The sequence below is a fragment of the Barbus barbus genome (genome assembly GCF_936440315.1).
Source record: "Barbus barbus genome assembly, chromosome: 42".
NCBI lineage: Eukaryota > Metazoa > Chordata > Actinopteri > Cypriniformes > Cyprinidae > Barbus > Barbus barbus.
Window position 1 is genome coordinate 9,036,064 of NC_136720.1, and position 111,491 is coordinate 9,147,554.

Below are 111,491 nucleotides of genomic sequence, written 5' to 3' on the forward strand. Positions count from 1 at the left end.
GGCTGGAGAGGAGAAGTTTGGATACTTCTGCCTCTGTGAGGGGACAGAAGGAGAAGATGGGAGTTAGAGCAGTGGATGTGGTTGATTGGAGGTCCTGTGGAGTTGAGAACTGGTTACTGATTGTTCTAGTTTTGTCTGTGAAAAAAGAGGCAAAGTCATCAGCGGTTATCAAAGTGGTGGGAGGTGGAGGAGGGGGACAGAGGAGAGAATTAAATGTTCTGAAGAAATTACGCATGTCTGGAGCGCTGGTGATCTTGTTGTGGAAATGTGAGGATTTGGCAGTGTGGACTTCAGTAGAGAAAAATGAAAGCAAAGACTGATACCTACTCAGGTCCGACGGATTGTTTGATTTGCGCCATTTTCTCTCTGCCACTCTGAGTTTGGTCCGAAGTCGGCTTTGTTGACAGCTGACTGGTAATTCCAAAGACCTACAGAGAAATAAAGAGGTGCAGTGGAAGATGTAGAGATGCAAAGAGTGCGCAGGTTAGCAGGGTTACGTAACCTTCTGCGTGTGTTTTTAGAGCGAGGTTGAGAGAGAACCGGAATGGTTTGGAAACACATGATAGACGTGGAAGGATAGAGGATAGGAAAGTGTGAGGGAAGATAAAAACGATACTTAAGTGTGTGCTCGGCGTCGTATCATTGTGGTGTGTAAATAAAGTGTATTGCTTATACAGTCATGGTCAAAAATATCGGCACCCTTGGTAAATATGATCAAAGGCGGCTGTAAAAATTAATCTGTATTGTTAATCCTTTTGATCTTTTTTTTAAAACATTCACAAAAATCTAACCTTTCATTGGATAATAAGAAATTAAAATGGGGGGGATATATCATTATGAAATACCTTTATGAACCACCCTTTACATTTAAGCCCGGCTCACACTGTGCGATTTTGGCCACGATTTGGTCGTCTGAGAAAAATTTTGAAAATCCTAAAAGATTCCTATAATCCTAGGCTAAAATCGGTTGTCTAGATCGCTGGTTTGACATGTTCACCGACAGCCGATTAATGGCCGTTGCGATCAATTTTTTCCTCCGATTAAATTCTGGCAGTGTCAGAAGATTTCAGACACTTTCCTGCAGTGTGACATCTCCTATAACGACCGTCAAACCAAGAACCGATAGGAGCACTGAACTTGATGACGCAATTAGCGCGACAACTTCAAACCATTCATTATTTGTAAAAACAATATATGTACAAAGTAAAGTTTACTTAAAGTTTATTTATTAAGGGGCAGGATGTTTAAACTCGAATAACAAAATTACCTCAAGTTCGCTCTGTAGAACTGGAAGTCCAAAAAGTCCTCTTTTGCCCAGCCATGACTTGCTCCACACACGTCGTCTTTTTCATTTTTATTTTTTTTTAACATCAAGGCATGTAATTAATAAAACTAATGCTACACGTTGCTGTTAATTGCTAGCTACCATTATAGCGAGAGAACGCGGGTCACGTATTGATGACGTAAAACTCCGGACAAGTCTTCTTGAGTATGTCTGTTTTTGTCTGTTTTACGACAGTCAAGTACGTCTTGACTGTCGTACAGTCTGACATTTAAGACAACTGAGATCCTGAGATGAGGTTAGAAAACACCTGACAAGAGATTAGAGACCATTCCTTCATCCAGAATCACTCCAGACCCTTTAGATTGCCAGCTCCATGTTGGTGCTTCTTCTCTTCAGTTCACCTCACTCCTTTTCTACAGGGTTCAGGTCAGAGGACCGGAATGGCCATAGCAGAAGCTTGGTTTTGTGCTCGGTGACCCATTTTTGTGTTGTTTTTGAGGTTTGTGTTTGGATTATTGTCTGGTTGGAAGATCCAAACATGGCCCATTATAAGATTTCTAACAGAGTCAGTCACTTGTTGATTTTTGATCTGTTGGTATTTGATAGAATCCATGATGCCATGTGTCTAAACAAGATGTCCATGACCTCCAGCAGAAATATAGGCCCACAACATCAAAAATACAGCAGTGTATTTCATTGTACACATGGGGTACATTTTATTCCTGTGTTCACCAAACCCATCTTGAGTGTTTGCTGCTAAAAAGCAAATTTTTTAGTTTCATCTGACCATAGAAGTCAGTCCCATTTGAAGTTCAGTCATGTCTGATAACTGAATATGCTGGAGATTTGTTTTTGGGTGAGCTAGGAGAATTTTGTTTCTTGAGACCCTTCTAAACAACATGTGGTGATGTAGGTGCTGTTTGACAATTTTTTATTTTTTTCCTTCTAAAGCGGTCATATGATGCTTTTTTTTAAAGATCATTAGGGGCCAATCACCGAAGGTGCTTAGGCACCTATTGTAATCGTTAGCGTTCTTATTCTTCTTCTTCTTCCGCCGAAAGTCAATGGCAGCCCATAGAACCGATTGCGGGAAAGTTGTAAAATTTGGCACACTGATAGATGATAGTGTCAATAATAACCACAGCAAATTTGGAGTCTCTAACTCAAACTCTCTAGCGCCACCACTTGTCCAAAAATTAAATTTTTAAATGCTAATAACTTTTGAACCGTAAGCCATAAAATTCTTTTTTACTCTGAATCCTTGGCCCAAGCTGAGTCGAATCAAGTCCAAAATTCAAAAATCGTAAGGTTTAGTTTTTTCGCTATCTTCAATTGTTCGTAAAAGCTACTTTGTCGAACTTATCCTAGACGATTCGTCCGATTTTCACTAAAATTTGCTCAGATCATCGACAGACAATGGAGGCAAAAAGTTATGGAATTCAAGTCGATTCGTCCAAGCGTTCTCAAATACCACACTAACGAATCCGAAAAGCATGCAAAAATGGATCTGAGGCTATATCTCCGCAAGGGTTTGGCGTATTGACACGAAACTTGGTGTAAATTATAACAAGCATGACCTGAGGCTACCTGCAGTGTTTCGGCGCTGTGCCACCTAGTGGTCAGGAGATATGAAAAATGCATATTTTTGCTTATAACTTGTGAACGATTTGACCAAAAATCACAAAACTGGTCCCCTTGGATTCGGAGCATCATGCTGAGTCCAACCATATCCAATTTTCCCATGTCAGCTATTTTGGGCGTCGGCCATGTTGAGTTTTGTAGTAAAATGCTATATTTTACAAACGCATTAATGTATCGTTGCGAAACTCGGTATGTTTCTTCGGCGCCATGCCCTGAAGGGACTCAATAAGTTTGGAGACAGCGCCACCTTGGGGTCAAAAGTTATAAGGAAATTTCTAAAAATGTTAATAACTTTTGCTTACATTAGCCTATTGTAATAAAACTCATGTTGATAGATTCCTTGGTTCATGCCGAGAACATCGATACCAATTTTGCCATAATTGGATGAACTTCCTGTCCGCCATTTTGACTCATGTTGAAAACCTTCTTTTTCGAACTCCTCCTAGACCGTTAGTCCGATGTTCACCATATTTGACTCGGATCATCTTCAGACCATGCTGACAAAAAGTTATGGATTTTGTCGATATACAAAACGGTTTTCATTTAGCGCGTCAATGAATTTGTTGGAAAGATGCCAAACTGCATCTAAGGCTGTATCTCAGCGAAACTGACATATTCACAACAAAATTTGTATGTGACATTGTGACCTCACACTGACCACGCCACGTCAGTTTGGTAACAGCGCCACCTATTGGTCAAGAGTAATAAACCATTCATTAATTATTAATAATGAAATTTACAAAAATGCAAATAACTTTTGATTGCATTAACCTATTGTAATGAAACTGGTCTCAAATTATTCCTTGGGTCATGCTGACAACACACCAATTATGTCATAGTAAGCCAAATTTCCTGTCCGCCTACTTGTTCGAACTCCTCCTAGACCGTTGGTGCGATTTTCACCAAAATCGAATCATATCATCTTCAGACCATGCTGACAAAAAGGTATGGATTTTTTTGAAAACCGTTTTCACATACAACAACAACGAATTTGAGACATGATGCCAAAATGACACTTGAGGCCATATCTCTGCAATGCTTTGGTATATTGACACCGAACTTTGTGTGTGCCATTGTCACCTCACACAGAACACACCACATCGAATTGATGACGGTGCCACCTGTTGGTCAAAAGTGAAAAGTCATTCAATCGTATTACTATTAATTTTAAATGATTTTTCAGCCATTTGGACTACAATAATCTTAAAACGGCTTCAATTACTAATTTCTGCAGTTGGTCTGATGCTACGTGCTACGCTTAGCTGATGTGCTTGGCCCCGTCATTGCTGCTTGGAGCTATATTTATTTTGTGTATTTGGTGTAACAGAATATGTTGACATGCTTTAATGTTCAAAAAACATTATTTTTCAAATACTGTACATTTTTGTAGGTCCTCTATGCCCCGCCTCTCTCAAACGCTTAGTTTTCTACAAAGTCCCTCCTTCCGACAAGCGCAGTCTGCTCTGATTGGCCAACTGGCACAGTGCATTGTAATTGGCCGAACACCACAAGCTCTTGTCGGGGGAAATGTAACGCCCCTTTCCATAATTGTGAGCTTCAGCTTTCAAAATAAAAGTAAAGACAGGTAATAATGTCCTTAGTTTTACCATCAGTTCAGAGGGGAACAGAGTCGCGTGACAGACACAGTGAAAGATGCTCGTATGTGTTTGCACACAAGCCGCGGTTGTGTGACCGTGTCTTCCTCTCTCACTGATGTTACACACCTCTGTACAGTAGGTGGCCGTATGCACCTGGATAATTTGAGAGAGAACACACACACACACACACACCGCGGTTAAGATAGCTGACTGTGCTGTGATGTGACTCTCTCTCTCTCTCTCTCTCTCTCTCACACTCACTCACTCACACACACACACACACACACACAAGCCGCGGTTAAGACAGCTTACGTGCTGTGCTGTGACTCTCTCTCACACACACACACACACACACACACGCCGCGGTTAAGATAGCTGACGTGCTGTGACTCTCTCTCTCTCTCTCACACACTCTGTTGCATGCTGGGAGTTGTGGATAGTAGTGGTGGTGGTGAGAGCTGTTGTGTGAGGGTGAGAACTTTCTTGTTTTCTTATTTACATTTTCTTTTTCCTTCCAGAAAATACATGGTCTAGGAAACAAATTGTAAATATAGTGGTAGTTGTGTGGCAGGATGGCGTCTCTTGATGAGACGCCGTCATTATCTCTCCGCAATGGGTTTAGATGTGTTCCTGAGGATAATGCCACAGTGGAGGATGTGTTAATTGCAGTTGGTGATCAAATTGGTCACGAGAACATTGTATCTGCATCACGGATGAATCAGGCTGTTGTCGTTTTTTTGAAGGAACAAAATTTAGTGAATCGTTTAATAGTAAATGGCCTTACAGTTAAAGATGCTTTTGTGCAACTTTCTCCAATGTATATATTAACAACAAAGGTAACAATTTCAAATATCCCGCCTTTCGTGTCCAATGACGTTTTGCAACGCGAGTTAGCGCGTTTTGGAAAAGTTGTTAGTCCCATTAAAACTGTTGCGCTTGGATGTAAACATCCGGCTCTGAAGCATGTTGCGTCATTTAGACGGTACGTTTACATGGTGCTAGAATCGCCTGAGAATACACTGGATATTAATTTTCGTGTGAAACACGAGGGAAGATTATATATGGTGTATGCAACCACTGGCAGCATAAGATGTTTCGAGTGTGGAGACATCGGACACAAGCGCCTGATGTGTCCACATAAGAAAACAGGTGCAGAAAACGCGACAGGAGCAGAGGATGAGGGCGAAAACAATAGTGTTGATGCGGCCCAAGATGAGGTTGTTCCACTAGTTGAGGTGAGTGATGTGAATTCAGATGCTGTGTTACCGGCTGTTGACACTGGAGATGAGGATGTTGTAGCTTTTGTAGCCCCAGAGATTAGCATAACTGACCTAGTTTCTGAAGTTAACAAAGTAGCAGCTAATGGTACTAAAACGGGGGAGAGTGCAAATGAGGGAACTGAATCGTTTTCAAGCATCTTGAATAATGAGGAAATGGAGGAGGAGCAGTCTGATGATACTGAGTCACAATCTCTGTGTGAAAATGATGGTAGTTCACAGGGAAGTGTATTTAATGCATCTCAGACAGTTTTTTCGGGAGTTTTCAATAAAGATTTGTTGTATAGTCTGGAAGAAATTAACAATTTTTTGGATGAAACGTACGGTAAACAAATCAACATAAATGACTTCTTCTCTGATGTAGACAAGTTTGTTCACTCTGTGATTTTTTTTATTTTTTTTTTATCATCAGAAGACTGTTGGGGTTGATGAACTTTGTGAGAAGAAGCGTTTTCGTTTGAAAAAGCTTCTTACTAATATCAGAAAAAGTAAAGCAATGAGTAAGAGAGAGTAAATCAAAAAAACTGTAAACCATGTATTACACGGTGTCTTTTCTTTGCTTTTCTATCATGCTTTGTTCTTTATTTCCCATCTTAATTTTGTATATGGAGGCTTTGAGGATAGGCTCTTTAAATATTAATGGTGGGAGGGATAGTGTAAAGCGTGCTACAGTCTATGAAATACAGGTCCTTCTCAAAAAATTTGCATATTGTGATAAAGTTAATTATTTTCTGTAATGTACTGATAAACATTAGACTTTCATATATTTTAGATTCATTACAACACAACTGAAGTAGTTCAAGCCTTTTATTGTTTTAATATTGATGATTTTGGCATACAGCTCATGAAAACCCAAAATTCCTATCTCAAAAAATTAGCATATTTCATCCGACCAATAAAAGAATGGCCATTATGTTCAGTTATGCACTCAATACTTGGTCGGGAATTCTTTTTGCAGAAATGACTGCTTCAATGCGGCGTGGCATGGAGGCAATCAGCCTGTGGCACTGCTGAGGTGTTATGGAGGCCCAGGATGCTTCGATAGCGGCCTTAAGCTCATCCAGAGTGTTGGGTCTTGCGTCTCTCAACTTTCTCTTCACAATATCCCACAGATTCTCTATGGGGTTCAGGTCAGGAGAGTTGGCAGGCCAATTGAGCACAGTAATACCATGGTCAGTAAACCATTTACCAGTGGTTTTGGCACTGTGAGCAGGTGCCAGGTCGTGCTGAAAAATGAAATCTTCATCTCCATAAAGCTTTTCAGCAGATGGAAGCATGAAGTGCTCCAAAATCTCCTGATGGCTAGCTGCATTGACCCTGCCCTTGATAAAACACAGTGGACCAACACCAGCATCACTGACTGTGGGTACTTGACACTGGACTTCAGGCATTTTGGCATTTCCCTCTCCCCAGTCTTCCTCCAGACTCTGGCACCTTGATTTCCGAATGACATGCAAAATTTGCTTTCATCCGAAAAAAGTACTTTGGACCACTGAGCAACAGTCCAGTGCTGCTTCTCTGTAGCCCAGGTCAGGCGCTTCTGCCGCTGTTTCTGGTTCAAAAGTGGCTTGACCTGGGGAATGCGGCACCTGTAGCCCATTTCCTGCACACGCCTGTACACGGTGGCTCTGGATGTTTCTACTCCAGACTCAGTCCACTGCTTCCGCAGGTCCCCCAAGGTCTGGAATCGGTCCTTCTCCACAATCTTCCTCAGGGTCCGGTCACCTCTTCTCGTTGTGCTGCGTTTTCTGCCACACTTTTTCCTTCCCACAGACTTCCCACTGAGGTGCCTTGATACAGCACTCTGGGAACAGCCTATTCGTTCAGAAATTTCTTTCTGTGTCTTACCCTCTTGCTTGAGGGTGTCAATGATGGCCTTCTGGACAGCAGTCAGGTCGGCAGTCTTACCCATGATTGCGGTTTTGAGTAATGAACCAGGCTGGGAGTTTTTAAAAGCCTCAGGAATCTTTTGCAGGTGTTTAGAGTTAATTAGTTGATTCAGATGATTAGGTTAATAGCTCGTTTAGAGAACCTTTTCATGATATGCTAATTTTTTGGGTTTTCATGAGCTGTAAGCCAAAATCATCAATATTAAAACAATAAAAGGCTTGAACTACTTCAGTTGTGTTGTAATGAATCTAAAATATATGAAAGTCTAATGTTTATCAGTACATTACAGAAAATAATGAACTTTATCACAATATGCTATAATGAACTTTATCACAATATGCTAATTTTTTGAGAAGGACCTGTAATTGAGCAAAAAAAACTTGATATCGTTTTTCTCCAAGAAACTCATAGTGACTTGATGAATGAAGTTGAGTGGAATTTGTGGTGGAAAGGACATAAAATAGTCATGGTACAAATTTAAGTAGAGGTGTGGGCATTTTTTTTTCTTCAAAAATAAGGGCGGATATTATAAGTATAGAGGAACCAGTGAAGGGTCGATTGTTGGTGGTTAAAGCTCAAGTTCAAGAGTTGCTTGTTTTCCTGATAAATATTTATGCACCAACTGTGGGACAGGAGCGCCTACAGTTTTTAGATATACTTAGTGAGAGTCTTAAAAAGTGTCTTAGTGAAGGATGTGTTGTTATTGGTGGAGATTGGAATTGCACTATTAATTTTACTATAGATCGTAATACTGAGGAACCTCATATACAGTCCTCAGGTGCATTGTCAAAACTCATTAAAGATTTCCAGCTCTTGGATATGTGGAGAATCAAACACCCAAATGATAGACAGTATACATGGATTAAGGCTTTTAATAATCGCGTTAGTGCTGCCCGACTAGATAGATTCTATGTGTCAAAATCTTTTAACAGTAGAGTAATTGAGTGTTGCATTTGTCCTGTGGGTTTTTCTGATCATCATTTAATTATTATGACAATGAACATGTCAAATACACCTAGAAAATCTGTTTACTGGCATTTTAATGTTAAATTGCTGCAGGATGCTGCGTTTTGTGAAAATTTTGTTTTCTTTTGGGATGATTGGAAAAAGGAAAAGAGTTCTTTTGAAAGCTTGAAACAGTGGTGGGATGTAGGTAAGACTCAAATAAAAAAATTCTGTCAGCAGTATACAGCTAACTGTAGTAATAGAATAAAGAATGTGATTGAAACACTTGAAAAGCAAATTAATTTAATTGAATTGCAGTTGGTTGATCCATACAATTCTATATTGTACAATGATTTGCAAACAAAAAAGAGAGAGCTTGGTCTAGTCTTAAATGAGAAAGTTAAAGGAGCCTTGATAAGGTCCCGTTTCATGTCATTAGCAGAAATGGATGCCCCAACTTCTTTCTTTTTTTAAATCTGGAATACAAGGCGGCTCAACAAAAACAAATGCCATGTCTTAAACTCCCTGATGGGAGGATAACGTCTAAGATTGTAGAAATGAGAACCCATGCTGTGGATTTCTATTCAAGCCTTTATGCTGCAGAGAACTGTGAAAATAGTGACTGTATGATACAGCTTCTTCAGGGTCTTCCTCAGCTGGACTCTGGTGCTAAAACTGTCTTGGATGCTGGTATAACATTTGAGGAAGTTACTGCTTCTGTGGGACAACTTAATTCAGGACGATCCCCTGGAATAGATGGACTGCCAGCAGACTTTTATAAAAGCTTTTGGAACTGCATTGGACATGATTATTTTGATGTTTTATGTGAATCGATAAGAGAAGGTGTTTTACCAACTTCCTGTCAATATGCGGTTTTATCACTGTTACCCAAAAAGGGTGATTTAGCCCTTTTAAAGAATTGGCGTCCTGTTGCCCTTTTTACAACAGAATATAAAATATTCTCATTGTCTGGCAAATAGATTAAAACATTTTTTGGGTTTGGTTGTAAACAAGGATCAGTCATATTGCATTCCAAAACGGTCCATTATGGATAATTAGTTTTTAGTGCGAGACATTGTGGATATTTGTAATGGTTTCAATGTGAATGTGGGGTTAATTGCCTTGGATCAAGAAAAGGCTTTTGATCGTGTGGATCACAAATATCTTTTTAATGTATTGAAGTTTTTTGGTTTTGGCGAAACATTTTTAAACTTGATACAATTGTTATATAATGGTGCATCATGTATGGTGAAGATAGGGGGCACTTTGAGTCGGCCAGTTCCTATTTTAAGGGGTATTAGGCAAGGCTGTCCATTGTCTGGTCAACTATACAGTTTAGCAATTGAGCCGCTGCTTTTTAGACTTCGAGAAAGACTGTCAGGTTTTAATGTGCCGGGTCTCTCTTTAGACTTAAGAATGCATCTCTCTGCCTATGCTGATGATATTACAGTTTTTGTAAACAATGCTGAAGATATTAACTGTCTATCTGAGGTACTTAGTATATATGAGAAAGCTTCATCAGCTAAAGTGAACTGGGCAAAAAGTGAAGCTTTTTGGGCTGGTAAAAGGGAGTTTGAGAGTCTCTCAAAGTTACCCGGAGACCTAAAGTGGGGCAGAGAGGGATTTAAATTATTGGGAGCTTTTTTGGGGTCAAATGATTACCAAAAGAAAAATTGGGAGGGGCTAGTGGAGAAAGTGTGCAGCAAGTTGTCTAAATGGAAATGGTTGCTACCACAGTTGTCCTATAGGGGGAGGATTTTAGTGACCAATAATTTGGTTGCTTCTACCCTGTGGCATAAAATAACTGTGCTACAGCCACCTGTTGGACTTATTGAGGAGATTCAAAGGCAACTTGTGAATTTTTTTTGGTCTGGACAACACTGGATTCGTGCTGCTGCTTTATACCTTCCGGTTCAAGAGGGAGGTCAAGGATTGATCGATATCAGATCCAGAATAATGGCTTTCCGGTTGCAAGCAGCTCAGAGACTGTTGTATCACACGGATGCTTCATGGCTAAAGACGGCTTCTGCTCTTCTCAGGAGGGTCAGAGGTATGGGATTGGACAAACATCTGTTTTTAATGGAGCTCCAGAATGAGGACCGTGTGAATTTGATTGTTTTCTATAAGTCAGTTCTGGAGGCATGGAAGGTGTTTACCATTTCACGTACACTGAACACACGTGCTGGATTATGGCTTTTTGAAGAGCCACTTTTTCTTAATGACTTTTTACCGTCAAGACTTGTGTCTGGACCCAGTTTGCGTGCATGTTTCACTGCTGCGGGATCCACAAAGCTGGGACATATTTTGACCAAGAGCTTAGAGGAATTGAGTGAAAGGACTGGAGTGAGATCTTTGAGGCTGTTGAAACAAGCTACAACTGGAATTTTAAAGTCTTTGCATGCGGACCATAAGATCTTTACAAATGACTCTATAGCAACTGATCAATGGAGAAAGGGGGTTCCTTATGTTTTCCCTTCTCTGAATGTGACTATTGCCATGGGAGAATGGCAAGATGATGAGAATTGTCTTTTGTCTTTTGAAACCCCTCAGCTTGGAGTTTTTGAGGAAGTGGGGAAAAAAGCCCTCTAATATCTCCTGTGTGAAGGCATCCAATGCTGGTCGCTTGCATGGACTTGCTTCAAATAAATGGACTGATTTTTTTTTTTGGAGTTCTTTCCTCCCCTAGAGGCTGCTGGCGGTCCTTATACAAACGCCCCATTGACAACGGGAGACCTTCAGTGGAGGATCGTTCATGGGGCGATACCCACAAACAGATACGTGGTGCACATTGATCCTTCGGTAGGGGTGGGTTGTCCCTTCTGTAAAGAGGTTGAAACGGTTTTTCATCTATTTGTACAGTGTGCTCGGCTAAATGATTTGTTTTCATTTTTATCTCAATGGTTCATTGAAATTGGTGAGGCTTTTTCTTATGAAATGTTTATATATGGTCCAAGGTATAAAGAAAAAAGGAAAAGTCAGTTGATTTTACAAAAATTTTTGTCTGGTACAGCAAAACTTGCTATATGGAAATTGAAGAAGTTGTTAGGACAGGGTTCTGTGGATGTGTTGATGGTCTTCAAAGGCTTGGTGGCGGCTCGGCTTAGAATAGAGCATGCCTATTATAAAATGGTAAAGTGTGTAGAATCTTTCATGTACATTTGGGGGATAAATGAGGTCCTTTGCACAGTAGATGATGATGATGACTTGATGCTTGCCTTTTAAAATGTGTCTCATTTTAACATGAATAGTATATATTATATTTGTTCTTGTTTTGTGAGTTTGTAATATTATTGTGAACAACTTATTGTTTTAAATAAAGGTGTATTTAAATTCAAAAATTCTCTCTCTAGCTCTCTCTCTCACACGCACACTCACACACACACACACACACAAGCCGCGGTTAAGATAGCTGCTGTGCTGTCTCTATCTATCTATCTATCTATCTATCTATCTATCTATCTATCTATCTATCTATCTATCTATCTATCTATCTATCTATCTATCTATCTATCTATCTATCTATCTATCTATCTATCTATCTATCTATCTATCTATCTATCTATCTATCTATCTATCTATCTATCCTTCCCTCTCTCTCTCTCTCTGTGCGCATGTGCGGAGTGAGTGTGGAAGGAGCCGTTTGTTGGGAGTGAAAGTGTCTCCTTGGTTGAGTGAGATTTCTTTTATTTATTTTCTTTTCACTTATTTATAGTTATTAGGTTTAGGTTAGTTTTTTGTTTTGGTTGTTTTTCCCCTGACTTCGGTCAGGAAGGGAGATTTTGGGGTCAGAGATGGCGGATCTCTCACAGTTAACCATTAAACATGGTTGTAAGTGTATGCCTGAGGCCGCGGTGTCAGTGGAGGATTGTCTGATAGCTGTGAGTGCGGTGATCGGTGGCGCAAATATTAAATATGCCTCCCGTATGAACAAAGCCATTGTGTTTTTTCTCAGTGAAAGCCGCATGGTGAACGAATTCATTGAAACAGGGTTGATAATCAAAGATATCTTTGTGCCTGTTCTGCCTTTGTCAAGCCCAGCCAAGAAAGTAATTTTATCAAACATACCGCCGTTTGTAAAAAATGAGCAACTAGAGCAAATACTCCAGAGGTATGGAAAAATAGTAAGTCCAATTAAAATGATTCCTCTTGGATGTAAAAGTCCGGAGATTAGACACGTAATGTCGTTTCGGCGTCAGGCTTTAATGATTCTGAATTCTCAGAGTGATCCATTAAATTTGTCAGCGAAGTTGAGTATTGAGGGAAAGGATTATACTGTTTTTATAAGTTCAGAGTCAATGAAGTGCTTTGTGTGCGGTGAGTTTGGACATGTCAGACAAACTTGCCCGAGGCGAGATAAACCAGCTCCGGCTCTGGTACCGGCTGTCGGTGCAGAGAACAGTGAGAGGGCGGCCGGTGCGGATGATGCTGCGACCGCTGTGGCGGCAGAACCGCAGCGGGACGGAGCGATCTCTGCGCCCGGTGTTCTGCCCGAGGGGACTGGGGTGCTGGAGGCCTCTGGAGACGGCCTGGCGGAGGCCGCTGAGGAGGAAGCCGGCCCGAGTCATGCTCCCACCGAAACGCAGCCGGAGACGAGCTCGGGACAGGTGGGTTTGCAGCCAATGCCCGAAACTGATTTGATTTGCGATGGAGGACAGGCGCAGCCTGATAAAATGGAGAGTGATACTACTACTGAAGAATTGTTTAAACAGGGTAAAGATGACATTTCATCTCAAGCCTCGTTGGATTTAATGGATGACTCTGAGAATGAGCATGATGATACGGATTTAATGAGTAATTACGGGGAGGATTCGGAGCTCATCTCTGGAGGTAAGATCAAACTTTATTCACTTCAGCAGATTAATCACTTTTTAGATACTACAAAATAGTGTTGTCAAAAATATCGATATTTCGATAAATATCGATACTGAAATATCTGAACGGTACCAATATTAATTTCCCGAAGTATCGATACACCGATACTAGCCGAGCTGTCACTTTCACTTCTTGCCAAAGGCGCGTGGAAAAGCACCACATGTGACCGCACTGGTCTCCTTCGCTCTGGTTAAATAGCAAAAGTGAAGTGAATAGAAAGATGACTGCTCTGGTTGTTAAAGAACACCGCAGGAGCGCTATCTGTAGGGATCTATGATCTCCGCGATGCAGAGAACACGCACGGAATCCAGTCATAAAAACGGAATTTACAGTTTAACGCGGAATGTCACGGAATTTGTCAAAGTTTGGATGAATTAATCAAAAGTAGGTCATTACACTTAAATCAAATCGCGATATGGACTAGTATCTGTAAATATTAAGCTGCAAAAGTCGATTTAAATATGAATCCTGCATGTTCTGCGCGTCTCTGTGTGAATGTGCTGCACGTGTGGTTGTGTTTACTAATGTGGCACTCCCGGTGATTTCAGCGTCTGCCGTCTCAATGAGGACATAAATACATCAACAATATCTCCAGAACTGATCTGAAAGGCACTTTACGAGCATTTTACCATTTAATTTGAGTAAAACTAGCGTCATATCATACACACACAGAACTTAAAAAGTATTCACGGCAACCCGTCAAAATAAAAGTTCGCTTTAAGCCTATTAAAGATCGTGTGCCAGAAATAGGCTATATTACTATTATTTAGTAGAATGTACATAATACTACTACTTACTACTACTGTTAATTTTTTTAAAGAAATAATCACAAAATATTTTAATTTTAATAGTAAATCCCCTTCATTTGCCAAACATGTAAATGTTTAATTTTCATTAATTCAAATATAAATTAATTAAAATTGTTTTATGCCTTCATCTGATATCCAGTAAAATTTAAATACACAACACAGAATTTCTGAGGGGGAAAACACATTTCATAAGGCTACTGTAAGAATAAATAAAAATAGTTTGTATGCATTCAAATAATAGACATGCTAAAACACAGAATTTGGTAACAATAAAACATAAGGTGAGAAAAAAATAAAACATTTCATACGGCCCTAAACGTGTCATTTTTGTTACACTTTTAATAAATTAAATGTTAAATTGTATAATTTTCATGATTTTAATGAATTAGACATGTTTTTAGATTAATAGCATTTAATTTGACCATAAAAATTCAAACGGAAAAAAACGGAATCCAGAAAAATTAAAATGGAAAAAATTGAATGTAGAAAAAAATAAAACGGAATTTGGGGGAAAATAAAACGGATTTCATAGGGCCCTATATCTGGAAATATTTTGGTTATGAAGCAAATGAGAATATCAACAAATAGAACTTTGGATTTTAATTAGTACATGTATTAGTAAACGTTAGTTTCAATTAACATTTAACTAAGATTAATAAATAAATCAACAAATGCAGTACCTCAAGACATTTTTTTGTTCATGTAAAATATACCGCATTTTCTCGACTTGTTATATTTATCTTTAAATTAAAAAAAATACCCCCTTAATATTGTGGCAGTTTTTTTCACCGTGGTATCGAAAATGGTATCGAGTATCGATATTTTTCAAGGTATCGTATCGAAGTTAGAAATTCCAGTATCGTGACAACACTACTACAAAAGGACTACGTAAACCGAGAATTGATTCGTATTTCCCTGATGTAAAATTGTTTTTATTGTCCGGCGCCGTGGCTATGAAGAAGGCTTCTTTTGATGAGCTTGATAAACCAAAACGGTACCTTCTCAAGAAACTTCTTAGCAACGTTAGAAGTTCTTTGAAATTGCAAAGTAAAAAATTAGTATGTTTTAGTTGTCAAATAACCCTTGTGGAGTTTGTTATTTGTGTGGTTATCTTTTACTCTTTTTCATGGCACCTTTGAAATTTAGCTCTTTAAATATAAATGGGTGTCGTGAGTCTTTGAAAAGGACTAGTCTTTTTGATTATATTTTTATGAAAAAGAGTAGTGTTGTTTTTCTACAAGAAACTCACACGGATGTTAATAATCAAATCCAGTGGCAGAGTGGATGGAATGGACAGGTTGTTCTGAGTCATGGTTCAAGTAACAGTGCAGGAGTGGCTATTCTTCTTGGAGCTGAGTTTAAGGAACAAAATGTGAGCGTTTTTGATGTTCTACCAGGTAGAATGCAGAGAGTAGATGTTGCGTTACATGGGCTCGATTTTCACTTTTCAATGTATATGCTCCCAATATTGGGACTGAACGTATACTTTTTTTTGGGAAACTTCATACAGCATTTAGCAGTGTCCCACAGGGGAGAATTATTGTTTTGGCTGGAGATTTTAACTGCACTTTAGATCACACAGTGGACAGAAATCATGAAGAACCTCATAGGCCGTCAGCAGAAGTTTTTAGAAAATTTATAATTTATCATGATCTTGTGGATGTTTGGAGAGAAGCTTTTCCTGATGTAAAACAATATACGTGGACAAAAGTAAATTCAAATAAGGTGTCTGCAGCAAGACTTGACAGAATTTGTTCAAAGAAGTTTTTGTGAAAAGTTTCTGGATAGTTCTATTATTCCTACTCCTTTCTCAGACCATCATTATGTGTCTGTCAATATCACTTCTGCACAGAGTACATTTAAATGCCCCTACTGGCGCTTTAGCAATAAGCTTTTGCAGGATTATAACTTTGTGCACTCTTTTACACTTTTCTGGGAGATGTGGAGAGAGAGTAAGTCTCAGTATAAATCCCTGAGTCAGTGGTGGGATATTAGTAAAGTTCAAGTTAAGATGTTTTGCCAGAAGTATACTGAACATAATAAGAATACTCTTGGAAGCGAAATGAGACAACTTGAACAGGACATTTTGCAGCTGAACAATATGATGGAAGTACTGTTGAAGAGTTGGAAACTAGGAAAATTCTTCTCCACAATCTTCTGGAAGAGAAAGCAAAAGAGACTCTGGTTCGGGCAAGGTTTACATCCTTTAATTGCATGGATGCCCCAACATCTTTTTTTTTTTCAATTTGGAGAAGAAAGTTGTTGATAGAAAGACTTTATGTCGTCTGAAACTTCCTGAAGGAGGTGAAACAACTGATGAACATGAAATAATTGCTCAAGCACTGCTTTTTTATGAAAACCTGTACAAAGCAGAGCCATGTGATGGAGAAATAGCAGAAACACTTCTACAGGATTTACCTCATCTGATGGAGAGTGATAAGGCCAAGCTGGATCAGACTTTGCACTTAAGTGAATTGACTGCTGCTATTACAGACATGTCTGCTGGAAAGGCTCCGGGATTGGATGGCTTAACGGCAGAATTTTATAAACAGTTTTGGTCAGTGATTGGAGAAGACTTGTTCTCAGTTTTCTTAGAGTGCTTTGAAAGAGGTACCTTACCGCTGAGTCTACGAAGAGCACTTATCACGTTGTTACCCAAGAAGGGTGATCTTGCGGATATAAGAAACTGGCGACCAGTGTCTTTGCTTGGAGTGGATTATAAGATTCTGTCAAAAGCATTAACTAATAGATTAAAACTCCATATATCGACAATAATTCACCCAGACCAGTCATTTTGTATTCCAAAACGCACAATATTTGATCATTTGTTTCTGCTTCGTGATTTGATCTCATTTGCCAGAGACAATAATGTTAATGTGGGTTTTTTATCTTTAGATCAGGAGAAAGCTTTTGATCGTGTGGATCATGAGTTTCTTTTTAAATGTTTTGAAGCTTTTGGTTTTGGTTCTGTTTTTAGTTCTTATGTTAAATTATTGTATACTGATATTTATAGTTTCTTAAAAATAAGTGGTTCACTTACAAGACCTTTTTCAGTTAGCAGAGGCATACGGCAGGGATGCAGTATGTCAGGTATTTTATATGCCATAGCCATTGAACCGTTGCTAACTGTTCTGAGGCGTCAACTTTGTGGAGTTTCAACGGCGGGCGTTTTTATATCAGAGATGGTATCCGTTAAACTCAGTGCTTATGCTGACGATGTCACTGTCATAATAAGATCCAATGAAGATGTGCGCAAGCTGGAAGTGGCTCTTGACATGTATCAAAAAGCCTCCTCAGCTCGAGTCAACTGGGAAAAAAGTGCATCGTTGTTATTAGGCCAATGGGAGGAAGAAGGTAGGCCTGTTCCTAAACTTCCTCAGCGCTGCCCCTGGAGTTCAGAGGGGTTTAAAGTGCTGGGGGTCTTTCTTGGAACAGAGCAATACATGCAGAAAAACTGGGAAGGCGTTTATGAAAGGGTGGCTGGTCGTTTACAGAAATGGAGATGGATTCTCCCACAATTGTCATACAGAGGAAGGGTTCTTGTTGTTATCAATCTAGCAGCATCTATGCTGTGGCATCGCTTGACTGTTATCGTACCCCCCGAAAGAACTACTACAAAAACTACAGAAGGACTTTGTGGATTTTTTTTGGGATGGTTTCCACTGGCTTCCTTCAGGAATCCTATATTTGCCAGTAAATGAAGGAGGTCAAGGACTGATTGAACTATCAGCTAAAATCAGAGCCATGAGACTAAAATCTGCCCAAAGGCTGCTTTTTTCTAGAGATTTTATCCCTTGGGTGTCGTTTGGACTAACTTTACTAAGATCCTTCTGTGGTAGTGATCTTGATAAGCAACTGTTTTTGATGTCACCGTTTATTGAAAATGTTACATTTGGTGCAAATTTTTATGCATCGGTTTTGAAATCTTGGGAAGTGTTTAGGTTGGATAGGTCTGAAAATGATCATTATGGCTTGAATGAACCACTGTTTTTTAATCCTTTTTTAGGAAATGTTTGCTTGTCTAATAGTATAGTTAAGTTATGCATGAAGAAAGGCTTTACTAAAGTGGGGCACTTGATTAATGTAGACTCAAAAGAGTGGAGATCAGCAGAAGATATTGCCAGTCAGGTGGATTTGAGGTCTGTGAGGGTGGTAGAGCGGCTGATTTCAGGGTTGAAAGCTGCTCTTCTGTTTCCTCTTTTGCAGTTTGTAGAGCTTTCTCTAGAGGGTGGGCCTACACATCTTGATTTTCCTGATTTAGGTGTGTGCCCTGGAGTTTGTCCTGAAACCAGGCAGGTTGGAAAACTGCTAAGTTTTGAGAGATTAAAAGGGCTACTGTTCCATTCTGTGGGGAAAAAAGACATGTATCAGGCCTGTGTAAAAACTGCGTATTTTAAGGATCTTCATGACAGAATTGATACAAAATGGAGAGAAAAACTCAGTTGCAGACGATATTTCTCCTTCTTGGAGGCTCTTTTATAAAAGTCCTCTTCCAAAACGTTCAGGTGATTTGCAATGGAGAATATTACATTGTGTGATAGCCACTAATGCTTTTGTATCCAAACTCAACTTGAATGTTTTGCCCTTGTGTCATGCCTGTAATAGTCATGAAACTGTCTTTCATGTTTTTATTGAATGTCCAAGGTTAGTGCCACTTTTGGCATTGCTGGAAAGAATTATTGATGGGCTGGGTTTTGAGTTTAACAAAGTACTTTTTATTTATGGCTGTAGGTATTCTAAAGTGAACAAGGATCACTGTACTGTTGCTAATTTTATACTTGGGCAAGCAAAATTAGCTATGTGGAAGACTTGCAGACTTGCTCTGGAAGGAAGAATTGTTAAAGTTTTGACTCTGTTTACAGCACTTGTTGAATCAAGAATAAGGGCAGAATATATATATTTTAAAACTACTGGAAATATGGGTGAATTTATGAACAAATGGTGTGTAAATAGCAGTTTGTTTGTGTTTTTTGAAGAAAACTCTTTATCATTTGTTTGGTGAATACTTTTGAACATTTATTGTATTAATGCTGAGTGTGTAATGTAATTTTTGATTGAGTAAAGAATTTTAAACGTCTCTCTCTCTATCTATCTATCTATCTATCTATCTATCTATCTATCTATCTATCTATCTATCTATCTATCTATCTATCTATCTATCTATCTATCTATCTATCTATCTATCTATCTATCTATCTATCTCTCTATCTCTCTATCTCTCTATCTATCTCTCTATCTCATACTTAACACGCTGCGGTTAAGATAGCTGACGTGATGTGACCCTCTCTCTCTCTCAAACATACACACACGCCGCTGTTAAGATAGCTGACGTGATGTGACCCTCTCTCTCTCACACACACACACACACACACACACACACACACACAACGCGCAAAACTCCGCATTTGAACAGGCAATAGCAAATACTTAAACTAATAACAAAACTTACTTAGTCGCTGATTCCGAAGCGCCAGATTGTCATAGCAAGGTCAGAATCTAGGTTCACGAAACGGTCGTCCATAAAATGGGTTGCGATAACATCTGGGGTGTGCTGTTCTGTTGTAAGTAATCTTAATGATTCCTAAATGCACTTACTTTCGGAAACGCACAGCATCTCCCTGTCCCTGGCTGCTTCAACACTACAGCAGTTACTGAAACCAGGCCTTCTCTCTTTGCGTGAACATTTGGGCGGCATTACGCAAATATTTCCACATCGTGACGTAGATATGTGGGGGCGTGTTTGAATGAGCCGTTTTAGGGATCAGAGTCTTAACTTTGATTAATATCTTTTTGGTTTTGAGACTTTAGTCTTTGCAACTTCAGGGATCTTATCTATGCACAATCAGCTTGTAACACTCCAAAGAGAAAGGAAAACTTGAAATCGCATCATGACCCCCTTAAAGTGTTCTGACCCCGAGACTCAACCATTTTATGCAATTCTCCAGCTGTGGTCCTTGGAGAGTCTTTAGCCACTCAAACTCTCCTTCTCACCGTGCATTAGGACGATATAGACACACGTCCTCTTCCAGGCAGTTTCGTAACATTTTCTGTTGATTGGAAATTCTTAATTATTGCCCTGATGGTAGAAATGGAAATTTTCACTGCTCTAGCTCTTTTCTTAAAGCCACTTCACTAATTTGTGAAGCTCAATTATCTTTTGCTGCACATCAGAAATCTATTCTTTGGTTTTTCTCATTGTGATGGATGATTAAGGGAATTTGGGCTTTGTTTTCCCTCTTATTTATATTTCTGTGAAACAGGAAGCAATGGCTGGATAAACATGTTCATAATCACCCTGGAGTGCTCAAAATTGTGAATATGAATGGGGATATACTTCAGAGATATCTTACTCATAAGAACTTCTAGGGGTGCCAATAATTGTGTCCAACGTGTATTTGAGAATTTTTTATTTCATAATGATAACCCCCCCCCCCCCCCATTTTAAATTCTTATCCAATGAAAGGTTAGCGTTTTGTGAATTTTTTTAAATAAAGGATCAAAAGTATTAACAATGCAGATTAATTTTCACAGCCTACTTTGATCATATTTACCAAGGGTGCCGATATTTTTGGCCATGACTGTAATGTAGTTATAAACATATAACAAAGTAGGCATGGGCCAACAGCTAATTAACAACCAGTCAAGCAGCTACTGATGCATTTTTTTTTTTGTGGTAACCACAGGAATGAAAACGTGATGAATGGTTGAGAGGGCTTTTTCTTTAATTTCGCTCTTTGTTTTGGGAAAGTAAGTGAGTGTGGCCTTAAAGAGGGAAAGATGGAGGAACAGAGAGGGCTGGGATGGGGAGGTGAAATATTGGGGGATGGGACGCAGAGTAAGATAATTGTAATTGTTGCGTTGCATGAGGGAACGTGCCTTCACTCTATATTTCTGTTGCTATGGAAACTTGTGAGGGAGCTGGCGAATGTCTGGGAGACCCCCAGCGAAAGTCCTCCACTCTCTTTCTCTCTCTCTCTCTCTCACACACACACACACACACAGAGAGAGAGAAATAAATTCTGTGTGGTTGTGTGGGTATGTCTGAATAAATTTAATTTTAATTATTTGAATTGAATCCAAAGCTTTGCAAAGAAGTGACTGTTGTGTCTGTGATTTTAGATTTATGATAAAATCCCACGGATTGCCAAAAGCCCCACTTAATCTCAGTGTGTAGCTAATTAATAAAAGCTCCTGGGAAAATAACTCATCTCTCATTTCACCCAATGAGATTGTAATTGTGATTTAAGCCAATTAATATGAAAGAATGAAATACTGACTGTAAAATATGACTGTTAAAGAGGATAATGATTGAGATGACTGACATTTTGATTGCTAACATCAGATTTTTTTTCTTTTACTCACCTAGACATACCAGATAAATTTTCAAAATCTAACTACTTACGCTAATTATAATGCATCAATACTTACAATAATATTTCATAAAGTATTCATTACTTATATATTTATAGTACAAAATTCCTAATTCCAAAATATACTCTTTATTTAAAATATATTTAATATATTTCTCACTTATTCATTAGATAGATATATTTATCAACTCTTTTACATATTTGAATATCTATGCTACTTTGCTGTGTATTTTATAATTTTTACTGTAATTTAATTTAAAGTATACATGCAGGAAATTTTATAACACAAAATACTATTGTAAAACAAGATCATTTAATATAATATAACACAATATAAATTATAAATACAATTAAAAACATTTATGTATACATCATTTAAACATTTATTTGTATAAACATAGCATTTAGAATTATTTCTATATTAAAAAGGCAGTCTTCAAATGAACTAAGTCTTGAGCTTTCACAAATCAGCTTTTATAGTTTTGAGAAAATGGAGCCTCATCTCAGAAAACGTGTCTTTGCTGTTGAGAAAAACTAATTAGATGCGTCGCAAAACCCAAAAGCTTAGACACCATCTGTGCCAACAAAAGCAAGTTGTTAACTTGTGTATTGTCTTGACTTACTTTCAGTATTGAATAAAATAATTAAATTGAAGTTATTTTTAAAAAGCAAATAGGATGACCTGTGTTAATGAACACTGGAGATTAGCTATCTGTTATTAAAAACATGCATTTCAACTGATGGTATAGAAAACAAATGTATAGACTGTAAATGTACCATAATAAGAGAAATGATAAGCAAAAACTTTCTCTATCGTTGCTTCTGTTAGTGTTATTTTTACAGGAAATATGAGTGAAAATGAAACAGTTTTCTCAAAACCATCTCTGTTTAAGCAGATTGCATGCTGAGATTGTACTGAGTCATTCACAGTGAATACAAATGAAAGTCAAGTCAATATTATTTGGATAGCGCTTTTAACATTGCAAATTGTATCAAAGCAGCTTTACATCAGCTTGATATAAAGCTGGGTGGCTTTATATCAGCTTTTCAGTATTTAGACGGGGAAATAGTTTGTTGAAATAGTGTCATTCTCCTCTGGCCAGACAAAATCAGCAGTTTAAATCTAGGCTAAAGCAGAATCAGATTGTGCAAAGGACTCATATGATTCCTGTGGTCTTGTCCGGATGGCCGTCTTGGAGACAGGGTCTTCACTGGGGATCAGTCTTTGGGGCTCAGCTAGGTTTCCTGGCAGTAGAGGTCATCTCTAGGTGCTGATCCACCATCTGATCTGGATACAGTCTGGATCTGGGTGGCTGCGGTGACCTCGGAATAAGAAAGAAACAGACTAATATTACCATAGATGCCATTCTTCTAACGTTGTAACAAGTACATCAGGTGTTTTGGAAAGTGTTCCCAGGTTCCGGTTGACCTAATTAATGCAGCCTAACAATCCTTTAACGGATTTGAATTATAGAAATGCGATAGTGTATTATGTGTAAACCAGGTTAAAGAGAAGGGTCTTTAATCTAGATTTAAACTGACAGTGTGTCTGCTTCCCGAACAGTGTTAGGTAGATTGTTCCAGAGTTTGGGCGCTAAATAGGAAAACGATCTCCCGCCCGTAGTTGATTTTGATATTCTAGGTATTATCAAATGGCCAGAGTTTTGAGATCGCAGTGGACGTGAAGGTCTATAATGTGATAAGAGCTCACTCAAATACTGAGGTGCCAAACCATTCAGGGCTTTATATGTAATTAGCAAGATCTTAATGTAAACGATGTTTAATAGGGAGCCAGTGTTGACAGAACTGGGCTAATGTGGTCATACTTTCTGGTTCTAGTAAGAACTCTAGCTGCTGCATTTTGAACCAGCTGGAGTTTTATTAAACGTGCAGAGCAACCACCCAATAAAGCATTACAATTATCTAGCCTCGAGGTCATGAATGCATGAATTAATGTTTCTGCATTTGACATTGAGAGCATAGGTCGTAATTTAGATATATTTTTAAGATGGAAAAATGCAGTTTTACAAATGCTAGAAACATGCTTTTCGAAGGAAAGATTGCTATCAAAAAATATGCCTAGGTTCCTAATTGATGACACAGAATTTACAGAGCAGCCATCAAGTATTAGACAGATCATGGCTACCGGTCGTGTCGTTCAGGCACTGGTAACGCAGGTCTCGGAGTTAACCACTCAGTTCCAACAGTTTAAAACTGAATCTGCTCAACAGCCCACTGCGCTCAATCCCCTGACTGTTTCACCTGTGGATTACACCAGCCGGCTCGCCGAACCCCGTCTACCGCCTCCAACGGTCTACTCCGGTGAGCCCCTGTTATGACGTTCATTTCTGGCTACATGTTCTCTTCACATTGCTCTCCAGCCTTCGTCTTTTCCCACAGAGGAGTCCAAAGTGGCTTTTGTGTTCACTCTGTTAACTGGACGAGCGGCTCTCTGGGGAATGACGGTATGGGAACAAAAGCACCACTGTTGTTCTTCATTCCAGTCCTTCTCGAAGGAACTCAAGAAGGTGTTCGATCGTGCTGCGTCTGGCAGGGAGGCGGTGCGGGAGTTGGCTGAGTTACGTCAAGGAAATCGATCGGTGATGGATTACTCCATCGAATTTCGTACTTTGGCGGCGGAATGTAAGTGGAACTATGAAGCGCAGTGGGACATGTTTAGGCATGGGTTGGCCGACCGTATTATAAATGAAATCTATACTCAAGAATTACCCACCTATGTTGACGGGTTGATTGATCTGGCGTTCCGAGTGGACGCTAGATTGCAACGCCGTGGTCAACGAGCTCTACTGATGCCGGTTGTAAATACTGAAGACCAATTCTCCGGTATGGCTATGGGTTCGGTCGGTCTTGTTTTCGATTCTGAGCCCATGCAGGTGGGTAGAGCTCATCTTTCACGGGAGAAGGAGAGACACAGAAACCAGGGACTGTGTTTATACTGCGGTGCTGCGGGTCACATTGCGGCACAGTGCCCAGTAAAAGCCAAAGCCCGTCAGTAGATAGGAGGCTACTGACGGGTGGAGTCGCCTTCAAGAAATCCTCTTCTGCTGCTACTCTTCTCCCTGTTCAATTACTGGTGGATCATGCTGCATTCACGTGTAAAGCCTTAATAGAATCTGGAGCGGAGGGCAATTTTTTTGGATTACAAGACAGCGCTTCAGTTAAGAGTTCCTGTGGTTCCGCTCAACCCGCCCATCTTTGTCAGTGCTCTCTGCGGTCGGTCTCTCCTACCCATCACCCATGTCACGGAGTCGGTGAGTCTCATCAGTTCTGGCAACCACATTGAGACCATTTCCTTCCTTTTGACTGACTCCCCTTTAGCTCCTGTGGTCTTGGGTCACCCCTGGCTCTCACGCCACAATCCCAACATAAACTGGCGCCAGAACATTGTTTCTTCCTGGAGTGAATTTTGTCATGCTTCGTGTTTGTTGTCTGCATGTTCTTCTGTGTCTTGTTCTGTGTTACAGGATGAACATATGGATCTGTCAAACGTGCCCGCTGAGTATCTTGACCTGAAGGGAGTGTTCAGTAAGTCTCGGGCTGCTTCTCTTCTTCCGCATCGTCCTTATGACTGTGCGATAGATTTAGCCATTTGGGCTATCCAACGCTCCCACGGTTTTCCACGCACTGGTCAATGATGTGCTGAGAGACATGGTCGATCAATTCATATATGTCTACCTGGATGACATATTGATTTTTATTGATTGATTGTTCAGCACGTCAGGGCAGTGCTTCAGAGGCTGCTAGAGAATGGGCTTTTTGTCAAGGCGGATAAATGCGTTTTTCACGCACAGTCGTCCCTTTTTTAGGTTACAATGTGTTGTCCGAGGGATTTGGCATGGATCCCACCAAAGTTCAGTCTTTGGTAGATTGGCCAACCCCAGATTCCCACAAGGCCCTGCAGAGGTTCCTGGGCTTTGACAATTTTTACCGGCGTTTTATTCGCAATTACAGCCAGCTAGCCACCCCTTTGACTGCCTTGACCTCCACCAAAACGACGTTCAGGTGGTCCATCTCAGCTGAAGCTGCGTTTTCCAAACTAAAGAGTTGCTTTGTTTCAGCTCCAATTCTTGTTGCTCCTGATCCTTCACGTCGGTTTGAGGTCGACGCGTCAGAGGTGGAGGTTGGCACAGTTCTTTCCCAGCGCTCTTCCTCGGATGGCAAGATGCATCCTTGCGTGTATTTTTCTCACCGCTTATCACCTGCCGAACGCAATAACGACATTGGTAATAAAGAGTTGCTGGCAGTCAAGCTCGCCTTGGAAGAATGGTGTCATTGGTTGGAAGGTTCGGGGGAACCTTTTATAGTCTGGACAGACCATAAGAGCCTGGAATACATCAGATCTGCTAAAAGGTTAAACTCTAGACAGGCTCGATGGGCTTTATTTTTCGGTCGCTTTCATTTTTCCTTTTTTTACCGTCCAGGTTCTAAAAACATTAAACCTGATGCGTTGTCCCGCGTTTTTGACCAATCTGAGCACCCCTTGGCTCCCAAGCTCATCTTGCCCAAAAAAATTGTGGTTTTTGCTGTGACTTGGGAGATCGAATGGAAGGTCCGTACAGCCTTACAAGGGGTAACATCTCCACCTGGATGCCCACCAAGTTGTTTGTTTGTGCCAGATAATTTACGGTCCGATGTCATCCGTTGGGATCATTGTTCCAAGGTAGCTTGTCATCCAAGGGTTAGTTGTACTATTTTTGTCAAACAACGGTTCTGGTGGCAATCTATGGCCCGTGACATTCAACTTTTTTATTTGGCCTGTTCAGTCTGTGCCATTTCTAAGACTTCCAATCGACCCCCTGCTGGACTCCTTCAACCGCTGTCAGTTCCTTCGAGACCCTGTTCCCATATTTCGCTAGATTTTGTTACGGGACTCCCGTCCTCCCAGGGTAACACGATAGTTTTGAATGTGGTGGACTGGTTCTCGAAGGCAACTCATTTTATTCCTCTGCCCAAAATACTCTCAGCCAGAGAAACAGCGGTTGCTATCATTGACCACGTTTTTCGTATCCATGGCCTCCCGATGGATGTGGTTTCTGACAGGGGGCCTCAGTTTATCTCCAAATTTTGGAAGGAATTTTGTCGTTTGTTGGGGGCGACTGTTAGTCTTCCTTCTGGTTTTCATCCCCAGTGTAATGGTCAGATGGAGAGGGCCAACCAAGATTTAGAACGTGTATTGCGGTGTTTGACGTCTCGGAACCCTTCATCTTGGAGTCAGCAACTTTCATGGGTGGAGTATGCACACAATTCTTTACCAGTGTCGTATACTGGCCTGTCTCCGTTTGAGTGTAGCTTAGGTTACCAGCCACCTATTTTTTCAGAGTATGGAATCCGAAGTCGCGTTCCTCTCTGCCCATGCCTTTGTCCAGAGGTGCCGCCACACCTGGAGGAGGGCTAGAGAGTCTATCCTCCAGAGGCCGATCGCCACCGGTCAAAGCCTCCCGTCTCCGTCGTTGGTCAAAAAGTGTGGCTTTCATCTAAAATTATTCCTCTCCGTACCGTCTGTAATAAGCTTGCTCCAAAATTCATTGGCCCGTTTACTGTCACCAAGATTATTAGTCCGGTGGTAGTTCGCCTTAAACTTCCTCCAGAGTACAGGAGAATTCATTCCGTCTCCCACATTTCCAAATTAAAGCCAGTTTTTCATTCTACCATTAATCCACCTGCCCCAGTTCCCCCACCGCCACAACTCGTAGATGGAGAACTTGCTTATTCGGTTAAACGTATTCTGGACTAGAGGCAGAGGGGACGCGGATTTCAGTAACTGGTGGACTGGGAGAGTTACGGTCCGGAGGAGAGGAGTTTGGTTCCTGCTAGGGACATATTGGATCATTCACTTATCGATGATTACAATCGCCAGATAAGTTCCCCTGGAAGCACCAGGAGGCGCTCCTAGGGGGAGGGGTACTGTCAAGGTTCACAGATCTGTGTGTTCATTCCTGTGTGTGTGCGTGTTGTCACCTGTCTGATTGCTTGTCAGCGTTGCTCCGGCAACCTCGGTGCTGATGAGCTAATCAGCGTGGTCGCACCTGTTGTGCGTCATTCGCTGCCTTTATCAGTCTCGCATTTGCTGTGCATGTTGTCAGATCGTTGTTTGCTCATGCCTGTTGTTCGCTCTAGTGCTCTGTGTCCTGTTTGTTTCCTGCCTCGGACTCCTGCTGTATTGGATCGGGTCAGTGCTCCGCAGTCTCCGTGCCTTAGAGATCTGCTCATCTGCTTGAGACCTTCTAGCTACTCACCGTGCCTTATTTTTCACTGTTTATTCTAAATAAACCTCATTCACTTGCAACTGAACTCTGAGTTCTCATTCCATGACAGATCTAGGTTATTACATGCAGACGTTTTTGGTCCAATAATTAACACCTTGTTTTTTTCAGAATTTAGCAGTAAGAAATTGCTAGTTCTCCAGTTTTTGATATCAACTATACATTCTGTTAGTTTTGCAAATTGGTAAGTTTCATCAGGTCACGAAGAAATATAGAGCTGGGTATCATCAGCATAACAGTGAAAGCTAACACCATGTTTCCTAATGATATCTCCCAAGGGTAACATGTAAAGTATGAAAAGTAAGGGGCCAAGTACTGAGCCTTGAGGTACTCCATACTGCACTTGTGATTGGTGTGATACCACTTCATTTACTGCCACAAATTGATGGCGGTCAGATAAGTACAATTTGAACCATGCCAGTGCACTTCCTCTAATGCCAACATCATTTTCTAGTCTATTTAAAAGAATGTTGTGGTTGATAGTGTCAAATGTGGCACTAAGATCCATTAGCACTACTAGCACAACCACGATCAGATGATAAAAGCAGGTAATTTGTAACTCTAATGACAGCAGTCTCAGTACTATAATATGGTCTAAAACCTGACTGGAAATCCTCACATATCATTTTTCTCTAAGAAGGAACATAGTGTTATGCCCCGTCTAGGGAAGAAGCGCAACATGAAAAGACTAGCACGAACCGAAAGATTTTCAACAACAATATTTTTATTGGGAGTTTAAATTCAGGAGCCGACAAGGCAAAAATAACAAACAAAATGTTCTGGTTTTTAAACCTCTACCTTGCCTAACCAAAATAAAATGAAATAAATACAATTCACTACCATAACTTCCTAACACCAAAACAGAGAACAAAAGTATTCACACACAAAAAAATGGCATCAGACTCCCTACTATCCCAATTTAGTATTTACAATATTTTCAAAACCATTTACAAAGCCAAGCAAAAACCAAGTTTAAAGGGCAATCCAAAAATCAGTGTCAAACAGACAAATGGGTCAAATAAACCAGTATATCTTTGATACAACACTTGCAACCAGACACAAAACAAAGTAAACAGTACTCTCAATCTCACAATTCTCTAAATACAACCTCTCACAAAAACTCTGCACTATACAAAACTAACTGCTCAGATCACAAGATGGCAAAACAATGCTCCTGAGGAAGTGATGTCATGACTTTTAAAGTTCTGTAGACCAATCGGGAGACAGGAATAATCAGCATGCAGGAGCCAATTGGATGACTTTCCCTAGGGAGAGCAGAAACACAGACAGCCCCAATGCAGCAGAGACAACCGAATAACCACAGGCTTGTAAGACCCCCACACACGAGTAAACATGGTTACAAGTTTACACAGGACATTTGGACAAAGAATCTGCACTCACATTCTCAACCCCTTTCTTGTACTTAATTTGCAAATTAAAACCTTGGCAAATTAGTGACCAACGCATCAGTCTCTGATATTTGTTACACATTCACTGAAGAAAAATAAGTGGGTTATGATCAGTGTACACATCAATAGGTTGGGAACTAGAGCCAACATAAACTTCTAAATGTTGTAGAGCTAACAAAAGTGCTAGTGCTTCTTTTTTGAAAGTACTATAGTTAACTTGATGACAATTTAATTTTTTAGGATAGAAACGTACAGGATGGTCGATTCCTTGGTCATCTTCTTGTAGGAGGACAGCACCGGCGTCTAACATCGTACTTGCCAGTTCACACACCTCTTTAACATTTATATTTATTGATCTCCGACTGGCGAAGTCGAACATCATTAGTGATATCAGGCACTCTGGCTCCCGGTAAACATTGGACTATGGTGGCTGGTGTCTCTATTTTCACGTGCCTTACAATAGAATCGCCAATAACTAGAGCACTTTCATCAGGTTTCTGAGTGGTGAGAACTTGTTTGATGTTTTGATCGGAACGGAAGAGTGGTGTTTTGACCCACGATTAGGTCGCCTCACAGTCACCCAGTTGCCCTGCTGCACGGGCTCTACCAGAACCGAACAATATACAGGACTCCCTGAGCTAGTCACATCCAAAGCAGTATCTACAGCCCTCACATTCTTACTGTCCTCAACTAAAGTTTGGATGCATGTCTCTAATTCTGAAATCTTCTCTGTCAGCCTAACTATTTTCCTGCATTTATCACATGTGAATCCCTCATCACTGACAGAGAGAGATAAACTGTACATGTGGCAAACAGTAAAAACAACAATAGCAGGAAAAGAAGCCATACTCACCGTGATTGAAGAATGATTCGCTTACCACTGGTGTTTGATGAACTCGTGAAAAACATAGCTAGGAAAAAAAGAAAACAATAATAGGCGCGAATAGAAACACGAATGGAACCGCGAGTGACAAGCTAACCGGCTAAAGAATGCTAACGCGCTGCATGCGTGCTGCACTCGCGTTTTTAAAAAGCGAACGATCAAATTAGTTTGATAGATAATACCAGAAATATGGTTGTTATATTATATTAAGTTATATGAATTAAGTTATATTATATTATCACTTTAATCAACAGAGAGTGAAAGTAAGATAGAGATTCAACAGAAAAGCAAAGCTACACGGAGCTACAATCGCAAACCTCTCAGTAGCACGACAGCAAAGTACAAAAAGTACTTTTCTCAAAGTACAACACACACACGTACACAAACAAACACTCACACACTGATTCTTGAAATGCCCCATGCAGTGAAATATCCAGCCGCATGACTTGGCTGTTGAGGGAAACTGTGGAAAACTTTAGTGAAAAAATATTTAGAATGCCAGCGATACATTAAGACAGCTTGCAGGAAAACATAAAATACTAAATATTGTGCATGGTTGGTTCATTTAGATGAGAACTTTTTTTTTTTTACCCGATCATCTCCTCTATGAGTGGCATGAATTTATTTTCACTTTTACAGCACTTTTCCAAAACACTCCTCCATGACTAGCAGACAGGAAATGATTGCGTTGTGCTTTGTACAGACTGTGAGAATGTGTCACTGAATATAACAAACAAGCAGAAAGATACAAATCAGTAATGTATAAAAGTAATGTAAAAATCATAATATATTCACCATAGCAAAAAACAATCAGTGTAATCTCGTGTACATTTAGAAATAGTTTTCTCATTTGAAGTAATTAGTTTAAATGGAGAATCTCATTTCTCATTTATTGAAAATCTTACACTACTGTCGCTTATTAAAAATGTTACACTTTGCTGTCGCTTTTAAGTCTTATAATTTATTAGTATAAATCGTATAATTTATCAAATCTTACCATTTATCACGTATTAGTGTTGTGCCAAGTTTCTTTAATGACTCAAACTATTGATTCTTATGACGTGACGTGGCCAAGTATGGTGACCCATACTTGGAATTAGTGCTCTGCATTTATCCCATCCAAAGTGCACACACACAGCAGTGAACACACACCCGGAGCAGTTGGGGGTTCGGTGTATTGCTCAAGGGCACCTCAGTCGTGGTATTAAGGGTGGAGAGAGCGCTGGTTATTCACTCCCCCCACCTACAATCCCTGCCGGTCTCGACACTCGAAACCACCGCGATCTTTGGGTTACGAGTCCGACTCAGTCTAACCATTAGGCCACAACTTCACATGTATCTTCTAATGGAGAATTGACTCAAATTGAACTCAAAAGACTTATCTCCTCTTAAAGTCTCCACCTATTTCTTTGAGTCTTTTCTGTACTTCAGAAAGAACTAATGGCACTAACATCTTGAAGACTAACTTTAAGCATTGGCTGCCTACTGCTCTGGGTGTATGTTCACTGCTGTGTGTACACTTGGATGGGTTAAATGCAGAGCACAAATTCTGAGTATGGGTCACCATACTTGGCCACACACCACTTCCCTTTCTTTCCTTCCCTTGAAGACTAAACAAATCTGAAACATCCAAGCTATTGTCTGAACATGAATTAGATTACAAACTAATTTCTTCTTAAACCATAGAACACAAAAATAATTTATACTTCATGCAAAAAAAAAAAAAAATGGGATTGGGACCATGACTATCTGCAAAAGCTGGCTCCAATATATTAAATATTAATTAGTCATTGTTTGAGCTTAACAGACAGTCCCTATCTGCAAATTCATTGTATGGAAAAGAGCATGGACATTCTGCTAGATAAATCCTATTGTAAAATCAAACATTTAAATAAATAAATAAATAAATACAATTATTTTGTCATTTAATTTTTTAAAATTCACGTTTAAAAAAAAAACCTTTGAGCTTGACATACATTCACCATACAATTTATTTGTATGGAAAAGAGCAGCATGAAATAATTCAAATATATTTCTATAAAATATATTGTTGATAATAAAATAATAATAATAAAAATAAAGATAAAAATAATAATTATTATTACTATTATTATTTACATTTTGTAGCATTTAAATTTTGGGGCGAACTATATTTAAAAGTTTGTGTCTTTTTGGGTGGTTGTCTCATGTAAATGCCTGATAATTTTGGCCAGGGGTGTAGCGTCTGGGTATGCAGGTGCATATGGGCCTGGGCAGATTGGGGGCCCACCGAGCCGAGGGGGAGCTTTAAATTGAAACAAGGGAACGAATATAGAGCCCTGCACAGGCCCGGCAGTTTATCAGAATTCTCTGCCCGAGTCCGACCCGAGCCCATGTCTCTCTCTCTCTCTCTCTCTCCCCCTCCCTTCCCCTTTACACAGCTGCTGTTGCAGCCATTAAAAAGTTCAGTTTCGGTTTTTAATGGCAAAGTGGTTATATTTCTTTTAATTTATTAAGTTAATTTAGAAACATGATGAATAATCATGTTTGATCAGGTCGATAAATACATACACACCTACAGGCAAACACACAGTTAAAAGGTAGCAACAGAGTGCTGAAGTGGAGCTTTTGCTTGGTTCTTTTTCCTTCATGAGTCATTTCACACAATGTCAAGTTGTCAGTATGACTAATACTAATCATGCCTTTGCATTTTACAACCAGATACAAAGAGCCCATGCTTATTTGAATGCATATGTCTTTTCCATGCATATGTTGTTGCAGAACAACATTGAGGGTCATTTCAGAGAAATGCGATGTAAGGCTGACCTAGAAGCAGCAACTAAAACTACACAAAAATTAAGTATGTCCTAGACTTTGTAGCAACCTCTCAGAACACCTTGGAAATCGATCAGTTTGTGATGACACTGGTTTTATTCGATTTTGAAAAATTGTGTTTAGGACTGTAGTAACTCTTCTTTTTTGACTGTTTATTAAACCGGTTTATAAAAGTCATTTGCTGTATGTTTTTTATTTCAATAAAAAGGTTCTTAGGAGTAAATAGTTAGTGAATCAGATAACACTTGTTATCTGACAGCACACTAAAAAAATACACTGTAAAAATTGTTTAATAAGTCAACACATGGCAACGTGTTTTTACATTACCTTAAAGTATCAAAATAAGTTAAGCACTTTTCAACTTTTTAAAATAAGTTATAAAAGATTAAACTCGTGTTTTTAAGTCAGTTTTAAGTCATTTAAGTTGAAATGACTTGTACAGCTAAGCTGAGGTAACAAATTTAATTCAATTTTAAATATTAAAATTTAAGGCAGCAACTTTTTTCTATTTTACAGTGTCATTTTTCATAACATTGTCTTTTCATAACTTTACATTTTATACAGACTGTGTGACCTCACTCATAATTGCATACTGGCAACCTTCTAACTTTGAACATTACAAAATATTAATGTTAAAATTAATGCAGCAGAATAAAGTGACATTTGCAGGACAGGAATCACTGTACAAATGTTTTCATATAGTAGTAAAAATAGGCATATAGTGTAAAGATCGATCTTAAGACTTAAGACTAGTAATCAATATCAGAATAGGTCAGATGACGATCACAATGTGAAAATTAATATTTTACATTAGATGTTCTACATTTTATGAACAAATTAATTAATTTTATTTTAATTAAGCTATAAAACTTTGTATTAATTAATTAATAGAAATAAAAAAAGTAAAAAAAAGACATTTGGAGAAAATAAAAATAAAAGCAGAACCATCAGTGTGGAGATTGTATAAAAACATAAAAAATGTATGAATTAGCCACTAATTTCCCAAAATGTAAAATAATTACAAATAGCCATAAGCGTGTGTTGCAATAATCATGCCAGTTTATTGGCAGAAGATGCCACCAATTAATTTCAGAAAGTATGCATTAACATTAAAATAAACAGACCTACACACCTGCTTTGACATGAGAAGCACTTTTAATATTTTGCTTGTTTAAATATGTCTTTGTTGCACCTTTCAACTCCATTGCGGTAAAACAAGTAGAGAGAAACAGTTGTCCTTGAAGCTGTATCTTGATTTCCGATTGCATGCAAAATGTGCAAATCGAAAAGGAAACTTATTTCAAAGGAGAGACAGCAGGCAACAGTTCAAAACTTGCCCCTGTCACCCCCCCTTAAAGGCCCTACGCGACCCAGTTTCAGGTGTTTTAGTATGAGAATGAGTTTTGTGGTTAACCCATGCAAGCAGCGTTTTTCTTTTTTTACTCTAACAGGCACATATACAGAGTCCCCTTTTCTGCCAGCCCCTGATATTATCTATAGAGTCATGCTCATAATCACACACATATAACAACACGTATGACAGAATAGCTAAGTCAGCAATGCTGTGCCACTAAAAATTTATTTCGTGGAATGCGAAAAACAGTAAATATTGGATGCTACTTAGCATACTAAGATTTGAGGATTGAGCTTATAGAACAGATGATACATTTACCAAATGTGATAAATATTTAGTTAAGGTCATTGTGCAACACTATGTTAGAAGCTCCTTTTCTAGATTACTGAAGCTACATGCAGTTGCTGCATTTGACCCATGAAAGTACTGAGACATAACGTAACCACATGGGTTCAGGTTACTTTTAGGGGTAGGCAACTAATTATTTCTTAATACGATATAGTACTATAGTTATTACTATAGTGTTTGATGAAAATTTTAAGTACCAGGGATGTGTGCCATTAACACCTTTTAAATTGAATTTGAATTCAATTTAAATTGAGATGCTGAATTTGAGTTTGAATATAAAGTCAAATTAAACAGAAATTCTGAGAAATTGATCCAACTATAATTTATATGCATACATTTTTTTGCAGAACTTAAACCTATACATACAGTTTACTGCAGTTTCTATCTGAAATAAACACTGGTGGCAGTAAAACACCAATAACTTTTATACCTTTTCACACAAATTATAAAGCAAGAGTGACAAAGTGCTCAAAGACTTGTAGAATAGCATGGTTACTTTAGCAAATGCATTTTTATCTCACAATTGTTTTGTTAACACTATTAGGGGAAGCCGACTCTCTAACTCTAATGGTTAGAGAGTCGGACTTGTAATCCGAAGGTTGTGGGTTCGAGTCTCCGGCCGGCAGGGATTGTAGGTGGGGAGAGTGAATGTCCAGCGCTCTCTCCACCCTCAATACCACGACTGAGGTGCCCTTGAGCAAGGCACCGAACCCCCAACTGCTCCCCAGGCGCTGCAGCATAAATGGCTGCCCACTGCTCCGGGTGTATGGTGCTTGCTGATGAGGCTCAGATGGCGTGCAGGTGTGCTCCATTAGTATTCAGGTGATGGTGTGCGTTGTGATTGGCTGGCGTGGGAGCCTGGCCGATCTGTGACAGGATTTATGAACATGAAATTATCCAGCCATGGCTTCCTGTTTCACAGAAATATAAATAGGAGGGAACACAAAGCCCAAATTCCCTTAATCATCCATCACAATGAGAAAAACCAAAGAATATATTTCTGATGTGCAGCAAAAGATAATTGAGCTTCACAAATGAGTGAAGTGGCTTTAAGAAAAGAGCTAGAGCAGTGCAAATTCCCATTTCCACCATCAGGGCAATAATTAAGAATTTCCAATCAATATAAAATTTTACGAAACTGCCCAGAAGAGGACGTGTGTCTATATCGTCCTAATGCACGGTGAGAAGGCGAGTTTGAGTGGCTAAAGACTCTCCAAGGACCACAGCTGGAGAAATGCAGAAAATACTTGTGTCTCAGGGTTAGAAAACCTTTAAAAAATAAAATTGTCAAACAGCACCTACATCAACACATGTTGTTTGGGAGGGTCTCAAGAAAAAAAATTATCCTATCTCATCCAAAAACAAACTCCAGCATATTCAGTTATCAGACAGGACTGGCACTTCAAATGGGACTGGCTTCTATGGTCAGATAAAACTACAAAATGATCTTTTTAGCAGCAAACACTCAATATGGGTTTGGTGAACACAGGGATAAAAAGTACCTCATGTGTACAATGAAATATACTGCTGTATTTGTGATGTTGTGGGCCTATATTTCTGCTGGAGGTCCTGGACATCTTGTTTAGACACATGGCATCATGGATTCTATCAAATATCAACAGATAAAAAATCAACAAGTGACACTGACTCTGTTAGAAATCTTATGGATCTTCCAACCAGACAATAATCCAAACACAAACCTCAAAAACAACACAAAAATGGGTCACCGAGCACAAAACCAAGCTTCTGCTGGCCATTCCAGTCCTCTGACCTGAACCCTGTAGAAAATGAGTGAGGTGAACTGAAGAGAAGAAGCACCGTCATGGAGCTGTGAATCTGAAGGATCTGGAGTGATTCTGGATGAAGGAATGGTCTCTGATCTCTTGTCAGGTGTTTTCTAACCTCATCAGGCATTATAGGAGAAAATTTAGAGCTGTTAAACTGGCAAATGGAGGTTTCAAAAAGTATTGAATAAAATGGTGCCGTTAATCGTGATGTTAGGATATTGGACTTTAGTTTTGTCTTTCTGTTTTGTATGCCTTTTCCTGTGTTGCCTTATTTGGTTTTGTTCCTGTTTGATTTAGCTCATCAGTTCATCTGCTCGTTAGTTCATTATTAATTAAACCCCTTCACCTGTGTTTTGCCTAAGTTGCTTCCTACTTGACGTCTCCGTTCAGTTCAGTTTGTGTCGGTTATTGTTTGTTACACGTTCTTGAGATTAAAGCCTTTCATTTGGGATATTCCTGCCTGCTCTTGTCTTGTCTGCCTGCCTGGGGTTTAACGTAACACGTGGCCAATGTGTATTAGAGAAAAACATTTATTTCATAATGATATTTCCCCCCATTTTAAATTATTATCCAATGAAAGTTTAGATTTTTGTGATTTTCTTTCAAAAGGATTAACGATACAGATTAATTTTCACAGCCTTCTTTGATCATAGATAGATGTCTTAAATTACTTAAAACAAAAAATAGATGCTAATGGGAAACTGACATACAGTAAAAAAATAGAGCTAATGTTTATAGTATAGTTAACATCTTTTGGAATTTTCAGAAATTTTTTAGTTCATTCTGAGATGTTGAACATTTGATTATAGACTTTCTGAAGGATTATTAATATTTCTTTTGAAACTCCAGGAGACACCTATTTTTTTTGTTGTTTTGTTATTTTTTACCTCTGGAGAAATATCAGATAAATTGGACACAACCAAAAGTCTTCATTAGTTTCCCATTTAATGACATTGCTATTTATGAGTAACTATTGAGCTATTACACAGATCTCATTTTTTTTTTTTTTTTTTTTTGCATTTAGGCTTTCTGTCTTTGAAATGTTGCTCACTGAAATTGAAGTGGGCTCCTCAACCATGAGAAACATCTCGATTATGGTCAGACACATCACTGGAGAAGCTGCACAGCATACCTTGAAATTATGTTGCCTGGCAACCATGAGAAGTGGCAGTAGTACAAATAGGTTCACAGTCAGACTCAATAGAAAACATTTAAAGGTCATAATGTCACACATCATGAAAAATATATTAAAAATTAATTTCTATTATTTACGAAGTGCAATGAATGATTCATTTGCTTGTATAAACTTATACCAATTCTCCTGATGGCTAGTATAATGGTTGATATATATATATATATATATATATATATATATATATATATATATATATATATATATATATATATATATATATATATAATGCATATATGTGTTACGGTTGTAGAAGGAGAAGCACGGGGAGGAATTGACGAAAAGGAGTATCTTTAATGAACATCAAAACACTTTACTTTTAAACAAATTAAGATCTGACCAAGACAAGGGGAGAACTCGGGACTTATAAAGAAACCGGGAACAAAGGAGCAAACAAGATAATTAACACAAGACAGGTGAACAGAATGATAATTAACTAAATTAGGACAAGAAATGCTAAATAAGGGCAAAACGGAACTAAATGGAAACCAGACCGTGACAATATGTGTATATATATATGTGTATATATGTATATATATGTATATATGTGTGTGTGTATATATGCATGTGTGTATATATATATATATATATACACTCACCTAAAGGATTATTAGGAACACCTGTTCAATTTCTCATTAATGCAATTATCTAATCAACCAATCACATGGCAGTTGCTTCAATGCATTTAGGGGTGTGGTCCTGGTCAAGACAATCTCCTGAACTCCAAACTGAATGTCAGAATGGGAAAGAAAGGTGATTTAAGCAATTTTGAGCGTGGCATGGTTGTTGGTGCCAGACGGGCCGGTCTGAGTATTTCACAATCTGCTCAGTTACTGGGATTTTCACGCACAACCATTTCTAGGGTTTACAAAGAATGGTGTGAAAAGGGAAAAACATCCAGTATGCGGCAGTCCTGTGGGCGAAAATGCCTTGTTGATGCTAGAGGTCAGAGGAGAATGGGCCGACTGATTCAAGCTGATAGAAGAGCAACTTTGACTGAAATAACCACTCGTTACAACCGAGGTATGCAGCAAAGCATTTGTGAAGCCACAACACGCACAACCTTGAGGCGGATGGGCTACAACAGCAGAAGACCCCACCGGGTACCACTCATCTCCACTACAAATAGGAAAAAGAGGCTACAATTTGCACAAGCTCACCAAAATTGGACGGTTGAAGACTGGAAAAATGTTGCCTGGTCTGATGAGTCTCGATTTCTGTTGAGACATTCAGATGGTAGAGTCAGAATTTGGCGTAAACAGAATGAGAACATGGATCCATCATGCCTTGTTACCACTGTGCAGGCTGGTGGTGGTGGTGTAATGGTGTGGGGGATGTTTTCTTGGCACACTTTAGGCCCCTTAGTGCCAATTGGGCATCGTTTAAATGCCACGGCCTACCTGAGCATTGTTTCTGACCATGTCCATCCCTTTATGACCACCATGTACCCATCCTCTGATGGCTACTTCCAGCAGGATAATGCACCATGTCACAAAGCTCGAATCATTTCAAATTGGTTTCTTGAACATGACAATGAGTTCACTGTACTAAAATGGCCCCCACAGTCACCAGATCTCAACCCAATAGAGCATCTTTGGGATGTGGTGGAACGGGAGCTTCGTGCCCTGGATGTGCATCCCACAAATCTCCATCAACTGCAAGATGCTATCCTATCAATATGGGCCAACATTTCTAAAGAATGCTTTCAGCACCTTGTTGAATCAATGCCACGTAGAATTAAGGCAGTTCTGAAGGCGAAAGGGGGTCAAACACAGTATTAGTATGGTGTTCCTAATAATCCTTTAGGTGAGTGTGTGTATAATATATATATATATATATATATATATATATATATATATATATATATATAGCAACGAAATGCAATAGAGAAGAATACAGCACAACATGAGGAAAGAAAGGAGAAAAAAAATAAATAAATATATATATATATATATATATATATATATATATATATATACATACTGTCTATCTATCTATACACATTAGATCAGCCATCAAGAGAATTGGTGTAAGTGACAACAAACAAAATAACCATTAATTGCACTCCATAAATTATAGTGATTTTTTTTTTCACATTTCATGAAGCGTGACATTATGTCCATTAAATGTTTTCTATTGAGTCTGACTGAGAACATATTCATGAGCAGCATCTGTGAGAGTGTTGATCAGTTATTGAACTGAAATGAACCAACACTGATCTGACAGCTAAAAATGGCACAATTGTATTCTAGTTTCCATAACTGATTCTGCTATTTTCCTGTTTTTCACAGTGAAGTTGCTTTGACACAGTCTGTATAAAAATGCCATAGAAGTAAAGGTGAAAAATAGGAATGAAATGTTAACTTTTATTATCTTTAGTAATTCTTATGAATGAGTCCATCTCAGAAACATACTTTCTGCAATCATGCAGATGCCGATTGGCCAATGCAAAGTATGCTGTAGCGTTGTACATACTTAACAAGAAACTTTGTAAAATTTGAGAAATGTTCATGGAAAAAAACCCTCTAATGGTTATGTAATATCACCATGTTTTAGCCTTGACCAACAGCTGAGTGTGTGAGTGGGTTGTCCTGTAAATAGCCCACATTACGTTGCCTAATGTTTCCTGGAAATTATGTTCGTATTGGGGAGAAGTTCACATTTGTTTCAGATTCTCTGGAAAACATAAGTATAAACTATGCAAGCAGCTATTTTTAATATTAAGGGAACGTTCTGGGTTAAATACAAAACCTATGAAGAGTATCTGACACAATGTCGATTAACCACAGAAAATGATACTGACTCAGACATGCAGTAATGCATTTGCAATGAAAGTCTATGAGGCAAAGCATGGCACTGAAATATACATTAAAATACACTTCTGCATAAGTTTAGCAACATTTATTAGTTAACAGTTACCCTTAGAATGCCTTGCCCTGTAGACTTCCATTGAAATCGCACTCTATGCCATTTTTGTGTGTATTTACAAACTGAGTCAAAGTAATGGACAGCTGGTGCAGTTTATATTTGCTGATCTTTCAAACATTGCCAATTTTGAATTATTGCAATGTTTTAAGCACTGTAAATTGATCAAATGATGAAGACAATTTCTACAGCAGTTAATCGAATTTTAATACATTCTATTTGTGATCAAGGTGTCGTACAACAGAGAAGTAAAAAATATATCACTATGAAAGTCATAAACAAAATATATATATATATATATATATATATATATATATATATATATATATATATATATATATATATATATATATATATATATAGAAAACATATCCAATTTTGCATAGATCAAAAATGAAATTTACATAAAATATAGATAGGCCATGACAGAAGGCAGCTCTTCAAAAATGTACTTGCCCTTGTATTGTAAAGAGAAATCAATGATGTCTTAGATAAACAACAGGCGTTTTGAGTTGTGTATTTTTGTGTGTATGCACATTTCAGCATACGCACACATCATATAACCACTCACACAATAAGTTTATATCAAATATCAATCTTGATTTTAATAATATTCCCTAATTCATAATGCCCAAGTTGCCAAATCTAGATTTTTTCAGGTGTTAAATCGCCACTAACCTCCTAACAAACATTATAAAAAATAGTTTATCAGAACAAAATAAATATTACAAATATATTAGTTCACTTCCGAAGATAATACTTCATATATAATTCGCCATTATAAATATAATTTGGTCTTAAAAGACGAATAAAATTTCAGCTAGTTCTGCAGTGAACTCAGGGTTTGGAGGTTTTTCACATTTAAACTGCCTTTCAGTTTAGACACGTAATTATTCCCATGGAGGCTGTCTTCATATTAGAGTCGTTCTTTTGAAATTTCTGGAACTCCAACCAAACCTAAACTTCCCCTAGATTGTTTGGTTTGTCTTCACCACACTGCTGAAAAAAATGGCACTCTTAAAAAAATAAAGGTCATTTATTGGCATCAGTGGTTCCTTGAAGAGCCTTTAACATCCTTGGAATCTTTCCATTCCACAAAAGGTTCTTAATAGTGGAAAAAAGGTTCTTCACACTGAGAAAAGATCTGTTCACTGAAAGGTTCTTTGGGGAACCAAAAATGGTTCATCTATGGCATCACTGTGAAAAACCTCTTTTGGAACCTTTATTTTTAAGAGTGGATGGTTGTTTAAGCTATTTTGATGGCTTTAAAGAGGTTTTTGGTACTTGATCAGCTGGTCTAAACGCCAGTTTGACTAGGCTGGGAGACCAGGTAGACCAGCTCAAACCAGTAACCTTCAGCCGTTTTCTTTAGCAGGGAAAGCAGAAATTGTCATATTCCATGACTAAATCTCATATTGAAAAAATCCATTCGGTATGAGGCAACCTGAGGTTTCCTGACGGATGGAATGACTCTTTACATCCCCTGAGTACAATATAGGTGTCTGCTGATTTACGTCCGCCAAGAAGGTTAGCTTAGTTAGAGAACTGGGAGTAGAAGGCCACTTTGACTCGCTCGATCTGATGACAGAGTTTGATGGCAGGGCCGAGCTTTAGGTCCATACATTCTTGGACTGTAGGAAGGGTCAGCAGCAACAAGGCCTGTCCATCAATGTCCTTGAGAAGGAAAAAAGATATATGGGTTAGCATACATATTAGATTTTTTACCGGTTTTGCTTGTTCTTGTTTCTTCAGTTTTGCACACCCTGATAGCAAATGTGTGATTCTGTGTGCATTTGAAATTTGTATGATTTCTAAGCTGCATTAGACAAAGAACACTAGTAAAAACAAAGTAAAAAGGGTAAATTTTTATTTCAATAAAAAGCAATGTATTCTAGATGTGCTCTGTCACAGATGTCATACTGACTGCACACTGATTAGCCTTTTAATATAGCCAGAAATATATATAAAAAAAAATGCTGATCTTTTTTTTTTTACTTAAATTATGAAAATTATAAAATAATAAAAAATAAATCTTTGCAATATTTAAATATAGCCAGGCTTGAATTCAGAAAATACCTTTGTTTTATATATATATATCACTGTTTCTTGAGATAAGGGACAAAAGTACTTTTGAAAAGTGACAAACAAAAAATCCATACTACATTCATTTGAATTGGATATCTTCATAAACACGGGTCTCATCTATCATACCATGAAAAGGAACAGGTTTTTTATTTAACCACTTTTTAAAAAAAATTACATTTACTCACTTAGTAACTTGACTTTTGTCAACTCCGTCTGACACATGAAAATGTTTTTTTTTGTGTGTTTGATCAATTCAACAACACTGTAAAGTCTTTAAGTGTGTAGAAATGGTGTGCCTTAGCAAGGTTAAGTGATAAATTGCATTGTATACACTTTTAATATTATTTAATATTGTTTTGGAATTAGCCATTTTAAATTACCGTCATTTAGTTTACAATTTTTTTCATTTTTAATATATACAATCAATGGTTTTGTGCACACAAGACACTGATAAATGTAGATAAGTTGGTGTTTAAATGCATGAACACACTCAATTGAACAAATGAAACATAAATTTTTTTATAAAAATGAAAAACCTCCATCTTACGGTGTTGACGCATAACTAACGGTGTTGACACACAATTGACGGTGTTGACAAACTAATCGAGAATTAAACTGAACAAAGATATTTACCTAGTTTTAACATGGAAAAGGGAGAGAGTATCAAGGGAAAGGGTATCAAACTTCAGACAAAGAGTACCTGGTGACAGGATCTTTAAGGCACACATGAAAATCACATTGGGCGGTCTATGTCCAGCATTGTAGCATTGGAACGTCATCTGTGGCTCACGCTGACAGAGATGAAGGAGGCGGATAAGGTCCCCTTCCTCGATGCTCCAGTTTCAGCCAACAGCCTGTTCGGGACGGATAGACTCGGTGCAGATGACAGCAACTGTCTCAGCGGAACGAGCCATGACTATTCAGCGCCATGCGGTCTCCTTCAAGGAAGGGACCGTCCACTCGCTCAAGGCTTTCCAGAGAATGCTGGGCCTTATGGCAGCGGCTTCGCCAGTGCTTCGTTTGGGTCTGCTTCACATGCGTCCCATACAATTCTGGCTGAAGCAGAGGGTTCCATTTTCAGCTTGGCGTCACGGTCGCCATCGCATAGCGGTGACTCGGGCCTGTGTATCAGCCCTGAGCTGTTGGAGGGACCCTTTCTGGCTGAAGCGAGGTGTGATCTTAGACACGGCGCACAGAAGGAAAGTTGTCACGACAGACGCTTCCAACAAGGGTTGGGGAGCGCTGTGCGAGGGCAAACCGACCTTCGGTCTTTGGTCTGAGGAGGAAGCGGGTCTGCACATCAACTACCTAGAAATGCTAGCAGTGTGCCGTGCCTGTCAATTCTTCCTGCGGGACATAAGGGGACACCACGTTCTAGTACGATCAGTTATCTCTTTGCCTCCGAAGACAACTCTCACTGCCCAATCTATTTTATGAGGAGCACGGATGCCCAGTCTTCCGCTCTACGCGTTCCCTCCAATCGCTCTGCTACCTCAGGTACTCAGACAAGTCAGGGAACAACGGCACAGGCTTCTCCTAATAGCCCCCTTCTGGAGGAACTAGCCGTGGGTGTCAGAACTTTTCCAGCTGCTGGAAGCAGCCCCGTGGCCCATTCCCTTGAGACGGGACCTCCTCTCTCAAGCGAACAGCATGCTGTGGTATCCATGGCCCGAGTTATGGGCCCTGCATGTGTGGCCGCTCAACGGGAGCCTTTTGTCCTCCCAGAGCGTGTCTTAAGCACTTTGGCAGAAGCTAGAGCCCCGTCTGCTAGACGCCTCTATGCTCTGAAATGGTCTGTTTTCTCGGCTTGGTGACAAGACCGTGATTTGGATCCAGTCACCTCTGAGGTTCCAGTGGTTCTCTCGTTTCTGCAGGGGCTGCTGGTGTGGTGGTCCAATTTATACGAGGCGCCAGGAGGTTGAACCCTCCTCGCCCTTGTACAGTTCCACTTTGGGACTTACCAACCGTGCTGAGGGCCTTGAGAGGCCCCCCGTTTTAACCACTGCAATCTGCGAGCCTGAGATCGCTCTCGTTTAAAACCGCCCTGCTGTTGGCACTGGCATCGGTTAAGCGGGTAGGAGACTTACAGGCCTTTTCTGTCAACCCTGCTTGCCTGGAATTCGGGCCTAACAACTCCAAGGTCGTCCTGAAACCAAGGCTGGGTTATGTACCAAAGGTGCTCTCCACTTCGTTCAGAGCCCAGGTCATAGCGCTTTCCGCGCTTCCCCCCCTCGATGGATGACCAGGAATTGTTCCTGCTCTGCCCCGTCAGGGCCCTAAGGGTATACATCGAGCGTTCTGCCTCGTTCAGGAGATCAGAACAGCTTTTTGTCAGCTTCGGTAACCGCGCTAAAGGTCACCCTGTTATGAAGCAAAGTATCTCCAGGTGGATAGTGGATGCTATCACCCTAGCATACTCCTCCATGGGCTTGCAGTGCCCCATTGGAGTCAGAGCCCATTCCACCAGAGGCATCGCCTCTTCCTGGGCATGGTCCAGCGGGGTGTCCATTTCAGAAATTTGTGAGGCGGCCGGCTGGTCCTCGCCGTCCACATTTATGAGGATTTACAACCTGGACGTCCCCCGCCTTGCAGGCCAGGGTCCTTTCTGCTTAAAATTCGCCGTTCCGGCTAGATAAGCTATCTCTGGGATTCCTTGACCATTTCTGCTCAAGGCCCTCCTTCTCTTGGAAGATCCATATTATGGGCACTAAGTGTCTACTTCGGGACGACACCCAGGCCATGGTTGACCCGGTGGCTCAGCCTGTGCTTGGTGTAATTTTAACTCCCCTGGGCCCTCCCATGGGAGTCATGTTTGAGTCGTTCCCCATCATAGCACGGCGGGATTGTATTGGTTCCCATACAGCGTCTTACGACGCAGTACGAGTGAAATATCGACAGGGAACATACTCGTTTACTAATGTAACCTCAGTTCCCTGAGATATGGGAACAAGTACTGCATTCCTGGCTGTGCTATGAGCTGCACGCCTCAGTCGCTTCTTTCGAAGAAATCTGAGTTGCGGCGGTGAAGCGGCCGCTTATATAGCCAGAAGCACCCCCATTTTGGCGGGCTGCATAGCCATAGGCTTGCTCATCGCCGCCACCGTGCCACTGGTTTGTTTTTATCGCACTGCACGAACCAATGGACGTGTAGTTTCACTGCGTGATTGAAAAGGCTTCAGTGAAGAGGAAAAAAAGAGTTTTTATGTGACTGGTCCAGAGGACTTTCTGGTGGGGTGTCTATTTAATTTAGCAGTCTACATTTACATTTACATTTATTCATTTAGCTGACGCTTTTATCCAAAGCGACTTACAATTGCTATATATGTCAGAGGTCGCACGCCTCTGGAGCAACTAGGGGTTAAGTGTCTTGCTCAGGGACACATTGGTGTCTCACAGTGGATTCGAACCCGGGTCTCTCACACCAAAGGCATGTGTCTTATCCACCGCGCCATCACCACCACCGTCTATTCTGCATAGCTCTGGACCTTTTCTTTGCTTTCCTCCAATACTTTCTGCGGTGCCTCTTTGCTCTTGGTCCTAATTCTCCTATTTGTTTTACTGTTTTGTTTTGGACCCTGTCCTTCCATCTCTGTCTCTCATTTTCTAACTGGTCTCTTCTGCTTTCTGGGTCACTGTTAATTCTTTCTCTCATTTTTCTCTGGTACTCTCTGTTTCTTTTTCTTTGCTCCTCCACTGACAGTTTTGGTCTAGCCATGTCTGCCTACAGTACAGATAAAATATATTAAGATATTTTAAATATCTTAATATATTTTAAATATATTAAGATATTTTAAGTCAATCAACATGTATACTTAGATCATATTATCATGTTATGTAGTTGTTGTACATTACTATGTGAGATTATATGAGTATTTTGGAGCACTTTTCCACTCCGTCAGCTTACAGGTCAACACCGTCAGACAAAATATCTCACGGAGTTGACGTCTGACGGAGTTGACAAAACAACATGTTTTTTCAACTTAATCATGTCTAATAGATGGTAGCCATTTTGATTTTCCTCAGTTGCCAGCTGCCACTAAACTAAACCAAAATACCAACTTTTATTTCAAAATTCTTGATTAAAACCATCCCTACTTTGAAGACAGTGTTGACACATAAAAGCTGTGACCACAGTGATTTCAACTTGTTTGCTGAATATTTAAAAAAATTTAAAACATACGAGACCATGTGTTGGACTGCTGCATCCATCAACAGAAAGAAGTCAAAGGGGGTCCTCAGGGTTAAAGCTGACCAAAATATGCCTGATTTATTTCAAATTTGAAAAATATCTGACGGAGTTGACATGAATTGATGACAGATTTTGAAAGGCTGTTGTTAATGTATAAAATAATTCAATGTTCACTTTAAGTATTTTGTGATATTTTATTAAGCCATCCAATTAACCTCATATTCATATTTGTGCATTTTGGGCATTTTAAAACCCTTTTTCTTTGCAGTTTGATACTGTGACCTCTACAGAGGACGAGTTCATTTGCATGGGCTTTCATAGTACAGTGCCGGTATTTTATCAAATTACTATTAAATAATATAAATATATACAAAACTAAGGGTCTAAACATACACAAGTCTTTCATATCCAACTTTTAAAGCCTTTTTAAATTAAACAATTTATTGTTTTTTAAGGCAAATTGTAACATTTTGATGGGGGACATGTTTTGTCCCTTATTTCAAGAATCAGTGATATATATATATATATATATATATATATATATATATATATATATATATATATATATACACACACACACACACATATACACACATATATACATATATTAGTGCTGTCAAGCAATTAAATAAAAGGGTTTGTTTACATAATGTGTGTGTACAGTGTATATAAATACACACATGCATGTATACATTTAAGAAAAATGTTGTTTATATATTAAATATATTTATATATAATATAAATTATATATAAATACATGTAAATATTTTCAAAATACAAAATACTGCATGTATTTATATATAACTAATAAATATACACAGTACACACACATGATGTAAACCAAAAATGTTATTTTGAATGCGATTAATCATTTGACAGCATTACATGTGTGTGAGCGCATTTAAAATTTTTTTATATATATATATAAAATTGAAAATGCAGACACACACATACATTTATACATACATTATGCAAATAATAAATAGCATAACTATAATCCATCTTTGACAATTTCAAATGATGAAAATAAAATGAAATTTGAAAAATGTTTAATTGAAGTCTGCATTATTTTAAAACAGTAACAATCAATCTTTGAAAAAATATTGACTAATATATATATATATATATATATATATATATATATATATATATATATATATATATATATATATATCCTTCAATATTTGAATATTAATTTATGAAAATAATACAATTACACAAAAAATAAAAATCATCATCTTTGACTATATTTAAATTACAGAAATAAAATAAAAGACTGAACAAATGATATTTAGTATATTAGAGGAGTCTGCAATATTACATCTTTCAATCATTTTCAACCATTAAAATAACATTTAAAATAAACAATCCCAATCTTTTATAATATTTCTTATTGTAAACGTTTTCTTGACAACTTGATATGAAGTAGGCAAATGATAAGTTAGTGTAGTGTACCTGCTCTTGGAATATCTTTGCTAGAGAGGCACAGTCTGTGGACGTGATAAAGTCAACCACATCAGAGACGCTCCATTGCAGTGGATTCGTCTCTAACACCAGACGATCTTCCTCTTCAAAACTCTCAGTCTACATTTGCACACAAGCACGGTTCATCTTAATAGAACAATTGACTCTAGGCATACATTAAAAATAAAAGTTATTACATTTAGGAAATAATTCACACAAAAGGTCTATGCAGACGTTTTACCTTTGTGTGTGTGTTTTTGGTCGTCTGGTTCTGGCTGTAAGAAACCGAGCGTGTGGTTCTTCTGGGAGAGGATCTGTCTGGGGTTTCTGGCCCTGGATGTGTCGAACTGCGCTGAAGAGCAGCACGGCGCGGTGGTCTTCCTCTCCTTGGGACGTCCTTGAGGGAGTAGGCAGAGGCCTCCTCACGCACTGAGCTGGAACTCACTTCACTGCCCCACTCCTCAAAATCTTCTTCCTCATCATCATCATCATAGTAATAATCGCTATCCTGTGAAGAAACAGGAACAGTCTTACACTAGATCTTAAGGTGTGGTCACATTTACCATTGCTTGGCTAAATTTCTTGGCCACAAATATAATTTGAATACACAATTGGAAATTTCACATCAGTTTCTTCCCCACACAGTTTTTTCACGCAAATTTGTGCATCACTACATCACTTTATTTTAGGCCTTTATGTATAATGCATTATAAAGGTATTCATAATGCATTATATATTTTCATAAATAATTTTAACCAAACTTAAAATGCATTATATTTGCAGATTCCTTGTTACATCTGAACTTGGTTGTCATGCATGCATTAATGCATTATATGTTCTGTGTAACTGTCACGAATCCAGTCTATAAACTTCAGTTCACTCATCACCAGAGGTCACTCGCTCACCACATTGACTCTTGCACTACACTAACTGTTGCACGTCACCCCCGGACTACAGCTCCCATCATCCATTGCACTGACAGCTGATTGCACTAATCACACAGCTGATTCCCATCATACGCCTTACTTAAACCATGGACTCCCTAAGTCAGATGGCAGAGTATTGTCTAGCGTATATCACTCTCCTAGCGATAGCTACTCTACGGAGCCCACTTAGTTGTCATAGTCTTGCCTTGTCTGTTTTACTAGTGTTTTGATGCTTGCCCGTGTTTCCTGGATTAACCCTTTGCCTTGCCGTTCGGACTCTGTTTGCACCTTGACTATTGCTCGTGTACCTGAATTATCTCTCTGCCTTGGATATTGTTCGCCGATCGTAGACCCACGCTTGCCCTAGGATTACTCTTTGTCTTGCCCGTTTTGTACCTTTTTTCCATTGCATGAACCTTGCTTGTTTTGTGACCACGTCCCTGAATAAAAGCCTTGCAAATGGATCCGCCCGCTTCTCGTCTCATCGGCTCCGTAACAGTAACAATGTGATGGGTATTATAATGTTTTATAGCTTTGATTACAATTATTAAAATCACAGATTAAAAATGCATTGTATATAAAGGCTTCTAGTAAAGCATTCATTTTTCTTGTTTTAAGAATGCTTAAATATTTACTGTGGAAAAAAAGACTGATTTAAACAATTTTTTAAAATAAGTGACTTTTGCAGTGCACTCCACCCACACAAAACATAACTGGTCAAAGTACCTGCTTTGCATATTTAATTAAACATGTTGTGGTTGGTTGTGATTTTGTCGTTTATGTTTATCTATTTATGTTTAGTGTGCACAGACAAAATATTTATCGTTGGAAACATATGTACTTTTATATGCGCTTACATTTGCTTACTCTCAGGAGTTACAAGTGAGATGCAAGTGTATATTTCTGAGTGTGTGTTTTTGGTTTGGCAGACCTGAGGTGACTCTGTGGTGTTGTATCCCACAATGGAAGTGCGCCGTTTCTTCTGGACAAAGATGGCTTTGCGTTTCTTTCGGCGTCGTGCTGGTTTGGTCATGTCACCATCCTGTGCATTCTCCCCTAAACTTGGGCGTCCAACTTTCCTCTTGTAATATGCTACATCAGACATAAATGAACACACACAATTATTGACAGTTAGCAAGAGTTCGAGTTTTTGTGTTTTTGTGTACGTGCGAGTTTTTGTGTATCTGTGTGTGTTTCTGGAGAAAATAATACCTTGCTCTTGTGAAACATGTCATTTAAATACCAAGTTAGAGCAAACATCACATTTCATCGCCATAGAGGAATAAAACACTCACTGTATTTGGTCTTGGTCTGACTGAAGCAGTTTTCAGGGCACTTGTCGGACACGATTGTTGGACCAAAAAGATTTGGACAACACTGAAGTCTCTCGCATACTCGACGACAAAACTCTGACACTTGATCCGCTGTTCGGACGATCCTCATGGTGGACCGATAGCTTTTCCCTTTATATCTATAAACAAGCAAATGTGTTTCCACCATCAAAAACATTATGAAAATGAAGCATTTTAGATATTAGACTCACATACACATGACTATGCTAATCAGCTGGCTTAAAATCACATTATGCAAATGAAGGACAGCTCTCTGTTCTTTATCAATGCACTTGAATGTTGGCTAATTCATCAGTAATATTTTTGCTTTTAGAATCACACACAGACTCAATAGTATTGGAAAGTCATCAAACAAAAGTACAGAAAGTTTGTCAGAATTGCGAGATACAAACTTATATTTTGAGAAGAAAAGTCAGAATTGTGAGACAAAAAGTTGCAATAGTGTTTTTTACCATGTCAGAAATGGGATTCCATTCAAAAGTACATTTTTTTAAATAAAAGTTTGATTATTTAACTTTCTTTTCACTGATATTAATTGTTATAGTAAAAATACTGAATACAATTATCAATCTTATTTATAAAAGTTAATAATAATAATAATAATAATAATAGTACGTGTTCACGGTGTGTGTGTGTGTTCACTGCTGTGTGTGTGCACTTGGGTTAAATGCAGAGCACAAATTCAGAGTATGGGTCACCATACTTGGCCACACTTCACTGTCACTTTCATGAATTATTATTATTATTATTATTATTATTATATTGCTCCAACCACACAATTTTACCCCAAAACAGTCATCTATTATAGTTGAGTGAGTTCAATTGAATCAACAAAAATAATGAATTGTTAAAAAAAAAGTAACAAAAAAAAAATTTTAATTGTTGAAAAATTATATTTCCACATACAAGTGCACAATTACATCAATCTAATTTGTTTTATGTCATAAGAAGTTAGCTAAATCTGACAAAACCTCTATTTGATGTCGTTGTTTTAACAATATATTTATAAATCTTTTTAATTCTACAAATACATTATTTTATGGATAAGTTTAGTCTGTCTAAATTCTAATCTGCGTTATATAAATCTAATCAATGTCTATGATATATTGTCATTTACAGTAGATAAATAAGTAAACATGAATGTGTGTGTACTTGGCTTTCAGGGTTTCCTCCTGACAGTTCCACTGTGGGTCTTCCACCATCTGCAGCTCTCTGAGCACACGGCCAGGTTTATACGCTGAGTTTATTAACATTGTCAGAATCTGTGAGAAAATACCATCACAGTGAACACATCACAATGTTCGTTTAATGAATCATGCTACATAAATATCAACAAACATTCAAACACACCTACACACAAACACATGTGCATGTGCACTACAGCTAGTGGGCAACTATTATTTTACCTCTGTAATTGTGCATGCTTAACTTTAATTACCTCATGTTAATGCAGAATTGTAATTAGATAATGTATCACACCCACATTCAGCATCTACACTTTTCTTTATTCTATACATTTAAAAAATCTAAAATTCTTCATTTTATTTGCAACAAGTCAGAGAGGATTGTACCTCTTTGAGGACTACAGCACACTTTCCGGGCCCAAGAGTCTTTGGTAACTCAGCGATTCGGCCTTTGTTGAGATACGGACCAGAGAAACAGCGGTGGTTGATGAACAGCTGAGAACAACAGTATTTTCCATTCACCAAACCTAGATAACACATACAGTAGATTAGCAATATTAGCACAACATCCAATTGTGTTGACAATGGTTACATGACATGAATTAAAATGATATTATTGGTAGAATATTTAGTAAACCTGTATCCATGGATGAGCACAGGTTAAGAGGGGCATCAGGAGGCTGTGAGGGGGCCAACCTAAAAACAATCACTCAATCTAAATCATGGTATTGCCATCCTATTCATAACTACAGAAATGATCAAACATAAAAAATACAGAATCAACATATATTTTCATAAGAAATAGATGAGATTTAGATAAAAAATCCCACACTTTCTAGCTAAATAAACAGAAGGGCTCATGGTTAAAATGTCCATATCTACTCACTGTTTCTCAGGCTGAACAACGGCAATCTTCTTCTGAGGCAAACCTGAAATACCATACAAAAAATGATTCGCTGTGGAAAATAGTGAAATTTCTCTGGAAAGTATTTTTCTTTGTTCTCTGAAAATGCCATGAAATTATGAAAAATCTTGTTTGGTTTGCTTTGAAAGAGCAGAGTAAGTGTTACGGAGCCGACGAGACGTGAGACGTGTGGATCGATTTGCAAGGCTTTTATTTAGAGACGTGGTCATAAACACAGGCAGGGTCAAAACATCGGCAAACAAGTATGGCAAGGGAAAGACGCAGAGTAATCCTAGGGCAAGTGTGGGTCTTTGATCGGCGAATGATATCCAGAGGGCTTGAGAAGAGGGGTAGTCCGATAACCTGAGCAATAATCCATATATAAATTGCATTTCCGAATAGCAATGTATAAACAATTAAACATTTTGGTGCATGAATGTAGTCAAAGAAAATCTGCAAAAGTAGTGCGTTAATATGAAGGAATTTTCTATATTGATTTTTTCATTATTTTTTTTTGTATTTCGAATTTCCCATTGCATTGTGTTTTGTTTTAGGGTTAAAGGAATGTTTTCTGATTTTCTACAGATATTTTTTTCTTACAGTGTACAAAGAATATACAGTAGATTTAGAAAATATACTGTTCAGCCCCATTTTTTCACATTGTGTTATGCTGCAGCTTAATGTTAAAATCCTTTTTTGTTGTTGTTTTTTTAAACACACTTTGCAAATGTAATATATATATGATATTCACTCTTTTTTCATGATTGTTGGAACCCTGAAATACTTTCTAACTGGCTGTTACTAGGTCATCTAGCTGTGGCAACATAGTAAATCATTTTCATGTATGAATAAATAACTAAATATATATTTCATTAAATTAAATATTAATCTATTTAAATATCTATTTTAAAAATATCAACATTTTAAAATAAATAACAGAATTATTCCTTTTTAACATTTTCATTTTAGCAACCGAAACTGATTTTCACGCAAACATGGCTAAAAAAAGCCAAATTTGTTGCAGCATTTAAATATGTTCCTTTTTATAAAGTCAGATTGAAAGCATATGTTGTAGTCACAGACATATAAGAAACCATCAATACTTGACACTCACAAACTGTCTTTAGTAAATGTGTTAGCGGATAGCCGTTAGCTTCACACCAGCCCACAGGGAAGATATTCATACTCTCAACATCCACTATGCAATCTGGTTGTGGCTTAGTCAGACCTAAAAACAAAGATAGAGAACAGAGGTGAAAACCGTGTCAACAACATGTCAGTGTGTCGTATCTTTTGGTATTCACTGCAAGACCATGGCCTCAAGAGATTTCTATTAAATAATATGCAAAGATGGTCAACATACAGTATGTGCTCTATTTATTCTTACCTTCCAGTCTGAGCCAGAGAAGCCGACCTTTGACCTGAGTGATGCGAGTGACACAGAGTTCGGAAGGTTTGAGTGGATTCACGGCTTCAAGCCACATATCCTTACAGAAGCCCCTGCTCTGAGACGCCTGATCACACACAATGCAGAAAAATAGATCAGTGGAGAAGCGCCATGTGTCCAATTACATGAAACTACTGTATGCATATCACAATAAGTACAAACAAACTGGATAATGAGGCAGATACATAGTCAAGGATAATAGCTTTTTTTACACAAAAGTTTTAATGAATCCTCCGAAATAATGGCAAACAGATTTATAAAACTTATCACCAATTACATCCGATAATTGGTGCAAAATAAACAACAAGTCACAGCTTTTGTCTCGAATTCCAACATAATTAGTGGAATTTGATGGGCTTTAAAATTCCAGTGCTGGATGCTGATTAGTCAATACAGTGTTTCAGCTGTGAGTGTCTAGTAACATTTATGATGCAAAACATTAATGTCATTAACCTTAGTTTACATGTCAGAGATAGGGGGTCCGCAGAAAGTCTCAGACAAAATATGTTGATTTTATGAAAATATTAGGGGTGGAATGGTACACAGATGTCACAGTTCTAGTACTTCGGTTCGGGGGTCACGGTTCGATACGATTTTGGTACAACAGAAAAAAAAAAAAATCTACTATGCTCGAACAGCCAGTAGTACAAATTAAATTTTTTTCCACCTAGATGTGAAAATACTAAATTTTATTACATTGTTATATATATAATATCTGTTTTGTTTTCATTGTGACTGTACACAAATAAAAGCAGACCTTTATACAGTGATGCATTATTAATAAGTGTTTAAAGTTGATTCTGCTGTTAAAAGGAAACAGTTGAAGTGATCGCGCTGGAGCGCGCGCGCACGCACACACACACACACACACACACACACACACACACACACACAAAACACATCAGTTACAGCATTTCTAACTTGACAGCGCAGTTGGTACTATATCAAAATAAAATACAGTGAACCAAACATCAGCGAGCGCGCCTCTGTGTCACCATTGGAACATGACTGTACAAAGCCTATAATTTACATAATAAATAATAGTTTAGCATTCAGATACGTTATATCGCAAATATAGAAATATTATGGAATATTTGGATTTGTGCCGAATAAGAGAGGTAGGATACACGAGCACAAAAGCTCCATTTCGCAAACAGTTGAGTGCACAAGCCTTTAAAGTATACTCCTTTGTCAGTCTATATGAGAAACGTAGTCAGAATCAGCACATGGTCACTGTCTGGGGGTTTTGTTTTCAAGCGCGCAACTCATGGCATTCGCTATTCTTCTGCTGGCGGTTCTTCAGATGTCCGTACCCTGACGGTTCGGTACGAATACATGTATCGTTCCACCCCTAGAAAATGTATATTTTTATGTATAAAGATTATTCAGGACAGTACTACATAACATGCAATTTGCATGATCCCTCTTATTTTGATTATATATATATATACTAGGGCTGTCAATTGATTAATTTTTTTTAATCGAGATTAACCGCATGATTGTCATGAGTTAACTCGTGACTAATCACAACTTAATCGCACCTTTTTATTTGTTCTAAATGTACCTTAAATTAATACTTTTCAAGTTTTTAATACTCTAATCAACATGGGCATGGACAAATATGGATGCTTTATGCAAATGTATGTTTATTATTATTGAAACCATAGTTAACATAGAGCATGGAGAGTAGACATGTTTTAAAGGTCATAGATGTTTTTCAAAGAACTTGTTCATGTCTGTTAGACACATGAAAAAAGAAATATCAAGTTCACATCACTTCTCTTTCTTTGCACTGAGCAACTTACAGTACTTACACAAACCTGTTTACATTTTTGCAGACAGGGCAGCTCACTTCTTCTGAACATGCAACATGCAACATTTACATTTATTATTTATTATTAGATTTGTTTGCCTCTCTGTGCCCACATACTGTATTTTGATACAGCTAAATTCTCAATAAAACTGTTTTCATTGGTATATTTTACTGTTTGTATTGTCAGACAATGGGATGAATATGAAATAGTGACTGAAACGCGACCCATTAAGACTTGGCTACATAACCAGCTCTCCTTTCCAAGATGTTAATCTGCACAAAACTCCTGATAATCGAGACGTGGTCTGATAAAAGTAAATACACATAAGATAATGACAATAGCTTTGCTGTGATTTCAGCTATATTTGCATATAAAATTAGAGAAGCAACATAATATCTGTGTTTAACTGAAAGCGCTGCTCCTCTCCACCGCTCGCTGAACAATGCAGACGCACAGAGAGAGAAAGAAAGGGGGTGTGTGCACGTGCAGGGACGGCAAGACCTCGCGCTCACGCGACAGTACCAGTGAGTCTCTGAAACTAAATAAGGTTTGGGCAAACCCTTTTTTGAAGGGGGGAGGGGGGGGGGTCGCTAAAGGAGTCTGCAAAGTCGCTAATTTGGCAACACTGTGTATCTCCATTTCTCCTACTACAGGCTAGGCCATGGGTCAAACAGAAAATGTGCGCTACGTTAATCTCGCATTAATGTGTGCCGTTAAAATGAATTTGCATTAACTAATATACAGTGCCCTCCATAAGTATTGGAACAGTAAAGACAAAATTGCTCTGTTGGCTGTGGAGTCAAGACATTTGCAAATATTATTAAAAGATGAATATGAGCTAAAACTACAGAATGTCACATTTTATTATTAGCCGATTTAACACATATGTTTTACCAAATAAAAAGAACAGCACTTTTAGAGTTCATCCCACTCATTGATGCGAGCAGAAGTACTGGGACAGTTGAACATAAGGCAGATATAAAAGATTAAAAGCTATTATTTAGTTTCAGATCCCTTGCGCACAATCACAGCAGTGAGTCTGAGACTATGTGTGATATATAAACACATATATATGGTAGCACTTTACAATAAGGTGTCATTTGTTAACATTAGTTAATGTATTAACTAACATGAACAAACAATGAACAGTGCATTTATTACACTATTTATTAATCTTTGTTAATGTTAGTTCATGAAAATACAGATGTTCATTGTTTATTCATGTTGGTTCACAGTGCATTAACTAATGTTAACAAACACAACTTGTGATTTTAATAATGCATTAGTAAATGCTGAAATTGACATTAACTAAGATTAATAAATGCTGTAGAAGTATTGTTTATTCTTAGTTCATGTTTACTAATATTGTTAACTAATGTTAACTAATGAACCTTATTGTAAAGTGTTACCATACATACATACACACACACATATATATATATATATATATATATATATATATATATATATATACACACACACACACACACACACACACACACACACATAAATATATATAATTAATAATAATAATTACATACACACACACACACACACACACTCTCATAACGCTGTTTTGTGACCATATATATGCTCATAATATATATATATATTTTTAAGTAATTACAAATATTTCTTTTGATTTATGTATCTAATGGTAATATAAGGTAGACAGAAGACATACTGTCAGCTTAATACAAACTAAGTATATTCTTTAATAATATTTTAATAATAAAATATACTAATAATAAAATATACTTTTTTAATCGAGATTAACCGCATGATTGTCATGAGTTAACTCGTGATTAATCACAACATAATCGCACCTTTTTATTTGTTCTAAATGTACCTTAAATTAATACTTTTCAAGTTTTTAATACTCTAATCAACATGGGCATGGACAAATATGGATGCTTTATGCAAATGTATGTTTATTATTATTGAAACCATAGTTAACATAGAGCATGGAGAGTAGACATGTTTTAAAGGTCATAGATGTTTTTCAAAGAACTTGTTCATGTCTATTTGACACATGAAAAAAGAAATATCAGGTTCTCCCTTTTTTTCAATAATAAAGGTACATATTGTCCTTTTTTATTTATGTATTTATTTGTATATTATACTGTTTAACCAAAAACAACTTATATATTACTTACATATATAACTATATAAACATATATTTTAGGAAGTGCATCCCTTGCTAGGAAATCAACAAAATTTATAGTTCCTGACTATGTTGTTCATAGTCAACTTTGAACTTTACGAGAAACGGGAAACACAAGAGGGGAGGGGTATTTCTCTAAAAAACAAAAAACAATCTTTGAACAATCTTTGAACAAACAATCAATGTGACCAACATCGCAATGGGGAAACCAAAAGCATTATGCATTTGGCACGCTGTCATCAAACAAAGAAATCCCCAAAGCCTCATTCAGACACCATCAAACCACACACATGGTCATCTGAAGACGAGGCAGCTCTGGGGGGGAAACATCGAGAGAAAGTGCCTTACATTTGGGAAACACACATCTGGAGCAGCTTCAGCACCAGTGTGTTTCAGATAGTCCGCCCAGTCGAAGTCCTGTGACTCAAAACCTGACAGAGAACGAGACATTGAGAAAAAACAAATGAGATAGAGAGATAAGAGAGGCAAAGTGAGTGAGAGAAACAGAGAGAGACATATGATCAAATATAGTTTGATTGCATTACAAAAAGGGGAAAAAATATTTAAAGGTTATTCACGATTATGTATTGCTGCCAAGGTTTCTAGTCTTTACAGTGCTTTGTTATATGGAGCTGTTTGGTAGATCTATCTAATTTGTTTGTCTAATAAAGTGCTTCAGTAACAGACCAGATGTATGAAAGTATACAAGTTACACCCTAATTAAAACGCGGCAGAATTTATTGGTCAGTAAAACAAAGGCAGAACACCGTATTACTCCAAGCCGGCACCGTAACTTCATATTGACGCGCGGCTAAACAAAAGCAGAACACCATAACTAATTTTTAGCATTCCAAACAAAGTGAAAGAGTAGTAACTGGTGTTATACGGGGTTCTGCCTTGGTTTCTCTGGGGCTTTTCGAAGTTACAGTTAAGACAACCCATTATTTTATCAGAAAAACAACGAAATTGACTCAAGATACTTATGCACATGATAAAGGATGTCTTGAATGTCCCAAAAATATCAATAACTCATTTTCGACCAAAATTGAAGTTACGGTCTTTTGCCTTTGCACGGCAGTACATCATTTGTACTCTATTTTCATGTTCCTTTTATGTCTATTTTTTTATATATTTTGATTATTATTAGTAGCAGTAGTAGTAGTATTGATGTTATATAGAAATAGTATAAATATAAAAATAGGTCATCTGTCATTAGATTTGTATTATATTATATGAATTATATTAATATTATAATTCATATTTATTTATTTGTTTGTTTATTTTTCTTTCTTTCTTTCTTTCTTTCTTTCTTTCTTTCTTTCTTTCTTTCTTTCTTTCTTTCTTTCTTTCTCTGCTGCAGAAATGCAAGTACTTTGTCAATACAATACCTTCCTGTCAATAAATCACACTGATCTGAATATACAAATATCTAACATCAACCTTAATTAGTTTTTGACAACTGTTTTAAAAAATATTATTTGTTATTGGTGTTATTATTAATGTTAACACAATGCGATTCGATGCAATATAATGCAATGAAGAAAATATAATCACTTTTAATGCCTTGAGGCCTGTTTCATAAAACAAGTTTACCAAATAAGCCAGGCTTATTTAATTTAGTCTGACTCATTGCCAAGTGATTTGGTTCCGTAAAGCAAATTTAACATAGGCCTAGATCAAGCTTAGTCACTGTGGCAACTTATGCTGGGAAACTAACCCGGTCTAAAGCAGGCCAACTCTCAGGCTAAACTGAGCTCCTCTAACACTGACCAATAGGAACACAATGATATTACCACTGTCTCACATACTGTTATTTGCCTTTTTTTTCTTTTACAGTTTCTTGTCATGCAGCCTTTCTCTCTGGTTTAATAAAAGCTGTACCTTTTATATTACATTGCAATCTAAATTTGCTCTTTAAAGCATTAAAATAACTAAATTAACAGTTAAAATAGTTGAATTAAAAATTTAAATAAATAATAAAGAAAATGAATATATTTTAACTGCTATAAGAAACACACATTAACTCATTTGAGCTTAGTAGCCTAATTAGTACTGTTCTAGCTTACATTTGATTTACAATAGTCCCTTTACAGTCACTGCTATCATGAAAATACACTTATATGTAGGTTTAAAATTCCACAAAAGACACGTTTAATGTCCAACAGCAAATATTTTAGCAAAATCTATATTTTACTCAGAATAATTGCGCTCAGTCTGTTTAGCGTGCATGCGTGCAGCAGCGGTCGTTGCTTTCGCGTGCCTCGCCCACTCAGTAAAATAGATAGGTTTGCATGACTTTCTAACATTTACAGATTAAAAATATACTTGTGACATGTCAGTTATGCACTGAGGAAAACAAAACGTCTCAAATGCATCAAACAGCACATATATATTCGCCGTTTGCCATGGTTTGATCCATGATCAACATTAAGGTCTGCTTAAGAATAAGCGTGTAGAGCTCTGAACGGGCCTCAAATTTAGGCCCTAGCCCGGCCATGGCCCGAGATGCTCAGGCCCTAGCCCGGCCCGTGTCCGACTGCTTATCAGAATTACTGGCCCGAGTCCGACCCGAGCCTGTCTTTTTTTTCCCCTTTTAACAAAACGGCTCATGATTCAGCTATTAAAATAGTTAAGTTTTGTATGCAATAGTGATTATATTTTGTTTCGTTTTTTTTTTAAGGTAATTTAGAAAAACGTTTGGAGCATTTTTTGTCGTTAAACAAGTTTTTTCTTTCTTAAAATAATGACCAAGCGGCCAGTGGCAGAACGGCAGGCTAATCATAGCATGTTTGATCAATTTAGCCTTCTCGAATCATCACGCCTAAAATTAAATCTATAGATATACTAAAACAGTTCAAGCATATAACAATGTTTAAACTGTGTAAAAATGTGTAAAATTTCTGCCGTCTCGTCTTGAACAGGAGCGCTTCACAAAAATGAACCGAAAGTCAGCGAATACATGCCTCAGAGACATGATAAATATATCTACAGAAAGCTTTAAATTACTACTTGACGAAATAAATCAAATAGAAAACAAAAACTCTTTCATTATAATCATAATCAGTGAAGATGCACTTCTCTCTAAAGGCGCGTCTGAGGAGACGTCAGGACCATCATCTTCATCTTTGCGACACTGACACAGAAAACACTAGTTTATTAGTAAATAATTCAAATATCTCCATACTGTTTCCGCCGGACACATTCATGGTAATTACTTTTGTCGGGGCTTTACGGCAAGCTTTATTGCATGTATTTGAACGCAGAACTCTTCAGCTGCGCTGACGGCACTCGCTGCTGCTGCGGGACACTAAACACCGTCGAGCCGCTCCGTCACGGTGGCACGGACTAAGCATCACTAACTGATGGATTTATAAAATATAAAAATAAGGAGAAGCCTGAAAACAGGCTCAAGTCTCGGCCCGCGTCTGAACTATGATGTGAAAATTTGCCAGAAGCCCAGCCCTAGGGATGTAAAAAAGTCAGGGCCCGGGCCGAAATGCAGGGCTCTGTAAGCATGCACAAATTAGCGAGATTGTTTTTTAGAGCGCCCCACAGAGAATTTAATTTGTCGTCTATGGAACCGCTTTAACCCCGATTGATTTGTTAGGTTATTTCAAGTCAGGTTTTGGACTTTAATCCCAGTTTTTCCTCGGGTCTCTGTGGTGTTGCGATTCGTCATATTCACGCCGCAGTGGTGATAAGAGAACGTGCTTGAGACACAGTTTAGAGTGGAGATATCAGTCACAAATAATTAGTCACTTTCTAAATAATAAAAGTATAGCGCATCCATTAGTAAATATATATAAAAAAATTGTTTTTTACCCATGCAAATATGTTAGAAACAATGCATCGCAATATAAATGCCAACTTGTATAAATTACACTCCTAATTGAGATTGTAGATAGAGTGTCAATGGTCCATTTGAGAGATAGGTGATGATAATGCACTTATAAGTCTGCGATCCGCCGTAAAGCAAGAAGAAGAAGAAGACACCCCGGCTGTTGTGTGTATGAGCTCAGGACAGTTGGACATTGTGGTGTATCAGAGATAAAAAATTATATAAATACTGTTCAGTTTCTTGAACCAACCGATCGTTTCATGTCTTAGGACATCAATGTATTGTCACGAGCCGCAGGGTTAAATTTGGATTTGTCTGTGCATGTTTGTTTTTTTTACTCTCAAAGATTTGGTGCTGATTGACTGGCATTATATGTCTGACAGACTGCAACGGTTTGAGTTAAAAATCTTTGTTTGTGTTCTACTGAAGAAACAAAGTCACCTACATCTTGGATGCCCTTGGGGTAAGCAGATAAACATCAAATTTTCATTTTTGGGTGAACTATCCTTTTAACTGAATATGAATATAATTAAATCCCATTAACACTGTCACACCCACCTTGTGGCCTCTCCAGTCCAACACCATTCTTCAGACACCACTGCACTGACAGGATGCCCGGGGAGTCAGCGTGACACACCACACGAGTGGGCGTGGCTTCAGCTGTGAGGTTATCAACTGTGATCTGAAAGTAGTATTCATTATAGACCTGCAGAATAGAGAGACGTGTGAGACAGAGAGAGACTGATGTCAAGGTAGGTGGCTAGTAATTATAACCTCTAGCATAATAACCCTTCATCTAGTGTGTGTGTGTGTGTGTGCGTGTGAGAGTGTGTGTGTGTGTGTGTGTGTGTGTGTGTGTGTGTGTGTGAAAAAGCGTACTTTAGTTACAGACACAGGGCAGATGTGGAAGGGTTCCTTCGGTGACACCATTTCAAGCTTCATTCCTGCTCTGAACGAGTGTGTGCTCAGGTCAGCGTGATCCTGAAATACACACATACAGATATCAGTTCACGAGTTCACACTTACATATAATAAACTGAGTAAAGGTTATGTGTATTTGGCATGCTGTCCGGGGAGATTACTCCCGAGCCCGGGGTACTCCCCCTGTCTGGGGAGAGGGGTCCGAGCTCGGCATTTAAAGTGCTCCCCCCAAAAGACGCAATTAGCGCAGGACAGCAGCCAGAGAGGGGCGTAGATAACCCCCCAAAACTTGCAAAGCTTAAGGCTGGTGGGGTGCTGGACATCGCTTGGAGTAACGGTACTGCTATGGCCTTAGAGAAGAGAGTTTTGGCTCCTGCTGGAGCAGACACCACTGTGGCGGTGGGAACGAGAGAGATAAAGGCTCCTGCGGAAGCAGACACTACTGCGGCAGTTGGGAAATACAGATAGAACTCCTGCGGGAGCAGTCACTGCTGCAGCAGTGGGGAAATACAGATAGGGCTCCTGCGGGAGCAGACACTGCTGCGGCAGTGGAGGAATACAGAAAACGCTCCTGCGGGAGCTGACACTGCTGCGGCAGTGGGGAAATACAGATAGAGCTTCTGCGGGAACAGTCACTGCTGCAGCAGTGGGAAAAACAGATAAGGCTTCTGTGGGAGTGGAGAGCTGCTGGGATGGTTGATGTGGAGATAAGCCGCTATGGGTGGATTTGGTGATGTTAAAAGTGGTGGCTATGGTGGGTCTGAAGATCAAGTAAACAGGGATGGACTGGCGTTAAAGGAGTCGGCTGATGAGGGTTCGTTGAGCTGCTTTGATATGACAGCGGTCTGACCAAATGTAGGTCTTGAAGACCTCTGACATCCGGCGGCCGAGTTCCTGGATCTGAGGCTGGGAGAGGCCTTTTTGAGCAGCTGTGGTAGCTACGCCTATGCTGAAGGAGTGGCTGGAGTAATGGGATGCTGGATGGCAGTAGAACAGACTTGAGGTGTGTTTTTGGAACCAGAGCCGTGTGGCGGGGCATTTCAGAGTCATCAATGAAAGTAGGTCAGGCAATATAGGCAAGGGCTGTGGATAGGTCTGTGCCGCTAGCGGAGGTGTGCTCATGCTAACATCTGCTATGGAAGCTGAAGGTCAAAGGAAAAGGGGTTATTAGTAGTGGCAGGAAAAGTCTGAGATGTGAGGGTCTGTGCTTCAAGCGGAGGCACCCTCACACTAGATTTGGACGGTGGGGCTACGGGCCATGGGTAGGGAAGGGGTTGGGAGTGGGGAAAGGAAAAGTCTGTGGATGAGTCTGCACCACTAGCGGAGGCAGCCTCACGCTTGCTTCAGCTGCTGTAGGTCATGGGAAGGCAGTGGGGGTTTGTGACATCCTGCAGAGCCTGTGTAGTCTGCACTGCTAGCAGAGGCAACCTCACGCTAGCGTCTGCTATGGGAGCTAGAGGCAACTGAAAAGGAAAAAAGGTTATAAGTAACAGGAGGAAAAGATATGTGAGGGCCTGTGTTGCAAGCGCTTGCTTCAGCTGCCACGGGGGTTTGTGACATTCGGGGAAAAAACTGTAGAGCCTGTGCAGCCTGCACTGCTACCAGAGGCGGCCTCGTGCTAGTGTCCGCTACGGGAGCTGGAGGCCGCTGAAAAGGAAAGGGGTTATGGGAAGTAGAAGGAAAGTCTGAGATGTGAGGGCAAGAAGAGGCAGCCACATGCTTGCTTCTGATGCTGTAGCTGTAGGCTGCAGAAAAAGGGGAGTGGTTTGTGACTTTGGTGGGAAATGTCAGAGTAGCCTGCAGTGTTGCCAAATTAGCAATTTTGTTGCTAGATTTAGCAATTTCTCAGACTACCCTAGCAACTTGTTTCTTCAAAGCAACTAGCAACAAATGTTGCTATTTTAAATATTTATTTGGCAACCTTTAAAAAGTGATAAAATGATAAAAGGCATGAGTTTTTCTTTTAACCACACAAAAGGAAGAAAGTATTGAAACTGCTAGCCAACTAAGCGGTACATCGGCTGGCAACGTTAGACACTTTGAGAGAGGTGCCTAGCAGTACGGACTTCATATATAAATTAAGTTGCAGGTTGCACTTGTTCAATAATTGCTTATTTATGAAACGTCTTAATTTTTTAGTTTGTACTTATGATTGCTATTCATTAACTGTTCGTCCACTGTGATCAACAGTGAAACTTTCTTAACCACTGTTGATCTTAACCACAAAACAAAAATTAATCTTTTCTGACTTATCTATCCATTTATCAAAATGTAATGACTAAATTAAATACAGGTAAAATGCTGGTGAAATATACGGAAAGTTTGAGTAATTTCAGTTTGTATTCTAAGCATTTACCAGTGTTAATTTCGTTGACGAATACGACACGATAGAAGTGCTCTCTCTCGCACGCGCTCCACTTCTTCAGTTCTCATACAGCGCGCGATCAGTTCTCAGTGCTCAAATACACACACAGCAGTCCAAATGTCTCTCATGTAGAGTATCTCACGGAAATACAGTCCGTTATGGTTTAAGTGAGCTTAAACAGGTGGGTGAAAACTGAATGTATGTCAGTAGGCTATTACATACATACCTTCCATCTTAAATGGACAGCATTCCTAATTATCTGTGTCATAAATGTTAAACAACAAAAGATGTTAAATAAATGTATACTTGTTAAGTAAACCTACTGTATCTGAAAATGAGTTTAATTTATATCTCTACCAAAAAATGATTTTTTTTTCCAGTTTTTCCAAATTCAATCCTTGATTCAAATTTCTCATTACTAAGCTTAATTGATTTGGTCTAAAGAGAGAAGTATTAATGACCATTTTTGTTTGAATACTACATATAAAATAGCTACCAAAATAAATGTTGGTAACTGCAGTTTGACTAAAAGTAATGACTAAAAGTTGACGAAAATGCAATGACTTTTCTTCGACTAAAACTAGACTAAAACTATGAAAGACTCAAATGACTAAAATGTGACTAAGACTATTAAGCATTTTCGTCTCAAGATAAAGACTAAGACTAAATCAAAAATGCCTGCCAAAATTAACACTGGCACTTACGTCATGATTACATAATGACATTAACATCCGATGATGTCACGACGTCATTTAACAACTTTTAGCAACATATGATCTGACTTCAGCGATTTTTACCTGAAAAATATTTGGCAACACTGGTGGCCTGCGCCACAAGCAGAAACAAAAGTTAGAGGCCCAGCTGCATACAGCGCTGCGGCCGGAAGAGCCTCAGTGAAAGGCTGAGCCATAGCGGGAAGCGAGTGAGGCTTGCTGCGGTGAGAACTGGGGCGCGGCCCAGGCTCGTTGAAGGCCTGCTGCTGTGAAGGCCTGCTCTGTGCGGAGAGCCGGGTCTTATGCGGGACAATGGCGGTGTCGAGCGAGGCAAGTTTGGGGCTTGCTCGATCTATTGGCCGCCTTGGCGGCTGGAGTGGATTTAGGAGTGAGTTTGGCTGATTTGCAGGGTGACGAATAGATCGTACAGATCCGCTTTGTTTACCCTCCGCAAGAACGGTGCTTCAAAATGAATGAGCGTTTGCCTCAGGCTATACTATCTGCTTTCGGATTGGAGGAATTGTTGACGCGACTAAATGATACAAGGATGCCAGGGAAGTTGGAAGTTTCGGCAGATGAGGCAAGGTTAAGCCTCGGCGTCGGGGAAATCACGTGGTTGGTCGAGCAGAGCAGCGGCCGCGATGGAGCCTGGGGCTCGGCGCGATGACTGGCGGAGAAGGAGTGATCCTGGGGCCGGCGGATTTGCTGTAGAGGATCTGAAAATCTCAAGTATAGGTCTTGTTGTTTGGATGGGGAAAACTTGGGTCTGTGATATAATGGCAAAGGAGCGAGCTGAATGACAAGAGATGATGAAGGTAAGACTGCTTTGATTATTTATAGGGGTTCTCTCTCGTGCTGGTTGGATAGATGGTATGATTACTGATGATGAATTGGCCGTGTTAATTATCTGCATGTGCTCCTCCCGAAATTTGTTAATAAAACATCACTTGTGAGTTATCAAGAGCTTGTTGTAAAACATTGCTGTAACTTTCCCAAAACACAGACACACACCTTGAAGACCTCCAGTGGAAGGGGACTTTTCACGGCTTCATTTGTGGCTTCATCTAAAGCTTCAGTCCATTCTGAGCTGCTCCTCAAATCACACAGATCTGAAAGAGAAAGAGATAAACACAAGCTCATCCATCCATCTATGCACATATTTATTAACCCAACTATTCATCTATCCATCCATCCATCCATTTATTCATCCAGCTATCAATCCATCCATCATCCATACTATACATACACATAACTGTCCATCCATCCACATATTTATTCATCCGACCACCTACACATCCATCCATCATCCATCCAGTTATTCATCACTCCATCCATCCAACCAAATATTCTCCCATTTATCATCCATTTATCAATTCATCAGTGTTTTTATATATTCATCCATCCATAGTTATTCATCCAACCTTCCATCCATCCATCGATATAACCAACTATTCATCCAATTATCCATCCATTTATCTATACATCAGTCTTTTTCATCCATCCAAATATTTATTCAGCCAATTACTCATCCCTCTGTCCATCCAGCCCAGCGTTTTATCATATATCATTCTGTCTATCACTCTGTCTGCACTACTATCCATCATCCATCATTCTGTACTTTTATCATCCATCCATCATTCTGTACTCTATTCATCCATCCAACCTTCTGTACTTCTATCCATCCATCCATCCTTCTGTACTTCTTCTATCCATCTATCATACATCCTTCTGTACTTCTATCCATCCATACATCATTCTGTACTTCTATCCATCCATCATTTTGTACTTTTATGCATCCATCCATCCATCCTTCTGTACTTCTATCTATCCATCCATCCATCCATCATTCTGTACATCCATCCATCCATCCATCATTCTGTACTTCTATCCATCCATCCATCCATCCATCCATCAATCATTCTGTACGTTTATCCATCCATCCATCCTGCAATGTAACCAAAATAGTTTTTCTACTAAAATGCTGCATGATTATAATTTTTTTTCAAGTGATACTATCACCTTGCTTCTGAGAAAAGTAGTTAAACTAATTACTTTGCTATTTGTGGCATTGCAGCCTCTCAACAGTGCTAAGAGCCACAGCAGACGCAGGTAATCACACGCACCCGATCACTCTTTCTTCTCAAAATAACTGCTTAGAAACAGTCATCAATACAAATTCTACAGCGATGCTTTTGAACTAGTAGCAGCCTGAAAAATGTCTTGAGATAAACATGTAAGTTGAATAATTGATTCCTGACTGCCCACTGAATTCATTAAATTGAATGCACACCTCAGATGTAAACACAGCACTGCATTACCACAGTGGGTGTGCATTCATTTTTAAAAATGCAACTGTCATCATTAGTTATTCCTTGTATATTACATAAGCATATTTGATAGAAAGGCAAGATCATGACAGAACATGTCTGAACAAGTTGTTTAATTTATTTGCAAAGTTTCCTTTAGGGAAATGTGAATTCAGATCCATGATAATTAGTGTGGAAGCCAGACCGGCTGCACATAGAACTTGGCAATTGTGCAATGGAACAATTTGCATATGGGAGGAGAAGCATCAAGAAAAATGCTTGACTATGAACTGCGCTGCTTTAGCTCAAAACGTTGAATGAATATTTGAGAAAAAGAAAGTAGAGGGTTCATTTTATAAAAATAAATTAATTTTAAATTTACATTTAGTCTACATTTATTTTAATTAATTAAACTTAATAATGCAATGGATTAACACTGACTATATTTATAATGATCAAATACACGTTCATAATCTCACCTGTGGGTGGTTTCAGTGATAGATTATTCTCTTTGGCCCAGCCCAGGGGGCGGAGCCTGGTGTCAAGGTAGAACATCCACATGTTGTGGGCTGAATCATTTAATCCAACATAGCGGAGGCATAAACGCCCGCCGACGTTACACTGGACTCGTGCCGCCCAGTACAGGCTGGGTTCAAAGGCATCACGCACCTCCAAAATACAGTCTGCCACAATCAGATCCACTGTGTTTTTACCTTTTAATGGCTAAGATGAGAGGAAAAGAGAGACAAAGAAATAATATTATTCATTTAAGTAAATTGTTTGACATTTTCATTTAACAATATTTGACAATCTAATTTTATGCAATTATTAAAAACTTTTGTTAATGTACTTCTGATAGTGTGAGTTGGTTTAAGGGTGGGTTAAGGGGTCAAAAGCATACTAGGATTAATTTGATTACTATAAGATATATACGATTACTATAACATGGTTCAGTCTACTTATACTACATTGTTTTGATAAATGATTAACGAAGACGTTTCGTGAAAATTGGTTCATTTTCTCCTCCTGATGAATGATTCAAGGAATATCCTGTTATGTTTGTTAATAATTTATGAATGAAGCTTTTACTCGTAAACCATTTGTCAAAATCATTTGAAGTTTAAAAATGTTTAATGACATTTCTAAGCATTTCAATTTGCATTAAATAATGATAAGTTAATCATTAGATAATGTTTAATAAGTACATCAGTAAACATTAACAAGCCTATTCTCATATTTCTAGCTATGTAAATATATTAACTAATGATCTGTTAAGCATTATATAATGTTTGTCCATGATTAATGAAAGTTATTATAATGTTACCAGTAAAAAAAAAACAGTTTTTTTTACTGGTAACATTAGGTGTGTAATTCATGCTTTATTTGTGTTTCATAACTACTATTGTCTTGCGATCACAATGACAGGAAATGTTGTTTTGTTGCACAAGCCTGTCACATGATCTTTTACATTATATTCTTGTTTTTATTCACAGCAAATGAAATACACCATCTATCCTGATCAAGGCCCATTCCATTTTTCCTTTCACCATTATTCAGTGGTTTTTAACTGGTGGGTTACTGCCCAAAAGTATCAATAAACATGCAGCATTGTGGTATTTTGGCACAAATATATCTGTCACTTATCTGTGTATGATGTTTGGCACTTGCGCTGTTGGTTGGGCATTTACAGGTTTGTTAATTGTTAATACTTTTGCACACTTAACATATGAGAGTAAAATACACAAATTTCATTCTCACCCCTTCAAGCAGGTTTGCCGGTGCCGTCCGTGAACCTGTGAGCTCTTTGACGAGAAACTCAGTCCAGTCACTGTGCTTCTCTTTAATAGCTGAAACAGATGATGAAGTAATATTTTTCACAATATTAATTCAAATTCACAGACAATTCCACACTTTTGTGTTTGGAACTGATGCATTATGTTGCTGTTTGATAGTATCTACCATGTGCATGACTGACAGGAGTGTGTGTGTGTGTGTGTGTGTGTGTGTGTGTGTGCATTGTACATGGGTCAAAGATGCAATGTCCCGTTTTTGTGTTTTTGTGCATCAAATGAAATTTACAAAAGTGGTTTTATATACATAGAAAGTATATTAAATGCAAGTGTCTACTTTAAAGTTTCAAATAACTTTTGTTAAAAAATGTCAAAATATGGGTGAAATAATATTCCTTCGCCATTCAGCATAACATCTTATATTTATGTAAAAAAAAAAAAAAACATATTTATTCTGACCTCTACTTATTAACATATATAAAAGAATAAGTGATAATACTAAGGGCCAGATTTGCTAACAGCTTGCACCAGCGCAAACCAATCATTTGGTGTTAAAATTTCAGGATTTACTAAAGATTTTTTTTGCACCTGACCTTATTGAATATGCACTTGTAGGAATTTTCCTTTCAGACGCAAAATTTATGGGAGAAGAGTATTAAAATGAATCAAGCAATGCGATTTACTAACGTTTGCGCTCGTCAAATTAATAGTATTTGCGCCATTATTTAACGGCCAATAAAAGCATGTCTTAAACTGTTTTGCGCTTGAAATGACTGCATTGGTTGTTGCTAGGTAGAAGGGAGAGGATTTCACACGTATTTTGAATGCTAGAAGAACACATAATCCGAATCCGAACATATCCTTCTCTAATGTGCGCTGCTGGTCATTATGGAAATGAGATGTTGCGTCTGTGTTCTTTAATTTGTGCGTTGTCAGTAAACCACCCCACAGAATTTTCCACGCCCATCGGTGCTGTTTTGGAATTGTTCTCTTGTGCCCCGTTTAGTAAAACTGGCCCTAAATTGTATTACAATTTAAATGATTAACTTGTTGCTGTCAAATGGGTAAAACCTAGTGGTTAAAAGGATACTGTCAAAGATTTAAAACAATTAATTAATATTTTGGGGCTGCATTGTGATCCTTAGTCTTTTGATGTCATCTAATGATTCTTGTTCTAAATATGCCTGACAAGGTTTTTTACAAACTATTGTTACACATTTTTCTGTAAATAATGGTAAAAATGTATAAAGAAAACCCTTTTTCGTCTCTGACCCACATACATCTGCTTATTTCAAACATCGGTATACATCCACAGATTTATGAATACGGCATTTAATAGACTTCCTCTCTCAAACATCTTCCTACATCCTGCCCCGTGGTGTCCTGCGTTTTAGCATCCACACAGGCCTAAACATCCTGCTTTCTGCATAATTGTACACAGTACCTCCACAGAGAGAAGTGCTATTTAGTTACATGTTACAGAAGAACAACAACACATTAATCATGACGCGTTGTGCACCGTTAGCACAAAACTGTACGTTAGCATCAGCAGAATTCACATTGCTGAAGTTCTCAGTGTGGTTGCTGACTGCTATCTTGCTATCTTGCTATCTTGACTCTGAGAGCCAAATACTGTCTCTGCCCTGTTACGTCATGACTGCTTCACTCAATAACACATGATACCACTCACGAGGGAGTGATCTCTGCCCTGACGGAGGCTTTGAGTAAACAAAGACAGAATGAGAGAGAGACACACACACAGACAGACAGACAGACAGGGGTAGGGCCAACAATTGGATTTTATTGTATGTATAAAGGCTTAAAGTAAATTCACTTTGTACCAACATTTTTAAATATGCCAATATGCAAGAATAAGCCAAACAAATCTCAGTTAAATGTAATAATATACTATGCCAAATGCCATGCCATGATTTATATTTTAATTCTAAAATGTATTAATTAAGGCCAATAATACTACTGATAAAATATATTTTTTTAAAGGAAAGATCATCTTTTTGTTGAAGAGGAATCATTTAATGAGTTTTATCTTGGAGAGATATTTTAACTGTATGTGTGTATATATGGGTTGTTGACGTGGCATGGAATTGTCACTGTCCCACAAGATAAAAATGAATATAATTAATATTGTCGTTATTTAACCCTCTATATGTCAGTCCTGTCATGTGTTCCCGCTTCATGTTTCCATATTTGGTTTGTTTCCTGTCCTTGTTTAGTGTGATTATTAGTTTATTCAGTTCAGCTGTGTTTGATTATGTTTGTGATTATCCTGTGTATTTAGTTCCTGCCTGTTCAGTTAGTTTTTGTCTGGTCTACTCATTACTCCCTGGTGTTCCTGTGTGTCTGCCCTGCCTTGTCTTGCCTTGTTGGATTTATTAAAGACTGTTATTTTTAGTTACATCCTCATCTCGTGTTTCTCGTTCCTCCTTGCTGTGTGCACTGTGACACTATAGGAGTAATTGTGAATTTACAGCTTAAAAAAAAAATTGACTTTATATTTTACATATATTTAGGAGAACAATCATTTTTCAAAATTTAATTTGTTTTCTTCATCTGACCTTTTTTTTTTTTTTTTTTTAGAGATCTGTCATTTATAACTGACATTGTCTCATTAGGGTAAATTATTTTTGCCAAATTGTCTGAAACTTCACACACAATCAAATGCTTTTTCACTATCTTAAAAAAAAGTGACATTGGCATCTTTCCTGACCTCTGGTTGTTGTATGGATCGCATCTTTCCAACTGGCATACAGTAATGTACCCAAATCCCTGATTTCCACAAAAACCCATTCTTCATCACTGCCCTCACCCTCATGGCTTCTATCCTCCTTGGTCCTCAACAACTTCTTTTATTACTACAACAGGATTTTCTGATGCACTCATATCACTATCATCAATACTTTCTGAAATAAGTACAGATTTGCCTCACCATCTTCCTAAAACGCATGCATAAAGGCTATTATACTGCATGCCAATGCTGGTCAATAGTGCCAGCTACAGCGAATATGCATCACATAATAGGACTTTGTCAGTTATGCATGACGCTCAGATTTGTTGGTCTCTTAGTTGTTGTTTTTCATAAAAAAAAAAACTTTAGAAATCACATTTTGATGTGCAATTAATTTTTTATAACTTGAATTTATATGTATTTTGTAGTCTAAAATTAGCTCAATATGGAGCCTTGAGAGCATGTGACTTAACATGTGCTAATGCCTCCTTTACTACTTGGTTACCAAAAATGTGAAGCACATGGCTAATAAATTTTTATTTTACTGGTTGAAGGGGATGTCATTTGACATCACTAAAATAAAATGTTGTTGGTTGAACATTAATATTGTATTTTAAATGCAATTTTCTTAGAGTCATTTATAAATGACGATATCCCATAGAGGGTTAAAATGCAGTAAATGGTTAAACATTTCTTTGTCCTACGTGGACCTGTAGTTATAAGCTGCAGTTAAGCTGCAGTGTTATTTGATTTTTTGTACATTTTGAGCTAAGTCTCAAAATTGTCCTATGGTGTGACTGTCCCAAGCATGGTTCAATAAATTACAACTTTTATAAATGAAAAAGAAAAGCATAAAATGTTAATAAATACCTCTGGCATAATTGTACAAGTGTCTATTTTAGTAAATGGCAATCATTTTTTTATCCACATATTTCTGAAAGCGTAGGAACTTGATACACTTTATCTCTGAAAACCATGTCTTATGGTGTGACACCATATCCTGATTTTAAATCGGCCAATTCCAGAGAAAACTTTAATTACTTGAAGGATCCCATTCATGGCTGTGTTACTGAAGCCCACTGTGAAGCCCATGACATGTGCACATGGTGAAATTTGTCTCAGAATTGTTAAAATATTTAACTTTTTTGGAACCACTGCAAGTGTTACATTTTGTTGGCCTTTGGTGTGACACCCCTAAATTATATATTTTTATTAAAAACTGCATTTTAAACTACATAATCATGGAAAATTATGCAAATGTGTCTTGCTTACCGCTAATGACAGGTTAGCTTTGAATAGCAAGGTAATTAATTGAAGGAAAAAGGCTGATATGTCCTATGGTGTGACAGAAAATGTCCTCCGGTGTGACACACAACAGGACAAAGATGTCACACCACAGGACAAGGTCTCTTTATAAAGCATTTTGAATAATTAAATAAGATTAAACTTTTTATTCTTTTTTGATCATTTTCAGTGTTCTTGAATACAATTATTACATTAAATTATTTTCTGATGTTTTTACAGAAAACTTGTACTGTTATAAGGTGTCATGAAAAGAAGTTTAAAATGTGATAGAATCACATGGCTATAGTGGCCTACCACGCCCCTCTTGGTGGCCTGTCAGTGGGCAGACACCCCCTAGTTACACTTTTCCTCCGTGGTGCACTGAGGCTGAGACCTCCGGCCAGAGAAGCTATGCTAAGTGGTGGATCAGGATGCTATCCACAGCCTCGAGTCCTCTGATCTCCCCTCTCCTTGGGGGTCAAGGCTCACTCTACGAGGAGTGTGGCTGCCTCGAAGGCCTTTTTGGCAGGTGTGCCTGTGCAGGACATCTGCAACGCTGCATGGTGGTCCACGTCCCTCACGTTTGTCAGGTTCTATGACCTAGATTTGCGAGCCACTCCTGGCTCTTTTGTCTTTTGTCATAGCTGTGCTCTTCCACACTAGGCAGGGATTTGCAAGTCTGGCGGTGTGGACATCTCATTCCCCTCGTGTTTTCCGACGCAGCTCGAGTTCCTGAAGGGGAACGTCCCATGTTATGTATGTAACCATGGTTCCCAGAGGGAACGAGAAGCTGCATCGCAGGGCCATTCTTCCGGCATCCCTACTAGAGCTTGCTTCATTCCTAGAAGCTAACGCCGGTTGCACCTCACGTGCTTTTAAGCTTCCTGGTCGTTACGTCACCCACCCGTGACGTGTCGCCCATCGATTGGACTGATTACACATATGATTCAGAGCATGGTATTGCTGAAGGCGTTTCCCCAGCTTTTTCCGATGCAGCGTCTAGTTCCCTCGGGGAACCATGGTTACATACGTAACCTGGGACGGTTTTGTGAAGACTTTTCAGAGTCTAAGCAAGTTAATATTAGTTATTACATTATAATTAACTAAGATTTATGGTTAAATTGGAGTGAACAAACAGTGAGTTAACTGGATTTTTTTGCAGTGTGTTTGAAAATGTCTTTGCTCTGTCCCTGTGTTACTGTGTCTGTCTTTCTGCTTGATGTTTTACAGACATGAATAGAGCAACTATTTATACGCTTTAAATTTGTCACCACACTTTTTTAATAACAGAAGCTCAGTCATCAGAGGCTCTGCCCATTTCCATTTAAGCAGGACATGCATTTCTGTCTCTATTATTTATTTTCCTCTTTTAACTAGCACACTGGTTGCCTACTAACTGTCTACTAAATACAGCCACTAACAACTGTGATTACTACTGTGATATCTTGTGGTAAATATATTATGGTTTAAAATGTTTTTTCTAAAATTATTTAGTATAACGTTTGAGTTCATACTAAGATTTCTGACTTTTGATTACAGTTGTTTTTTTTTCAGGAGAAAAAAACTTTTGCTTTATTTAATATTATTGCTTTGTAAAAGTAAAACAAAAAAAAACAAAAATAACATTTGTTATTTTTATTTCTTATGGGATTGTGACTATGGCTACAAGTGATTTTATAGATATTTATTTTGTACACATAAATATTGTATTAGTTTATTCCATTCCAAATCCATTGTGGAACTTTTTCTTTTGTTTCTTTTGGCTGCACAGACTTGTTCGGATCAAATCAATGAATGCATAATTTACAACAACTCAAAAAGACACATGAGCCGGTTTGCGTTTCCTCTTTTCTGCACTAGGGAGTCTCTATGCAAATATTCATTTCGCAAAAGAAGATTTGCATATCTTCCAACAACTCTTCTGTAAACAGCGGGGCCAGATTTAAAGAGTTTCCCTGCTTTTGTAATCAAAGCAATTATTCAAGAGAGGAAGGGAAACAAAACGCTGTGTGTTAAAGGGAGAGCAGCGTTGCGATACCAACTGGTACAGTAGAAACAACCTGTCCTGTGTGTCTGAAGTGGATAACACCATTTCCTGTTTGCCTGCCAACCACTAGGACATCCAGGATACTATTTTTAACAGCAAAAAGGTCATTTCTTAATCAGGTGTTTTTAGGATCATTTCAAAGGAAAATAACAAATATTATTACACACAGTTTATTTTTCAAAACACTGAAAGTCAGTCTGAATTTTCTTATCCTCTTTTTTCATTTAGTAGATGATAGATGGATGGATGGGTGGATAGATAGACAAATAAAGAATAGATCAGTAATAAAATATTAAATAAAAATAAAAAAGGACAAGAAAAATTAGTATATATAAATGTACATATACAATTTTATTTAAATATTTTACTATAGAGAGTAAAAATACATTTATACATTTTTTAATTGTAGTTATTTTGTGTACACACAACTAAAAATTATAAACTATATAAATATAAATGTGTGTGTATATATATATAACTATATATAGTTTATAATAATTCAAACACACACACATATATATAAACATATATAATATTTAAAGACATTACAAATATGATTGATGGAATCTTGAGTGGAAAACCCCACTACATTGACTATTAATATCTAGAGTTTAATAATCTATTTTATCTATTTAGGGTTTAATAATGTATATGATATCTGAACTTTTGATATATGATATAATTTTGAGTGTGTGTGTGTGTATGTGTATATATATATATATATATATATATATATATATATATATATACTACATTGACTAGTAATATTTAGAGTTTAATAATCTAATCTATTTAGTGTTTAATAATAATATATATAATATCTAGACTTTTACTTTGTATTCAGTATAATATGAATATAAACATAACAATGAGATATATTCCAATTAAACACACACAAAGTCATTTTGACCTTGCATGGAATTTGACAATCAAATCTGACCACAGAAATATATTAAGGACACATATATTAGTGTGTCAAACCATAATATTACATGTTCTATCACTATATAGACACTTAATTTCTAGCGATTATCATCAATTTTATTTCACAGATACTATTTAAACTAAACTGATCTAGACAATGACATCTCTGAACTCAATAATGAAATACATTAATTGAAAATTGAGTGTTTAATCTTATTTTTATACATTCCTGACACTCTATCCTCCAATTTGATACTGTTAAGTGCTTTGACAAAATCTGTATTGTTAAAAGCGCTATATAAATAAAGATGACTTGACTTGACTTGACTATATAAAACCATCATAAATATAGCTGTGAACCACCACAGTATTGTCCCAAAATGTTGTGGTATAATAAAAGACCAACTCTAATGTAATTCAGCTCAAATAGCTACAATAAGAAAAAGTTGAAGGTTTGTGTGTGTGTGTGTGTGTGTGTGTGTGTGTGTGTGTGTGTGTGTGTGTGTGTGAAAGAGTGCTTGTGGCAGAATGCCGCTGTGTCTCAGCGTGTAATCTCTGCAGCACAAGTGTGTACGCTAATCGCTTAAGTAGCGCTAGAACGGGAGTGTGCGGCCGTTGCCATGCCAACAACCCCCCAGCGTCTAAGCACTTTACTCAGGCCGTGTGTTCGACACTCTTCAGTGGAACGGGATCATTTCATCACATTAGCTCATGACAATCAAATTCAACACATACTTATGCGATTAACCTTGGGCCTTTTTTATTTGGTGCGTGCTTGAGTGTGTGTGTTTAGTAGCTTCTTTCATGTTTATTAACTATTAAACTTAATGAATTAATGAATAATTAATTGAATCCATATCATACCATTTGCAAATCTACACTTAAATTAAATACAGATTAAAGGCCCGTTCACACCAAGGACAAAAAATCAATCTAAATCCATACCACAACTGTAATGATAACGGAACATATCATTGGAATCACTTTCAGAATGATTTTTGTGGTGAATGATAAAAACATTGACAGCCAATCAGAATCCTCATTTAAAGCGGCAGATGACAGATCTTCATTGCACACTTATAATAAACATAATGCTATCATCTGTTGGCGTGGACGCTAGTTATCGTTATAGTTATAGTTATAGTTATCATTTTGGTGTGAACAGACTTTAAGGAATAGTTCACCCAAAAATAAAAATTCTGTCATTATTTACTCACCCTCATGTCGTCCCAAACCTGTATGAGTTTCCTTCTTATGTTGAACATAAAGGAGGTATTTTGAAGAATGCTGGGAATCAAACAGTTGATGGTCCCCATTGACTTCCATTGTATTTCTTTACCTATGGAAGTCAATGGGGACCAAAAACTGTTTGGTTCTCAGAAATTCTTTGATATATCTTCTTTTGTGTTCAACATAAGAAAGAAACTCATTCAGGTTTGGAACAACATGAGGGTGAATAAACAAATTTTCATTTTTGGGTGAACTATTCCTTTAATTTCTATTAATGCATGGTGCCTCAGAAAAAAAAAAATAATTGATTCATTCCTCATTACTTGAAAAACAATCAAACCTATTTACTTTTTAAATAAATGTTTCTGTGCACATTTTAAGTACACATACTCAGTTTGTAATCTTTTACAAAGCTAAAATGTAGTAATAATTTCTCCAGAAACTCTTTTCATTGTTGGCTGATGTCAGCAATCCCTCTTAGTTTCCAAGTATTCCTCTTTCTTTGCTTTTGGCTGTCTTTGGCCATTGCACAATTGAAAATATTTATACTGCCTTGCATGATGCCCATACGGGCATGTGCCCAAATGCCCATATGGTTAATCTGGCATACTTATGTAAGCCTATGTCAGTGTTTAGTTTTCAAACTACTCATTAGTTTATGCCAAATACTGTTCTAAAGCAGTTGTATTTTTAAAAGAATCCCAGAACCAATTATTTTTATGATGCTCTTTGGGGTTCTTATTAAAGAACCTGTCCAAAAATGAACCTGCTCACAAATCAGTCTAAATGACTGTATATGTTGACACTTCCATCACGTCCTAGTCTAAATAAACCAAGAAGTGAGAAGCAAGTGAGCACTTACTTAAGAAAATAGTTTAATTTACACAAATGATTTTTTTGCAAAACCTTGTTCGCCTGGTTCTTGGTATCATGTGGCGTCTCCTTGAGAATCAATGACGGCTTGCAGCCTTTTGTAACTGTTGTGTATGAGTTCCTCAATTGTCCTGAGTGCCAACGCTGAATCTCAAAATCATAAAGTCACTGTGGGGAAGAAATCAAATGTGCAGAGCATGCTGGGAAACCAACGAACTTACTGGACCTGCAGGCTTTTTGTCAAGAACAGTGTGCAGCTTCACTACTCAGGAAAAACCGAGGACCCACACACAACTATCACAAAAGACTATAAACAGAAAAGGAGAACCAATGCTATGTGAGAATTTAAACAGAACTATTATTTTTGTTGTAATTTATGAATTTTAAAGATTCTTCTTATTTTACAAAACTGTAAATATCTTGCAGAGTTTAGGGATTAGTATTGTTATTGTTGATTACAACTAAAAATATTAAACGTTTTTCAATAGTTAAAATAAAACTGAAATAAAATAAAAAATAAATGTTACATGAAAAACTTAAATGAATATTAGAAATGTTGCCTTGGCATCTAAGTGAATAAGTTGAAGTTGAAGTACCATAATTACTAAATCTAAAGCAGAAAATAAATAAATAAATAAATAAAGATTAATAGAAATATTTCAATAACATATATAAAATTCAAAACTAAAATTAAAATAAAAACTGAAAAGTTCATCAAAATATAAATAAACACTATAATAGTATATGTCAGTCCTGTCTTCCTGTGTCTTGTGTTTCCCTTCCTCTCGTGCCCATATTTGTTTTTTCCTGTCCTCATTATTTGTTTATTTGTCTCTAGTCGTGTTTTATTAATTATCTAGTTTTCCCCCAGTGTTTATTAGTCCTCTGTGTCTGGTCTCAATCGTCATTCTGTGCATGTCTTTCCGTGTCTCCAGCGTTCCCTAAGTTTTGGTTAATAAAGTCTATGTTTTGAATAAGTTCCTCGCCTCCTCGTTCCCTGGCACAAACGTGTCATGACAGTATATAAATAATACTAAAATAACACTGTTAGGGATGCACAATCAGCCAATATTAAAAAGTTGTTTTTATTTATATTGTTAAAATTGGATATTTAATATGCGTGCTTCCCCATATTTTAACACATAGATTACCATTTTAGTTGCATTCATCTAATACTCACATGTAATTAATCTCAGAATTTAATAACAAATAATAAATGTAAACTTTATTCATATTTCATGGTGTACATTAAGATGTTGTGATGCCTAAATTGCAGCATTTTAAATCTTTCCTTTTCTTTTGTTTAAAAATTCAGTTTTTGATATTTTTTATTTTATTATTTCTTGTCTTATTTGTTTTGTATTATTTCATTTTTAATCTTTTTTTTTGTTGTTGTTGTTGTTGTTAGAGGTAGGAACATAAATAATTATCTGTTTTTATCTGTATGAATGATGTTTTACATTGAACTCCATTTGTTTTTGCCCTGGAAATGGAAAGAATGTGTAAAATGTGTTTCACAGAGCATGATATGCATGGAAACATGTGCGTGCACCAAGTGAAGCATGCCAAGCTAAGTAGCTTTACATATGACCTCCGGAGTTGCCTTAACTTTGTATGTCTCAGCTACACAAATGCATGCAAATAGACAAGCTCTCACGCTGACACCACCATGACGTTCACACCTCTCACACACTCTCATTCATACTCACATAATCTAATACACAGGGCTGAGCAAACAAGCAGAAGGAACAAGGAAGGAAGATAAGCAGAAAATACTGGAGAAATAAAAAAAGACATTATGAGAAATTCTGGAGGATGTCTGAGAAAGATGAGGCGAGAGATAAAGGAAAAGACCCAGAAAAACAGATAATGCAAGCGTCTGAGATGTGGGCGTAGATTTGGGTACACATGGGACGACATGTTTCTACCAAAAGTTGAAGGACTAGTTCACAAAAAAAAAAAAAGGGAAAATTCTGTCACCATTTACTCACCCTCATAGTATTACAAACCCATACAACGTACTTCCTTCCGTGAAACACAAAAGGGGAAATTAAAGAAAGAAAAAAAATGCTATCGGGCTTTCATGCATGAACAATGAATTGGGACTGGAGCTCTCAAGCACAAAACAATATAAAATATAATTTTTTTTTTAAAAACAAATAATTAAAAATATCATAAAAGTAAGTGTTCTTATGTAATACCATAACTTTGTGTACGAACAGAGTGATGTTGAGTAATTTTCCCCTCTGTGTCGGTGAGTTGAAATCAAGAAGGCGAGACAGATCAAGAAGAATCAAGTTTTTATGAATTAAATCAACCGAATCAATAAGAATAGTAAGGAGAATTTGAAATAAAAATAAGAGTTTGCTCATTAAAGAAAGAAAAAAAGAAGAGATAGTGAATTACAACTTGAATTTCATCAAACAAACCTAAAGTCGTTATAGAATATTCTTCACAATTTATCATTTTGTAGGTTTGCAGGAGTTTAATTTTTCTATTTTTAAAGCATCTAATAATAGTATAGTTTTTGTTCAGTGTGAAGAGAGAACCACGTTCACATTTTTACAACACAAGCAACAGAATTTGACAGCTAGTGATTATTATGCATTTTGTTGCCTGGAAAAGAGCAGCTCTGAAATTGTTACACAAGGAACAACAAGTGTGGGTAGATGATGACTGAATTTGCAGTTAAATGTAAATGGGAAGTGACAGTTGGACTGTCCAGATTTAGGAATGATAAAATGCAATTTCTGCCACATAATTTTAGACACCTAGTAATTTGCAATAATTACACAACCTAATTTTAAAGACTAAAAAAACTTTTAAATAATTTTAGTGACTTTAACCCCCAGTTTCACAGACAAGGCTTAAGCCTAGTCCCAGACTAAAGTATAAGATGTTTTAACTGAAAGAAACTTGCACTGACTGGTCTTAAAATACATCAGTGCCTTTGTTTTGTCCTGAGATGCACACCAGTAATGTTTTTTTCATGTTAATTTAGCATTACATCTCTTGTTCACCAGTGAATGAATGGGTGCCGTCAGAATGAGACTCTAAACAGCTGTTAAAACATCAAAAAATTCACAAATAATCCACACGACTACAGTCCATCAATCAAAATCCTTTTAAAATGAAAAGCTGTGTGTCTGCAAGAAACAAATCCATAATTAAGTCATTTTAAGTTGCGCCAATTTTTATCAGCTATTTTAACTTTCATTCTGACGGCACCCATTCACTGCAGAGGATCCATTAGTGAGCAAGTGATGTAATGCTACATTTCTCCAAACCTCTTTCAATGAAACAAACTCCTCAGGATGGCCTGAGGGTGAGAACATTGTCAGCAAATTTTCATTTTTGAGTGCACTATTCCTTTAAATGTACAAATACCTACATACAGTACTTGTACAAATTATATTCTCTTTCTAAACAGCTGTTTAGCTATATCAGGAAATATCATACTGTGAAAACATGGTGCTTTTGCTGATTTGGTTTGAAAACGTTGAAACCAAACCTATGCCCTTGGTCTGAGAGAAAAGAGGGCAGACACAGAGAGAGAGAGAGAGAGAGAGAAAGTAGGCTCGGCTTACCTGCTCTGAGGTAAACGTTATCTGAGAAATAAACAGACAGGAACAAAGATGACCAACAAATACACACTGACTAAACATGCACACTCACACACACTCATAAAGGTATGCATAAAAACAAAACACTACTTGTGGTGCAAATTAAACACGGTAAAACAAACAGTATTCCTGGCTGTGCCTACAATTTTTAAAAAAATTATTAAGCTTCTGTACACACTATAAAACCTAATTAATGGCGTTTACTTGCATTTGCACGAGTCATTTAATTTAGTCGTATATCTCCTGGCACTCTTTGCTAATGTAAATGGTTCATGATGACAATAGTTTTCCATAAACCATTTGATTGAATGCTAAATAACTCTATTTCTGCCATCAGTTATTTCCTGTCAAAACAAATGAAGTAATTACAGTATTACACGTTGCAGTTCTTCATTGGATGAATGATTTAAATGTGTTGTGATGTTAAACCCTTAATCATTTCAGACCAGGTGTGTTCGCTTTGAGGCTAATATGCTAGTGTAAACACAACAAAATAAACCTTTACAGCATTTGAAATGTTTTTTACAAAACCAAAAATGTTAAAATAATTTCTAGAATTAAAATGCCTTTTAAATTATAAAACATTATAAATACCATCAGCCTCCCATAACAAGTTGCAAATTATGGCTAATTTTAATTACCTATTTATTTTTATGTACCTCTTTCTTTGAGAAGGAAGAGGCTTTGTGTGGTTTACTGGGCTGTGATGTAAACTTAAGGCTATTGGCTTGTTATATAAAAAGGGGAGGGAGTGCTTTTGTATGTCCTGCCCCAACTTCCTGTTTCAGCGCATCAACACAGGAAAGTAAACTGCACCATTCAAACCATTTTAATGGGTTCTTTAGAAACATTTTTGGACAATTTGGCAATATTGGGGAATATTTCAACCACTAACAGAGCTTTCTTTGAAACAGACTCTTGCTTCAGAGCTTCTGGCGATTGTTGATGGTGTCAGACTGCATCTTATCTTAGAAATGCAAACATAGATTTTATCTATTTCTTCTGAAAACACACATACACGAAAAACCCCAGACAGATTGCTTAACAGTTGCAGCAACTTTAAATTTAAATAAATAAAGTTAACTTTAATGCATATTTATTAACTATGTCATTTTATATAAATATTTAGGTGCACTTAAATTAAATGTATTGCTATTTTACGGAATGTTCCAGATTAAATACATTAAATGTACTTACAGTGAAAGCCTATAGGGGCAACTGTACATCATTGAAAGTGCATTACTTTACATACATTTTTTTCAGTTTGAGGTGAAATTGAATGTAGCAACTGACTGCATTCCAAAAATGCTGAGTATATAATCTGAATATTCCTTTAATATGCATAATGGAAGGATGTATTAAACAGATCAATTTTCAATTCAAATGACAAAATCCAATACAGCAATCAATGTCATAATTTCCTCATGCATACAAGTAAAAAGTCAAGTCACCTTTATTTATATAGCGCTTTTAACAATACAGATTGTGTCAAAGCAGCTTTAGAGTATTAAATAGGACGAATAGTGCGTAAAAGCAGGAAAATGTATCATTAATGACAGAATGCATCATGTATATGAAATGTATAAGGGTAAGAGAGAAACTAACTGCATGTTGTTGGTACCCAGACAGATTTGGAAAAAGATTAAATTAAAAGATTTCTTAAAATAACTTATTTTATGTTCCAGACAAGAAAATTTGGAATGGCATGAGGGTGAATAAATGATGACAGAATTTAAATTTTAGGTGAACTATCTCTTTAAAGCCACCCATTGTGACTGAGCACTATTATAAAATATTTAGAAGCATTATTTAAATTCAGTGTTGTCCTCAAGCCAACTAGAATCAGACATGTTAAAACACTGCATGCTTTTTATTATAATGAAATATTCTGACACAGTTGGGATCAGCTTTGTCTGTTATTGCTGCTTGACCTTTCAGGCACTATTTTTTCTGGTTCAAAGCTTTTTCTGCCAAAATAAACTTTTCTAATAGATAAAACAGGTATGGTCAGATTCTTCCAGCACAGGTTTAACACATAAGCTCTTCAAAAAACTGAATGATGCCTATTCTCTGAAATGTGGAGTGGTTGAAAAAGATATCAAGATTGTCAAACATTAGTGAATCCACCAACTGATGATTTTAGATGTCTTGGAGGATACCAGGTCAAATTTTTCTGACAGGAAAAGACGCTATCAGGCTCTGTGTTTATCTGTTATAACCTGTTTGTTGACACATTTTAAGTCTTTAAGCCAGTCATGTGTCATAGCATGTAGGATTAAATGATATGAGAAAATACAATACATCTGATGGCATGCAAATATCTGACAGTAACCCAAGTGCGGAAGTCATACACTGCATATTCAATCTGTTGTAGGATGCACAGTGAAGTTCTGTAATACCACAGTACCACAATGAAGGCCCCAACCCTAAAATGATCATGACTGTGGACTGTAGCCTAAGATTAAATACTTATGTGTGTGTTTTGGTGCCAATACCTTTGACCAATGAATTAACAACATGTTAAATCGAAATTGCACTCAAGCAAAAAAAACAATATTGTGCATCTAAGCACAACTAGATAGAAAAAATAATATGCACTCCATTTTTCCAATGAAAACGTTTAATTGCCAAGAATTCTGAAGGCCTTAAAGGGATAGTTCACCCAAAAATGAAAATTACCCCATGATTTGCACACGCTCAAGCCATCCTAGGTGTATATGTCTTTCTTCTTTCAGACAAATACAATCATTTGAGTTATGTCAAAAAATGTCCTGTCCATTATAAAGCTTGGAAGAGTCCAAGCTTTATAGTGAATGGGTGTTGAGATTTTGAAGACCAAAAAGCTGCATCCATCCATCATAAAAAGTGCTCCACACAGCTGTAGGCAATGTGTGAGCTCTGGTGAGAATATGCTAGTCTTGTGAGAACCAAGATTTGTTAACAGCATAGGAAAACCAGTCTTCTCTTGGCTCATATCGCAATCCTCCAACATTTTTCTTCTACTTTGTGACCATTGTTTTGTTTTGCTCTCTCCTCTGCGCTTCTCACTGGAGCTTACGCTATGCTTACGACCTACGTCATCCGCTGGAATGCCACTCTCTTGTGAACACGCACAAGACAGTTAAATGCATAGTTTCGCTTCAGAAGCCCTTTATTAACTGCCTGGAGCCATGTGGAGCACTTTTTTTCAAAATCTCGACCCCCATTCACTGCCATTATAAATCTTGGAAGAGCCAAGACATGTTTTAATATAACTCTGATTGTATTCATCTGAAAGAAGAAAGTCATATACACCTATGGATGGCTTGAGGGTGAGTAAATCATGGGGAAACTTTCCTTTTTGGGTGACTATTTCTTTAAAGTCACAGAAAATAATTAATTTCTGGCCCAATAGATATTTATTTCAATAAACCCACACCTCTCCTGTACTTCTAATCTTGATCAAATAAGATTTTTCAATTTCTATATTACCTCCACAGACTTTCCAAGAATTTAATTTCTAAATTCTTATTATTTCTAAATTAATATTATTCTACTCTAATGAATTTGCTCTTTAGGGTAGTGAAACATCTTGTGTTCTTAACTAAACTTTCAACTAAACTCTTATTCTTAAGTTTCCATTTCAGCATAAATTTTTATACCCCTACCCTATACCCTACCTAACTTTATTTAGGACTGTCTAAGCAAAGAAACTATTTTACATTGACCAAAATGACTAAAGAAACATCACGTACATTGGTCAACTACACTTCAGAATTACATTAAGAAACTGCATTCTACACTAAGAACATATTTTACTAGCAATAATAGCAAGTGATAACAATATAAACACACAAATAGCAAATGCTGGATTATTGTAAAGAATTGTGACTGTTCACCATTGCTGTTTTTGGGCAAACATTGAAAATCCAGTTTAAAGTTCATGAAGAAATGATATGGTGTATTGGATAACACTGATAACCTGCTTCCAGTTCCAAAGAATCAATCCCACCTTTGGAAGAAAATAATCCACTTAAACCTAAAGCCTGTCTCAGGCTTTCTAGCTGTTATAGACGTTACACTGCTCACTCATTCAATTTGGAGGACAATGTGTATATTTCAATGCAACTTTGCAATGTTTGTTTGATTAGTATACATATTTAAAGTCTTGGTGCTGTTATTTGAACAAACAAGGTGGACTGCTCTACATAGCGAGAAGAACTCTGTGTGTGTGTGTGTGCTTGGACATCATTTGTTTAGACAGGAGGGACTGTTAACATGAGCTTTATCTGTATTTGAATAGACATGTATCTCTGCAGGTGCGTTGGTTTAAGTTTGGGTGCACTTGCACCTTACCTTCAGGTGGCTGAAGCGTTTTGTTGTTCTGAGCGCACCAGCCAACAGGATGAAGTTCGGCTGTCATGACGTCACACCAGAAGTCAGCCTTGCGGTCGTCGCCATAGCCACAGTAGCGTAACAATAGCAACTGACCACAGGTGGTTATAATGGTGGCCACCCAATATGTATCCAGACTGCCTTTATTAGCTACTTCAAGCTTCATTCCAGGCTGAAAACTGCTCTGAAGACTGAGCTCCACCTGTAAGGTTCAGTCAGATGTTAGTATGATGTATTAAGACTTTGCTGTATTCTTGAAAAATATATGGGCTTACTGATGGCCTCGGAAAGTAAAAACACTGATAACCATATATACTGCTGATACTACATGCTTGAGTAATCAAAGTGATCAGCTTTGGCCTAAAGTTAAATGGCACCGCTCCTATTTTGTTAATGTGTGTGATCATCAGGACCTGATTTGACATTAGACATCAAGTAGCAGCCCAACACAGTGCCAAACCTAACCTGTATTTCATGTTTTCTGGGTGGTATTTTTAAACTTGCTTATGATTTTCAAGTGAAACATGTTACACAATGTGCCCATGTTGGAATCAGTCAGTTTTTTCTAGGTTTTACAAAGTAACGTTGTTCCAAAACACCATTTACAAAATCAACAACAAAATAATATATGTATTCAAACATTTGGGGTCTAAGATTTTCTAATATTTTTTAAGGACGTTTCTTATGCTCAAAACAGTAATATTGTGAAATATTATTGCAATAACAAATATTACAAATTATTACAATTTTAAATAACTATTTACTGTTTTAATATACTTCTCAGCAGCCATTACTCCAGTCTTCAGTGTCACATGACTGAAAATCAGTCTATTATGCAAATTTATTTTCAATACTAGAAACACTTGTGCTGCTTAATATTTATTTATTTTTTGTAACCTGTGATACTTTTTTCAGAATTTGTTAAAAAAGAACTGCTTTTATTCAAAGTAGACATAATTTGTAACAATAAAAGTCTATAAATAATAAAAAAAACTATACAAAAACATCCTGACCCTAAACTTTTGTTACGAAATACTTCTATTTTGAATAAATTAATAAGTGTATGTGGAAAAAAGTATCACAGGTTCCAAACGGAGAAACACTGTTAGTAAATCTGCATATTAAAATGATTTCTGAAGGATCATGTGACACTGGAGTAAAGTCTAATGAAAATTCAGCTTTGCCACCACAGGAATAAATTATATTTTAAACTAATATTTAAAGTAAATATTTCACTATATTACTGTTTTACTGTACTTTTGATTAAATAAATGCAGCCTTGGTGAGCATAAGAGACTTATTCAAAAAATATTAAAAATCTTACTGATCCCAAACTTTTGTATGGGTAGGTAGTGTGTGTGTGTGTGTGTGTGTGTGTGTGTAAGAGAGAGATAGTGAGAGAGAGAGACATTCTGTCTGTGTGTTCTCACATGTCTGAATGAAGTGTGAGGGGCGGCAGTGGCTCCAGTTTCTTCGAGGTACTCCTCCCAGTTAAAATCCACCTCGTCCTCTACATAATCCATGCCTGGTAGGAAAGAGAGAGACACAGTAAGAAAGTGTGTATTTTTATGGTTACATATTTGAACGAGCCATATTCTGTTCAATCACATGAATGCAAATGTTTCTAACCAGCTCAATTTCATGCATCATCGTGTTCCAAAATGTGTCCCAATGCAATTCTTAACTCAAGTATGGGTTGTGTTTTCACTATAGCCACAAGGAGATCTATAATGAGTAAACTAAAAACTGTCTTCCTCTGTGGTCAGTTTTCCGTTCTAGTACTCTCACAACCCAATTAATTCCTCATTAAATCAAATTCTGCCCAACATTTTGGTCAATTCATATATTGTTTTACACAAAAATGTGATGTTAGTTAAAATAATGTGGTTTGTTGTTTGTTATTCTCACCTGCATATTTGCACATAGTTTGCATCTAGCTTTAAAGAAAATGGTCTGCAAACGACTGTCAATAATCTTACAAGACTCTATAATAACCAAATGCAGTTTCATAAACTGTATTCATAAACTCACAAATGATGCCATCATTCCTATCACTCCCACATCTCTCTGTTTTCTGCTAACTAGACCTAGTTGAATAACATTATTATATTAATAAATACACCAAAGATTTCTGGTTTTACACGAAGCCATTTATGTCATGAGTCATCAGTGTTTCACTTAGAAAAAATAAAAAGCGTGGGAGAGTCTAATGTGTTTTCCCATTGCTGAGCACAGCTGACGACTTGTTCAATTAGAAAGAAATCCTCTAGAAGATTCAAGCTAAAGCCCTCATTCATCTAAAACCAAGGACAGGATGGGGAGAACTTCCATATTTCTATTCCTTTTCTAAGCGTTCAACAATTTTTGCACAATTTCACATTCATTATATTTGACCAGTTTCCAATGTTAGAGAGCAGTGAAGCGTATCTATGAAGATGATCATACAGAACAGTTTCACATAAATAAATGTGAAGAATCGAACACTAAAACTAAAACAAGGTTACAACACCTACTCTTCATTTACTTCATAGTGTGAAAAAGATGCGAACTTCTCACAAGCTACACCTCGTTGCTCTCATCTTCAAATCTAAAATGTTGTTCGCTCCATTGTTTATTCATATCAAACAGTATCTACTCTCACTGTGGTCTATAAAAATGCTGGATTGTTCACTGGGTTAACAAAGAGAACTTCAAACAAAAAGGCTGAGTAAACAAATAGACCATTTTGCAATCTTGCAGTAATTACATATAATCTAAATTGGTGTACTGGTCTGTTCTGCTCTCCTATTGGCTGTGATTTGGATCAAGTCTCAAGTATGTGAAAAGCTGATGATTGCACTGATGATAATGACTGCATTCTTCAAACACTGATGTCTTCAAAAAGAGCTTGTTTTGGTTGCGTCTACTTCTACTGCTTCTAACCTGGAGTCAAGTAATGCTTTAACACTTTTAACATGTTGTTATTTCTTTGAATTCGGAGAAAAATGAAGACTAAACATGCCTGCTCAATATGAAAAGAGTAATGTTTGAATGATATTTCATGTTCATTGCTGCTGCCATTTGGATGTTGTGGGTTCGCTGTGGTTCAGCCAACGCAGTTAGGCCTGTGGGTGGAAGGACACCTCCAGATTGAAGATGTGGGATTAAAGTGAATTATCAAAACTAATCTATGATGTGGGCTGTTTCAGAGTAAATTTTAGGCAGGCCGTACTATCGATTAGCTCATATTGAGCCAGATGCGCTCTCTCGCTCTAATCCAGGACTTGTTAAACTGTGGAAGGGGAATTAAAGGATTTTCGGAGCACAATGTAGCATTGCTTTTCTTATTAAAATAAATGGCTCTGGCCTTTTTCAATCTGAGACACATTTAATAATCCATTTTAATCACCCAACTTGGAGAGAGGAATTGTTAAGGCTATGTTTAGTTTAAGGAAGTTGCAATACATTTATTTGGTCAGTTTTCCTGATGATATTACAATGTAAATAATAATAAAAATTCAGCCCACTTCAATTTGAAAACTTGAGTTTAATTATTTCCTACAGCACACGTTTTTTTTTTAATGATTTGACTATTTGCCTTATTTGCTAAATGTTTTCCAGGAAACTCTATAAATCAGGAATATAGGAAAATGCTTATGGCAACGCCCTGAAATACGTCCATTAAAAATGATTTGAACCGACAGAGAAGCCAATAAATTCAAGTATTCAATTATACATGCACATCAGAACTTAACACACAAACTTCGAAAATGGTCATTTTGGTAAAAGGTAAAATGGTAAAGAGCTCTGAAAAATCACCACATAACAGTGACAACAACCACAGCACAAGTGAAAGCAGCAAACAATAAAACAATAAGTAATCCATATAAATCATTACAAATAGAAGTACTGGATTGCATAAAACCATGCGTCAACACTAGAAGCTGAAATCAATACGACTGACTTTCTTTGGCCATGTTATGCGTGCAAACTTGCTAGAGAAGTCGGTAATGAATGGTAAGTGGAATCAGAAGAAGGGGACGACAAAGAACTTGCTAGCTTGACACCATTGAAACAGATACTGATATGAACAAAGAAGCAGTGCTTGACGGGATAGCACGGAGAATGTTTCTTCATAAGGTCACCGAGAGTCAGATATGACTGAATGGATAGTTTATCATGATTAGGGGAAGTCGTGGCCTAATGGTTAGAGAGTCGGACTCGTAATTCAAAGCGCTCTCTCCACCCTCAATACCACAACTGAGGTGCCCTTGAGCAAGGCACCGAACCCCCAACTGCTCCCCGGGCGCAGCAGCATAAATGGCTGCCCACTGCTCCGGGTGTGTGTTCACGGTGTGTGTGTGTTCACTGCTGTGTGTGTGCACTTTGGATGGGTTCATTGCAGAGCACAAATTCCGAGTATGGGTCACCATACTTGGCCGTATGTCACTTTCACTTTCACTTTCATAATTAATTAATGCTGCAATGCATGCAGTGAACTCAAGCAGGCCTACAACATTACAACTGTGTGGTCAATCTTCTATTGGTGTCTTATATATATATTATATACAAGTCTTCAAGCGTTCTCATGTTTAAAGTGTAAAAATAAGTGTAAAATTGCTAGTTCTGTTTCTCAGAACAGTTTCCCTTTTACACATGCCAAGGTAGCTACCAATTTACAGTGTTAGTTCATTACATTTAATCCAACGACTATGAATTTGCTTCAGACAAGTTAGAAAAAAATTGACTTGTCCCTATCTTTTTTCTGCCACTTATACCTGATGTTTTTCGGTAACACTTTATTTTAAAGTCTCTTAACTAGTTGCTTATTAGCATGCATATTACTAGAATATTAGATATTTATTAGTAGTAATTAAGCACATGTTAACGCCTTATTCTACATCCCTACCCAATACCTAAACTTAACAACTACCTTACTAATTATTAATAAGCAGCAAATTAGGAGTTTATTGAGGGGAAAAGTCATAGTTAATAGTGAATAAGTGTTCCCTATTCTAAAGTGTTACCTGTTTTTTTTTTTTTATAAAGCATTATATATTAAAGCAGTCACACTTTATTTTAAGGTCCAATTCTCACTAGCAAACCATTAATGACTTTTGCCTCAATAAACTTCTAATTTGCTGCTTATTAATAGTTAGTAAGGTAGTTGTTAAGTTTAGGTATTGGGTAGGATTAGGGATGTAGAATATGGTCGTGCACAATATGTGCTTACTAATAAACAGCCAATATGTTAATAATAGGCATGCTAATAAGCAACTAGTTCATATTGAGGATTTTTCCCTGTACTAAAGTGCTGCCATTAAAGCATTAGTCTTGAACTGAAATAGGATGACACCACTTCTCAAAAAACACAACATGATGGCATCACCACAGTATTCAGTTCCTATCTATTTTCTCTTTAGAAAATACCCATGTCGTAATTCTCTCTAAAAACAACTTTGTGACCTTATAAAGGGACATTTTTGCTGTTGGTATGTTAAGTGAGCTGATAGATAATATGTGTAGGATGTAGGATAGTAGCTTTGCATAAGCCACTGCCCATGCATTCCTGCACTGCAAGATGTTTATAAGTTCCCATTTAAATGAATCATCATACATGTGAAAGTCTGTCTGGAGGCCACCAACATTTGCTTTCAAGCTCACGTTGTGACGTCCTCAATGACATCACAATGGGCTGAATGTAAATTATTATCCAATCCACAACAGAAGAGCAGCAGTCACCCGATCTGCGCGACCCGAGGGTAAACTATCTAATTACCCTATAACGTATCGCATATCTCTCTCACAATGCACATCAGACACTGTTAGTGCTTTAAATATTGCTTCCCAGTACTTTACATGTGTGCGAATTAGGCTATACTCTGCAACTACTGCCTAATTCAGGGCACAAAACGTTAGTGAATCTCGCGCAACCCCAAATACAAAGTAGGCTATACTTTTTTAACGTTTCTGTGATATATCACACATTTCGTAATAATTAAAACGTATTTGTCAGGTTTTGTTTATGTGGCCTACTGTACGTGCTCAAGCTACGTACAGTTGCTATGGTTACCGTCTATTTGGCCGCAATACAGTCGATAACTCGTAAACTTTTGTGGCTCCTGAATCTAAAATATAATACGTAGGACACTTTTAAGACCTCCAACCTTTTGTGTTGACTTAGTTTTGAGGCCTTATTAGCGGGTCAACCTCTTCTCCCTAACTCGCGCCGGACAGGTGTCGTATCTTTCGTCTTGAAGTGTTGTAGCTCTTTATTTCTAATGGCAGACCGGTTTAATTAGGCTAAACAAATGCTTTTTAATAAATGGGCCTGCTATTTGATAGTTTAAAAAGGCTACCAGCGTAGACGTGAAGAGATTTATTCGTGTTCATCTCTTTCAGGTCAGGCAGAGCATTAATAATAATCATAATTTCATCTCATCTCCAAACGCGTGACTCATTTCTCCTTCATTACTGCCATCAGTTTGAATAAAACCCATGGATTCACAGCGACATCCACTAATATAAAGGTTAATCAAAAAAAAATAGCTTCTCGTATTTTTTGCGGAAAATTAATCACTTTTAATTCAAAATCATTGATTTGAGAAGAACACAAGCGTGTAGCGTCTTAATAAATAGCTTTTTGAAATTTAACAGGAATAATATGCGAATAAAATGATGGCTCTATTGAGTGTACAAAGCGAAACAGGAAATATTGTATGAGCATGTGTAATAAAAAGTATTGCAGCGGAAAAAAACTCCACCGACGTCGCCAAACTACAACTTTAAATTTAATTCATTAAAGCACGGCCAGGTGCAGCGAACGAAACGAAAACCGAATGCGTAACCAGTGCGGTTTTATTTTTTCCTTCTTCAAAGATTTTGCGTGGCAGTTTTAACACACCTTAACCCGCCATGTTGAAGTGGATTTGACACATGAGGAACGAGTATATCGTCTTATATTCTGCGCACCTGAATCACGTTCCCCGACCGGTTCGAGGCGTTCAAAACATTTTATAAACACCTCCCGAATATGTCAACTTAAGTGTGGATATTTACGCCTGAACGCTGTGTCCTTTGAAATCGAAAGGAGGTCAAATGGCAGTTTGAAAATAAAGTCAATAGAGAGAGAGAGAGTCGCTTTGAGGAAGGACACGACACGAAAATATCGCTTGTTACATAAACGCTATTTCTTCACGACATTCCCGGCGCGCGTCTCTTCGGATCGCACATATATTCATCGGCAGAATCGAAAGTGCGGTCGCTCGACATTCGTGTTACGTATAAATAAGGTTAGGTTAATTGTCGGACCGTTTTGTCAACTCTTATGCAGACGCTTCTGTTTATTTCTGACTGTTAAGAACAACCTCCAAATGTTTTTAACGAGGAAAAAGCGTCTGGACGCGGAAATTCGCGCAAAGAAGCGCGAGTCCGCGTTAGTCACGATCACTATTACAGAATGAAGTTCGTGCTGATAATGTTGCTTTTACCTTAAGCGAGTTTTCTCCGTCTATCTGAATTGAGTGATCCGGTGTTCTGGTTGAAGCAGGAGCGGTGTGTGTGTGTGTGTGTGTCCAATATGGCATCATCCCGCATCTGCGCATGTCTCAACATCTACAGATTATTTTCAAGCCGACTCCTTCATTGACCTTTACAGTTGCAAAATTTGTTCAGCCCATTATAAATAGAAACGGGCCCGAGCCTCCGCCTCCCTCGTGTGGGGAAACTCATGGCTGTCTTAAAACCTTGCGAGCCGCCTGCACGGACAGTATTGGGCATTCATGGGCGCATGCAGCACTTTTGGGTATCATTGACGCATGCATCGTTTTTGGACGCTTTAGACATTTCGATGGCCAAAAATGCTGTAAGAGAACGTGGTAGAAATGCTAATGAAATGCTCTCTATGTAGGTTTTGATACACAGTGTAAACAAAAGAGGGCTGCTGTTGCAACCTCATTTGTTTTTCATCTTGATCATCTATTTGATTATTTCTTCACACTTACGCAAAAACCATTGAGCTCTTTACATGTGGAGTGTCGTTTACTACCATGTTTGTAAGTATAATTTAAAGTGATTTTTTAATATATTAACACTCAAAAAGAAAGAAAGAAACATTTTCATATTGTTTCTATAATTTATTTGTCATTTTCTTCCTTCTGTCAGCTATATCTTTTCCACAACAGTCATATTTTGGTGACATTATGTAGGCTAGCTTAAATAAGGACAAGATTTAAAATACAGAATATTTCACAAATAAAAGTTCAGAAAAAAAAGTTAAAGTCATGCTTTCAGTTTGAAGTCATTAAAGTTCACGAGAGTCATTATAATAGTCAAAAACAAAATAGCTAAAGTAAATATAGCCTAACTTTCATTTACAAAACTATTACTTTATGACTAGCTATTATATGACTATGGCAATGTCGGATACGTTATAACAAGTTAATAACAATCTTAATCATAACCTCATCTTAAAACTTCAATTTTTTTGTCACTTAATTTAGAAGCCATATGTTACCTAGCAAATACATTTTACAGTGTACATATTCATCACAACTGAATGTTACCATATATCTATTTACAAATGAATGTAAAAACAATGTATTGTTTTTATTAATGAACAAAGCATATTTTTAATTTAATAATGAATGCAGCAAGTAATATTGTTTAGAAATTACAATCCTATTTCAGACATACAAATTCAGTGCTCATCTTGTCCTCCATTGCCATCCTGTGGTAACAGTATTTATTGCTGTGCTGAATTTAAATTGACATCATTATGATACTTTACAGTTTACAGCTCACTGTAAAGTAACTCCTCCAGAGCAAAAAATAAAAAGTGTTCTCTATAGCATCAGTGCAGAAATAGGAGTTAGTTTATCAGGCAACACCATTACTCTAAACCAATCGCACCTTCAATTAGAACACTATGTACTCAAACAAAGTGAACTTCCTAGTCCACCCCAAAAAACTGCTCTACTCTAATAAGCGCCATGCTTCCACTTAGTGATGTTACAGTAACAGATGGTTCATGCCTTGAGCTTAATCTACAAGAGGAGACTGCAGTGACAAGCACGTCCAGGGACAGATTACCACTGTTGGAGCAGCGACCTTGTGAGAGGAGACAGACAATGTGGGTCAATACTTTATCCTCTCCATGCTGTGTACTGAAAGTTTTGCCTAGGGAAATTAGCTCTGGACATTAGCCGATAGTTTAGGCCTTCAGAAAAGTATGTGAATGAAAATATCTAGCGCATTACAGACCTGTTTTATAATGATTTTCAAAATATCAGGTTCAAGATTTCTAACTACACTGTTAAAATCGTTACCTGACAAGACCCTTAAAATTAAAATCTTTAAAAACATGCTAACGCTCAGTAGGAATTACCTTTGTTTGTTTATTTATTTAGATACAATCTAAAGGTGATCTTTCCAAAACATTATAGAAGACTTGACCACTACCCATGGATCCAGCAGATTAGTTTGTGTGCCTTTGGCGGGGAGAGACACCACTGAGGACTGTACAGAGTGCTTTTGTGCTCAATCGAGCTTTGTGGACTGGGAGGAGAAAACTTTTAAGGGCTTATATCACTTTGGTCTCAATGAGCTTGTTAAGTCTTGTCTGCCAGGAGGCAGATGTGAGTTCAAATCGGATCAGTTCATTAATTAAGATAGAAGAATCTGCCTGTCCCATTACACTGAGGGATACATCCATGCTCCCCAATGAGCCCTAGCATTTCTCTGCCAGTGGTGGCACTCTGTCCACCCTCATTCTTGTTCCTCACTACAAAATCTAGCACGGTGTTCCTACCACAGTGTTTCCTAGCCCTAGCTAAATCTGCTGTACACAGCTGTGATAACAGCTCCTAAATATAGTAAATAAAGTCAATCTTAGTGAAAAAAATGCCACACAATATGATGATTTCCATAGTCAAAGTTATCGATAGTAAACTTGAGTAATTTCCTACTGATTTACCATGGGATCATTTTTATAAGCCATAATACAGTTTGATGAACTGACTCATTGTCCTATACTGCTTATATGTCCTACAACTGTTTTAGTTCTTTGAAGTCAAATCTATTTCTGATGCTATGGAATTGTTTTTTTGTTTGACATGCTTCAGCTGTGCTCCTATGTTCTGCCTCATTGTTGCATTGCATAATTTAATGTCTTTAGAGTTATGGATCATTGAAGCTGTCCCACCCCATTACACTCCTTTTACTGTCTGTCACAGCTGAAAAGTGGCTTAAAAAAGGCTGAGGAACATTAATTTAGTGCTTATAAACCTGATTTGCAGCAATGTTTTTATGAGAGGTTGGCTGCTGTGGTAACTTCTGAAAAACAACTGTATTTTTCAGTGTTTTGTGAATGGTTTACTTAAAGATTTTATAAGGTCCAAGAGATCAGCAGAAGCATCACACAAAATACCCTGAGATTGATTAGAACAATTGATTGCCCTATTCCAAGAGGTCCATCAACAACTTCTATTTTTTAACTTTGGTTTCAAATAAAATACAGATAAATAAAAAAGACTACACGTAGGAAACATGTTTTTTTTTTTCTCATATTCTCAGGTAAGTTTACTTTTGAAAACTGAGGTCAGATGACCCTCTTCCTGGTGCAATACCCCCCCAGGGTTAACATCCTGGTCATATGATTTATTTATTTTATAATTTTTTTAAAGAACATGTTTTGCATCTGATTTCGTTGTACTCTATATAATATAATATAATTTCAAAAGAAAGGAAAAAAAGGTAACACTTTTATGTTACATGTACTTATATTATAATAACAATTAATTATGCATAATTATATGCATAATTACCTAAACCAAACCCTAATCCTAACCCTAACCATATGTGACCCTGCACTACCAAACCAGTCTTAAGTAGCACGGGTGTAGCAATAGCCAACAATAGGCTACTTTGTATGGGTCAAAATGATCGATTTTTCTTTTCTGCCAAAAAGCATTATTACGTAAAGATCATGTTCCATGAAGATATTTTGTAAAATTCCTACTGTAAATATTTCAAAACGTAATATGCATTGCTAAGGGCTTCATATAGACAGCTTTGAAAGCGATTTTCTCAATATTTAGATTTTTTTGCACCCTCAGATTCCAGATATTTCAAATAGTTGTATCTCAGCCAAATATCGTCCTATTATAACAAACCATACATCAATGGAAAGCTTATTTATTCAGATTTCAGATAAATCGTTTAAAGAAATTTACCCTTATGACTGGTTTTGTGGTCCAGGATCACATGTAGTTAATTAATATTACTCAGTACTTAAATGTATTATTACATTGCAACAAGGACACCTTAAAATAAAGTGTAACTAAAAAAAATAATATAAGACGCTTGTCCTGGTGTGTGCATTAAAGAGAGATAGCAGCAGGAGGTGACGTCAAGCCGCTTTCCTTTCCCCCCTTGTTGACTCAATAACAAGAAAGAAAGAAGGAAAGAAAGAAAGTGACCTGAGAGAAATGCTTTGTCTTGTGCCACATCGCTCAATTTCGATACGACTTCAACAGCGCCGGTGTTGTATAGCCAATGCGATCTCGGTTCTTCGGTCTGCTTGGCTTCTCGCCAGTGAAGTCGTTTGCGCGAGGATTTCTGTGCCGAAAAGGATAAGATCGACTCTTCTTTTGATTCTTACACGTAAACATGTTTGTTTTTTGGAGGAGCAGCAGTAATATGAGTGATTTGGTGGGTCTGGACTATCAGGGTTGCGTGGACGGATCTCTGATGGACGGATTCAGTGTTTTTATTCAGGGTTTGTTGGCTGTTCTGGCTTTCAGCACTTTAATGTGTAAGTTTCTTTCGCTTTTTAAACCAAACCGCAAATGAAACGATGTTTCTGTGTCTTCTTTCTTTTTTTCTGATTACGGATATGATGTAGCACGTGGCTTGGGGTTTGTTTGTTTACAGTCTTGTTTGATAGCAATTGCATGGAGGTACAGTCATGGCCAAAAATATTGGCACCCTTGGTAAGAAGGCTGTGAAAATTAATTGCATTGTTAATCCTTTTGATCTTTTATTAAAAAAAAAAAAAATCTTGAATAATTAGAATTTAAAATGGGGAGAAATATCATTATGAAATAAATGTTTTTTTCTCAAATACACGTTGGACACAATTATTGGCACCCCTAGAAATTCTTATGAGTAAAATACCTCTGAAGTATATCCCCATTCATATTCACAATTTTGAGCACTCCAGGGTGATTATGAACATGAAATTATCCAGACATGGCTTCCTGTTTCACAGAAATATAAATAGGAGGGAAAACAAAGCCCAAATTCCCTTAATCATCCATTACAATGGTGGCTTTAAGAAAAGAGCTAGAGCAGTGAAAATTCCCGTTTCCACCATCAGGGCAATAATTAAGAATTTCCAATCAACAGAAAATGTTGCGAAACTGCCTGGAAGAGGACGTGTGTCTATATCGTCCTAATGCACGGTGAGAAGGAGAGTTTGAGTGGCTAAAGACTCTCCAAGGACCACAGCTGGAGAATTGCAGAAAATAGTTGAGTCTTGGGGTCAGAAAACCTTAAAAAAATGGTCAAACAGCACCTACATCACCACATGTTGTTTGGGAGAATTTCAAGAAAAATTCTCCTAGCTCATCCAAAAACAAACTCCAGCATATTCAGTTATCAGACACGACTGGAACTTCAAATGGGACTGGCTTCTATGGTCAGATGAAACTAAAAAAATTGCTCAAGATGGGCTTGGTGAACACAGGGATAAATTGCCAATATTTTTGGCCATGACTGTAATGTGGTACAGTGATGCTTGAAATTGTGTTTTTTTTTTTTATTTAAACTTGGTTTTGGTGCTAAATGATTAGCATATTTATATAGGATTGTATTTATATGGTACTCCAAAAAAGTACAAAATATTGTATTCATTTAATGAACATGTATGAAACATAGATTAAGCCATGTTTACTGTTTAGTGTTCTCAGTATAGAAAATAGCAGCTATAGTAGTTACTTGCAATTGATCTTAAAATGACAAATTACAACAATACAATTACATTTGTTCATGTACTTAGGTTTAATCTATCTAAATATTGAAACAAAAATTGACACATATTTAGGCTAAGCAAGATATTTACAAAAACACATTGAAATAATATTTATTCTGATTCCGCCTTAGTGTCTTGTAATTAGTTTTTTTCCTTCTTCCTGGTGCTTTTAATGCATTCACTCTTCTCATTGTGTGCCAGTTGAAGATCTGAAGTGTTTAACCTTCAAGCAATAAGGAAACTTAATGACTTTGAATCAATAGCACTGCATTTTATAATATCCTTCAGTGACCTAAATAAACAAAACCTTGACAGCATACACACCTATCCACACATAAACTTGGGCCCTATTAAATGTTTTTCTTTCACTTAATTTTTATACCACATTTCAGTCTCCATCTCATACATCATTTTTATTTTCAAATGAGTGGTGTAGTGTCACACTGTTAAAAATAAAGGTGCTTAAAAGTTCTTCATAACGATGCATTTGAAGAACCATTTTTGGTTCCACAAAGAACAATTCAGTCAACCGTTCTTTAAAGAACCATCTCTTTCTTACTTTTTTTATAGTCTGAAGAACCTTCTTTCTCCACTAAGAACCTTTTGTGAAACATAAAGTTTCTTCAGATGTTAAAGGTTCTTTATGGAACCATTTAGAAAAAAGGTCTTCTATGGCATGGTGAAGCAACTTTATTTTTAAGAGTGTAGGATGTTGGTGACTAGCATCTAATATTACAGTCACCTGGTAACTGTCAGTCCTCTGTCGTGTGTGTCATGTGTTCCTGCCTCTTGTGTCCATATTTGGTTTGTTTCCTGTCCTTGTTATATGTAATCATTAGTTAATTATTGTCCAGCTGTGTTCGTCTCGTTATCTATGATTTACCTGTGTATTTATAGTCCTGCCTGTTCAGTTTGATGTCGTCTGGTTTACTCGTTACTCCCCGGTGTTCCTGTCTGTGTCATGCCCTGCCTTGATGTCTCCAGTAAAGACTGTTATTATTTGAGTTACATCCTCGTCTGCGTGTTCCTTGTTCCTCCCTGCTGTGTGCACCGTGACAGTAACAAATCATACTTGTTTCAAATGGTGATTGAAAACATTTAAATATTAGGGTATCTTAAAATGGTGATTTCTAAAGTTGGAAATGTCATAGAAATTAAATAAATAAAAAACAATTCAATAATCACAAACTACTGGAAAAGTCATAAAAAGGTGTAGGAACCTGCAGTATTTTATAAACATTTATTAATTTCTTGATTGTGGACTCTAGACTTTGCCACTCTAAGTAAACATGAATTATACTCCGTCTTGTTTCCGTAATGTGGCGTATTTCTGAATACAGGATATTCAGTGAGAAAATATGTAGGCTGATTTTATCAACTGGGAATTGATTGGATCATGAACAAAGCAGAGTTTGCAAAAACAATGCCTTAAGATCTGTTTGTTTCTTGATTGACATTATCGAGTAGTGAAGAGATGTCAGCAGAAAATGAAAAAGATTAGTAAGTTTTTTTTTCTGTTGCAAAATTTGCATGGGGAAATCTTTCGTCTGTATGTGAATTTCCCAGTTGCATGGATTCCCATTGAAATGACTGGATTTTGTCTGTAAAAATGTTAAAAAACGGACTTTCCAACAAAAAACTCTTCTCCTATGAGGTAGGAGTATTACTCAAAGATAAGATTGTTTAGCTGTGTGATAACACATGATAACAGCATTGACTCCTGTAGCTCATGTGATGCTCAGATCTCAAACTCAAGCTTCTGCTTCCAGCTGGAGGGTTCGAATCATGTGACCTTCCTTTCACGTTTGGACCCTAAGGTCCAGAGTTATTTCTTTCCCAATATCTAACAATGTCATATGATCATTCAGTTCAAAGATACACTGTAGTGTTTCCTTGGTTAATATTTGGTAATTCTGACCTAATATTAATTCAAACTGCTACTGACTGATCATTTATAAAGTGAATGTGGAGGTGTTAGAATGTTATTTACTTAGGTGTTAGATTAAAACTTTGAGTTACTTGTCCCACATATGGGGTACTGATAGGAATGAGAACTCAAAACATGCAGCTTGTTGAGGAGAAGTTAAGTTTCCAAGCAATCAGAATTTAGATTTTTACCTGTTGGATGATAATTTTTTTTTTTTTTTTTTTGTGTGTGTGTGAAATTAAGATTTCTAGGAAGATTCTTACTTCCCACTTTTATTTATTCATTTTTTATTTTTTTGGTCACGCACTGAATAACCCCCAAATACATGGTAATTGACCTCTGACCTTTCTAAAGTTACACATTACCATGGATTTGTGTTGTTCCTGTTGATCATTAAACTTTTTGCTGTGTACAGAGAAAATCATCCTAATCATTAGTTATTATCAGAGGACTGGCATTTATTTATTCATGTATTTTTTCCAGTAAGAAGTTTGGCTTACATTTTCAGGATAGATTAATAAATTTTACCTAAAAACAAAACTGGGAGAAGTTCTGTGACATTTATACTTTATAAACACTGTCAGAGCTCTGCTTATGCTTGTGTTTTTACTGTATGCACTTCCTCTTTGTTATTCTGGCCACTTCCTGGCTTCTTTTTGGCTGCTTATCTTTGTTGACGTCATCACTGTTAGTTTCCTCAGACATTCAATAATCATCCTGCTTCTGTTTGGCTGGTGATTATTGACTAACCGTTTGCATATTTGAAAAACATCCAGAAATGTCTATCAGCATATTTGGCATAGAGTTTTGGCATTAAATGCAATTATTCTCTCCCTTGAGAGCACTTGTTTTGATGTACATCAGTGATAACATTATTTCACTTCTAATTTTATTGGTGGTTTAGCTGTTTTTTCCCCCCTCCAATTTATTTGATTTAATTTTGGTTTATGTGTGCTACAGACTATTATTGTCACGGAATGACCCTCGGACATTCCGCGCTGCGGAGGTCTAACTTGGTGAACACAGCGGCTCCACGGAGATGTTCTAATGCCGCTGGGACGAGGGGGAGTGGGTACCGGAATTTCACCGTAGCCTTGTTGAGTGCCCGGTAATCTATGCAAGGCCTCAAACCTCCGTCCTTCTTAGCCATGAAGAAGAAACTCGAAGCAGCAGGGGACGTGGACGGGCGAATGTAGCCTTGTTGCAGAGCCTCCTCAATGTACTCCTCCATGGCCTTCTGTTCAGGGAGTGATAATGGATATATCTTCCCTCTGGGCACTGACTCACCTTGAAGCAGATCAATGGCACAGTCCCACGGCCGGTGCTTGGGTAACTGGGAGGCCCTCTTCGGGCAGAACACATCCTTGAAGGGGGCATAATAGGTAGGAATTTCCACTGACTGTTTGTCGACGGGGCTCTCTATGGATGTGGAATTGACTGGGAGTGTAATCAATCGAGGAGACTTGGGTTGAGGTGCATGTGGAAAACAGTCAGGCAAGCAGTTACTGCCCAACTTCAGGACCACACCAGTTTTCCAGGAGATGATGGGATCGTGTTGCACAAACCAGGGGCGCCCTAAGATCACATCAGCAGTGGAATCCTCCAGAACCAACAGATGTAACGTCTCCTCGTGTAACTGTCCTACACAGTTGGGGAAGTCGTGGCCTAATGGTTAGAGAGTCGGACTTGTAATCCGAAGGTTGCGGGTTCGAGTCCCCGGCCGGCAGGGATTGTAGGTGGGGGGAGTGAATGTCCAGCGCTCTCTCCACCCTCAATACCACGACTGAGGTACCCTTGAGCAAGGCACCGAACCCCCAACTGCTCCCCGGGCGCTGCAGCATAAAATGGCTGCCCACTGCTCCGGGTGTGTGTTCACGGTGTGTGTGTGTTCACTGCTGTGTGTGTGCGCATGTTGGATGGGTTAAATGCAGAGCACGAATTCCGAGCATGGGTCCCACGCAGTGATGCACCTGTCTTCGGCTGAGTGGTTTGCCGGTCACTGATTGAACTTGGTAGATGTTTTGGTGGAGGTGGTCGAGAGACTGAGTTGGCGGCTGAGATTCCCGGAGATGAAATTACCGGCTGACCCGGAGTCGAGGAGGGCTTGTACTGAAAGGGAGACACTGGAAGCAATAAGGTTCACAATAGCGGTGAGGGGCTGCATATTTAATATATCAGGCTTAATGACACGAATCATAGGTCTTGGTGAACGAATTGGGCATGTAGCAATCCCATGCCCACCGGAGCCGCAATATAGACATAAACCTAGGGTCAGCCGTCTCTGCCGCTCTGACAAGGACAGTCGAGTGTTATCAATTTGCATGGGTTCCTGACCTGGTTCTGGAGGGCTGATGAAGTCTGGCCGGCAAAGGAGTGGAGTGTAGGAAGATTGCTGCTGTTCTTCAAAGCAAGATTGCATGCGATTGCCACATCGGATGGATAGCTGTATGAACCTTTCCAGACCACAAGCGTCATCAGAGGCTGCGAGTTGGAGCCGCAACCTTGGTTCGAGGCCTTGTCGGTAAGTAGTGAGGAGCGAGCGCTCATTCCAGCCACTGGCCGCTGCAAGGGTTCTGAATTTCAGAGCATAATCATTAACAGGAAGGGAGCCTTGGCGGAGATGATAAAGTTGTTCACTGACCGTGGTATCACTTGCTGGTCTGCCAAACACTTCTCTGAAATGAGCAACAAAATTGTTGAAGGAAAGGGTTACAGTACCGGCTTGTGCCCATAGGGTTTCGGCCCATTGGAGAGCTGGCCCCTTCAGGGAAATCAGAAATGCAATCTTGGCTTTTTCGGTTGGATACAGCTGCGGTTGCATCTCGAGAACCAGCGAGCATTGAAGCAGGAATCCGTTGCACTCCTCCGCCGAGCCAGAGAAGGACGCTGGTTTGGCCATGAGACTGGAAAGTCCCGGAGGAGAAGGAATGGTGTTATGGATGTCCGGTCGTATGGGTGATGGTGGAACTGGTGGTGGAGTGAGAACCCGCTTGAGGGCATCCACGATCTCCTGGAAAGGGTCCGGTGTACTCATGATGCTGACTCCTTTGTGGGTCCGATCTTCTGTCACGGAATGACCCTCGGATAAAGGAATAAAGGTAAAACAGGTGAGTTTATTGTCAGCAACAGGTGCGGGTGCAGATGAATGGTGAGTGTCCTGAGTGATGTAAGGTTTCTTGACATGAATGAGCTTGTAACCGTGGTTCTTGATACACAGGAGATCGTGGGACGGAGATGGAAGTAAGCACACGCCTCAGATGATGAGTATGGAGATGATCCACAATGCGATGGGGACTGGAGAGGACGTTGGAGCTAGGAGCAGAAGATAACTCTGGAGAAGACACAACAGGTAAGTAAACAAGTTAGGTCTCTCAATGTATCGGTAGGATATCATGGAGAGAGTCCACTGTCTGAACGAGATCGGACATCGAGTGAAGTGAGGTGTGTGCTTATAAATGCTGACTGATGAGGGTGTTGATAGCTTGCAGGTGCGTGTGGTTAATACTCTGGTGATGGAGTGCGTTGTGATTGGGTGAGTGAGCCTGACCGATCTGTGACAATTATAAGACAGTGGTGTGGTGTTTTAATCTTAATTCAATCAAGTGTTGTTAAAAACATACATATATATTTAATGAGGCTGAAGTAGTATGTAAACCACATAAAATTTTACTTTTAAAAGTTTCAGTTTTGCTGTTTTTGTTGTTAATTTTTACTCTCATTTTTTAAGAGATGTTTTACTCCATAAAACATATTTTGTGAAATATTTTGCTTGATAAGGGTGCATGCACTATATTTATTTAAAATAAATGACACTTGATTTGATATTTTGTTAACTAACTGATACAGACAACCTTTTAGTATCAGTTTTGTCCCTCCATTGCATCCAAACCAATGTGTGTTCCTTATAGAACATCTATAACATATTGGATATTAATCAGAATTATAAATATTTTTATTAGTGCTGTGAAACGATTAATTGCGTTTAATCACATTCAAAATAAAACTTTTTGTTTACATAATATATGTGTGTGTACTGTATATATTTATTATGCATATATAAATACAAACACATGCATGTATATATTTAAGAAAAATATGTTATGTTTATATATTAAATATATTTATATATACATGTAAATATTTTCAAAATATATACTGTATGTGTGTGTGTGTTTATATATACATAATAAATATACACAGTATACACATATATTATGTAAACAAAAGCTTTTATTTTGGATGTGATTAATATAGCGATTAATCATTTGACTGCACTAGTTTTTTTCAGTAAGGATACGTTAAATTGATCAAACGTGACAGTGAAGACATTTATAGTGTTATAAAAGAGTTGGATTTCAAATAAGTGGTGTTCTGTTGTTGTTAATGTTGTTCATCAAAAAAATCATGAAAAATTAATGTATTGCAAAACTATATTAAGCAATACAAAACGGTTTTAGATAACGATGATAAAATGTTTCTTGTGCCAAATCAGCATATTAGTATTATTTCTGAAGGATCACACTGTTGACAGAAGTAATGATGCTGAAAATTCAGCTTTGCATCACAGGAATAAATTGCATTTTAAATATATATAAAATTAAAAATACATATATTTTAAATTGTAATAATATTTCACAATATTACTATTTTTAATGTGTTTTGATCAAATAAATGCAGCCTTGGTAAGCACACAATATATATATATATAATTTTTTTTTTTTTTATTTATTTATTTTTTTCAAAAACAAAAAACTCTTAACAATAAGATGTCTTTACATCTTTGTCTTTACAGTGAAGAGGTTTCGTGAACCCGTCGGAATAAGAAGACCATGGATGATCTGGTAATAATATTAAACATTAGTTCAGAATTATGGTCAAATAATACAAAAATAGCGCAGAAGAGAGCAAAGTCTCACTCTTTTTTGTTTTCTTCAGGTTCTTTGATACGTCAAAGCAGGCCATTGGGGCTCTTTTCATGCATTTTGCCAACATTTTCTTGTCCACACTCACCAATGAAGATCCCTGTTCTCTGTGAGTCAATTATTAGCCTAATTAATTGTCAAGTGCATTGTTGTAACCTGGCATTAAACTAGCCGAATGGCCCTTTTCTGTTTTTAACAGATATCTATTGAATTTCCTGTTGGATGCCACATTGGGAATGCTGGTGATCTGGGTCGGGGTGAAGGTTGTTTCCAAGATAGTGGAACATAAACATCTAACACTGCTTATGTTTGGGGAATATGGTGAGTTACACTGATGGAAGCTGGTTATAATGGGTGAACAGTGGGCATAAGGGGTCAGTTTAATGTCCAAGACTACTGTCATAACTATCAGAAAAACGTAAACAAAAATGCAAAACAAAAGAGAAACTGATGCATCTGTTTAAGCCGTTTGTTACCACAAGAGGGCGCTGTTTGTTATATGTTTCAAATCTGTTTGGGTAGTTTCCCCACATTTGCTTTTTCCCTTGGTAAAACACCATAGAAAAATAAAATTACACACACACACACACACACACATCACACGTGTGCACATGCACTCAAAGCAGATGGAATACACCCATAGTTTCACATGATTTTGGCCAAACAATTCTTCATGACTGTTTTTCTGCTTAGATCAGTTTTTGAATCTCTGTTTTGAATCTGCGCCATCTCCAGTTTACAGTAATGTTTTGAGGCTGATTAAAAGTGCTCAGATGCTAATATCAATGTTATTACTACAATAAAATTACCAGCATTCATTAAGGTTAAGGGGAATTATTTTAAAATATTTTTTTGTTTAATAAACAAATATATAAATCTTTAATTAAATACACCAATATATTTGCCAATATAGCTTTCAATAAAAAATAATAAAAACATAATCATAAAAATAATGTACTTATGTAGCAATAAATAAATGTATGTATCTTTTACAAAATAAAAAAATGAAATGTCAACACATATATTTAAATATGTTGATGCATAATTAATATGTGTTAATGTAATATGTAATAATGTAATTTAATTACATGATGTGTATTTTATATTATATGCATATTATATTTATTTATTTATTGTCACATTTCATGGTTTATTTTTAATTTTTTTATTAAATGAAATGTATTAATTAATTAAATGTCTACACTTATTTATTTATTGCCAAATGTCATGATTTATCTATTTATTATTTTATATCGGAATTTATGTATTTGTTTATTGACACATTACATGGTTTATTTATTTATTGATTTGCTTATTCATTAAATAAATGCATTCATTTATATTTTTATACATAAATGACATATTTCAGTAAATAAATAAATACATATTTATTTAATAAAAGATCCTTTCTCTTGATATTTTGTTTCTGGAATTTTTAAAAATATATATTTTTTACAGTTTTATTTTTTTTTTGGCTACTTATCACTTAACAACTACATTCAGAAAATGTAATAAATTGTAGTGAATTTGTGAATGTCTCTTTCTGTCTTTGAGGTGATCCTCCTCGGATAGCGGCCTGGCTGGCTCAGTGCTCAGTGTATTTACTCATTGTTGCTCTGGAGAAAACTGTGGTCACTCTGGTGCTGCTCATTCCCGGGTGGACCAATGTAAGATAAACATTCACACACTCAAATGTTCTGTTATTGTTACACAGACTCACCCCCCTGGCATCATTTGCCTCTACCAAATGTAATAATACCAGCCTAGGATGGACACAATTAGAATCGGTAGATTTTGTTTGAGCAATGTATAACTCTTTTTTGGGAATGGTTTGCTTATTATTTTTTATTGGTTTGGATATTTTCCAGCCTAACGTCATTCATAAGGACGACAAATTCTATTTGAGCCATTTTGATGCTTGTGTGAAAAAATAAGTCAGCCCCATATATATCTTATGTTCCTTTTGTTTGTTTATAATCAACATAAATAGACAAATTACTTTTTGTAATGAGGACAGAGACCAGAGATTTCATCTGGATTAGTGCGGGAATAATGAATCAATTATCTGTGCATGATTTCGATTTTTCGTCTACTATGCATTTATTAACTTGCATAATTAATACACTCAGAAGAAAAGCTACAAAGCTGTCACTGGGACAATAGCTAAAAGGTACATCTTTGTACCTTATTTACCCCTAAATAGTACTTATTCATACTATAAATGTACATTTTAGTACATTAAGTGTGCATATTAGTACCTTTTGAAAGGGTACTGCCCCAGTGACAGCTTTGTACATTTTGTCTGTACATGCAATTTCATCATTTTTGCTGAAAAAAGCTGTACAGTATATGCATGTACACTGTAAAAAAAAATGGTGTTTAAACAGTTTTCACAATTACAAAGAAACTGCAAGCAACACATCGAATTAAACATGACATTTTTAAGTAGAATCACTGAAATAGGCAGACTTCATATATATATATAGTAGATGGATATGCATTTCTTGAAGCGTTGACCGCTGGTGTGTTTGTGTGTCATAGCTGGAGGAGGTGGTGCTGGACTACATCCCAAACCCACAGCTGGAGTTGGCTATCGTCATGCTGATTGTGCCTTTCATTGTAAACGTGAGTCATTCAAGAGTAATGCTATCTATCTATCTATCTATCTATCTATCTATCTATCTATCTATCTATCTATCTATCTATCTATCTATCTATCTATGTAATATAATGTAAATTATTTCTGTAAATATATGTGTTTCAGTCTATAATGTTCTGGGTGGTGGACAGTTTAACAATGCGGAAATATAAGAAAATGACATCTCTGGAGGGCGCACGTGACTATCCTAAGCAAGTAGAGGTGTTGCCAAATGACAGCAATGATGAAGCTGAGGTGAGAATGTCCTAATAAATGCACAGTTCATTTGTAAAAAAAAAAAAAAAAAAAAGCACAGTTTTGAACACAATTGTAATGTAATAGTCAATTATAATTTAACCAATGTCTGAATTCACTAAAAAGCCTTACTTTATTGCTATCGTACTATTAAACTGTAATATACAGTGAAATGTAAGCAAAGTGCATTTTTGTAGTTATTATCAATTTCTAAGCCATTTTTAAAGTGGTGTTGCCAGTTTAGTAATGTTAAAAATATTTTTTTAAATGACAGCCTGGATACTGTACTTTTTAATTGTAAGTTATTTTAATGGTCAGATTTGGTAGAAATACAATGGATCTTTAAAGTAACAAATGCCCGTTCTCATGTTTAGTCATGGGTCACTTCTTGCAAGATTTGTGTCATTTTTGTGGCACCAAAGAGAATTCCAAAAGCTTTCATAATATCATCATCATGTGCAATCCCTAGGATGTTCTTCATCCTGGGTTTAACAAATCAGTGTTGAGATCCAGGAACAAATGAGTCAGTAAAAATTCCTTAACTTGATCCTAATGACCCTGTTCCCCATATCTGTCCCTCAAGACATTTCATCCAAGTTTGAATTAATTTAGTGGTTCTCAGCTGGTTAATATGTTTGTAGCATAAAGTAGGAAAAAAACAAAGCTGATGCAAATAATAAAATGCAGTTTACCATATAATTGTGTATAGTTAGAATGCCATGAATTTACCAAATTTTACAATGGAGGAGAGGCACATTTTGTTATTGACCTCATAAAGCATGTACCCATTCAAACTCAATTATGTATCATCACTTGGTAGAAATGATCCAAATTACAATTTAGACATGCCCTCTTCCTCAGAAATCATAAAAAATACACAACACAAAATGGAACATGACCCAGACTACATAAAATACTGATTAAAATGGTCAGACAGAGCAAAATTGGTTTTCTGTGTTTAATTATTTACATGAAACCATCAAATTTCAGCATTATGTTCTCATTCAGCCTATGTTACATTGATCATTTTCCATATGATTGAGCGTATGCAGCTTACGGTATAAAATGTATAAATCAAAATGTTTGATTCTGACAGCCACTTGAGGTTCAGTGTAAAATCTGGGTCCTGAGGCAAAACTATTTAAAACCCACAGGACTAATTCAATTTTTTATTAGCTTGGCTTTATTCTTGCATATGATTCAAAATGAAATGGGCCAGCTGAAATGAATGTTTTGTTTCTTGGGTTGTATATGAATAGTTTGATTGTGTGTTTGTGTATTGTATTCTTCTTCTTGAATGGTGGGATTGTGCTATATGAATGTGATTACAGGACAGATATTTTTTTAATATTTACGTCATTTGACCAAAGACCTTTCCAAAGGCCAGTGGCCTCTAGGGTCAAATGGTCTCCATTTGTTGGGCAATACACGGCCTTTCCCATCTCTTTTACTTTGTTCTCCTCTTCTTCTCTTTTATTTTTTCTCATCCCTCTT

General features: G+C 37.4%; 2 protein-coding genes across 2 annotated transcripts; one reads left to right on the forward strand and one right to left on the reverse strand.

The window, feature by feature from the left end:
* Positions 1-41,968: 41,968 nt before the first annotated feature.
* Positions 41,969-94,825, reverse strand: LOC306861286 (scm-like with four MBT domains protein 2). The gene is made up of 21 exons (XM_079403476.1): positions 94,716-94,825; positions 88,677-88,771; positions 87,208-87,448; positions 82,837-82,857; positions 70,114-70,202; positions 68,835-69,078; positions 67,061-67,158; positions 62,930-63,031; positions 62,609-62,756; positions 58,561-58,643; positions 54,175-54,301; positions 53,902-54,015; positions 52,770-52,812; positions 52,521-52,579; positions 52,271-52,410; positions 51,852-51,961; positions 50,643-50,818; positions 50,279-50,439; positions 48,663-48,929; positions 48,413-48,541; positions 41,969-42,357 (listed from the first exon to the last, which is right to left on the reverse strand). The coding sequence occupies exons 2-21, from the start codon at positions 88,767-88,769 to the stop codon at positions 42,217-42,219; spliced, it is 2,586 nt and encodes an 861-aa protein (XP_079259602.1). The 5' UTR covers positions 88,770-88,771; positions 94,716-94,825; the 3' UTR covers positions 41,969-42,216.
* Positions 94,826-98,922: 4,097 nt separating this feature from the next.
* Positions 98,923-110,032, forward strand: LOC306861826 (store-operated calcium entry regulator STIMATE-like; the record flags this gene model as incomplete). The annotated part of the gene is made up of 7 exons (XM_079404313.1): positions 98,923-99,037; positions 106,975-107,023; positions 107,118-107,213; positions 107,304-107,425; positions 108,659-108,771; positions 109,646-109,729; positions 109,869-110,032. 7 exons carry the CDS (start codon positions 98,923-98,925, stop codon positions 110,010-110,012), a joined length of 723 nt encoding a protein of 240 aa, XP_079260439.1. The 3' UTR covers positions 110,013-110,032.
* Between the last annotated feature and the right edge of the window lie 1,459 nt (positions 110,033-111,491).

Coding starts and splice junctions, on each gene's coding strand:
- LOC306861286 (XM_079403476.1), bottom strand. CDS start 88,769: ATGGATTATGTAGAGGACGAGGTGGATTTTAACTGGGAGGAGTACCTC. Junction 63,032..67,060: donor TTCCACTGGAGGTCTTCAAG/GTGTGTGTCTGT, acceptor TGTGTATTTCAG/GATCACGCTGACCTGAGCAC. Junction 50,440..50,642: donor TCAGACCAAGACCAAATACA/GTGAGTGTTTTA, acceptor TGTCTGATGTAG/CATATTACAAGAGGAAAGTT.